Below are 144,179 nucleotides of genomic sequence, written 5' to 3' on the forward strand. Positions count from 1 at the left end.
TATCATTCCCAATTTTTGAGGCATTAGATGGTTTCAAAATACCTTTTAAAACTGTAATGTTTTTTGTCAGTTATCTTAAGCTTATCTTAATAATGCTCTGCTCTAGCTACTCATGGCATCTTGTACTATCACCTATGAGAAGCTATAGCTATTATTCAGAGAGAACTATAAATATGAACTACACTGTATGAATTTGAAGTGAGACATGTTCTCTGTCCCAAACACCCTAGGCTGAGGAGAGACAGGATACATTACCACAGCATAAAAAACCACAGGTCAAAGGAGGGAGTGTGATAAAAGGAAAGAGAGAACTAATCAAAGGCTGGTATCACGAATGTATGCAGAAGGTTTTTAGCTGTGCAAATAGAATGAGTTTTGATGATATCAAATGAATGTAAAAGGGCTTATTAAGTGGACAAGTGGGGTAGGGAGGGGAGAGAAGAAAGGAGTGAGAGAGTGTGGCAAGCAAACATTAGAGTGAGATTCTAAGGCAGAAAGATGAGGACAGTACATTTGTCAGTTGTGATAAAGATAGTGACAAGACTGTAATGCCAGAAGGAAACACAAACTAGATTTCCTGCTTGACTATTTCACTGGTTCCCTGAGAAGAGCCAGGGTGGAGAGCTGCAGAAGGGCACTGTACTGTTCTTTGCTTATGCCAATTTTTATGCTATCAACAATCCCTGGTGTGGTTTAGGATGGATTCAGGGATTCTCGAACTTCATGTCCTTTGGGGGCACTTGTCCTGCCTGCACTTGTCACAGTGACAAGTGGGACTAATAACCCAATGGTTAAGGCCAACCAATGCACCTTTCAGAAGCAAGGGGGTGATGGCACAGCACAGAATTAACGCTGTGAGTTCTCAGGTGTTCCTTAAGGCCACCAGCGAATCTACAATTACAAAACTTGAGAAATGTTACTCCTGGCCCCCGTTTGCACGATCCCGAGTCTAGCCCTGGTAGCCAGCCAGCTAATCAGTCAGACCCCTGTCCTGTTTCTGCCTCTAGAGCTACATGATTGCTCAAAAAAACCCCAACACCCTCTCTGTTCACATTCATTTTTTCCCAGTGCAAGCACCACAGGCAGTAGCACTCTGGCTGTGTTTTTTGGGTCTGTGTGATGGGCTCCCACTGACAGACATTTCATTTTTCTAGCTGCATTTCATGAATGCTAAAGAACTCAAAGAAGTAAGTGCAATGCATAAGCCTTGCTTCACCTTTGCAGGGCATCCAGCAACATCTGGATGAAAGATAAGAGCAGGGTCAATGACTGCAGCTGCTAGAAGAGCAGAGTAGTAGAGTTGTCAGCTGGAGGGAACAAAAAGTACCAGCGCTTCCTGTGCAAAACAAGAGTGCAAATGTATCTGTATCATGCTCCTTCAGCTGCCCCTTTCCAGTGACCAGCTCTCTTAGTCCCCAGGTTTCTAAACTGTTTCCCTTGTATTACTGCTTCAGTTTGCTCATCCTTTGGATGCTCACAGAGTGGTGAGAGGACCATAGCAGATGCATGTCAGTGCTCACACATGTGGGTGGATACCTTTTGGCTTTGGAGAGTGTGGAACCAAGGGGTCATGCTCACTGTTGCACAGCCTTTAAGGCGGTCAGCATGGCAAGTGTTAAACCAAAAGGAAAGCTGTAAAGATAGAGGGAAGACAATAACCTTAAGTGGAAGACAATAAATGGCAATGGATGTTAGCCCCTCTTACAGACTTCAAGTCTTAACTGTTGCTTACCCTGTATCAGTCAGAGTAATTCATTCCAGTTACTCACGACACTCAGTCTTAAACCACAGTAAATCAAAATCACCAACAGTGTGAATTTATAAGATCTGTTTTGCTGCAGAAGCATTAACAGTCAAGGCTGAAAAAAACCCCAAACGGTACATTTCAATACAAAAGCCATCTGAGCCTTTACTATAGAAGTAATAAGGCATTTATTATTTCAAGAGCCCTGCATTCACAATATCCCCTTTTCAAAGAAAACACCCCTTCCTTCCCATTTTTTATGAGGCTAATTTGTAGTATGTCACCACTGTGAGACTTCTGAATGTGTTCATAACAAGACAATAAGAGTAAGCCACAGATGAATGATGTGTAGTAAAAATCAATAAACCTTATAACTAGTCACTAAGGGAACTGATTTTATGCCTATAAAAATAAAACAATTATAGCAATATTAATGGCAGATTCATCATAGTAATATAAAAAGTCCAAGTGTGCTTGTCTGTTGGAATCTTTAATTCATCCTTCTGTATTAAGTATTCACAAGGTGGGAGAAATGGAACCGACTTGAAGAACAAGCTTTAACTTGTAGTAATTCAACCTGTCAAAAAAACAAACACAAAAACAAAAAAAAAACCAGTAAAACTTTAAAAAACAGTTTTGACAATCAATATAGCTCAGATATGCAGGAAAGGACAAAAGTTAAAGCCTCAAAAACCTGACCAGTAAATCTGACTTTTTTTCATGTCATGATTAGTGATTTCATATTACTGTGTACTGCATAAACTGCACTGTAAAAAAACAGGTGGCATAGCCACATAAAATATTTATTTTGCGGTAATGCAGGTTAAGCACAGCAAAGGACTTTTTTTTTTTTTTTTAATCGACAGGATCTCTGTGTTTAGGCATCTGTTGATTTGGGAGTTGGGGGCAATACTGACATAATAGAAAAAATTTGCCTATAATTTATAGCACACAGAGCTGCTCTAAAACAGGTATTAGAGATCTAAATTCCACTAATACCATCCAAGGTGTTACTATGGGCCTTTTTCAAGCCTATCAGTGTCAGCTGAAAGAGGTCCACTGCCAACTGGCTTGGGACCCGCATCACCTGCTGGGAGAGGACAACATCACAGGCCCAACAGGGAGGCACAGAACAGCTGCAGGTGCACACCAGTAACTGAGCCCCAGAGAGAACCTCTGGGGACACAGACTAGTAGCTGTGTGGTAGCTGCAGCCTCTGCTATCTACACCTATGACACATCTTTCAAAGTGGCCCATAGACACCATGAAAGTACAAACCCAACTTTTTACTTTATTCTGATTGCCAAATTATTTAAGGCAGGTATAAAAATGAAAGCATTAGATATACATTTTACATAAAAGAAACTAGATTACAGCATAAAACAAGTAACCAGGCAATGGCATTAAAGTCTCTCTTCTAAAACAGGGTAATTGTAAACATTAAAAAAAAGACTGCAGGACTATTCAAGTAATAGAACAATCACAGATATCTTCTGGTATGCAGGCTATTAGTTATCTGCCATTCAAGATTATCAAAAAAGACATTTCATTATTCACAGATGCTCATTATCTCCATTTAAAATCTATACATTATATACAACACAGTTTTTGTGGTACTAGAATCCCCATGCCTTCCAAAGGTATATTTTTCACAATACACAATTACAATGAAACAGTGAATACAGTAACATTTTACACTGATGCATCTTAATAAGAGCCACCAAATAGACGTCTACATTGTACCAAAGTGTCATCACAGTTAGCCTCTCTGAGAGCTTGTGGGAAATATCAGAAGGGTATGCAAGGTTCAGGCACACTGATACATAACATTATTTATTTACAATCAGAAAGAAAAAAAAAGAAAAGAAAAAAAGGAAGAAGAAGAGAAAAGAAACAAACAGCCTTTTGCGGTTAACGCTTTCTAAACATGACAAATACATATCTCCTTTTACTGTGTGGTTCGCAACTTAGCAGCAGACCCTGTGTGCGAGCCTTGGTACTGATACAAAAAAAGTAAAGAATATATATATATTTTTATATATATATGTATATATATATATATACGCATATATATATATAAAAACAGAAGTCTAATTACAGCAACATTTGTTACTCTGTGATAAAATCTGCAATTTACAAAAATGAAATGACTGGTTTTTGCCTGCCATTAAGGCATTTCAAATTAACACCATGGAACTGATGTCTGTAATAAAGCGCTTCCTCATGTGATCCAGTCACATGACAATGTACATCTCCAAACTCATCATTCTCTGAAAAGAGAAAGAAGAATGTTTTAGTATGCAGCATCCTTTCCTCCTAGGTTTTTTCTGCACCTCGGATACACCATGAAATGAAATCTGCACAGTACTCTCAATCCCAAGAAGGAAAGACAGCAAGCCACGTCCTTGTCCCGCCCCTGCCAGGAGCAACATACTAACAAGTAACCTGTGCCAGAATTTATCTTCTGGGTTCTGACACCCTAGCATCCATCAGCTCTTTCAGGGCTACAAACCTTTCTCATTAAAGTAATTCCAGCCAAAAGCCTTATATGGTCACTTCTTTTCAGAATCAGCTTTCAGAAAGACACCCATAACTATGTAACATTGCAATACTATTTAATATATTAAACTCTGAGGCTTAACATGGCAGCGATGAAAGAAACCCTAATGTTAAGGATGCTTTGGGTTTTTCACTTGAGATGAGATCATTGTAATACAGAAGAGTCTCTTTCCTCTTGAAGGCTAAGGGTGATGGTTGAAGAGTAAATTCTACTGAAAACCTAGTAAATAACTAAAGAAGTAAATGCATGGAATGGGTATGTAACTTAAATACGATGTCACCTCTAATGGACTCCCAAGCAAACCTCTCTCAAAGCAAGATCAGCAAACCAGGCAGTCTTGCAGAATAGATAAAAGCTTAAGTTTTCCTGGTAGTACATGGATCTAACTGAACATGAACTTTAAGCCCCTCTTATAAAATATCTGGATCTTAAATTGCATTTCATAATCACTTGTTTTATCTTAACACCAAGCCTTAAAACATAGTCTACGGAAAATCTCAGAAGACAGACTACTTGTTCCTTCTCAATGATCTATGTTACAGTCAAAGGACATAACTAAGGAGAAAATGTCACCTTAAAGAGAATAAAACTACAATTAACCCAAAGTCCCAAGCTTTTCTTCATCCTTAAAAACTGTGTCATACAAGGAACTGCAGACCATCAGGCTATAAAACCTAATATATATAGTTTAAGATTTACTGGCTATTTACCTTCTTTGTGCAGGAAACATACCAGATGCAGATGCCTGAGCAGCCACCTGCTGAGTGGCAACAAGGGCAGCAGAGGTCAATCCTGAGGAAAAGAAAAAATGAAGGAATGTTGATGTACTTCTGGTTTTAATGGATTTTTGTGCTCAGAGAAATGTTAGGAAGCATCTCTAAGGCAAACAAACAAAAAAAAACCCCACCCTCAGAAAATGGTGGGATTTTAACACTACATAAATGGCAAATTATTTCAGGCAACAGCATTAAGACAAGTCTGCCCAGTATGATCAATATGCCTCCATATAGTAAGCTAAATTGTCCTTGACAGATATTTTACAAGAAAATACAGCATTCCTACTTACTGTATTCCTTTCCAAGTACTGCACTGCATGATGCTAAGTGGTTTATATGAGTTCCTGAATAGGAAGCTCAGTAGAAATAATAGGTACCAGGAAACAACAAGAATCAAAAGTCACAGTGAATTACAGAAACGACATGCCAGCTGCTCAGAATACAATACTTTCATAATAACTTACCATTTTTACAGTTTTCCTACTGAACAAGCATAATGCATCCCAAAAGGCAGAGGGAATCACTGAATCAAACTGAGAAATGTCAAGACTTTTACACAGGGAAAATAACTGCTGAGGCACCAAGTGAACATAATGAATTCATGTCATTTAGCCACCAATAGTGATAGCATGTACTTTGCTGCATGGGAGGAAATCTTCTTTTAATTCAGCTAGAGTCCAGGGTTAGAGAAAAACAGTCAGACTGGTATAAAACCTAGGGAGAATGAATAATATCTTACTGTGCTGCTTTTTCCCTGACTGCAACTTTGTGCACTGCATTTGCCAAAATACAAGGAGTCCTCTTTCAGATGGTCAAATTATAACAAGCTCAAACCCTTGTGACTGCAAGGCCTTGTACATAAAATATGTTCAGTATAAAAAGCTTTTGTCTTTGCTACAGTTCTTCCATTGCTTACACAAAGAAGGAGGTTGTTTTGTTTGGTTGTTTTACTGCCTTTTAGCCAGTTAATGTCAGTTTGCAGTAGGAATCAAAACATGCACGTGAATGACAGCCTAACTGGTACATCTTTAGTAATGCTCTAACACCCAGGTTTGGAAACAAAACTTGCTATTTCTCAGGCATGAAGCTATTTATTTGCTCAGAGTCCTCACTCTGAATTTTCAAGTGTCCCTCCTAAATGTAAAGCACTTCTGATTTAACGAGGGGATCTCTATTCAAAATGCTTCATGTAGGCATGATTTCCAACATCAAGATAAGAACTCCATGAGGGAAGCTAATCCCACCATTGGAAATCTTCTGCTCACCTTGAAATGGGTCATATTGCCCAGGTATAAGGGGGTAACCCATTCCAACATGTGTGTGATGGTGCGTATGGAGATGCCGCTGGCTAAAAGGAGAATGACGGTCTCGTTCTCTTTCTGCTTCCCGTTCACGCTCAGCTGCTGATTTTTCCACAGGCTAGTAATAGAAAGTGGAAGAAAACTGGCGTGAGAATTTTAAAAGGGACAAAATCACAACAAAACCACATTTGCCATTACCTGACAACAACCTTTTGAATTCAAATGATGAAGCTGATTATTTCTGAAGAAGTCTCTCTACTAGATTATTTGCACTTGATTCTAATCTAAAGCTGGTGTATCTGGCTAATGGAAGATTTTCCAAGACACAGAGATTTTGAGGCAACACACTGCAGCTTGAAGCCACTGTGATGACTTCCAGTTTTGGGCTTCCTGAAGCTTGGCTGACTTGCCAATGCCTGAACAACCTAGTTGAGCTGCTGAAAGCTGATGTAAATGAATCCTCAGCCCTCTTTAATACACTCTGGGGATCAAGCCTGCCTGAATAGCAAGAAAGCCCTTTTAAAAACAGAATCAGTCAGTGACTTGCTCACAATTAAAACTAGCACCAACTTATCTGAAAGTAAAGTAACAGTATTTGCTCCAATGTGGAGATCTTCAGAAATGGAGGCTCTTAATCTGCTGTTTGGAAGACGTGGCTTCTTGGCAAACATAGGTAGGAGATATTACCAAATCCCACAGCCCAATTTCTCATTTCATTATCTGTTTCCAAACAGGAGCTTCCTGTTTAACCGCAATAAACTGTGCACCAGGAGGTATCTCTGAATCTATTTTTCTATACAAGTCCATTCATTTAAGCTAGGAAGACTCTTGAGCACAGAACTGTTACATGTGTCACTTTCAGTTTATGCCACAGAAGCATCCTGACTATAAATTATTTTTATTTTAAGCAGTACTATAAAGAAGAATCATGCATTCAGAGCTTGATGCCAGATTGTGTGCTTCTTAAAATGATGTTCTCTACCGCTCCCCATATGTACCACTCTTCAGTAACAACAGATGAAGCCTTACAACAGGGGACTTGCTGCGATACTGGTTGGCATGCTGCTGGAGCAAATCCAGTGCTTTGGACTCAGTGGTTGATTTTGCATTGATGCTTGGGCTGGTATTGACTTTCTCTGCCTCTTCTCTCCCTGACATCTTCCCATAAACTGGATAATGAAATCCTGGAGAGAGATAGGCCCCTGCAGGTAAACAATAAATACCACATCAAGTTACCATTTCTACATTTTGGTTATATCAAGGTGGGAGGAGGGGATGCCAGGAGAGAGGATAACATCAAAAATGGATCATGCAACTATCAAACAGCATCTTTGCTCTTCAATTTCTTCACCTAATTTACCCTGATGAATGGAGGTTATAAAGAGGGTTGAGCTGATAGCCATTTCAGACATTTATGGGTCCTCTTTTAAGTGAAAGGAATAGTAACTATAATGGTTCTGACAGTAAGTGCTTAGAATATTTTTATAGGCAATAAACTATCTGTCAGTCTAACAGCAATAGCAGACTGTCAAGGGTTGAGAAAACTGTAGCTGGGAACTGTGACAGTTCATAAAAGGAACATCTTGTATTAAATCAGTTTCATCTACAGAACTTTCCCTAGTGGAAGCACAAGCAAAACAAATGTCACCCATGAAGCTTTTAATTTACCCTAGCTACTAACAGAAGTATTAAAATGCAGGCTTTACTGCCCTTTGAGGGTGTAAATCTTAACTAGCGTGCAAGGCAAATTTCAGAATACATACCAGGATAGCTGTGCATTAGGACAGGAGAGACTGCGCGATAGGCTGGATGGTTGGGATCGTACATCTGTGGATAAGGATAAGCATGCAAGTACTGGATATATGACTGATGCTGACTCATTGGTGAGGAAACTGCTACTCTAGCACCCCGAGAGTCCTTCCAATTTACAGGAGTCTTTCGATCATCATTTTTTATCTTGCTCTCATCCACTGATTGAGAATCAGAACGCTTGACCTCTTTAGGCTCCTCTTTAATGCTTGCTAATGAGACAGGAAGGTTAGGCAGGGAACTTTCCTTGTTAGGTGTTTTTCTAGGGCTGTCTTCTTTTAACTTTTTCTCACGATCAAGTTCTTCTGATTTTTGCTGATCAAGGTATTTAGGCTGATAGACATAATGATGCCATGTTCGTGAATCTGGATCCTAATATGGAGGAGAAAAAAAATTTTGTTCTCAACTTAGAGGTTGAAATAAGATCATTATTGATTATTTCCCATACTTCAGTTAACGTATTTTTAATAGTTGTTTTAATAACATATCCCTATTACATAGAGGAGAGGTTTGCCTGCTACAGAGTGCCTTGAGCTCAAAACCAAACCAATATTCCCATGAAGGACCAAGAGACTATTATCAAAACTCAATTCAATTGCTTCATCTTATATCATTCTTCATGCCTTTAACTAGTTTAGTCATGAAATACATATGCATTGTATCAAAGTTCTGGGACCACGCTATTCATAAAACATTTTAATTAAAGCTCATAGAGACATTTTACCACTAGAGAGCAAAAAATATCTGTGAACTACAAAATTAAAGCTGGTTAATGATACACCAGAACACTCAGATTACCTGGAACAAGGAACCTGAAAAGCTGATCTAGCTGGAAAGATGCTAATGCTGCCTCTGATACTACAAACATTCAGGAATCAGTGGAAGTCAGACATTAAGGCAGACTTCTCCAGCTGGCAGTCTTATTTCAAGTTTGTAAAATTACAGATGGGTAAGTATGTACAGGATCAGGACCACATAGTTTAAAGAAAATGTACAGGATATCATAAATACATTTTTGCATAATATATTACGTAGACCAGTTTATAAACACATTATAGAATTAGGTAGGTGAGTTCTTTAAAAGACTACACCAAATCAGCACTGAGCAGTACCAGCAAGAGTACTTTTTTTTTTTTTCTAATACAGGATAGGCAAGAGCTCATTGTAAAGATTGTCTCTGATTGATACACATTTATGGCATGTACAACAGAAACATAAGTACACAACTAGACTCTTGGACAGTCTCATTCAAATACTCATTTGAATCAGCAGAAGTCTTCTACTTGGAGTGGTACTATCCCACTTTCTTTGGAGCTCCCTAACTCCCACTCACCTGATCCCACCGTATCTTGAAAGGCAGCCTGTAAGGGTGAAGTCTGGGATGTACCGTACACCAGAACATGAAAGCATCAAGCACTGAAGCTCCGGTTCAGAGCACAGAAACAGTTGCATTGCCTCGAGTGAAGGCAAAGTGACATCTAGGAAGGTCAGCACGAAGCCACTGGATGAAATTCTGGTTCCACTGAAGTCAATGGCAAAACTATTGCTGACTTCAATGGAGAGAGGATTTCATCCATTGTGTAGGTCTGTAGGGGCTTGAGGTTGGTTGGGGAGAGAAGGGGAACTTAACTGCTTCAGAAAGGTCACCTTGGGTTAAGATAAAGAGCTGAGCTTCAAGCCAACTCTTCAAAGAACCAGCTCACCCATCTTTAGTAAATGCCAACTGTCATTTAACAAAAAAAAGGAACACTTCAAACCATGTTTCAAATCTACTTTAAGTCCTCTCACAATGAAAGCTGCTTATTTTTTTAAAAAATTTCTCATTTCTGAACTAAGCAAATTGCTTAGAATTTACATCTGAAAGACAAATCTAATTCTATTTATCCATGCATGTAATTTAAAATAGTTTATTCAGGTCTTAAACCTGGGTTCTGTCACCACCCTGCTAGATCTTTTTTTTCTTTTAATCTTTTCAAACAGCTCAACTAAAAGGCCTATTGGTCTCTTCACAGACTACAGTACTACCCAGCATGAAAAAAAGGATGGTGGAGTTTGTTTGGCTGCAAAGGTAGATGAACATAGCAGAATCAGGGACAAAATCTCACATGACTTCAGGATAAATCAAGACACTTTTGTTCCATTTCCTGTGATCTCACCTGTTTAAACCTTGTGGTTGGATCTACTCCTGTTTGCTTCATGGAGTCCATAACAGACTTCATCTCCACGGCCTCCTTTATAAGCTGGTGGTTTTCCATTTGTTTAGCTTTGAAACTCTCAGACTGAAGCTGCTGCTGGTGATTGGAAAGGATCTGTGATTTGCTTGTCTCCTCACCTTTGTTGGGGACTGATGACCCTATTTTAGTGTTATTTTTGCTGGACTCTGGAGTTGAAGGAGCCTTTGAAATAGTGGCAGATGGAATATTCTTCTGCTTATTGTCATCCTTCCCAATCTCCTTCAAGGGGGGGTCATTCTTCCTTTCACAGTCCCTCCCAGTTTGTGCCATTTTCTGTTCTGCTAGTCTCTGGTCCTCATAGTATTTTTCATACTGCTGCCTGTAAGCAGGGTTAGAGGCCATTAAGGACTTTTGGTCCATATAGAGCCCATAGGCATACTGTCCATAATAAAGTGACTGAGCAAGTGCAGGGTGTCTTTGCGTTATTACTGACTGATGTTGAGGCTGCAAATTAGAGGAAGCGTTTTCGCTTTTCTTGGCATCTGACGGTTCTGCCTTCTCTTTCTTTTCAGCCTCTTCCTCAGCCTCTTTTTTGATCTTCAGTCCCTGTGGGGTACTGCTGTTCCCAGCTGCTGGGGCACTGACCTGTCCAGAGTGCATGTAACTTGGGGAATAATAAGGATCGTAGCCATGGTAATAGGGAGAATGACACTCTTTTGCTTGAGCTGATTGTGCTGTGGCTGAAGAATGTCCTTTTACAACACTGTCCTTATTAGAAATAATATCTGACGGAGAGCTGGCCTTTGACCTCATGCCCTCTGACCTGCTGTCAGAGCCACCATCATCAGCCGCATCAGAAATATCCGAGTAAGCAGGGCTGTTGGTTTTAGCGGCTGCGCTATCTGCACCGTTTTGTGTCAACACGTGCAGTGGCGCCATGGCAGATTGTCCATTCACCAAAGTGCTGCATTCCATCCTGGAGGCACTCCCTATGGAAGGGCTGGGCGCATTGTCTGTGAATGTGTAAACCTTATCAGCTTCAGCCTTAATACTTGCCATCCTGCTCTCTTGAGACTCTGACAGTCCATTAGCTAGCACTTCATTCTTGTTGAGATGGTCCTTTAAAAAATGTCCAGATAAGTCTTTCCCAGACCCTTTTGAATCATCCAGCTTTCCCAGCTTAGAATCCATCTTGGGGCTTCCCGTCTCTTTGCTTTCTTTGTCCTTCAGCTTTCGCTTCTCCTTTTTCTTCTTGTCTTTGAGTGATGTGAGAGCTGGGTTTACAGTGCTTGGCTCTCCCATAATTGTGGGCTTTGGTTGAATAGGTTTTAGAGGAGGGCTCTTTGGTGTAGCCTGAACAATAGTAGTTGTTAGAGAGGGCAGTCCCGGTATTGTCCCTGTAGTGGTGGTTGTAAAGGCTGTAGTAGGTATAGCTATTAATTGGGGAGGAGTGGGTGCTGGCGCTGGGGCAATGGGCCTGGCTGTTTTCAGTTTGGAAAGGTTTTTATCCACTTTGCAATTGTTTGCTTTCTTGCCTTTATCACCCAAACTCTTCTTGTCGATTAACCCTTCAGCCTCCAATTTTGGCATTTCAGTTTGCAAATTGCCATCTGCTACCGAGCAATTATCCAGAGTGGTTGCCATATTAGAAATCACTGGAAGGCTGTTCAATTCACTGTTAAGACCTTTCTTTTTGCCAGAATTCTTGCCAGTTTTGGAACTGATAACTGAACTGGGGCCATTGCTGGTCAGTTCCCTTTTTCCCTTGGGGGTCCCTGGGGTAGTGATGGAGGAAGGAGATGTCGGTGCTTTCAGTGGATCAAAGCCTGGCAAATTTGTGCTTGGCTCACTGCATTCAAGTGCCACATTACTCAGTGCTTCCTCACAGTCTGAAATTTTGTCTTCACTGTCAGGCTCAAACTCCAGTTTGTTTTCTGGGTCTAAATGTGCATGAGCCTGATGGTATCGCAGTCCATTAATGTGCTTGTACTTTTTGTTGCAGTTGGGGTGAGGACAGTCAATCAGCACTGGAGAAGAGCAGCCTTGGTCCAAAAAAGTAGTCTCAGGTTTCCCCTGTGGGGTTGTGGGAGTGCTTCTAGAGTTAGTACGAACACGTTTTCCAGATTTATTGTCCTCCGAACTGGAGTTCAAATCTAGCTCCATTGGAGGCTTAGTCTTCCTCTTGTTTGTGGAAGAGGGGCTGGCTTTGACTTCATCCATGGCGCAGTTTGGGGGTGTCCTGCGCCCACTTGAGTTAAGGCTGCCCCTCCTCCCCTTCCCATTAGCACCACCTCGATTCTTATTCTGAAGTCCTCTGGACTCTGCAAAACTCGCATCATTCCCAGGTACAGCTGCAGCTGCAGCAGACCTTGCCCGCTTTCCCCTGCCCCGTCCTCCGCGCATTTCCAGGTCACTTGTTGGTGATTCACAAAACCTATATAAACAAGAGCAGATTTCATCACCAGGAGCCGTGAACTGAATAAACACCAAAACAACACCACTTCCCATAACAGAATCTTGATACATGTTAAAGGAAAGACGTCCTTCTTCCAAATGAGAATGTTTCAGTCTCAAAGGGAAAAATAATCAAAAAAAGGACAAAAATGGCAAGAATGAGACCACCTAATTAGAACAATGTAGAGAAAAAATTTCCAAACTTACAGAAGTGCATTTTTAAATTAATTGCCCTCTGACTGAATCCCATGTTATCTCCCCTTCCCTCTCAAAAACACAAAACAAATAAAAACTCCCACCCCACATTTCAGTGTGGAACAGAGAATTACTCGTTTCACTGGTGTATGTTTTCAATTATAACCAGTTGGTTTTTATTAATCTCTGTACAGTCTCTTGACAGAGATTGGGCGTGAAAATACAGCAGAGAAAAAACAGACTCAGAATAATTGCCTACCTCGGAGGGGCCCAGTCATGCTTCGTGCAGTCCAGCAGCGTTCCCACATAAGTCTTGTTCCTCCACGTAACATTTACCACTAGGACACCTGCCAGCGAGAGAAAAACAAAGTATTATCACAGTCAGAACAATAATTGAGATAGGCTTTTTGTTTTGCTCTTTTTTCATTTTTTTCTCTCCTTCCCCACTAAGTGAGAGCTTTATTCTCATTTGCTTTCAAACGCTGTGGTCTATACTCTTCCTCTTCTCTGGTTTCAGTGACCTCAAGTTAAAGCCCACACGAAAGGCAGCAAACAACAAAGAACAAGAGTGTGTGCGCGCATGTGTATGTATGTAAGAGAGAGTGTATGACTGTGTGTAATCAACATACAGCTGACAGAAGGAAATGGGTTTTGCCATGTCCTGCTGTAAAACAGCAACACTCACCTCTTAATTTTGCTATTATTGCACATAATTGCTTTCGCTTGGCAGCCAGCCAGCATAAACTAAGCACCAGTTACAGTGTTTAAATCAGTAGGTGACTGAGAAGAATCTGCTTTGCTTTGAACAATATGATAATGATGCTTCTATTTATTTGAAATTGCATATATCCAAACACACAAACACACGCACACGTATGCACTGCAAGTTTTGTTCAGCAGATATAGGATGCAAACGTGTATTATTTGCCTTGCTTTCTCTTCTGTGGAAAGCAAGGCACTAGACATGGAACTGCAACCATACAGTAAAGCTAAGAGAAACTGCGATAGAGATACATAGAAAGAAAGATCCTTTAAAAAATGTACTGTAATTTAATTGCTTTTCCACTCACGACTTTTATTAAATGTAAATTCGCCTGTCCACCTAAAGCAGACTTCTAATTTTGGTTTATTTGAATTACACCTGTAAAACGTGTGCACAGTTGGGATGCCCTAAGTAACCATAAAATAAATATGGGGGATGTCATTTGAATGTTTTCAGGTTGCCATCAAACACTTCTTCACACAATTTATCATCAAATTTATGGACTAGCCAGCATAATGACCTCTTTGATTCATTAACTTCTGCAGATAAACACAAGGTAGTATTATTGAACCAGCCATCTCTTCTCATTAGAATCTACACTGAAATAAAAAATATATTCTACCTAGCACAGAAAGGCAGGATGCAAAATGTTTCCAATCTATGAGAGGCATGAAGACACTAACTCGCAGCTGCCAGCCCTGTGACTTGTTTTTCCTCTACACTTCCCTTGTTCTAGCTGCAGTGTTTCTGTAACGGATATAATAATGGCATCGTGCCAGAATGTTTCCAGCCGGTCTTTTTGCTTTGTCTTACCAGTGCAATTTCTAATTTCGCACTAAACGATCCCTCTCTGCTCCACCAAGGTAAAGTAAACATGCAACCAGCCCCTTATTTCCCCAGGGGCCTTTTAGCAGCGGGGAAGCATCTGAAGCGCTGTTAGCAGAGGTACCAGCGAAGAAGGGATTTCCTTGAAAACTCTCTGCAGCAGATTTGAAAATTACTCCCCATATGGTTTTAAGTTGACATTATGGTAAGGCAACCAGAATTTCGTGCGCTGGGACCAACTGGTCCGAAGGATGAAAAGATAAACGGCTCTTCCAGCCAGGGTCAGAGCCAGGCTCTGAATACCTAGAAGGATTAGGGTTAAATCGCTATGCTGTATTTTTACGACCTACGCAAACTTGGCAGCCTGGAAAGCAACCAAGCACGTTTCACCCTCGCCCCCTTCGACCGAGAACCACCGCCGGAAAGGGCGGCTAAGGAGAGGAGAGGGCTGAGGAGAGGCGAGGCGGGAGAGGAGAGGCTCCCGCCCGCCCGCGCTGAGGGGCCTTTGTCGCCGCCGGCCCCGCGGGGCGCCCCGGCCCCCGCCGCCATTGGCCCGCGCCCGCCGCCAGTTCCGGCTCCGGACTGGCCGCGCTCCGCCGCCGCCCGGGGGAGGGGGGGCCTCCGGCGGGCGAAGGCAAGCGGTCGGAGGAGCCCGATCGCCGCGAACGGGCTGCTGCCGCCGAGGGCGGCCCGGCGCGCCCCGCCGGAGCCGTCCGCCGCCCGGGCGGGGAGCGGGGGCTGCCGCAGCGCCTCAGCCACGGGCGCCGAAGCGCAGGGGAGCGTGCGGGCCCTGGGACGGCGGGTGCCGTGTCGTTTTCCTCGAGTGCAGAAGTCGCGCCGTGTCTCGAAACCTCTACCCCTGCTCAAAGGTACGGGCAAAAACGACGCGAAGAGGAGAACGCGTCAGCAGATCCACGGAGGGAACGGAATCCTTCTCGGTGGAAGTCGGGTTTCTCACAGCCAGCCACTGCAAGCACGCTACGGAGAGATGCTAAAAGGTGTTCCTCCGGTAACCTTGATGCTTTCTGTCCACCTGAACAGCTTGTCAGCTGTGACTCCTTAACGCTCCAAGTGAAAGTCACGGGTATTTTCCATCGCTAAACTCTGTGTCTTGCAGCCCATCCCCCTGAAAGCAGCACAGTTGCCCCACCACCACCCCCACCCGCCCCATTTACCACATTTACCAGTGTTCGCCCAATCTCCTAAACGTACAAAGCAAGGAGGACTTTGACTTCCCACGGGGTACTACGGGAGAACTATCTGTGCCAGCCAGCCATTTTTCCCCAGCTAGTTCACCTTTACCCTTCTGTTAAAATCTAGTTGTTAGGTTTTGTGGGTTTTGCTGGTGCTTGGTTTTTTTTTTTAGTCAAGGTGTACTCCATCTTCCTCAATATTTGTAGTCTTGTCTATCTCTGCGTGTGCTTCCTTTATTTATGTAACAGTCCTAGGGGATAGTCTGTTACCTATTTATAGAAAAGAGGACAAAGCAGAAGGCATGGAGTAGATGTAATAATAAACCCCCCCCGAAATCAATACACATTTCAGTAATTCTTTGAAGACGTTCAAATGACCTTCCAGTGTAAGAAAGTCAGTACTTCAAAAATGAACACAAGTAAGTTCCTCCCTTAGAGTCAGTTACATTTAGCATCTCATCGAGTTTGTCAGTCTTAGCAAAGGCCCCAGTATGTATGTATGTAGGAGTGAAGATTCATCTCCACGCTGCATTAGAATAACTGGCAAGGAATAGATTTCCTAATCAACAGCCACAGGTAAGATTCCACAGAACCAGCAGTGAAGGTAGCTCATTTAATCTTCTAACTTTGTCATAGAAATGGATCAAGAGAATGTAACATGGGAGGTAGGACTGACCCCTAAGGAAACATGCAATTGGAGGCTTATCAGCCAAAAGCACTGGGAAATGAAAACAGAGATGGCAAAGGTAACTATACACTAGATGCACTACTGAAGAGAAAGGCTTATTTTTGCTGTACCCAGTCAGGGTGTAGTATTACAGGTTTCTTTGATCCAAAATACTTGTCCTGGCACAGAGTTCAAGCTCAAAACAAGAACCTCTGCTGGGACTTCTCTGCACTGGCTCAGAAGCAGTACACAAATAGTACTAGAGCAGTCTTCAGTTCACCTCCGAGCATTGCGTTTGAGCACAGTGGGCATGTAGTCATAGGTGCGCTAACCCTTCTCTAAGTTGTCCCAGCTCCTCTTTCGAGCATGTGTGTGCTGGGGCATGGCTCTCCACATACTCCCTCCGTCTTAGGAAGTAACTAACATATCACATACAGAATCAAACCTCACTGGGGCTGTGTCAAGTCATAAAAAGTCCCTGTAATGAGACTTCCTGTTACATTAGACTATACGTCAGAGTATACACATCATATAACAATAATTTATTTAGCATTGCCTGAACAAGAGTGAAAATGCAAAGGCAGTCTGAGGAAGCCACAGGTTTCATACCGTCTGAATATAGAGATGTTATTTTCACCTTAAAAAAAGCTCAAGAGGCTAAACTATTTAAAGTAACCACTACTGAAGAATGGGAGAAAAATTCAGATGCTTGTAATGCAGTATATCTGAGGGTATTGGGACTCTTAAGATTCCAGTTCAGGAAACCTGGCCAAATATCTAATCCTGTTCTTATGAGGTTGGATCACACAATAGTGAATATATTTAGACTACATACAAATGTTTCTTCCACCAAGTAAGGGTGTCAACTGAAGAGTTTCACCGATTACCAGAGCACAGTTCACAAGAGTTGGATGTAATAAACTTTTCCCAAAATGAGGATGTAAATTTCTTCATTTAATTTGGTTTATCATTCCATTTGCAAACTATGTTAACTATTCAGTTATAGTGTATCTGAAATTAGCAGTATCCTCTGCAGTCTTCAATGTCAAATATCCTAAATTGAATCAGCCAAGAGTAAGAAAACAGAAATTTCAGAAGTTACTACCCATGCTACTCTTTATCATTAATGAGTAGACAAAGACAGTGGTGAACCTGTTATGTGTAGGAATTACAAAATGGTGTTTAACACAAGAAAATGGGGTCACGTTACCTAGAAGTTTTACAGCTCACCTACATTAGTCAGCACCTTTTCTGCTGAAATCCATTATTAGCCAAGGCGGGATCATACACAAAAGCCTTAATGCACGGCAAAGGTGCACACAGGATGTTACCTAATGCCCCCCATTGTCAATGGAATTCCCTCCTTTAACATCAAGGGGAATTTCATTAGCCTGTTAGGAGCAAGAAAAGTTTCTGTATTTTGGTTCACAGTGCATGTACCATTATGAGCTTTTTTTCTTTACTTGTCACATTCATTACCACAGTGTTTATGGCAAAAAATTACAAAACAACAGACAGGAAAAACTAACACATGCCTAGAGGAGCACAAAACCATTTTACATAAGCAGTTCTGATAGATATAATAATCTGTACGAAATAACTGTGCCAATTTGTACTTGGATTTTATTATGGAATGAAAGGTCACATGTCACAAAAGTGATTTGTAATAAAATTATTTTCAGCAATCTAGAGAAAGAAGCACTTTTCCTGAGTTTTGTGGATGCAATGTGTCTGTTCTCTTTCCCTTGCCCTCCCTTTCTTTTCAGTCACTGCATAACAAAGTCCAGAACTAAAACTGGCTGTTTACTATTAACTAAATTTATAGAATGAGATATGTTATTACAAATTGGAAACGAACTACCTAAATCTGTTGTTCAGTACCTGAAAAAAGAGCCACGCTCTTTTGAAGTCAGCCTAACCAAGGCAGATATGCTATTTTGATGTAAAAAAATCACAATCACAAGACATTTTCAGTAAAAAGGCAGGGTACCATTCCTGTTGACTACCTTGACACTGCACTTCTGGCAGCCACATCAAGCTTTTAAGGATCTACTCAAATCTAACAGGATGCACTCTTGCAGATGTTCCTTTATCTAAAGAACAAAAGACTGAAGGATCTCGTGTGAAACAGATACTAATCCTTCTGCTTTCTTGACTCTGTTTTCTGCAATGAACATTAAGCCAAGAATTTTTATGCTTTGTATTCAAAACTTTGAAAATGAGATCATGTGGTTAGGAATCAAATTATCACATTAATTTATTAAATGCAGGCCCCAGTTTTTTTAAATACTGGCTTTAGAAAACAAACACATTCAAATTCCAATATAAGTAGACATTACTCAATTAATCAGACTGGAAAGCCTGACAATGTTTACAGCATAGGCTGCTTTTGTGTTCAGATCACAGCAACTGCTACAAAATTCTGTTTTAGTTCAAGTTGATTGTTTTCCCAGAAAACTCAAAAGACCAGTTATCTGAACGGGTAAATGGGTATGCCTTCATTTTTGTAAAAGGAGCTGTTCCCTCTGTTCTTAACAGAAAATCTGGACAAAAGTATCTGCAAAATTCTGGAGAGAGCACATCTGCACAAAATCTTTCTGAACACTTCCGTAACTGATTTATTAAAGACTATTTTAATGATCTTCCAAAACTAGGAATCATTTGTTTGCTTTCAAGTCACCAAAAGTCACTTAGATTTAAGAAGTCACGTTTAAACATGAGTGGAGCCCTACTGCTCAAAACTCCCATTCATTTAACAGTTCTGCCTACTGCCTTTACTATTCTCAGTATCATTTTCAGACAACTTTTGCCGAGTATACTATGCTTTGTAGTAATTTTTATAAGATTACTTCTTTAAAAGTTTAATACAACAAATTCTTGTAGCAGTACTCCTGTGGCACAGAAGCTCTTCAAGGTTGACATGCAGTTCTCAGTATTGAGAAGGCCTCACGTTATCACTTGACATAACATTACAGCAAATTCAATTCTTCGTATCTTTATGATCAGTGAATCCACAAATTTGTTTGCAAACCAAATTCCATTTGCCTTTTGTCCCAGCCTTGCCAAGTACAAACAATACAGACATGCCTGGGATAGCTAAACCACAGCATAGCTGTCATCAGTGAGTACACTGCCACCATGGATTAAACATGTTTTGTTCTGCATCTGGCACTGCCATTTTTTTAATCCCACATATATCTATTTGACATCACTGTTCTAACAGTAAATACAGTATATTTAGTGTGAAAAACTGCAAGATGAAAATCTATAATCTTAGGATTATCTCAAGCTTTTTCATTGCCATTGGTTTAGTAAGAGCAGTGTAACTCATTTGCCTCACAACATTCACCACATCATCATCAATCCCAGATCCACATATACACCTGCAATTCATCCAGGCATAAAAACTACAGAACAATGTTTATATTAGACTTGCAATGCAAATGGCTTATTTCTCCCTGATTGCTTCCATCAAGAAACTAATCTAAAATTAACAGTAAACATTCTACCTATAAAGTCAAGTCTTCTACACTGAATACTGATCTGGTAGACATAGAATTTATTTACTACTTTAATCACATTCTGTCTAGCACGGCACATGAACCTACCTACATTTACAGCAGGTGCACATGTAACAGACATCAACATCAGCAAGCCTGAGAATGTAATGACTGTCAGGTGGTCTGGAAATGCAAGACTGGAGGGGTGTGCGGGGGGGTGTTTTGTTGGTGTTTGGTTCTGGTGGTTGTTTTTTGTTTGATTTTTTTTTTTTTTTTTTTTTTTAAAAGCCCTACTGCTGCACTGAATGTTTGAAAAGTCACTTTAACCACATCCTGTAATCAAACCATCTGGAGCACTGATTAGTCATCCTGGACACTGGACTTTATCTGAACAAATACTGTATAGCAATGAAGCTGAGAAGACTGGATAGCATTAAGGAAAAGAAGCATAATGGAATACTGCTGGTACCGTCATAAACCTTTGAGATGCTTAGCTGTGGTGTTAATTTAGTACTTTATGAAAACGTAGTAAGCTTAAAGGTTAAAGGGCTGAGAGGCTAAAACCTGCTATTTCAGTTAATGTTGCCCTGCTGGTGGCTAAAGCAGGCTGGCATTACTCTAGCCACATAAACTACAGCAGCTTCTTAAGCAGCATAACAAACTTAGTTCATATCCATGTGATTTCCAGCAAGTTCTGAGTAATGTCAACCTAAATTTCACAGATACTTTATTCAAATGGCATGCCCTTTCTTTCCCCCTTCATTAAGAAGTCATCAGTACAATATATTTAGGGTAGCAACCACCACCCTAGCTTAAAAAAGCAGTGTTACACCTTTACTGATACACAAACAAAACATACATTCCCTGGACTTGCATTACATAATCCCATTTGCATTCAGAAAAGAACCAGCAATTATACAGTGAGGAGTACCTCTTGAAGCCATGGAGTTGGGCCATCCAGGGGACAACTTTTTCATCCCACGTAGTAATAACTAATATATTTTTTCAATCTAGAGGTTTATCCCAGGCCATATAGAAGAATAAACACTGAAACAACTGAAGAACGCCTGTTTCCCCATGAACCCATGTGCTTAATACACAAAAGAACACACAGCCACTTCCATCACTGTCACGTCTCCCACAGCCTTTGTTCTGAAGCCTGATGAGCTGCATTGATTTGGGAAAATCATTGAGCTTCTTGGAAAACTAGACTCTAGCTTATTCACCACCATCTATTTCTTTCTCATGAAGACAGTTGGTCAATATTCAGTTGAATGGTCAGCTAAAAGCAGCTCTGGTTCCTTTTCTTTTTCTTGCCTCCCTAGTAACATTACCCTTTTCCAGCTTTAGTATAAAACAAAACAGCATGTTAGGAAGACTTGTTGCGGAGGATGAGCTGAGATGGTGGTGCCTCTGGACAAAGCTACAACTGAAACGCTAAAGGCAGGTTGGCTCTGGAAAACAGGGCAGCATCTCATCAAAGAGTTTATGTCCCTTATCAATTATAACAATCCCAATATAATTTTTCCAGTGTATGTTTCTTCTAAAAGACAGTCTGCCTAACAAATAACCAATAAGCAAGATATAAATGCAAATGGAGAGCTGAAGAAAAACAAATGGTCCTAATCAAATACAAGGCTAAATTTTACACTCATTAAAAGAGCAATAAAAGACTCAATGAAAACTGGGTAATACCCCAGAAAGTACATTGGATTGGGTCCCTAATGGCTTGTAGGTTTATCCACAACTGAATAGTTCTACTAAAATACGAGCTACTTAGGATGGTGATTTTGAAAACTATGAAGCCACAGCAACCAATGTAATTTTCTCCTGTCAGATTTATATCAAAGTGATTAGATTTTGGCAGGACTAGGAAAACTTTTGGATACATTGCTGTTATACCTCTTGAATGTCAGACCACATGTTTGCAGTGTTTACAGGAAAATGACCAATTAATGTTATTGTAAACTAACCATAGGTTTCTGACCCCTGGAGTACAACTAAAGATTTGTTTTTGTACAAACCTTACCTTTTCTTTGGCCAGAGTAACTGAACCACTTCACTGTTCTACTGAAGCTTGAGAATAAAACTGCAGTCTTACCTTATTTCAGTTGACACTAAAAATGCAAGTTGAAAATCATTTCACATCTCTGTGTTCTGAAGAAAACCAAATCTGTTTCAGAAATAAAAGTGTTTTGTTTCCAGCAGGTTTTTTTCTCTTTTACTTCAGTAATCATAACTGTGATTCACATAGCCTGACACTGAAAAATGTCACATAGTCTCAATTTTAGGAGAAGGAAATGCTATTCTGTAATCCCTTGAATTTCCCACTCGCTTCTCAAGCGGTGTTATTTCAGCTCCTATATTGCTGCCCTGTGGAACACATGGACATTCTTCTGCCATCTACTAGAGCGAAAGAAAAAGAAGCCCCACAATTGACTGCCTTTGCTTGTACTCTAGGACCATATGTCACTTGAGATAAGGAACAGAACATAGGGCTTTTCAACTCATCTGTCACACTCACTTCCTGCAGTTTATATTAATTACAGGATCTCTTCAGCTAGTTATTTCTCTCCCAAACTCTTTCACCCTTAAAAGCAAGTAAATAGCAAAGCAAAACAAGACTGGAGTGTAGGGAAAAGAACTATTGTTTAAATATGAGAAGTAAGACCAAAAAGGGAAAACCAAAACCATTTTTTTCTCACCCTGACAAGCATTCAGGAGTTCCTTTAATAATTATCTGCCTCATTCCTATGCTTCATCTCAGACACCAGACCACAGAAATACTGTTTTCATCAGCAGACTGTTGAGAAACAGCTGCAGAAAAAAAGGAAGCTGATATAAATTTAGGTGTGTATGCATGTGTGTGTGTATCTGTCTATCAAAAAACCCCACTCTTAAGGAGCTTATACGGTTTTGTTTTTCTTCCTAAGGTATTAGGACATCTCAATAGAAGTTTGTGTCCCAGCTCTGAACTCTGCTACTGCAGGAACAATCCACTTGGAGAGTAAAAACCAAGCAAATAACAGATGACAAAATGCACCTCTAAACCTTCACGTGTCTTTGGTGATTAGTTCCCCAGTGCTCTACATCATGATAAAGAGCTGCCAGGTGCAAACTGGTACAATTACTTATCAAACAGTAGAGCAGCTAATGAAACATAAAAGGAAGACAGAAGAGACAGAATTTGTGGAAAAGAAACAGCATGGATAAAGAAACAATTCCAAGCCCAAACCATGAAAATGCTTCCAAATCTGTGGACTGCAGATACCAGAATTGCAGTCGAGCCAGGCAGACAATACTGCTCAACCTCAAAGAGCTGCTGCTGATCCATGTACCTCATTGGGATTGAGAGGCAGAGCCTCTTATAAATTATGATGCTTTATTTAAAGTCAAAGCATTTATTTGCTTTTGTGCCAGCTTTGGATCCTTTTCATCTCTAGCTACCAGGCCCAAGAGAGAACACATTCCTGTAGCTCTGCTGGCAGCCAGCTGTGGCCTCAGTAAATCATAAAGGCTCCTAACAAGCCATTCTTTACAAAGGCCAACTGCAGTTACTAGACATGATAACTTCGCTATTATTCCACTCACTGGAATTGAAAATAGCAATTTAAAGCAGTGGCTGAAAACACTGAAATCTACTGAACTGCATTTTACATATCTCTCTCCCTCTCTGAGCATTAAGCTTCACTTACTGCATGAAGACTTCCTTGTCCTCTGCCTGGGAAAAGGGCAAGTAAACACCTGAGACAGATACATCCAAGATAAAGGAGAGGAGAAAAAAAAAAAAACCAAACATTTGGGATTTCTTTTGCAGAACTCCACCAGGATTTCTTACTACAGCTAATAGGAAACTTCTTTCATTCAGTTTGTGGGACTTGCAGGGACCCATCTTTTATGTTTGTGGAGGTAAACTCTATTAAGATCTTAATACAGTAATACTCTACCATGAAAATTCACAGTAAAATACATAAAGCTGTAAGTGGTGTGTAGTCAAGCATGGGATGTACGCTAGAGTCCTATGAATACTGCAAATGTAAATGAGGAATTCTGTCTCTTTTACCTCTGTCCCATGCACTGAAAAGAAATCAACTTAGTATGGTGAGGCCCACCATTCCACTTTTTCCTGTCTAGGAAAAGCAGATCAAGAACCTTACACATCTGAGGCTCTTCCTCCTATACAGTTGCTTCTGAGGCTCTTCTTTCTATTCAGTTGCTTCAGTTTAGGATTTGGAGTAACTTTATTGTAAGGTCTTTTGTTGCTACAGTTAACAGATTAAAAACAAAACTGTGCTTGAAACTGCACCTTCTAGATTTGAAAACCACAAACCAGATATTATATATTGCCAAGGCTAAATGCTACATAATTTTTACAGCTCTTATCCTACAAACTAGTTCTTCTCCTTAAAAAATAGTAGGCAGTGCTGTCCCTATTATAAAATTCTTGGATTTTAGTGGGGAAAAAGATGTCCAGAACAGTTACAAGTATTTCAGTAACACACTTGAGATACCAGTTCTGTTTTGTAAACAAGCCTAATGAACTGTGACTAATAGTGTTCTCCTTGAGCAGAAGAAAGGTAAACGGGCTTTTGTTAGCATCTGCTGAAGCACCACAGTCATTTTGCTGGGACAGAACAAAAGTGAACTACTTATCAATGAACCAACTTCAATAGGTGCCAGAGTTCTGCAGAGCAGTTCAGTGTGATTTTCGTTCCTCTGTTTTATATTATCTCCCAAGTGTGTAAACTAGTAGAACATCTAGTTAACCAGTTGGCTTATTCCAGCTGTTTGTCAATACTGATGCAATGCAAAGGCAAGCTACCAGTGAACTGATTTCCCACTAGCTATCAGTACACTTTCTGCTAGGCTTCTCTTCTCTTACCAGCCACTGGTTGGACAATTTTCCTGTAAGTGTCCTTTGTGCAGGCTGTCCCAATTTCTCTACTTATTAATAAGAGCCTGACTAGTTTTCTCTGACCTGCTGTGATCTATGTGGCTACTACAGCTTTTCTTGGCTTTTTTGTGCACTAGAGCTGATCAACCTTTGACCCTCATAGGTTTAGAAACAAAACTATTTAGACACTGAGAACACACTAGTGTTGTGTAAGATGTAAGTAAAATCTTAAAGAGTTCTAGTAATACTAATATAATCAGTTAAAAATCTCTACATTTATTCTGGCAATGAAACATCCCTCAAAGTATCATTATAGACATGCCCTCCCTCATTAGAGTACAACCAACATGATGACAGAAACGCGTATTTCAGTATGAGGACGCTATTTTCCCATGTCACTAAAAGAAAAAAAGAGGCTGGACTTTCAGACATGACTTAATTCTTTCCTTGGTCAGACAAACAATATCAAGATAAAGCTTGCTTTACTCCAGAATCTACACGCAAATTTCTGTATAAATCATTGACTGCACTTTGGCCTCATCTGAAATGCTGGCCCCTGAGGCTGATAAGCTCTGACCCCAGGTGGCACATCCAGCCCTCTCACAAGAGGCAGGAACATTATTGCTTTGCACTGAGGACTGCAGCCCAAAAGCCAATCAATCAAGTACCCTGACAGCTTTTACAGCCTCCTCACATTAGGCCTAAGTCAAACTCCATGGCTCCTATTGTTCACATTATTCTTTTTTCCTCTGCTCTGATGAAGTTAGGGCAAGTCCAAGGCTTCAATGAGAAAGAAAGGCTATTATGAGCAGCTCAGAGTTTATTGACTCTGGGCTGTACAACAATGGCCCAAAAGCCTTTTCCCTGAAAGTAACACATTCCTAATTGCTAATAATCATCAGTAACAAAGATCAGCCCTTAGACACATACTTGTATGAAAGAAAGGTGGAGAATTCGAACAGCTAGACTCATCATCTTTACACACTAAGAAAGATTTCCTAAGATAATTTTATGCACACCAGGAATGATAACCTTTTAGTCACACAGAACTGTCATACAAAAGTTGGTATGTTCTGTAACATAACTTGTATATTAGAAAACCAGTGACCAAACCACATTTGATTTAAAATATCCCTTGTGGAATCATGCTATGCTAACTGTGGACAAACAGATATGTTCTTCTTTAGTCACTCTGTAGTATTTCAAGATCAGTATCACAGTGTGCTCAAAATGGAAAAACACTTTCGGAACTGATCATGATATCAGTATTTTTCCTTAGCATTCTCCTGAGGTCTGAAGATCATTTAAATGGGACTCCTACATGTCTGACACAGAAGAGTACTCATCTTTGAAAACATTTACCCTTAATTATTACTATTAAACAACTGTGTATCACTTCAGCTGCATGTAGAAATCTTACTACCACCAACAGGTCGTTTACAGAGTCATAACATGCTGTCACCAAATGCGCAGAAACCCTTTTATTGTGTAAGAATTTCAACATTGCATAACATGACTAGATTTTACAGTTGGCACGTCTTCTGTGTGGTTTTTCTATTTATCAAAGTTAAAAATGGAACAGAAGAAAAAGGAAAGCAGTTTGTTAAGGACTCGTTATGATAGGAATGGAACTTGTGATAAACTAGCAGAAACCAACTGCAGTAGCTCCAGAGATCAGTTTCCCTGGATATTGAAGAAACAGAAGGAAGAAAGTGGCTCTTTCTTGCCTTCTTTTTTTTTTAAATTAACTTAGCTGTAGCTTTAGATGATTCTGCCATTATAACTTCAGCTTTTAGGAAAGGATAATCTCATTTTAAATTACAGAATAGAAACTGATATCCTTAAGTGAATATTTATTTACTTTCTTAAACCTGAATTATCAGTACTAAGACAGTGAAAGGTACTTTCAATTAAACTCTTTCATCCGCATATTTTTAGTGCACCGACTTCACAATTTGACTGAAATGGTAAGAGATTCAGAGAGCTTTCTGGGAAGGTGCTGGCTGAAAGAACAGCAGCTTCCTTCTGCTAAATCCCCTGATACAGCAGCTTGCCTTTTCAGCTGTCATTCAGTCCAATGTGGCTTTTCATACAAAACCAGAGGAGATCAAGTGCAGACTAAAAGCTTGTTTCAGATGAAGGATTCCCCTCCCTCCCTGGCTTTCAGCTGAAAGCATATTTACACCCTGAAGAATGAGAAGAACTCAGAATTTGTAGTCCATCAAACAGCTTGTTTTCAGATTCTGCTGAAGATGAAGTTTCACAGTTATGTAGGTGGACACATGAATAAACAGAGCAGTAAGTACGGGTAGTGCTGGAGTAGCATAATAAAAATTAAAAATACAGGAGGCCTTTCAATTTATTTATGTAGCTACTCTGGATCAAACAGTCACAGTATTAGTAACTCAAGTTTTTATCCTTATATTCTCTTATTTCCTTTCTTAAAAATAGTAACAATGCATCCAACATTAAACTTCTTGTCCCTACAGGGACATAAACTGTGGCTGAGAAAAACCAGCAAAGCAGTGTGAAAAGGTAACCACTGCAGCATCCTGGACTGTACACTTGGCATGTACAAGGATTCCTGTTTACAGTGCTGTCAATTAGCTCTCACTCACAAGCACTGCATTCAGCTTGAGCATTTTTTTGAAGGGAAATAAATGTAATGCTATTCTTGTCAACTTACAAAGCTGAGAAGTAATGCTGCTATATTTAAACTAAATGCTGTTTTTCATGGGTGCTCTGTAGGATGAATGATATCTGATTTAGAAAAACGACAGTGATTTTGCTGAGCTTTCCAAAATCAACACCCATTTTAGTTGAACAAAACAAGAGGCTGCTGAAGCACATTTGTCTCTCTGATGATGTATATTCACTAAGTACAGCCCATAACCCACCTACTACTCACAGCAGCTTCAGACAGCTAGCCTCACCCACAGATCCTTGCAATTTAATGAACAGTCATATCCAACAAATCTTTTACCAATAGCCTGACTGTAGTTATTCTTTTAGACTCTAGGCCTGAAAGAGAAATTTGTCATTGCTAAAATAAATTTTACAGATGTAATAGATAAAGGCAATAAAGAAAACAGGGCTTTTATAAAACAAAATCGACAGAGCAGAAAGCTGTTCCTCTAGACTGTGCGCAGGCGCACTGGGCTTGCGTGTACCGAAGGGAAATAGACAATGAAGGTTAGGAAGCATGAAATGACAGCCTTCTTTGCTTTTCAAGGAACGTAAATTTTATTCACAGAACGTAAATCTCAAAGTCACGGTTTTCAATCTGCATGCATGATCACACGAAATTGATTTCAAGGAGATTTGGAAGTATTTAACTCATTGCTCAGAGATGCAAATCCCATCTTGTACAATCATTATTGTAAAAATAGAGAAAAAAAAGGGTGACGCTTGAAGGGCTCTGCCTATACATTTTCATTTTTCAGATAGTCACAGCTCATTAAGCTTCCATTTCAAATATGGACCTGTCTGTACTGAAGCGCCCAAATAAAGCTGCATATGTTCCATAAGTTTTAGGGCAGCTTAAAACTCTTAATGAATAATACAGCTTAAATGAAAGACGTTCTTGTATGTTTGCCACAATGTAACACACCCATGCTTATGTTCCTCCCTAAATGAGCAGGAAAACATCATTCAAATGCTTCAGTAAACATGGCAGCAGCCCTAATGTGGATGCAGTGCTGAAAAGTTTTTGGAAACGCATAAAAACATTTCTTGACTTTGGCACGTCTACTGCATCTCACAGTGGCTTTCTTATAATTTGATACCTCTTTCTTGATACTTCACTGCTTATCATAAAACCAATCAGGTAGAAAAACTGTTGTTGTTCAATTAAGAAATCCCACACCACAGATTCTTAAGCATGCATGGTAGTATTAAAAATATCTCTGAAGTGCAGCCTTTTCTAACAGAAAACAGATCTATTCTTGAACACAGATGAGCTTCCCCTGTGTCAATAAACACAAACTGACTCTGTTTAAAACACAGAGGAAACTGGTTAATTTCTATCTCAATAAAATTTATGAAGCAATAAAAACTTTGTAGTACAAGCTGTGTGGTTTGTTTCACTTCCTTGTCACATGAATTGATGAGGAAAATTCTTCCCTTCATTCTGTTATGCAAACTCATGCTGGAGAGGGCACCGTACACTGACCAAAAGCCCTGAGAGCCTAATTCTGATTTCCACTCCTCACCTGCAATTCCTTTATAAAGTTTGGCAAAGACCATTTTAATTTCCCATCTTTCTGATGACAGTTAGTGAACTCAGTTGCCACTACACTGTGAATTGAGCTTAGTAACATAGTGTAACTGATGGGGGAAAAAAAAGAAAGAAATGGCATATCTGAAGTAGGCTAACTGTCACCAGATCATACTAGCATAACCCTTCATCCTCTATTTATGGCACTGAAAATGTCAGCTAATCTGCATTTCTGCAGCCCCTGAACAGGAGCAAAAGAGAGGGAGGGAGGGGGAAATGTACTGAATGTCTGAAAATATATGCCCGCAACAGCAGGAGCAGAAAAGACGGATGAAGACTTCATGTGTAATATTTAGTCAGATTAAGTGCAACTCTTCACTGCACGTTTTATTGTCATTTACGTTCTCTCTGACCACATGAAGAAAGCTGCTTCTGACAGGCCACAAAAGCAAAGCTTCTGGGAATGTTTTGTTCTTTCTCTTCTAATCCTCTGATGCATTAATTTCCTGACCTCTCTCCTAATACAAAACTATAGCTCACTCCTTACATGATCATCTTTGTCAGAACAACTTCCACTCAGACAGCAGCTAATCCACTACAGCTAACGGTTTCTGTCAGGAAGGAAGGAAGTGAAATGATGCCATCATTGTATTACATGGAATAATCTACATACCTCATGTGGACCTCCCCTTTCGTGAAATACCAGCATGATATATCAAACCCATATAAAATCTAGCTCCCTCAGTCCTAATGTGTGAATGCAGTTCCACTTAGTCAATGCATTTTTTGCTATACCCCTGGAGACTATGGGGGGCTCACTGGGGTGGATTCACCCTCCTGTAGGCTGGGAGACAACTGCATGGAAAGACTGCTCCCTTGCTCTTCGTCCTCCACACTATTTGCATAGTTATCATCTTCTAACTCACCTACCTGCCTTATAAAGAGGAGTCTTTGTGTTTCAGGACACAAGATCACCTGAAGATGACCATCTGAAACCACAAAAGTAATTAGCAAAAACAGTACTGTATTTCTCTCTCCCTTATTCACCAGCAGATTAAGGCCGCTTAGAGGGAAGGATGGAGTAGAATCACACAGAATCAAGGCATTTCATCAGGAAAAGAAGGCATCACTGACAGAGAAAGAGTGCCAATGGGCAAAAGGTCAGACCTCCGTATGTCTCCACCCATGGGTTCCTGTTGATGGACCTCATTTCTGAGCAGTAGACAACCAAATGCAGTAACAACAGATGCCACAACAAGAAGTTTGTAACACTTCAGGAAGGTGTGAAAGGAATAACAGTTGGCTGCCTTTCTCAAATCTTTGGCAGGAGCCTCTCTCCTCACCCAGAAGGCAGCTGAGGCTGTGGCACCTTTTCCTCACAGTTTCACTCTGTTCAGAGGTTCTACTAAGGATCTTTGAGTATTTTAGTCAACTAGTTACTTACATTACAGAGGCTGGGTTTCTTTCTCATGGACCCTCCTCTGTGACAGTCAGAAAAAATACTAGAGATCAAGATAAGACCATACATCTGTTTTAAATGTTATGAGATACAAGAACATGGAGGTCTTTTTGCCTCTTTTGGGAGCTGAACAAAAGTAGCACTTCTGTCCATTGCTAAGGGGATGTCTTGTCCTGGGAGACCTTTCCTATTCTGGTTGAAAAGCTTCTGCAAATGTCATTTTGAGAAAAAAAATATTAACATGAACTATGAAGACTCCACAGAAGGGGGATGCCTTGCTTCTGAAACAAAGAACACCAATGCAGATTTGAGGACTACAGATTTAATAACAGGAACTGATATATTCTTCTTAAAAAAGACCTGAAACCACCTAAAATAGCTACCAGACTACTCAAAGAAGAGAGTAAACTAGGTTTTTAATGAATGTCCATGGAAAAGATTTGTAGAGGCTATGTCTTTTTCCCTTCACCATATTACTGACAGCCCAGATCCAATTAGCATCTTACTTATGAGAAGCTTTCTTTTTCTTTGCAGAGTCCAGTGCACTATGCACAATCAGAAACAACCTCTTTTTAGTAGGAAACCTTTTGGGGATAGGCAGATAAAAAGGCTGCTTGGTGCACTGAATCAGATTCCAAGGCAGAAGGCTTGAGCATACAGAAGAACTACATGAAAGGAAACCCAGGTCAGGTTTTTGTGGTCTCTTTCCAGCAGACAGGATTGGTAGGCTGGTAGAAAGCTGCTACCTTTACCCTGTCATTTGAAGGTGTTGAAAACTGAAGGGACGCTATGCAAAAACCTCCTGGGCAAAGATTCCATGTTGCCCAACAGACCCATTCTAACTTTCCTTAAGTTTTTCAAACTCATTTTACTTTTTGCTTCTCTCCTCTGAAAAGGCCCTTTTTTCCCCTCTTGAGAAAACTGCTTAGTGACTGACAACTATTTCTGAGAACACCAAAATCTGCACTTAGTCCATAAGAAATGCAAACTTGACTGAAGAGTTCATAAAAACTATTAATATAGACATTTTGCTTACACTGACAGGATCCTGAAGGTATAAGCACACTTGTGAAACTATTTGTACTTCTTAAACAGTCACGAATTTAACTACCATAAGTTCGTTTTTTTTTAAAGAAAATTTTTTATTACCTTTAATCATCTATAGACTAGTACAAAGACATCATTCAGTATTTCAGACAACAAATGACAAAAGACAAATCCGGTAAACTTGAAAAACTGGGAAGTGGAAGTAAAACATGCTTAAACAAAAAGGCTGCAGATGATTCTTTTAGTATCTAGCCTTTAAGGTAGTTCATAAGGTGGCCAGTTGGCCCAGGTGGCCAAGAAGGCCAATGGCATCCTGGCCTGTATCAGAAATAGTGTCGCCAGCAGGAGCAGGGAGGTGATCACCCCCCCTCCGTACTCGGCACTGGTGAGGCCGCACCTCGAGTGCTGTGTTCGGTTTTGGGCCCCTCACTACAGGAAAGACATTGAGGTGCTGGAGCGTGTTCAGCAGAGGGCAACCAAGTTGGTGAGGGGCCTGGAGCACAAGTCTTACGAGGAGCGGCTGAGGGAGCTGGGGCTGTTTAGTTTGGAGAAAAGAGGAGGCCGAGGGGAGACCTTATCGCTCTCTACAACTACCTGAAAGGGGGTTGTAGCCAGGTGGGTGCTGGTCTCTTCTGTCAAGTAACTAGTGATAGGACAAGAGGAAATGGCCTCAAGTTTCAGCAAGGGAGATTTAGACTGGATATTAGGAAAAATTTCTTCACTGAAAGGGTTGTAAAGCACTGAAACAGGCTGCCCAGGGAAGTGGTGGAGTCACCATCCCTGGAGGTGTTTAAAAGACATGTAGATGTGGTGCTTAGGGACATGGTTTAGCAGTGGACTTGGCAGTGTTACGTTAACGGTTGCACTCAATGATCAAATGTCCTTTCCAACCTAAATGATTCTACAAAATTCTAACAAATTCCAAGAAATTTCTTCTCCAAAAGCTCTTCAGGACCCACCTCGTCACCTCACGTTTCCAGGGCACAAGGTGGTTGGACTCGATGATCTTAAAAGTCTTTTCCAACCTAAATGATTCTATGATTCAGAAATTATTCCATGCCAAATGGCAGCCACTGAGTTTATTTCAAGTACTTTTAAATTTCACAGATCAACACCCACTGTTTTAGAAAAATTAAAACCTATTTTTGTCTCTTTCTGTCTTTAGGGATAAAATATATCCACTTCTTGTAGATTTGGGAATTGCTGAAAAGGAGCCTAGAGACATCCATGCATGGGAGACTCTTATCTGATAGGAGACTATGAGAAACATTCAGAGAGTATAAAGATAATTTCTTCTCTCCAAAGGACTTCCCACCTACATATTTTCACAGTCCCTTGGCAGTCAAGGCAGAATGCTTCCAAAAAGATTTGAGTCAATTTTCGTCTTTGTCTTTGAAAGCAAAGACACTGCACAGAGAACCTTCCAACTTGCTCTGGATTTCAGATATTCAGATATTCACAGTGATAGCTGCTGCAGACATAAAGGATGAATTTGTGTCTAGATAAAACTGTTTTAAACTTCTTTTTCTGATTCTACCATCTCACCTGTCCTGTCTAGAGAATGTAGCAGGCACAATCAAAAGTTAGGTTGTTATTGGCTGAAGATCTCTTTTCTTCAAGGCCTTCTCAATGGGAGATTAGTAAACTATCTACATAAATAATTTTTAGAGAAGCATGGGGTTTTCTCTTGTTGTCTGTGAGAAAACATTCTCTCTTCTAGAGATTCTAGACAAAGAGAAATGTAACGTATTTGCAAGCCAGCTGCTCACTGGCAAAAAGATTCATGATTAGATAATCAAACAGGTAAAGACTGTTCTTTGACAAAACTATATGGCTGACCAAGCAAGATCTTCAGACTTCATAAAAATTCAGGAGTGCAAGGGAGGACTGCAAAAAGAAACCAAATGAATGATGAATCAAAAAGAACACTGTTGGTAAATCTCACTATTACTCCTTCTCTGTCACAGGAAAGTTAGCTGTAGGGAAAACAACACAGAACTAGGAAAATCTTAAATACTATTACCAATAGGTGGTAGGAAATAATGAGAAAAGAATGAGAAAAGCAGAAAGACTAAGAGTGAAATTCTGTCTCTATGGCTTGCTGCCAACTGTCTTACAGATGCCATAAATAAAACATAACTGGCCATAACTTTGAGACATTGAAGAGGGTTTTTTTTTTCCCTTCTCTTCACACAAAACTCAATATACAACGAATATCCCTCAAAGAAACAAACAAACAAACAAAAATGCTAATACATATTTTCCACTGGAAAAATATTCCATTGAAAATAGTTTGAAAAACTGAAGGAGAAGAGCAGTATATCTTTATTACTCTTCAAACTGAAACCAACAGCTGTCCTCACAGAAGGAAGATTAGTGTTATTTATGTGCCTCACTCAGACTCAACGGTATTCTTGGATCTCAATATGCTGTACTATGTTTATAACACTGCCCTCCCTCATTCCTCATAAGACAGCTTTAAAAGATTACGTTACAGAAAAGCAAAGGTTACTGGAGAAGCATCCTTCAAAATTATGAGATATTTACTAGATAGGTATTGGTATGAAAAATTAAAGCTTAAGCCAAACATAGCGGTAACTTTCCAGCAAAGAGTACCTGCACACTCTCCTTCTTTTTCCTTCATCTGTATAGATTCAACAGTTGGTCTCTTCATTACTAGGCTGTCCATAAAAGAGTTGTTCTCTGTTCCATATTTGGTTCCCCTGAGCCCTTGATTAATAGCTGTCTGCTATAATTTATGTGTAGCCCTGGCTTAGGCAGCACAATTTCCTTTTACTGCCATTTTTAAATATTTCACTAATGCTGTTCAACTAATTTTAAATCTAAAAAAATAAGGAAGGTGACACACTGTGTCCTAATTTCCTAGGAAATCCCTGTGTGAGAAGTAAAAAACCAACAAAATCAATTACGAACTATCCTGCTCTTAGAAACATTGAACTATAGAGCTGAGAGGACCCCAAGAAGTTGTCCCTACTTCTGAAGCAGTGTCAGCATCTATCCTGAAAAATGTTTGCATAGATCTTCCTCTAACGGAAGACTCCACAAGCTGCTACACAACCTACTCCACAGCTTCATTATCCTTGCTGTTAGAAATGTTCTTCTAATGTCTCACTTGAATCTCTCTTGCCACAAATTAAGATCATTTTTTCCTGTCCTTTCTGTCTTGGTCAGAAAGAACAGAGCAACCTGTGAGAAACAGATCTCATCTGACTTAATACCCTCCCCAAAACAACCAACTAAAACAAACAACACCCCCCCCAAATCCTAAATTAATTTATTTCCATATTGTGATATATTTTCTAATGTATGCTGACCTTCTTCAGTCAAGATTTGGGTTTCAATAGAGCTGGGGGCAAAATGGAAAACTTATTAAATCCTGTGATTAGGAACGTAATGCTATTTACTAGTCTATTTCCACCAAACCGGTACTTCCTGCATAAATGCACCGTGGCTGACCCAGACTTTCTGTCATAAAAACCTTATACTACAGCAGCAGTTTATTATGTATGTTTCAAAAAGTATTTTAAGGAATGCGTAAGGAGGGTAGGTTTTTTAAGGACCAAAGAGGAAAGACTGTTGCACTGCTTTTTTTGCACTACTTCTAATAGAAACCTCTTGTGAGGTCTTCTAAAACAACAATTCAGCAAAAAGCAAATGCTGAAGCCACTGAGTCAGCCCCTATAAGCCTTTTTTTTCAGAAAGGCAGCTTTCAATGAAACCATTTCAAATGTCGTCCGTCTGTCCCCCCCCTCCCCCAGTTACTCTTCTATAAAAAACTTCCCTCCCAATCCTTTCTCTTTGGAAATTCGGTAACCATAGTTTCTGTGTCCTGCTGAGACTTGATATGTAGAGCTGTATTCTACCTGCTATTAAGCTGCTGATAGCAGTGTTTCTATTGCAATTTATGAGAAATGTCAGTTGAAGGCAGAGAGTATTGTACACACTATATTTTCCCAGCTGGATACCTCCGTGAACAGAAAGCAAAAACATGAATACACATGCACCATACATTTGGGGGAGGGGAAGAAAGAAACTGCAGGAAAAAAAGGCTGCAGGTTAGATGTGATGTTGGGTGGTCTGAAGCCGGTAGAAAATGAACATGTGAATGGGAAGATACCTCTAAACAGCAGAGATTCTTAATGCAGTCCTTCGTGCTACATCACCAATACAAAGACCCTCTGTAGACTCCTCAGATGCCTCTTTCCCTTACACATATAAATTGAATTGTTGCATTTTGAAAACTGTCACATTCATCTGTTTGTTTCTCTCACCCAGGCCTGCAGGTTCTTGTTTAATGTTTACCACGAAGACATTTGAATCCTGAATACAGCTGAGCCACTTCAGCAGTAATTATACCCAAGAGTCTTTTGTTCCACACACACCCCCCCACACACACACCCCACACACCCCCAACCCCAGCAGAATGAAAACCAAGTCACCAAGCACAGGAAATACAATCCTGTCTCATCTTGCTCTTCAATGCTCTTCAACAGCAGTTTACTTCAATGATAGCGATATCATATAGCAATACATTTGTTTGTAAATGTATTTTAGCCTTTCCTGGATAACAAGGATAGCAGTTTTCATGTTTCTTTGTCATACTGACAGCTGAAGGTAACAGGCTTTACAAGAGAGGAACAGAAAGAAGTCCAATTCAGCAAGGAGTGATCAGGCATTAAAGCAAAATATTGGTTCTGTCTCCTAAAAACATCATGGGACCATAACTTTTTCTACACCAGAAAGTATTGAACATTACAGTAGAAAGTATTCATCAAAGATTACTACTCTTCAAGCACTGCCACCATGGAGATCAGTTTCATGGCCGTGACCTTCTCTCCAGGGAGTACTGTATTGAACCAAAAGTTTGCAGGCAAATAGTTTAATAAACCCATAGTTTATGTCTACTTCATAGTCCACACTATACAGAAACATTCACCTGTCATTGAGGAACTACTCCAGCTGTAAGTCACCAGTAAAGAAGAGGCATTATTACAGCAGCAAAATCATTCGTTATGAAACACATGTTGCTCAAATAGTCTATGTGCCTTCCCAAAAGTTATCAACTCTTGTCACTTGTAACTAGCTTTCAACTTTGCAATTAATCTCTGTCATTCCCCAAATCACCTCCTCCATTAGAAGCACAGAACTGAAAATAATGAAAATCCCAAACCTAGTAAAGTTAAAATGCTCGCAGTCAAACTGAGGATAGAGCCAATTACCATTTAAATAACAACATGAAACTCTTTGAAGGAAAGGCCTTTTGATCTCGAAGATTCAAGTGCTGAATAGTGAGAATCTGAGTTCTTTAAATTTCCAGGGAAAAAGCTACAAAAAAAGAACTATGACCCAGGCTGTCAGCCATGTGCTTAAATCCCTAGCATTTTTTACTGTTAAATGTAACCCTCTTGGCATGTAATTAGTGGCAATGTCATCATCAATACCATAGTTAATAAATGCTTAACTAACTCTTCTCTTGCAGGTCATTCTGGTATGGAGGTGCAGGGAGTAGCAAGAAGTGAAGGGGAGACAGACCAAGGGTGAAACTTGAGTTGTGTTTTTCATCCTTCCTCTTCTGGAATGTTAAATTTAAGATTACCAAGTTTTGATCAACTCACACTTAGTTGTTAATACAGATTTTGCAAATTTGAATGCCTTGTTAATTTCAAATACAAAATAGTCTAAGGTCAAATGACATTAAAAATCTCATTTGAGTAGAATTACAAACCTGCACTTCTGAGTGGCAAAGGCAAACAATAAAACTGTACTGAACTGCAGTTCAAATTTCTGTCATTTTTTAATCCTTTCTCTGGAGAGCTGTGAAGGAATGATGCTTTGAAAAGTGCTTTAGCCTTTGACAGCCTATGGAGTTTGCTGATGTCACACTTCCTAATTGACACAACACAGGGTCTGCATGGCACATTGCTACAACATTTGTTTTACAAGTGCACATTTCACAGGAAACCAACTATTAATTTCCCCAAGACTTACAGGCATACATTTCCAAAAAGGGAAAAATAAAACTGTTACATATCCACGCAAATCAAAATTTACAGAATCGTGGCAGCCAGCCAGCAAAACTACTCCAGGTCTGCTTTCCCATCTGCTTGGCCTGTTAACTGAAAGAAAATAAAATCAAATTGCTCCTTCTGCAATTAATTCTCAAAACTCCCTAAAAAACAACTTCCATGGCACGATTTTAATAATGCAGAATACATTACGACAATCAGTAAACCTCCTATCACTGTGCAATGTAGACACAATAGCTCAGAAATAGGTACTGAGACAAAACCAGTTTCCTCCTCCCTCAGCACTGAAAACGTGCTGTGCCAAGCCACTATTGCTGATCACAGAACAGACCTCTCTTGATGCTTCTAGCAAACTAAGCCCTCCAGCAGATAAACTTGGCCAAATCTTGATGTAATGGGTGATGCTACCCCCTCCTGTACATCTGCCCCAGCCCTTTGCTTGAGGCTACAGCCCTTGGAGCAGGGAAAGTAGAAACAAATGTGTGTCAGATCCTTGGTCACCTGCAATCACAGCATTAATGTAAATGAAACTAGTGCTGGCTTACGTAGGCCTGTGAACTTGCTGGCACTGGGGAGCACACAATCCCTGCTGTTGCCTCTGCTAAATGGGAGGTAACTTACACAGATCAACTGGCTGAGCAGTTGAGGCCAATAACGCTTTCAGTGATTTGTCTGCTGGAGCCCTGACAAGTCATTCTCACTTTATGGCAGTGTACCATGTCAAAATCATTACTTTTTCTTTTAATCTATGAATTTAAAAACATAGCAAAGACTTGAACAGCTTTTGTCTGTCTACCATTGCAATGGTATACAGTAATTAATATACTACAGGTTTCTACTTCACAGATGAAAAAATAATTTGACTAGGAGCACTTTCAACAGCTGCCCATAAATCAGCCCACTCTCAAGAGTTCAACTCAAAAGTTATTGTGTCCATTGTGCATCTTAAGGTTCAAAGAAAGATTATTCATGCATTCACTCATAGCCAAGAATGTATCCCAGCAATGAAATTTACCCTTCAAAGCTGACCCAAGCTTAACCACTGGATTGACTAAATAATTTAACTGCTCAATGATATGCTATATCCCTTCTCTGAAGATTGTATTTTTGGTGAACTGAGCTAGGTTTATACCAGTGGTATGTTAATGGCACGTACTCCAAAAGTGTAAGCAGCTGCTACCCACAAACATTGCCAAACTGAGTAACAGGAATGCACACAATCTCCTGATGCACAGTTAGGTTTTTTAAAGTATTTAAAAATTCTAGGGTTACAAAATTACTTTTCTGGAAGACAGAGGCAGAAACAGATGAAAGCAAAGCTGTTATTTACAGAGAGCGCCTAATAACGGAGTAACATTGCCAGTGTAAGAAGATTAATTGTCACCTCCTTTTCATACTCAACAATTCATTTTCCTTTCTGTGCAAAAGGGTTTCTTCAACTAGATGTAATCATGAAAAGAACAGCAAGTGTTCTCCTCACATACTAGAAAGTCAGAAGAGTCCCAGAGTAACTCCTCTCCTGTTAGGAAAAGCTATCTGGTGCAGCTAATTCAGTCAGCATTCCAGCCTTTCCTAGCTACACTAAGCCAATGCAGCTAGACTGATGATTAAGGAGAACGGAAACAATTACATTGTGTGTTACTGCCAAAGATGCAAAGACTCTAAATCTCCTTGAAGCTGAAAACAAATTAGCAGCTTTGCCTGCATCAAGCTGTCTGTCCAAATGGAGGTTTCTTTTCACAACAGCATTACTTACTGTGCTCCTTGAAGATAATGCTTTGGGGATACAAAAACATTTTCTCTAAGTTATTTCCTGTCACTTGCTTGTCTAGACCAACAGAACCATTTGTAACCCAATCACCACCCACTACCTTGAAGCAAAACCAAGCACAGATTTACTCCCACCCCTGAAGAGTGTGTCATCGCCGCCTCCCCCTTATTTTTACTAATTTCATGTGCCACTGGTGTGGGGCAAAATCAAGATAAGAAGAAACAGCCTTAGACTTTTAGTTCACGTTTCATAAAAATGCACCATCAGTTGGGAAATCTGAACCTCTGTGCCACCTTTAATCTTCATCTGAGGGAAAAACTGCCCATCAGTTCTTACAGCAAAAGCTCCAGACTGGTTATCATGAAATAAATGACTAAAACGCTACACAACTTCATTCCCACTGTCAATAGGAAGTTGTTTGCAGGGGAGGTGTAGTCATTCAAAATCTGTTTCAAGCCTGCTGGCATCTGCAGTTGCCCTGGTCAGCAAGAAGCCCTACCTTGGTATAGCAGCAGCCCAGCGGTTGAGGCCAGCAGGACTGCAAGTGCTGGAGAAAGGAAAATGCAAAGAAGCCAGTCTGCACAGCTTTTGGGATGCACACACACAAAATCTAGGAGACAACTCTCAGGTACGATGTGAAGATTTCTTGTGAGAAGTTTCCAAAAGAACTAGACTGGAAGAAAATGCGTGCGGTTCACAGAATGGCTCTGCCCTCACACGCTGGATCAGCCAAAGTCAGAAGCACTGTGGAGAGATCTCAGCCTTCCACCAGCACTTGTGAGGACAACTTCGCTGCCGCCTTTTCCCTCCCCACCAGAACTACGTTTGAACACTTTCCTGACTAAATCTGTTTCTAACGAATCCTGACTAGCCAGTTTAATGAGAAACAAACTACTATGTCACTATGTTTCAAAACCAAGATCTTTCACTCCCCTCTAAAGTAGCCCCCTGTTCTGCAAGAACAGGGGCCTGGCTGGGGTTTGCAAATAATTGGTGAAGTTGGAAAACTTCAGAAATTGGCTACTGACAAAGAACTAAACTATACCGCCACTTAAGAGTCACACAGTCTGATGTGCTTAAAAATACTGAATCGTCAATTTTTATAAGGCTACCAAGGAAAACTTTTTCCTTCCTTTATACAACAACGGAAAAATAAAAGGCTTTTTCAAGTGCATGCAAACTGTGCTGACATGTCATCCTCTCTTTCAGAATTCAACAACACCATTACATAATGAACGTCAGTAGCCTCCACTGGCCTTAGTTCAGGTGGGATCACCTCTAAATACAGGTCCCTAGCTGGGAATCGTTGCAACCCAGGAACAATCTTTTTTTTTTTTTTCTTTGTTTTTTTTAATTGCTCAGGCTTGTAACCAGTGTTGCTTCTTACTCTGAAGCTAAATAAAGTCTACCAATAGCCAGTGGTTCTTCTAGATGAAGCTGGCTTGGATGCAGGCAAATTTGTACTGGTTTGGTTTGAACGAAATGTCTCAAAAAGCAAATACTAATTCATTGCAAAACTTCCTCAGAAAACACGGAACCTACAGTCATAACGTTCGGCACTTAAAGAAAAATGTAGAGAATAATGTAAAAAGTAAGCTTTTTTTAAAAAAAAATCTGTAACACACATTAGAAGTCATAGTCTGCTAAAAGTTAACATCATCTTATCTCTTCCCTAAGGAAAACAGCTCCTTTAGTGAAACCTGAGACTCTTCTTTCTGTTTCTAAAATCTCCCAAGTAGAGGGGGTCACATAGCCTCAGGCTTTAAAAGATCCACAAAAGCCAGCTCTATATGAATGGAAGGTTAAGAAGTAGAAGTTCAGTCACTGTAGGGGAAAGTAAACAGGCAGTAAAACGTAATTACTTGTTTGAACCTACTTAAATGCAGAAGTTTAAGTGACTGGGGAAAAAAAACACCTCTAAAGTAATTTAAGATTGATCTGGAACTGCCTCTGCTTGAAACCGATTCTCCACAATACTTGTCCTCAGTGTTAAGGACCGGCTACACAACTGTCTTCTACTGACAACTAACTTCAGTTCCATTTTATTAATGGAGATCTTTATAGTATTGGCTAAGTCACTAGAAAGAAGCAAATGGCCTGATCTGCCTGTTAAGGATCACATAGAAACAACAACAACAAAACTCAAACAAAACAAAATCACTTAAATACACTCAAATACCACCCCAAGCAAAGCCCTAGTAAACTTCCCAACTAAGCTTAACAAGTAACTGACTTCTATTAAAACAAACAAACAAAAAAAGCAAGGGAAAAGAAGGCTTTCCTTAAATAGTCTTTTTTTAATTCTGATTAAATTTTTAACAAGGATAATAAATTTTGCCCTTAAAAATTAATTCAATGGCCTTTTACTTCCATAGCTACATCCCCTTAAAAATTCTTTGAGATTTAAATTCACAGCTAGTAAATACAAACCAATGTTGATTCTGATGGACATAAAAGTGTTTCTGCTTTAGTTGATACTCCTTAAAAAAAAAAACCAAACAACACAACACACACCAAAAAAAACCCAAAAACAAACCGAAACCAGAATTAAAGCAAAGTGCTCTACTATTGGCCTTTTGTTTTTCATCCCAGATGTTTTTGGGTTTTTTTCCCCTAAATCTCATGGCATTTGGGGATATAAAATTGATGAACCTCAACTGTGGTTTCCATTGCAACATGAGCTTTAATAAATCTAGACCTAGTTTTTCAGTCTAAATCAAGAAAGCTATTTCCCTTGAGCTTTTCTTTTTTTATATTCTTTGTCTTCACCCTCAACCTCTACCTTTCCTGTCTCCCTCTTTTAGAACAAAAATACAAGCTGTAATCTTTCAGTAACCCTGGAGGCCAAAGAAGTCTTCACTGTTCAAAATTCTTAAGCTGAGGTTTTCCTTCTCCTTTTTGGATTGCCTCTGGTCACCAGGAGTTCCAGACTAGGAGCTAGTTACTACCACATCAGTAATAACTGGAAAGAATTACGAGTATGCCCTCAGGGTAACACAATGTAAGTTTCCAATAATTCTAAAAAATGAAAAGCTGGATGTTAGGTCAGCCACTGATCTTACACAGTCAAGTTAGTCCCAATGCCAAAAGTAGCTTTTCACTATGTAGCCTGAAACACGGGGGGGAGGGGGGGGGGAGTTATTTTATTAAATTGATATTAATCTGTATCAGTGAAAACATACAGTCCAGCAACTAAGAGAACCTCTCATTCACCACTGGAGAAGACTAGCAATACTTAGGAGTGTAACAAAACTGGAAGACACAGCTTGTCCTAACTAGTTAATGTACAAGATTAGAGTGACTGTGAGAACATCTTTAAGTAAGTGGTTTAATCCCTGAACCACACCAGTTAAAGATACCATTTCAGTTGTGCTTTCATTCCTTACTCCAGTAGTATTTTAGTAAGAAAACACTTGCACGCATACACACTTTCTTCATTAGCAGTCATCTCTCCCCCCTGCTATCTACAAATCCAAACACCACATGTTGCAAGTATTTTGTACTCGAATGGTCTCATTTCTAAGCAATCTGCTGCTATTGAAATTTTGCTTTTGAGCAGTAAATGCTCAAAACTGTTGCTTTTCTTAAAGCAACTCTTTCAGTGTTCATAACCTCACTGCTTGAGCAGGCTCAGTTTCACATTTAAATAGCTCCAAGCAAATGTTTCCAATCTCAATTATCCTCCTTCCTTTCTCTATGCACCCTCCCTGCCCCCATATGCTTGTTTGTAAAAGGGATAATTTTCTATGTATGTACAAGCAGCGCAGGGAGTCTTCCTCTGTAGCAGTCTGGCAATATACAGCTTTTTATGTAAGCACTGTCTGGAATTTGTTAGGTTTTTTCATTCTCTGCTTTTGGTTATAGCAAAAGAGTTGCACACAGTCTTCTCACTGAGCTGTATAATGTGGCATTTGCCAGGTCCCTTCAGATAAGCTAGCCATTACTACGCTGGCTAAATAAGACACTTTGGATATTTTTGTTCAGTTATTGCAACTGTACCGTGGCTATGCTCTGCTCAGCATTGCATCTGTATCTGTAACAGTGAAGCAACAAGACAAGTACTAGGCAGTACACAAATCACTGATCCCTCCATGCCACAGAGATATACAGCCTCTCTTAAGACTACCACTAGTTAGACCCTGCCATGTGTAGTGTATACATTCAAGGAGGAACACTAGCATTTAAATGCCAAATTTAACATTTAACAGCATCTTTACACCAATTTCCTAAGTGCTTTCCTTCCAGTGGTGGTCTGCAGTCTTCAAAAATCTTCTGAAGCAATGGTGCTGGGAAGGAATGGAAGAGGTGATGAACTAGCTCACCTTCCCTGTAGTAAGACTGCCTGGAAATTTCAGCGGTTCTGTTTTCACCTCATATTTTTCTTTTTCTGTTACTGATCTTCACTGATCTGTGATGCTTTCCATCACGTAGACAAACAGCTTTAAACTTAAATTACTGTTTAAATGAATGACTAATTGAACATTTCTGGAAAAAGGAGTGCTTTGTAAAAGAATCAGAATTAAACTCAAGGAGGTCAAAGTATCTCCCAGCTGACACAGAGCTCTGCGAGAAGGAAACATCCATAACCTATTTTGCATTTCTCCTTCACTGTAGCGGTTTATACCAACATGATTTATCTACTGATTGCTGTGAACACAGAGCCTGCAAAGATTTGGTTATCATAGCCCAGCTGATTCATGGCAACTCATTAAAGCCACATCAACTCAACCATGTACACCTGGTTCATAAGAGACACCCCCAATGGTCTAAAACCATTTTAAGGGGCTTCTGTGGATACAGGGGGGGCTCTAAAATTACTATTTGCTTCATTTATTTTAAATGAAAACAGTATCAAATAGACTACAAGACGTTGTCTAGTTGGGAAATTGAAGGTTGTGTGTGACAGTGTCTTATGAGGAGCAGCTGAGGGAACTGGGGTTGTTTAGCCTGGAGAAAAGGAGGCTGAGGGGAGACCTTACCGCTCTCTACAATTGCCTGAAAGGGCGTTGTAGCCAGGTGGGCACTGGTCTCTTCTATCACATAACTAGTGATAGGATGAGAGGAAATGGCCTCAAGTTGCACCAGGGGAGCTTTAGATTGGATATTAGGAAAAATTTCTTCACTGAAAGGGTTGTAAAGCACTGGAATAGGCTGCCCAGGGAAGTGGTGGAGTCACCATCCCTGGAGGCGTTTAAAAGTTGCGTAGATGTGGTGCTTAGGGACATGGTTTAGCGGCGGACTTGGCAGTGTTACATTAAGGGTTGCACTCAATGATCTTAAATGTCCTTTCCAACCTAAAGGATTCTATGATTTAGTCAAAAACAGTTTCCTTTTTGGTTCTCTCAGCACAAAGATTTTGTGTTATAGCAATAAAATATATCAAAAAATAAATTACTGCCATACTGGCTTTGACCAAGCAGTCCATCTAGCCCACTCCTTCCCCCTAACACCGGCCAGCACCATTTGTTTCGAACAAATGCACAAGAAACACTGCAGAAGACATTTACAGGGCAGTGTCAGAATTTATGTCCCTGAACAAGTGCATACACTGATACAGTCCGGCAAACTGTTGAGATCGTCAAAAAGGCCCCTCATACCCAACAAACCTCAGTGTATCTACAGCTAAATCCCTCTAACAGTCTGAATCCTGTAACGTTAAACTCTTAAAACTTTTCTCAGATAGTCTGTGTACATCCCAAAGTACAATCTCCCAAACTCTTTTTGTAAAGTAGGTAGAGCTTCCATAAACCACAAACATTTTATGCAAGCCTGTAGCTTCCCATTGTGAGATACAGCCCATTTCTCTTGTGCTAGAAGTTTCTGAGTAATGCGTACTAAGTGTCAGACTTAAAGTGCCTTAGATAATGAGACAGTTGAGGTCTATAAAGAATCACCTATCTCAGGGTTCCTTAAATCCATTGATTTACTGGGTCTGATATCACAGACAGTGGAGGTCTATAAAGAATCACCTATCTCAGGGTTCCTTAAATCCATTGATTTACTGGGTCTGATATCACAGACAGTAGTAGAAAGAGGAAAAATTAAACATAACATCTCAAAATATAAACAGATGTATAGGCTTTTTCTGAACAGATGACATTTTAATACCGGCTGACATTCATACTGGTTGGCAGATAACTCACACAACAGTAGAAAATAGCTGGATTTTAAGTGTTCTGTTATTGTAGCTAGCAAAAAACCCCTATCTCCTGCACAAACCGCTTCTCTGTAACATGGACATAACAAAGCCTGATTTTTGAGCAATGGATATCTTTATGCTTCTCTCCTATAAAAACATCCACTATCTTTCAGTTCTGAACTGAATATGGTGGTTAACAATAATAAACCACTGCTTCCTGTATCAGCAAGTCAATGGTCTACATCACACAGAACGGATAGAATATAAATGCACCCAGTCTGGAAGCCTACCTGGTTTTTACAACTGTATCACTCGGTTTAATAAAGGATATTACTTCTCTCTATAAACCTTGCCTGAGCTCAAGACAACAGTGTGATTCAATCATGTTGATCTAATTTCTATGAATTATTGTAACGTTCTTTGATAAAACAGATTTTTCTTAAATCTCTAATTTCTGTATTTGTGTACTTACATATTTGACACGGCTTTCAACATTACAAGATTCATTGTTTCACCATGCCTTTGTATTTGTGAAAGTAGGAAAATGTGGTTGTTAAACCACAAAAATTGCTAAGGGGAACTGGAGGCAGTCAGACTACTTCTCATTCTTCTCATTCTATTCCTATAGACACATACACACCCTTACTTATACACACAGGTACAAACACATATATAACCAAAGACATTTAAAACAGACTGTTCTTTTAAAATAGTTTTTGCAAAACTAACATCACATGGTAAAGCAGGGAGGAATCCACATCAGCTCTGTGCAACAGCTAAGTTTTCAAAACAACATCTATGCATATTAGTTGCAAACATGGCAGGCTGGGAAACCCACACACAACCAAGAGCCTCTTTGTCATCTAAGTGTTCTCCTGTCTATTGAAAATTTCTGCAAAATAGTGTCAGAACTGATGCTAGAATAAATTCGAAATACCCTGGAGATGATCTCATCAGATTGCTGAGATCCAGCAGATTCCTATTTCTTATCTTTGACAACCAGTCTCAAGTTATAAAAATCAACAAGTTAACCCTGATAACAGGACACTTTAAAAAATACAACTCATTTCCCCATTATTTGTTACTGAACAACAACAGCAAGTTGTACCCAAACTGCACAAAGAGGAAGAATGTCAGTGCAGCATTGCAAGAACTCCAACACTGCATGTAGAACAGGTTGTTCTGCACACAAAGGCAGCAAGGTGATGGATGGCTGTCTCCTACACAGTTTTCAAACAAGACATCATCAGAACTAGTGCTTCCCACATCTAAAGGCAGACTCTGCTACTGATGCAGAACCAAAACCAGGACATGACCCAGGGCAACTGCGTGTGAGAAACTGAACAAAGAAGCAAGCTCTAAGCAGTTTAGAAAGTTGGTTGGTGATTTCCCTTTTTTCTGGGTCATTTTTATTTCCTCCAGGCAGTAAGAAACAATTACTGCTCTCTTCAAAACTGTTTTCCCAGAAGATAATTACACAATTTACCAAGTACCTGATTCTACATAAACCTTATTTCTGAGTATAGAAATACAGACTTTTAGCAGCTGTTCCCCAGAGTATCAGAGGAACCAAACAAAAAAATACACTCCAATAACACTACCAAGCTGCTTTTTGTGAAGGACTTTAACTGTTAGTGGATGGTAGTTTCTGGTGTCAAATACCCGCATCAGCTGCCAGCTTACAGGCTGACCTGCCCATAACCTTTTCTCATTCCACTACTACAGGGTGGTGTCAACTAGTTCCTCCAATATTCTGCTCTACAGCTGCTACCACCACTTTGGACACATTATCAAGTCGTATCCAGACAAGGTCATTATGCAGATGAAAATGCCTACAGCATACATATGTAGAAATTAAACACTGCACAACTTAGTAGCGTTAACTGAGACCCAGGTGATAAACAGCAGTCTCAGTCAATTATACTAGTAACCAGCTATGGTTAGTTACAATGCCCTGTAATAAAATGTGACAGACTTCAGATGCCAGCTTCCCTCTACATGGCTTAAACCTGAAACACTCTGGGAAAAATGGTCGGATTCATTAAATCTGCTGATCAAGTCAACTGAATAGATTGGTGTGGAATAAATGAAAAGAGCTGTAGTAAAAACATTGTCTTTGATCTGCCACAGTTTTGTCTGAAATGCAGTGCTGCTTTTTTTCCTCTCCTTTGAGGTAATTATCTTAAAAATATGACTAATAAAACCAATCATCTTTTTTCTGACCTTGAAGAACAAATGCAACAGAAGGTGACAACTTGTGTAGCATTCCTAAAACTGGTTATTTCAGATACCAAAAACCTTCAAAATATGGATGTATATGCCTTCTCCTCTATAAAGCATGTATTACATTTAATAATGAGTTCTACATAACCTACCTGATTTCATCTTTCTCTACTCACTGTACTATTCTTACTATAATAACATGATCACCACATCCTTTCTGTATTTGCATTCCCACAGCTAGTTGCTGCAGCATATGAACGCTGCTCGGCAGCACATTTGGTTCATAGTTCCCATATGCCATAGAGTATGCAGACATCCTACAAACCTGTTCTAATCACCTCACAACTCATCATACAGAATGGCTAAATCAGATACAAAATAATTAAAGTATCTCAAAACACCAGGCAAGGTCAGAAATTTTCATACCTTAGCTTCTTAGAATTGTTTTATGTTAAAAAGTTATCGGTTATATAGACAGCTAGATAGATGTCAGTTTGCATGTGTGTTTTTATTATGTTTTGGAAAGCAGTGACGGGAATGAGTATGAATGAAACATATGGGCATCACAAAAGAAATCTGTAATTCAGTTGGTCATTATGAACATCAAGATGGTTTTAGATGTCACCAATTACAAAGCCTGCAGTTAGAGTATTGTGGATTTACACCAATTTAGGAAAGGTCATGTTCTGGCCTAATTAAAGTCAAAATCATAACTGGAGAAAACGAGTATCTGATAATCTTCCTTCTGTTAAAGATAAATAGAAGGCCCATCTGCACCCTGTTTTCTAAAATTTGGCAGAAATGGCTTCATGCAAGCTGCTATATAGCTGCTTTCATGAACATGTCAGAGAACTTGAAAACAGCTAAATATATACATATATGTATGCCCCAAACGTCAAAACTTAATTAAAATGCAAAAATTATCATTAGGAACTCATTTTTCATAATACAGTGTTGATTGTGAACACTGGGAAAACCAGAGTAAAATTTATGTTATTTTCTTCAGTCAGCAGGGTCTGAAACTGTAAAACACAAAGAGCACAGTATAAACCATACAATATGAAATCATCTCAATTATCTTCAGTCTCTTAATCTACATTCTAGCTATATTTCCAGAGTATATTAGAATCCCATTTCACCTATTATTGTAGTCACTCATAGCTGTAGTGTTGCCAAACAGTATTTGTAAAGCTGTGAAAACAGGCATATTCAAAACCATTTCACTCAAACATGCCATCATTGAACGCTGAGGTGTTTCAGAAAACTGTTCTAGAAAAATTGGAACAGGTTGAGGGAGTTAATTTCTATTAACTAAGAAGAGTTTTTAAACCAGTAGAGTGCTGAGAAACTGGTAAATGGAATGTCATCCCGACCAGAATGCACTTTTTTTTTAATACTTCATTTCTGGTGCCAAACCTTTAACAAGGCAAGCTTCTTAAATTCAGTGGGGGTCAGAAGTTTAGTTTATTCAGCAAGAATAACACTATTAACAGCTACCGCTCCTTCATGTCAACACAGTTAACGCCCACACATTCCAACTGGTTAATACAGGCCAGTTAAAGAAGATTGGAGCTGCTAAGGGCAGTCATCTCTGCAGGGATATTTTAAAACAGAATTTATACTGTGCTTTAAAAACAATCTAAAAGGATCAATCTACCTTATGAATCTGCTGTAGACATACAGAGAGAGAGATGGATGGATGAAAGCATATAAAGGCAAGTAAATCTGACTCTCTCTATTGATTTTTGAGAGGACAGTGTAGAGCGCTTTGGTGAGGCCTTATATATCACTGCAAAGGACCAAGTGCTGTTGTGCGTATGTCCAAAGGATGTCAGGATTTATCATGGAGCAATGCACTGCTGTATTCTTTCATTATATCCGTTTGTAAATAATCTTGGTTTCACTGTTGAGGAGGTAGGTCACTAAAAATTAAATAATCCTCAAAACAAACATAAGAACAATCACAGGAAGACTCTCAAGCAGCTATAACTGGAGAAATCCACTATTATTACACCAAAAATTGCAGAAGTTCAGTGTACACATGCAGTATTTTTAGCATTAACAGGAGAAAGCTGTTATTTTAATAATGAGCTTTTGAAAACCAAAATGGAAAAATCTGCATATCACAGGATAATCCTCTTCCTACTTTCTTTGTTCTAAATCATAGCAAATCAACGTTTAGTATTCCCCAAAGCTCTCCAACACTCCTACTTGGCCAAATGCCTTTAAAGGATATTAAAGAAATCACTCTGGTTTAGATAGCACTTCTTCACCAGATGGAACACTTCTCTTCCAGCAAGAATACTTTCCTCTTAAAGCATGTTTCAAATAACCAAAATGCAAACAATAATCACATTAAATTGAATTTCTGAGGGGTCTCTGGGGCTTCTATTGTTACTTAATGCTGGCATTTTTGATCAAAGTATCTGAATTCCAAAATATTCTGCTTTCTAAGTCTTCATCTAAACTATTCATACATCTACTTCCATTATATATACCCCCGTCATGATGTATATTTAAGTAGCACATTTATGCTATTCTATTAGTTATTTCTTCATATGCTTTTCTCTATATAGCAATAGGAAACAATTCTGTTGTTAACTGGGGTTACATGGTAGGTCATTTGGAAAATAGTCACTTAAATCATAAAAAATCTGCCACTTCTTTTTAAAAGAAAAAACTCTCTAGCTGAGCTATAAAGCTGTGACTGCCATTGTACATAATGGTGTCCCAACAGGCTAGCAAGCCCTTAGTTAGCACCCAGGCAGATACAGCAGTTTCCTCCTCATTAACATACTCACAGACAAACCAACCTAATGAAAAAACAATTTACCTTCTTCAGTTTCATGCCACACAATTCCTTCCAAGTTCACGCTGGTCCCAGGCTCACAGGGTCCAAGGCATTCAGGTTCTGTTACTACTCCAACCTCGCAAGTATTTACACCCACTGAGCGAGTCCGTACCAAAAGCTGCTCGACTGGTGCTGCAATATTGGATGAAGATGGGGAAAAGTAGGAAGGCAGAATCTGAGGTGTGATACTGCTGGAAATCGGAGGTGGAGGTGCAGGCACTGTAAACAGGGGATCAACCTGAAAACAACAGACAAACTTACTATAATGGTGCTGTGAGATTTTTTTTTAAAAAAAAAAAAAAGAGAGAGAGAGAGATAAAAAAAAAAAAAAAAGCCCACTTTGCTGAGACTGCATTTGTGTATGCAGGGATCTGGTGTATCACAGGTAATTTCAGTCTTATGAGTTTCATTTTTTTTACATCAGCCCAAATGCTGCACATGAAAAATTAAGTACAAAAATACCTATCATGCTAAAACAAGGCAAATTGCTAAGTTTCTACAAGACTATTCCTGTTGTCATAGACTGCTAATAAGAAATAATAGTAAATTTTAAAAACAAGGAATAAGGTCACTTTTTTCTTGGTGCTGACAGAGACTGATTTGTGGATGGAAATTAATTTTGCAAACTGGGAGATTAATTTTCTATTTAAAGGAAAACATTTATAAAGACCGTACAAAGACATATAAATGCCATTTTTTCATGTGCATCGGAGAGAAATTAGCACTTGGAACAATTCTAATATCCATATGGCATCAAATATAATCTCTTGTCATCCATTAATTTAAAATACATTAGGATCACCCACCTAACAGCTTACAGATAACATTTACATCTTTCTACTTGAAATACCAGATGAGGACTCCTACTAGAATCTATTCAAACTATCTAATTTCTCAGGGTTTCCAAAATGCATATTTGGAAGAATACAACTTACCACACAATCAGTCTCTACACAGACAATTCACACAGAGCCAATATCTATATATGAACTGAAGAAGTTATCTTTCCCATATGACTTCCAACATACCCAGTAGCAGATTTTCTGTGTACAGATTTGGCCTGAGGGTTCTCAGTATTTTACTGTGGCCGTAAGGTCCTTTGTCACATAAAAGATAGCTAAATGAGGATATAAGTGTGCCCACTCAAATAGTTAAACCACCTAAAATCCATGTTTACTTGACCCACTGGATTGTAGATATCACACCAAGAAATCATTCTTCAATCCAATGATTTTTTAAAAATGGCCGCTTTCTAGCTTCTTTCAAATAGATGATCAAACATCTTTTAAGTCTATGCTGTTTTTAATTTTGGGCCCTGTAAGAAGACGCAACAGAAAAAAACATGACGACTCACTGTATGTTGTCATCTAGGTTTTATTCAAATGTATCTGAATGTAGATCAATGGTAACTTTGCTTTCTTTTAAAGCCAAGTTGGCAAATGGGGACACAAAGAGAAGAAAGGACTAAAGTGTATTATCCTTGTATTATATACCCTTTGTATCACAGATCAGCTCACTTCATCACATGGCCACTTTTCATAATGAGAAAATACAATGGAAAACTAAAATTAAAAAGAACTTTTTAAAAATTTTAACAATTGTTACAATTGGCCTTTGTAACAAGTCTTTTGCTTTCAGCATCATTCATACATAAAAACTGAGAGCCAACACTTTTAATTGTGCACACAAGCCTTAAGTGTGCTAAATACTTAACAAAAAGGTTTTGTATGATCTTTGTATGACCAGCCTGGATTCTGGTCTCAGTTACACTACAAGTAGGGAGGAGAGAGGAGGGACCTATAACCATATTCTTCTCCAAAAGCTTCCTCATTTTTGGGGCATTCTTTTTATTTAGACTAAAATAATCTTCAGGTTAGAGATACAACAAAGTATTAAAAAAAAAAATCAAAGCAAAATGCGAATACTAAAAGCATCCATTAGGAGTAAAAACCTGTTAATACCAGCAAAACTCTACTGAGTAAAGCAGAGTTCCTGCGGCATAAAAACAATGCAGTCAAGCAATGCTATCTTTACTCTTCTCTTTATGCCATCCCAACTGCGGTGTTAAAGCACAGGCAAGAATGCTTTGCAGAGCAGACTTGAAGGCACACAGGCAAGTCAAGTATCAACTGACCCCCAACAGCAGCTGTTACTTGCATTATCTGACAGTAAGCATAACATAAAGCCCTAACTGTGTACGCCTAGTACAGGGGGATGCTGATTCTATGCTGTACAGATTCTGGCTGTCCGATGCCAAGTGGAGGCTAACAGTGGGATGGCACAGAGCCCTGGTCCCCAGCACTGGCTGCATAATGGGGGCTCTGTCAAGGAAACGGGGTCAGTATGTGCCCCAGGCATAATTTAGAGAAGTTCTTAACATACCTTACTTCAAGCCAGAAAAGAACCAGGATCAGTAACTAGCAGGTAAATGAAGCCTACTGCTTAAGAAAGGCTAAGCCACATTTCCTTTTAAAGCCAAGAAATACTGATGGATGGCCTGTTTGATAGTTTACACAGTGTTTTGTAAAACGGTGCAAAACCTCCTACTACACGTGCAACATCATTCTTCCAAGAAACATACACATCAGAAAGCCAGAGAAAAAAGAAAATGTTTGCTATTACCATACTGAACTACCCAATGTTTTAAACCAATATAGACTAAATTTGAAGATGTGCCTTCCATTTTCCAAGTATTATAAACAGTGAGGGGGATCTAAAGAAAGCACGGATCTGACAGTGAACCCTACTGAGTTCTTTGTTACAAACACTTTTACTCAGTTCTGGTTTATTTAGACCTGCTAATAAATGTTCATGTTTTCTCCTAGAAGCACTCACACAGGCAAAGGCCAAAAGGTAGCTATTGCAGTAAAGGGGTTATTGCTCTGAATTAAAACACTAAGCCTTTGGTCAAGAATTAAGTAGACACATACTGTCCCTGAAGTTCATGTTCGTTGCACAAATATGACCTTACTCCTAAGAAAAAGATATGTTAAACTTAAATACTGCTCCAGTTTTTAAAATTATCCCATCTTGTTTGATAATCGTAACGTCAGCCCAGCAAAGTGGTGGTTCTCAGCAATCACTGTGGTGACACAATTGTTTTCATGAATTCTCCAAAAGGCACTGATGTAAGCTATTAGAGGCAAAGAGAGAGGCAGGAAGGCCGCCATCTCCAGTGGAAAAAAGGCACATAAGACTAACATCTGGTGGTGGCAGTCTGTCAAACTGAGGAAAGTTAATGTCAAGAACAGATGCTCTGCAGTTTCTCACTGTTATTTTTGCATGATTATTCCCAGGTGTTGGCACATACTGAGCAGTAGCCTTGCTGTTTATCACACGAGAGATTCCAATATGAGAATGAAAATCTAAATCTGAGGAAGGTTATTTACATAGATGTTCTCTTTATACACATAATCAAAGGGCTCCAAAAAAGACAGAAATATTCAAGCAATATTTTCTTCATTCACCTAATTCCAAGAGCTTTTGAGAGCTGATTAGTGACAAAGGCTACAAAGCTGGAGTGTTATTCATGGCAGCTTTCCACTGCCAAGTGTTTGATTATATCAGAGCACTATGGCTCTTAGTAGCAGAGAGCTCACAGAAAATGAAGAATGCCTGCCAAGCAATGCAGTCAGTGCTCCGTGGAGCACTCCTCTATCTGAACATGACAGAAAAAAAATATTTTGGTGGCTGCATAACATTCGTCAGTATGAGGAAGAAGGTATGGAAGAGAGAGGACCTACCATCCTAATTGGAAATAGGCAAGACTTTCTAATAAGCAGGGTTCTCCTTCAGTTACTCAGCCATTTTGCATGCTGGAATTAAGTTCTGCTCATCAAAACTCATCTTCCTGATGCAGTGTAAACTTCTAAAATTGTGACTGAAAATCAACATTTTGTGTCTTTTGTACACAATTTCCCAACAACCAGGAGAGATTTCAGTGGGTAATGCTGAGCTCACAGAAGAAGGTACACAGATTTGAGGGGACTTCCCAATCAGAGAGTTCGTGACATCATACTATTGCAATTAGCTGTATCATATTCCCATTCCTGCAAGAATAGGGGAATTTTAAGTCTTTACAGGACAGAGTCGCTCATGTACTCTTGTGTAAAACTCACCTGAATGAAAGAAGAGCTAGATACCAGGAACACCTATGGCCCTATTTGACATGGTACTAATTGGACAGAAGCAGATTTACAGTAGTATTCAGAATAAAAACACTTTTCACAGAGATTCAAACAGATAACTTTTGATCATATTATCAAGTAGAAGTATTCTATATGTATGTATTTCATTCATTTCAACTTTGAAAAATTTACAGAGGGTGTGTATCTTAAGTGTGAAATGTTTCTGTCATAAATCACAAAATGCAAACTAGAAAATAGCTGCCATGCAGCCAGGCCACGTGATGAGACCCGAAGTGTGCTATCATATGCGTAAGTATGAATGTATGTATAGTTCCACCTCATTAAACAAGGTGTATCTTTGAAGATATATCTCAATGATTACATAGTCTACCAATCTAAGACCAAACGGGGTCATACACTACTGCAGCGTCACCCACCAGGTGATTCTGAAATGTACATGCCAAAAGCCGTTTTATCCATTTACCAATATACAGCCAGGAGAAAGACAGAGGAGCAGGTTCAACTCTCAGTATAAGCCATGCCAATAAAGCACTGCTTTTTAAATTGAGGAAAAAAATCTACTGTAAGCATTCTCAGTGGGAACATCTGCACTAGTAGAAAGAATGTGGAAAAAAGATCTGAATCCTGTTATGGGGTATACCTAAAAAACAAAGCCTGACCCTTTGCAAAACTACATACTTCCTTAAAAAAGACACTAACATGAAGACTGAAAGGAATAAGAAACCTCCAACCTTGAAAATGTCATTGACAAGTTATGAATTAATACTTCACAGAATCACTATGTGTGAATTGAAAAACAGGAAATAAAGGACTTCAGTCCTATATGCAAGTTTTGCTTTCTCCAAATTGCTTTCTCTAGATTTTAAGGTGAAAGGGAGATTACCTTGCTTTCACATGAAGTATGCTTGCCCTTACCTTAACTTTCTAAAGCAACAGTGACCCCAGAAGACCTCATTCTAATCTCATTCACAGCATCATAAATCAGAAGTAATTCTAATGAAATCAGTGAAACTGCTTTGGATGAAAACACAGGTGGGAGAATGTGACATGGAAAAAAAAATGTTTCTGTGCTTAGAAGTGTGTTTGCATTTCTAGACATCTCACTGATCTTTAAATCTCTTCTTGCTACAAACCTTGCCCCACAAAGATTTACACATCTAAAAACTAAAGCTATTCCTTCATATTCTACCATATACCAGAGATTAGCCCTATGAAGAATCTCCATTTCATCTAAAAAATCTCAATTTAATATCAACTCAGTATTTCTTGCATCTATATTTGCATAAGAGGCCGCTCAGAAGTGTTTCGACACCATACTTAACTGATATTCTGTTTTCTTAAATAAACTAGTATTAATTTTGAGATGAGAAAGATTTAGTCATATCTTTGAAATACTGGTCATTACCCAAAGATAATTTTATTTATTAAAACCCACGCTTATTATCCAATAAAAGCATTTTTGGCAAACAAACATTCTACATCAAATTGTTGGAAGAAAAGGTCAGTGCCACGAAGGACATGCTTAGAAAATAGGAAAGAAATACTACAAGACATGGATATAGAAAAGAATTTTGGTCACAGGACAGACATATCTACAAGAAGCCCTACATTTAAAATACAAGAAACCCAGAGGTACTACAGAAATTACTTATTATGGTCAACTCAGTTGACAATCACAAGATCTTGAATATAAAAGTAGGATGAAGGAGATTCAGACTGTATAATTTTCATCCAAATTTTAGACTTAAAAACCTATGGTCATGAATAATTAAAAAAATACACTTATGCTTTACAAATACTCTGGTATGGACAAGAAACCTGACATGTAATTGTGTTGAACTGAGTAACACAAGTAGCATCTACTTGGAGATTCCAAGTATTTCCTACTCTTAAAATGAACTTCTCCATTTCAATCAACTACGTAGTTGGAGAGAAATGGAGAGAAAGGGGGGGGAAAAAGGGCAAGTAAAAAGACACATTAACAGAAACTGACACCTTTTTTTCCCCCAGTAAATCAGCAAACCACTCACATCTGGAACAATTTGAATATTCTGAATATATTTTATTAAGAAAAAAAAAAACACTTAAAACTCTTACTATGCTACTAATCTTTTACTACAAGGAACGAGGAAAAAATTCTCCCTTCTATTCAAGATCTTCTGTGCCACTCCTATCAGCTGCTGAACTAGCATACACAGTTCTGCAAACTCACCATCTTTCGACAGTGACATGTTCTTTCCACATGCAGAACTCCAGATCTCCTCAGACATTATGTGAGTGTATCTACAGCACCTCCACAGACATGATAATATTAATGTTATTTTAGGACAGCATTAACATACAATGAAGACCATAATGAAAACTCAAAACTTTGAGTAGGGTCTAATGCAGATACGATGGTGCTAAACAACAGACATGAATAATTCCTTGTCCTCTCCTTATATCGTCTATTCTAGCTCAGATGCTTGGGATTTCCCAAAGTCATTCACCCGTTTTACTGTGGGAAAGATTAGCATTTGACAGCTGCCAGTGATATCCTTCTGCCAAAGGCTGCATCTGTGAAAACTGTATGTCAACTCTAACATTTGGCAGAGTCCTGGGAGGATGCCCAGACCACCACCTGCAAATTTCTAGTAAAGACATTTCTCCTCTTTCAGCCCAAGAAGATCGTATTCATTGAGATAATTTTGCCCATACATCTCTAGAACACCTTTCTCTATTGAAACCTGATTTCTGCTGGTCAGGTCTTCAGTCTGCACTTCCAACTTTTCTTCAGTCAGCTTGGGTGCTTTGCTAAGCTCCAATACAGGATAAACAAGCACTGAAATTCGCTCAAGATACCTACTGTGTCTAGAGAGATATGCTGTATTCCACAGTCAAGAAAGGAATTTCTCTGAACTGTTTGAATTTAGACAGAATGTGCATATGATGATCTCCAGTATCAGATGTTGTCATATGACTGAATACAGTAAAAAACAAGCCATTTCAGCCATTTGCTGATACGGGTTAGGTATTGCTTTATTGAGTTCTGTGACCCTTTAGAAGCTTTTAGTTTTAAAGAAAAAAGTTTTTCATTTTAAAGATGACAATCACCTCTTTTTCTTCTCAAGTTTCTGCTACACTCAACTTGTCAGGGTTCTGAGCCTGAAAAAAAATAAGGGATGTGCTTATGGAAATCTCACAGCATTATTAATAGATGGTACCTGAAGTTGCCAATGTTTATTTCTAACAGGTGTGAGACTTTGAATGAAGCTATGCTTGCTCTGTGACATATCAAGATACCAATTGACCAAGGAAAATTTTCTCACTCTTAATTGTATATAGGAAGACAATGGATAATTTAATTGCACCATGACTGAATGTATTTAACTGTTACATTTCAAGTTTTCATTCTCAATGTCCAAGCAAATCATGCCAGAACCCTATGACCCTGCAGCAGAAGTTCTCCATTACCAAAAGATGGTTTCGGTTAGTCAATGATGTGACTGCCGCCTGGTGGAATAGCTGCCTTTTCAGCCATTCTGGAGTGCAGGGACATAGAGAATCAATATAACCTTGTGAGTTTTTCCAGGAATACCAATGTATTTTTTTCCAGGAATTCCAATGTATAATCCAGTGGCAAACAAGACTCAGGAGAGAAATGGCTTCTTTGCACCTCTTTGACTTTCTGCATGTTAATGGCCTATCACTAGGTTTTTGTTGCCTTTTACCCATTTGCCAGCTACTCTACTTTGCGAGTGCAAAGTTGTATACATTATGATTCACCCTCTCGCTTCCTCAACTCAATACACTTTTGTTGAGAAAAATCAACTAAATGATTAATTTCTCATCCAAAAACTTGTCAAAGAACCTCTATAATCCTCAAAAACAGAATCGAGCTTCCTTGATAGTCTATGTATACAAAAAACTTTTAGTTGCCTAGATTCTTATGGATAACATTTTTAGCATGTTCTGAAAATTCATCACTTGACTTCATGGCCCTATATTTATCAGTGTGTACAGTCCCCAAAATTTTTAATTTAGCTAGCCTTAGGCTTCTTAGGCAAGACAGGTGGATCTTTGGTTAATATAGTCCTGTATTATTGCCCTAGGTCTCCCACCTGGGCTTTTCAATAGGGTGTCGGATCCTTTATCAGTTAGTTTTTCTCTGTATTTCTTAGACCAACTTCATGGTATTAGTTACAAACACTAGCAAGTGTATGACACTATGTGCTAATTTTATTTAAAGAAGACATTGTTACTACTTTTAAGAACGGGACATACACATTCATGATTATCTACTAAGTCACTAAAGGAACACTTCTAAAATGACCTTTCAGCTTTCCCTTTCACTGTGATAGTTCAACTGGAAAGAGCTGAAAAATTACTATTACTATTTAGCTATCCTTGCAGCTACCTGCTGTTGAATATCTATAGTTAATAACAAAAATAAAATCTTTATTCTCAAATGCAGTTTGAAGTATTTACCCTATTTTAGGGAAAGCCAATTTATTATAAGTAATTTTTTTCTCTCAACTGGTGTACATCTATATGCTGGTGTAAATCCAGAGTAGTTCCACTGAAGCGTAACTATGGGCAGAATTTGGACTGTAGTGTTTGTTTTACCAGGGAGAACAGTAATTAGCATTTCAAATAATTTTTGAAAAGCTCTAAAAAAAATTCTGAAAATAACACATGTACAGTGAAGATTTTTAAGAGGAAAATAATCATTGTGAGGAGGAAACCCATTCCCTCCAAATTATTTTGGTTTGGGTTAGGTTTTTTTTTCTCTTTCTAAACTGAACATGGTACTGATGCAAAGTGTCTGATAATCCTTAACAATGAGACTGAAGGATTAAGTTTACAGCATGAAGGTAAATACAAGAACTGGAGTCAGCAGGGAAGACCTTTCTAAATTTACTTACCTACTTGCCTTAGCTCTGAGGCTATTCAGTTTTGGCAGAGAGGAGAAGCCCAGGTTTAGTGTTCTCTTAATTCTCTTTCATGAGAGCATCAACACTACCAGCACCAAATCATCTGATTACAGGCTACTGAACAGAGCGCCAAATCTTGTCCTTTCTGTGAGTTAGAAGCAGGTCACCTTGAGATCTCTGTTCTTATGTCCCTACCTCAGAGACATTTTTCCCTATTCATTTTGCCTTAGTACCTTGGGATCCTCACTAGCATGCTCTCTAAGCACCCAAAGGACGACAAAAGTTTACATTTGCAGACTTTCAGTAAGGGCTTATCATTCCTGTCTTGCTGAGAAAGAATGGTCGCATGCAAAGGACCCAATTTCACCCAGAAAATCCCAGACACCATTGTTGAAAGACCTCGTGTTTCAGTATGTCAATCTAACCCTTAACTTCCTTCTTTCTTACAGTGTCTGATAGACTATTTTTGTAGTATAACAGTGTGATCAACACCTGCTGTAAACGAATCTCCCTTTCTGTTCAAATAAAGCAAAACAAATCAGTAGTCCAAGTATTCCACTCTTCATGTGTTACATTCTGCAGTTACTTGTACCTTCTATTCTCTGCTCTGCCCTAATTGTACCTATCTTTCAATTCTATCTACTGCATGATGAGCTTATAACAAAAAAACAAAATGAAACATTTTTGTATGCTTGGTAGAAATTCAAATATTTTGCTCAACTGAAGTAAAAAATAAACCTAATCTAAGCCTTCATGAAATCAAGAAATTACTCTGGCAGTTCTATCAAACTACATAGACATGTACAGATCCTCTGAAGACATGAAACTGCAGTTTATCAAGTGTGATTTATAAGCAACACTGATTTCGCTAGGAGATAACACTGCTGTCTAATCATTAGTAGTCAGACAACAGCCATGTGAACACATCAATTATGGGCCACTGCCAAAAGCCCTTGAGATCCCAGAGATTAACAGCCAATCCTCTGTTTTACAAGCTCACATCAAAAAGAATATTAATAAGAGGAGGGGCAATCTGAAAGCTTGTCAGAGTAATTCACACACTAAACCAAGGCATTTTTCCCTTTGCTCTGCCTTTAACTGGTCCATGAAAAAAGCTGGCATCAGCTACAAAGCACAAAGCTGCCAATTTCTCAGAAAATGTTTTTCATTAACATATGGGAAGTTGTGAAAGGCTGCAAAAGCTCTATTTGGTGGATAAAGGCAACAACTCCTATGTGTTCCTTTCCTGAATCATACAGCCTCAATCATTATTCAGATATTTGGAAATTAACATCCACGCACAGAAGTGTTTGATGGCTTTTCTCTCCCTCAAAACCAGAGCTGTTTACTATTATAAACAAATTAGCCAGCCTTCAAGGCATCCATTTACTCTGTCTCACTAATGACTTAGAAAAACTTAAGTAGAAATACTTCCAACTCATCTTCAGGTTCATTTTGGTCTTCAAATGTGGGGAAAAAAATCCCACAATTGCGTCTTTCCTATTGAATTCTATGCAGGGTGGCTGACTAGAGGCTTGCTCTTGTTTCCATTGATTTATATGTAAGAAGACAAGAATATACCTCCAAAGGGAGCAGTTATTCCTCTGTACAAATGTAAACATGCCTATTAAGATGGACCTCAAACAACCTGTTGCTGTCATTTTAAATGCAGCAATATTAACTGGATAGTCTTTGAGCTTGGTCCAATCACTGTCCAGTCATCAATTACCCTGTCTGGACTCTACTCAGTGGTCTAAAAGTAGCATGGCTGTAAAGAACTTGCATCCAATCCTACCAATACCGTATTCAAGGGCATGCAATCTGGAAGAGAGAATTTTGTTTGTGGGGACTTTCCAGAGCTACCTTTATATAAGCTGTCTCAGATACTACCAGCAATTAACCTCAGCAAGGGCGCAAGTAGCAGGAACCTTTTGGACTGTCTCTGCTGCTCTGAGCCAGTAATGTGAAAATTACACCTTTAGCTCCAGATTACATGTTTTGTCAGATGAGCCAGTTTTAAAAGTTTCCACTTTGCTGTGGTCTTCCAGACACTCATTCCCTTCACATTTTTTACTTGGTATATTACTCGTACACATCGCACTGAAGGATGGCATATTATTGGTCAAACTGACCCAACTGAGAGGGTCATGATCACACATGGAAGGACACACAGGCAGGAAGCACTTCAAGCAGCAGATTGATATTGTAGAACTGCCCCTTTAGTAAACAGCTGGAGCAAAGAGATATCAGTCCCAGATTGTTTGCTCAGGTAACCATGGCAATGTTAGCTTCCACAGCTTTACTGCTTCAGGGACACCTGTAATGGCAATTTTAACTAAGGCTACAGTCTTGTATCAGTCCTTGTGTTCCTACAGCTGAACATGTGGACAACTCACATCTGGCCCCGAAAAATATCCCACAACTTGTCTCACACTTTTGGTGGGATTCATCTTGACATGCCAGTTAGTTATCCAGGGTCCATGGGAAAGTGTGACAGTGACAGCTCCGTTTGAAATAATTTTCTGCAGAGTTGGAATATAGGTTAAGTGTTCGCTTTGCACCGAAGGGGACAGACGACTCTCACACAATCATTCTGCCAGCACAGCCACAGAGATGGCAACTGCTGGCAGAGACATGCAACATCTTAAACTCACACTGATGCTTGACGGCTTAATACTGTGTGTGAGAGTCCTTTGCTCACTTAGGTTTGCACTTCATTTTCCCATAGCGAAAGCAATGCCTGGAACACACCAGGTCCTTAAAGATCTATCCTTGCAGCTTAACAGCTGACATAATTTTAGCAATACTTTTTATCTTATCCTAGACATGTTTTGGGAATAGATCCACTATTATAAAAGAAAATATTCTCTCTGATACATGTCCAAAAAAGGATGTGTTTCTCCTACATGTCTAAAAAAACCACCATGCTATGAGAGCCACCCTAAAAAATCTCAAGTTTTCACTTTCAGTGTGTTCTCTCTTTCTGTCATTCTATAAGGACTAGTGATTTTGCGATTCAATTGCTTAAAAGCTAACCTGAGAAACATTTATCAGGCAGATGTCTTCCAAAGCAGTAACTTCATCAGCACATCATAAAACAACAAAGTGATTCAACCATTGTGCACCAAAAAAGAAACTTGGATTGAAAAGAAGTTAAATTTATTAAGAGGCCATGGGACAGGAGGTTCAGCTGGCTGGGACATGAAATCTATCTTCCAAACAGTCTCTAACATTGTTTTTAAATTTGAATGAACTACGACAAACTAACACCAAATATTGGACTTAATGTGCCAAGTGACATGAGTTACATTTTGCAGGAGTGGCCTCCCCGTATCTAGCAAATTAAGAAGTGAGACTGTTTTTCTATTTTTAGATTGTATTCAAAACAGGGTCAAGATTTTCTAAATTTCCAACTTAAAGACATCATTTTCAGAAAGCACTGAGCAGTCTGTCTACAAAAATCTGGGACTTTTCAGATGTCTCATACCAGCCAATTAGAGCTCTCTTAATCATAATGGAAAATTTTGATTTAAAAGCATAAACAACTAACATAGCCCCTGGATCAATAGGATCATATTAGAAAAGTGGAGACTAACTGACTCTAATGACTCTTAGGTTACCTTTTACTATGCCTCCTAACTCACTACCAATAATGCAGGATAAAACAGCAAGTGAAAAGAAACCCCTTCATAAAGTGGAGGGCAGAACTTAAATCAATTAACTTATTTTTGGTGGCGATCCTGTACAAATGCTCTGCAGGTTCTGCATGGCACAGTTCTTAAGGAAGTGTCAAAATTATATAGATACGAGTGCTGTAAAACAGGGAATGCATTAGAATATAGTAATTGGATGATAGCCCTAACACAGAGCTCCTGATAATTTGATACACAGCAACAGCATCTTTATTCCAAGCAACATCAGTTACTTTTTAAATTCACTATTAGAAAGATTTTCAGCACTAAGTGTGTCAGGCTCTAAACACTTATTTGCTTTAAGACAGCGTTAATGACTTAGCTAATCACACAATTTTATAGTTCTATAGTGTACTGTGCTGTAAAAATTAAACCAGTGTTTATTACACCTCTGCTACCTTTCCTTTCCTTCTTATTGGACTGACTCTTAAATGGGTTAAAGCAAATACTGTACTACAATAAAACATAAAAAGCACACTAGTTGACAACAGTTCTCAATATGCAACACTATTTCAGTTCAAAGCCTACTCGCAAAGTTGTTCAAAACACTACTCTCAGATACAGAAATCAATGGCACTTTGCTGTGGCCCACTTTTTCAAATTTGAGGGAGCTACTTCATCTGAAAATGTAGAAAATAGTATCAATACTAAATTACATTAAAGGGATACTGACATTAAAAATGAAGCTACCTTGCTTGTATTATTACTAGCATTTTAGGTAACTGAAAATGGAAGAAGTTAAATTTTCTTGTCACTGTTTTTGTTTGCTTCTGGAATTTCACTCTTTTTGGACGCTAAAACCAACCTAGTCAGTTTTCCTTTTTAAAAGGTGAAATACAACTCAGTTTGTATTTTTGCAAAATTACATGGTTTTGCAAAGTGTCTTTGATGTCAACAATGTTTATGTGACAGGCCCTGATACTGTACTGTTAAAACTGCATTGAGAACAAAGCTTCCTTTATCACTGGAGAATCAATATGACTAATGGCCAAACAGAAAAGACTGGATCAAAGATACCTGAAGATGCACGACTTGTGTGCTGTGGATAGGGAAAGAAGAAGAGACACCCACTTCCCACCCCCATCCCCCCCCCAAAAAAACACTGGCGGTACAGAGACAGAGTTGGTGGATCTTTGAATATAAGCAAAGAACATACACATTCTTACACTGGAACCTAGCTTTTCTATAAAGGAAAAAATGTCAAGAAGAATCAGATAAACACAAGCTTCTTTGATCTCGACAGGCATGATATAGAAAATTCTTCATTCTTACACAGCAAAGACACAGGTATTTAAGCTACCCTAGACTGTATTAGCTTGAGTATCTACCGAAGACTGACCACTTGCTGTCAATAATGTTTATAATTAAAACAGAACCACCATGTGTTTTATTAAAATTAGTGTCACGGCACTTGAATCCTGAGTAATATTTGTTTACTGCTCCACAAAAAGAACACTGCATCTGTTGTTCTGCCCCCAAACTAGTGAATATTATTTCACATTCCCAAATCATGCTAAAGAGTCTGATGATAACGTAGGAATGGATACAGTCAGTGCTTATGGCATAGTATGGCTGATTTCCATGCTGTAATGCAAACAGTTTGCTTTGTGGTTCTAAAACCTAGGAATGTTGAGATCACAGATGCATTTCTTTTGGTCTGAATTTAGGCTCTAAAAGCCACTTTTGATGGAGCTATTCAGTATGGAAATATGTTGGCAATTTTCAATAACTCTATGATCTCGCCATCTCAATTTCACTGACTATAAAATGGAGATAGCTTTTTTCCTTCCCCCCCTTCCTTCCCTCTGGGTATTGTGAAGCTTATGGCCAGACTGTGTACTATATTTAATTAGAACTTAAAACCCAGAACTGATGCCAGATTTTCAAAATAGCTCACAAATCAAAACAAGAGGCCAGATGTTCAAAAGAACAAAGCACACTGGGTGCATGGGTTTCCCTCAGATTCTCATAATAGCAAAAGTAGGTGCTAGACTGTTCAAAAATCTTACCATAGTTGTAGGTGTTAACCACATTAAAAATCTGCCCTTCAGAAAGGAACTTGTACTGCCTCCAAGAGCTTTGAAATCCTTGGAAAAAGAATGAAATAACCATGCATTGAAATATTTAGACCTAAATCCTCTTTTCATTTACGTAAAAGGAATCTGGAATTTAGTCTTCAATCTGTTTGGGGGCAAGGAAGAGACTGTTTCTTGGCTCACTTTTTCCTTAGTATCACACAGAAAGATTTCTGCTTTTTTTGCATGTGTTTGTTCTAAGCAAAATGAAGAGAGACGACTAAAACTGGAGTAGGATAGGATGCCAGTGGATAACTCTAACAATTTAAGCTGTGTTTCCTTCTCCCACACACCAGCCTTCAGCTTAGTCCAATACATCACAGGAGCACAAGGGAGGAGGATGTATTGGCTTTTTCTGCTACACTCACATTTGCATGAAAAGGAGCAGTCAAACGAAAATTAAGCACTTAAACAGCTTAAAAAAAGCACTGGTTCAGAATACTGTACTTCAATAAAACATTCATTGTTATTCAATGCTTGGCAAATGACATTGCCATCACATACTAGTAGAAGAACCGTGAAGAATAAATGCTATCTGAAAAAGAGGCTTGTACTTATGCAGCGCTAATGACCATCTAAAAGAGCGATTCTGCATGGTTACATCCTCTTTGAGATTCACAGCTGCAGCTTCACAAGAGCAGCCATACATCATAATCTGCAGCCATTTTAGGCTACCCTTGTGCTTTGGAGAGCAATATGGGCAGTAAGGAACTGCTAATCTGTAAAGTTACAATCAAAAACAAGTTTATTCAGCTGTGATGACTGAGGAGGAGGAGGAGGTATTCGAATTGTAATACTGACAACACCTTTGACTGTAACAGTGGAGACATACGGGGAAGAAATCTCCACATTTAGTTTCATTAGAGCGAAAACGTACTCATTAGACTTTGATTTCTAACTCGGTATAACAGTGGCACAGAGTAGCACAGAAGCCATTCTTTTAAAAGGTCAGATGTATTTTAAGTTTATAACACTCACGTTTTAATTAACATGAGGAATCTGCTTATTGAACAACGTGCTGATCCTATAAACATCATTAATTAACTGATATACAGCGACGTTTCAGGAAGTTAACAGCTTGGGAACAAACCTTATTTCACTGTACTTCAAAACTGTTTGATAACCAAAGGCAACATGAATATCTACTAAATTAGTCACAGATTTTGTAGGCAAACCAAGGATAGCCTCCACTTTCTAGATGCACAAGATTTACAGCCACAGCCATCGCACCAAGATATTTTCTCCAATTATGCATACTTCTTCAAGCTTAGTTGTATGGAAGTAACTATACATGCCTGTATAGTACATATCTGTGGTTTACTAATACAAGTCTTTGGATCTTTAATTAGGTTAGACAAAGTAAAACAGTCTGCAAACTCTTTTGTCATTACTGTGCTTGTTTGCCTCATACATTAAATATCTTTGTCTCTTTCTACAACTACCTAAAGCATATTTCCCAGGCCAGGTCATTCAAGCTAGCCCTCCACTGCCCTGTGAATGGCATCAGTCATCATCATGATAACTCCCACGATATCTGTATGTACAGATTTGGAAAAGGAAGCTCCAGAAGAGAGAAATGGGGCTGGTGCCAGTTGAAGCTGTCTTGAGTTCAACCAGAGGTTAACTGTAACCGGGAAGGATCGTGTTTTTCTTTCAGCCCCCAAGTACTGTAACAGCCAATATACATCTCTTGGGCTTCTTAGGCTCCTCTTGCTGAGATGAAAGTAGCCTGAAATCCAAATTACTACAAGCATAAGTATCTATATGGGAATGCTGGAGTACTGAAGAAAAACTAACCCTTTGGTAATTAGTCACTGCCATAGGCTTCTCTGCACTGTGAAAACATATCTAAGAGGAACGAGTTCTTAAAAAACATTCACTGATTTATATTGGTTACTGAGAAGCTGCATTTCAGCATTAAACGCAGCACTTGCAATATCTGGCTAGGGCCACAGAAGGACAACGAAGCCAAGATTCATGAGTCAGTCTGTCACAACCTCAAGTGGGCAACACCGAGACTCAGGGAAGAGACTGTCCTTTCTTCACCGAGGGCTTACACTCTCATGCTTCCTCTTCCTTTCCAAACAGGTGCTTTTTTACTTACTCATCATGGAATAGCTTACAGAAAGCTGGCTAATATGCATTAAATGCAGAACAACAGTATGCCATTTCTACAGTCACATCGCTACCTGGCTCCCTAAAGAGCACAGATTTCCACATAAGCACAGAATCTGTGAAATTACATCACTTGCACAAGTACGGTTACCTGTTTCCAGAGGTTACCATTAACTATTTCAGTGGGTGCACTGGCCAATCAATGGATGAATGGAAGATGCCCCAAAGGTTGTTTAGCACTCAAGAGTGCCATAAAGACAAGGCTGTTCCTGTCTTGCACCAGCTCCAAAAAACGTGTTTTCCAGTCTGGCGGCAAGCGTGGAAACAGGGAGGAAAAAAAACCCCAAAAATCCCTCCTCATGACCAGAAGACAGATGTTGCTCAACCTCCCCGCCCCACCCACCCCCCTCGCCCCACCCCCCCCAGGAGCTTCCCCTGAATAACTGCAGGGTGAACTTTCATCTTATCTAAGTAAGCTTCATTCATATGAAGTGACTCAGATCCGGCTCCTACCCTTATGCCTGAAAACCCTGTCCTTCCTGCTATCTGTGATATTCTCTGCCTGAAAACCCTGTCCTTCTCACTGGCTGTGATATTTTTCCTAGCTACCTCCAGAGCACCTGGCCACCAGACAGCCAGATGAGAAGTTTCCAGTGTTGCTGAAGGAGAGGGCTAGATGGAGACTTCCAAGACAGAACAGCGAAGGAGACAGCATTTCAGCAATCGGGTTTCTACAGGCACCATCCCTTCAGGTTAATGAAAGCTTTTTAAAAAGGAAAGCCCTGACAGAGTTGTTCCAGATAACACAGGTTACCCTGGAGACTTCTATACATTTTTGTGGTTTCCTGACACATTTTCCTATTAATTTGGAAATACTCTTCTCTCCTCAGTAACCAGTTGATAAGTCCACAGAAACAACAGGGGAAACTGACAGAGTGCACCAGGGAACCAGAGATTTGACTACATACACAATCTGTCAAATGAACAGGAGGGTCTTGAGGAAAATTTTCTCCCTGCATTCCACCTGTTCTCCTAACACGGAATACAGCACAACATGGGGAAAAATGAAAAAGGCACTACGGTGTGAGATTAAATGCAAGGAATTAGTATCACACAAATGCAAGCAAAAGTAAGAATAATCACTTATCTTGTGGAAATGAGGAGAAAGAATTACGCATAAAGTATTGATGGCCTTCATGAAGAAAGCAGGCAATGTGATAAATAAAGCTGAAAGACTTTCAGCGCTCACTTCTCTTTTTTTAGTTTTGGGGTTTTTTTTGTTTGGTTGTTGGTTTTGGTTTTTTTTTAAATAAACTGCTCTGCTTAACCCAGAGATTGCAAATGCCAGTCTAAATGCCCACATAAACTCCATACATTTAGGCTGGAGTCACACCCCTTCTTAGAGCTGCAACTGAGCTAAATTGAAGCGAGGGTATCAAACCCAGCTACTAATAATCATCAACCCCACCTCACTTATACTGGATGTCACTGCCTTTCTCTCCACATTGCCCATGTAACCTCACCTTTCATCACAGCAAAGTTGGACACTGAGTCAGAAAATGCACACTGTTGTGATCACCTGGACTTTTTTTTCTTGACAGAAGCAGGCTAGTGAATGGCCCACCTTGTAGAAAATAAGGAGGAAAAATAAAAAAGTACTCATTAGCAACAAGTATTGACAGTATTCTCAGTAGATGTCATTAGAACCCCACATGGGATTACAGCTCAAGTTTCACTTTCAGAAACCTAACAAAACTGTTCCACTGATACCTGCAGGCTTAGGCACGCTCTGGCAGTCAGCTACCAGTTTTGTCCTGGCACTGCTCCATTCACACCCGTTTCACAGATACAACTTCACTACACATCCAGCTGCAAAGACTACAGTACGGCCAAGACATCTGCAGACACTATTCTGTAAGAGAGCTGTGAAAAACCTTTTGCCAGAGAAGTGAGGAAAAATGTGACCTTTTGTGTCCGGAAATCAAGAAAACAAGATTTACCATAGCCCACTTCCACAGTGGCAAACCCATAAAGGTATCAAAGAGTTTCTATAGTGCTCCAAGAGGAGCTAGTTTTGGAGGTAGTGGTTCCTCTAAATGCAGCCTGACTTAAACCAAACCAAAGAAATTACATTTCCCTACTGAGAAGGCGTGTAATGATGCTTTGCTCTCATACCCCAAACCAATGAAGGCAGTAATTCAACTCTAAAGTGGGCTATGAGTTTATTTTTAAATGAAGCTGTAATTTAAAAGAGGAGTCAATTAATCTCAAAGTAACTAATACTTCCTCCCCGCTTATAGCCTGGTCTCTCAGCAAATGCTTTACAAATTTCATAATGACTAAAACAAATTAGCCTAATTACCTGGAAAACCTGGTATAGTGACTTCCAGTTTACAGATCAGATGACCTTCTCTAAGTCAAAACACTGAAAATACTGAAGTATGAGACTGAACAACAAAGACGTCACACTCCTCATCCATGGAGCCACTTCTTATTCACGAAAGTAAGTAAACACAGTGGCTCCTTTGTGCAACAGATGCAAGATCAGATCAGAAACACCCATGGGCCATACAAATGCAGGCCAAATAGGACAGAGGAAAATGTACTCTGACCTCTGAAATTAAACATATTGAAGGTTTCTCTCCTCCAAGATACTGAAGATTTGTTAGTGCAGGTTAAACCTGATAACCTGATTAACCCCCACTCAATTCTGAAAGTAGTATTGTATTTGCTTGGCTTTTCTTGAAAGAATTAAAAGTTGATAAACTTAATTACAAGAAAGAGGAGCTCTTATGCCACCATAAATATTATCCAGAGCTATTTTTATCTTAATGACTTAAAATCATGTCAGCAACTTCCTTTTTCTCAGAATTTTACCAGCCCCTTGGCTTTCAGTACTACTACAATAACAACAACAACAAAAAAAATCAAATTAAGCCTCTATGAGATTTCCCAAAATGCTGAGATTAAATAATTTCTGTGTCTTAAATTGTTGATTAAGAATGCAAATTTCCTTTTGAATTGACTGAGACCCACACTCAGGGCAACACTGCTTAATTATTGTTTTTCACCCTACCAAGGAGATAGAGAAGTTCATTAAGTCTCTCAAGCATTCAGATATGGTACTACCGATAAAGAAAACCCTTAACTTTCTATTACATACTTCACTACATTGATCAAAAATTGAAGACTTAGCCTGGAGTGAATTTGTCTACTGGTAGTTAAGCCTCACATACCTGCAAAAAAAGAGTAATTTTGTCTTGAGAATTTATTAAACTTCACCTGTTATTTCAATGCTATCATTTTTAACCTGCAGTGTGAAGACCATCCGTGTATCTGTTAGAAGCACCAGATGCTTATAAATATATATTATTTATATAATAAAATTATATACTTGTAAGTAGATGCAAAAAAATACTACCATACAGAGGCTATGCCTTAAAATTTCCTATTGCAAATTTCCTATTAGAGACTGTTTTTTAGCTCTGCCAGTCACACTGTACAAGTTCTAAAGTACAATGTGAACAAAATCAGAATACCAGAACATAATGTAAAGTAAAGTTCTTTAAGGGTCACTTAGAACACTGCTTTCAAACACTTAAAATACAATGTCAACGCTCAGTTTACCAAATAGATGACATCAGATAACAGACTGGTTTAATGTTCCAATGGAAATAGTCATTTCACTGCCTAGGGAGAAAATGAAAGAGACATAAATGTACACAGATATGCATATAATAAGACTGCATATAAGAGACCCAATTCTTACGTAACTTTCAAGGCACTGTTCTCCTTGCAGAGACGTTAGTGCTAATGCTTCTGTTCATTTCAAAGCAACCACATTCCGCCTCTAAACGCAATGGCTGAAGTGCCCTGTTACTTGGGGATACAGATACATGCACTTCACCATGTACTCTCTCTCATTCTCTGGATAAGGAAATACAGTGGAAACTTAAATATAATGAAAAAAACACTCCATGAAGAATAATGTTGTTACGGTTACTACTTAGTAGACTACAGTTTGAGAGAGTAATATTTTTAATAGCACAAGCTACTGGCAAAGCTCTTTATGTTTGTTTATATATAAGCTGAGAGTAACATTTTATATATCGTCAGTAAAGTTCAATCAACAATATGAAAAGAAACAACACATAGCATTGCTAAGCACTTAAAAGGCCACACCTGAAGCTCATTAACTCCTTTCCTGTCCCCTTAGGGAAACTATCCAATACAGTGTACACTAAAAACCTTATTCCTGTACTGGATTTCAAATACAAGCAACCGACAAATTCTTTTTTTCCTGCATCTTTTGATTTTTCTTTACATAAACTTGCCACTAGTCAAAGGGATAAAAACATCAATGTCCATTTTATTATAATTGAAAGGGTATCAAACTAAAAGCATATTTTATAATGACTTCGGATGACCAGACACAACTTGCCAAACTCACCTATGCCTACTCTCTCTCTCTCATGCAAACTTACTATGGCCACTGAAGATGGAAAATGGCATATTTATAGCTGGTTTTACATAGGTCAAACATATTCTTCAGAAAGTTCATAATCTGATCAAATCAAAGCCAATTTTCACACAAACATAACACATTTTCCAAAAAGGTTTTGCCTACCAAGCTACTGGCAGCAGGGATGTCCTGTATAAATAAAGTGTTTTCTTTTCCATGACTTTTTTCCCCCTAATACATTTTCCCTATTCAGACTTTGTAAATTAATTTTCACAGTGGGGATGGTGGGGAAATTACATTAAAGAAGTCACGGAAAATTCAGCTCAAAAGGTAGCAGTTTTGAAAGGCTATAAATTACTGGAAAAGAGGAGGTTCAAATGAAGAAGCTTAAACAACCTTTACTGTAGAGGTTACTCCACTTTTGCTATAATGCTTTCTTGACTTTGATCTTTAAACCAATGACTCATGAAAATGGTATCTTCAAATTTACAGGCCACCAGTAAGTAGGTCTTTAAAAAAATGTTGTACAACAATAAAGCAGGAACCACAAGCACTTCTGAACCGTTTGAACTGTCAACTAATTAATTATGATACTGAAACAAAGGCCCATTTAAAAAACTTGCTCTTAAAAAGGAGAAAGGAGAAAAAGAGAGAGGAAAAACAGAGGGAGAAAAAAAGGTCTTGTGAGCAAGCCAAACTGCATTTCAGGGAGAGAGGTTCAAGAAAATGTATTATGTTTGCTCACATTAACAGAGGCATTTCTCCCCCTCGCCATTCAGACGGAAAACAAAATAGGGCAGCTCTTCTTGCCACCGGCTGGTGCCCCTTAGCTGGAAGCAGCTCCAGTTGTCAGGTTCCTGTCAGCATGTAAAGCGCACCAACACTTCCCTTCTCCCACCCTTTTGTTCCTACTTAATATGTGCACTTTGCTCAGCAGTCTTTGCTGTTAAACAATTCATTTTTTCCTTGCCTCCTCTGCTTTAGGAGGCAAAAATAGCAGGACTTAGTGACAAAATATAAAGCTCATTTCCTGTACCTTAGCGCCTCATTCTTTCACCTCCTTGTCCATAGGATTTGGCTACCAAATAGGTCTTAATCTGTAAACAAATGATTTGCTCCACAATTAAACCATTCAGTTCTTTTTTTTTTTTTCTTTTTTTTTTTTCCCTTTCTTTGGCTGCTTGGCTGCTGTCCAATGTGGAGGCTCATAGGTTCTTCTATTATTTAGTGCTGGTTAAAAGGCAATAAGCTCATTTAGAGTTTATAAAACTATAAGCTACCAACAAAAGCATTTAATGCTTCTCTGAAGCACTGTGGCTTTTGCCTGAAAAATTAATAATGTGTGGGTGTGTGGGTGTGTGTGGGTATGGGGGTGTGTGTACCCATACGTGTGGATGTGTGGGGGTGGTTTTGTAAGTGCTGGCCTGGTTAAACACTTTGGATGTCTTTTAAGTCCGTTATTGTAAGCTACAAATACATACTTTTCACTCCAGTTTTAACTGTCTGTGTACTTTTTTCTCAACAACTGACAATCACAAGAACTGCAGTTCACCGTGGTTACAGAGCTGAACCTCAAAGACTTGGACGTTGTATGAGAAAAAAAAACTTGGATGTTGTATGAGAAAAAAAAAAAGTCGTGCTGCTGCAGAATTTCACAATGTTTGCAAATATTGTTTCCTTATAAAACAATGTCGTGAATCACAGGAGTCTACTAGAGTCAGCAAAACTTTTAGAGAAAAAAATAACATGTCAGGTTTCTCATCTCTGCAGTTAAAAAGTCACTCGTGCCCCAAGAGAAAACAAAGTAACATCAAGGTCATTTTCCTTTAGCTCTATTTTTACATTTTTGTTCTTGGTGGAATATAAGTTCTCAGGGACTATGAACCAAAACACAGCATGTGTGTGTTTGCCTTCATTCAGATGTTTATACATACAACATGGGGCTAGCGGGCTACCACCTCAATGTGGGACGGTAAAGACAATGAAATATTTTTTTTTTAAATTGCCTATAAATAAGTAAATTATTGTAAATGAAAAGCTCGATTTACAGGTGTAAATCTCATTTAGAAATGACAGGCACTTAGCAATATCAACTTCAGCAATATACTTTCAATGAAATTCTGCAAGCCTATTTAAAGTCTATTACGGCTGCTGACATCAATCTGCCAAGCTGCAGAGTGCTAAGCTCCACTAAAGATTTGCACCTATAAATTTAGCTACTAGTATATTTGAATTAAGTACACTGTGTTTCTCCATATAGGCAACTACAGACATAAGGCATTGAGGTGGACAGACAATAAAGCAGAACTGTCATGGAGCCCCTTTTGCCTGAACAAGGGCTGAAGTTCAGACTCCCACTTGGGTTTAGATTCCAGTCCTCTCCACAGTGTTTTAGTCTAGATTTCCACCATTCCACTCAAAATTTCACTTCTTCCCCAATGAATACAACAGTAAAGGCCATATTGCTACTGCAACTGCTCATAGGAATATGAACACTATAGGAGAATCCTGAAAACTCAAATTATATAAAAAATTTTAAAGGTACACCCGTGTACTCATGCATATGCATGCACACAGAGGTACAGACACATACAAAGGGGCACACACAAACAGATTTTAATTAGCTGTACCTATTGAGACTCACCAAAGACCAAATAAGTCTCTATCTCCCTCCCCCCAGCCAAATGACAACTTCTGGAGTTGCAGATAATAGGTGGCAGGCAGACAGGTGGCAGATAAGTATGTTCATCCTGAAAAACTAGTTAAAGGCTAAAAAGAAAAAAATGTTGTGCTAGCCCTGCAGAAAAGAAGTGCCTCACATCCTGAATTGGCACAGCAACCACAACCAAATTTTAACCTTCATTATAAGTATTGTTCATTTTTCAAATATATCCATATGCAATGTATCTTCAATAATTACCGACCAGCTGTAAAGGTTTTCTAAAATTTAAGCTGTAAGAGGCATTTTAAACCTATAATAAATATTCCCGTTTGAGGAAAAATGTAAATCTTGGAAGTAGTTTGAAAATAGTTGGCAACGTTTCCTTCCAGAGTAAATCTGAAGGCTCAAAAATAAATATTCACGAGTATTAATTTGTTTCTAGATGTGTGCATGCAAGTAAAACAGCAGCCATAATGTGGAAATTTGAGTCACATTTTGCAACTAATTGGAAGCAGATTAGAATTCTGCCTCAGGGGAACATTGTCAAACTAGAAGCTGGAGCAAATGAAGAAAGAGGTGAAAGCATCGTGAAGAGCTGACAGATTTACAGTGCTCAAGGCAATAAACGGGTACTAGATGAAAATGAATGTGCTTCACTGTACTGCATGCAGTTTTCCGTCATATCTCAGCAATAACAGCATACAGCCATGAAACTATTATTTTTCAGAGAGATGGTGAAGGAAAGAGTAAAAATGAACAAAACACTATTCAGGTGTGCAAAAAAAATATAAATCAAACAGTGGTTCAAGTTGTTACAAGAATAATCAAATTGGTCATACTGGGCCCTGTTTTGTAACCTGGACTCATCTCAAGTAGGGCTTACACAGACATAATGCAATTAGCTACTTACTTGAGTTGAGAAAGGGCTGTAAGCCCTTGCTCACTGTGAGCAAGAGTCAAAGCATTAAGCTCTTAAGAGAAAAAAAAAAAAAAAAATCACACAGATTTTACATTTTTAGAGCTACAAACAACACAGAACCCAGCAGACAGATATATCGGAGGCAAGAGGGAAAAAATCCTTTTTAGAGGGTGATTAGGAAAGGTTGGAGGGGAACATAAAAACGAAAATAAAGTGTAGAGGCTAATGTACCAATGCTGTAATGGAAACAGCTGCTAGCTTTCTCCTTCAATGTTTGGCATCTGGTGCAGCATCATAGGAAAGATTGTTAAAGGATCTGGATATGAAATGTAAATATAGACTATTAGCCAAAACTCAGTTGCTGTATTTATAAAACAGTAGCAGCTCTTTTTTTCTTATATATATATATATATACACATACACACACACACACACATATATACGTATCCACCTCCTCCATATATAAGTATATATATTGACATACATACATACACATATACATACATACACATGTACAATCCTGTCCTTAAACAGCAACTAGTAACACTATTACATGATACTGCACCTTACTACTGGCCGAAGTGGGTAAAAACATGAATTTAGTTTTTTAGTAACACTGGGTGTGGAACAACCACCTTCATTGTTCTCAAATTGCAGCAGTATTTTTCCTTCAAATTCCAGAACTCCAGTGCAATTCAACATACACTGCCTAACATTAAGCCCAGGGCAAAAATTAACCAGTAAAACTTTATGTCAAGTATCTTCGATATATCCAGAAAAATACTCCTGGAATATTAGATTCTTATCATCAGTGCCAGCTAACTAAACAACTCCCTGGATATTTACTAAATCAGATTTAAAACTCCTAGCTGCAAAACAAAGTTCAACTGGGTAATGAGGTCCATTTCTAATTGTATTTGCTTCTATTACCTTTTGCCGCAGAGATACAGATCTACTTTCATTTCCCTCCTTCAAAAAGGAAGAATTGGCAAGAACACAAAACCCTGAAACATGCAACTACTGCCATTACTCCACTGCTATAAGCCTATAATAAAGCACAGATTTGATAGTACTATCCATGTAGTGTGGCGAACCACACACAAATAAACAGTTCTCCACGAAGAATGAAAACCCAAAGACCAAACCCTTCCAATTCAAACATTATTGTTGCTTTTAACATAAGCCATCCACAGAAATCAGCCAAGGAGGTGACAGGAAATCCAAAAATAATTTGGTCTGGCCCTACACACTATGAGAAAGGAGATTACAAGTTGCTTTCCACTCTTCTTACTGTTTGAGGAAAGCTGTGAAAACTACAAAAATTAGGGTTATGTAACAGATACCTATGGTACCACTCCTGTGACAGACGTATTTCTACCATAGTTCAGCACAGCATCACTGAAATTCATCAGTAAGGTGGAATTTGAGTAGTGTGAATTTATGTTGGGGGGCATAGGGGTGGACTTAACAAAACCCCTGAATTAATTCAATGCTTAATGCAAATTACTAAATGTGTGCAAAATCAAACTGTCTACGGCACACAGTTAAAGAGGCCAGATGTGCGTCAAAATTTCCTGGGAAACCAAGCCTAAACTTGGTGCTTTCTTTTATCAGAAGGAAGAAAGCGAGCTCTAGGAGTTTACAAAAGTGTGACCAATTGGAGCTTAGTCTTCTGTTGCTAATTGAGGCATGAAAAAAAAAGAGCGTTTCTGAGGGCAAACTACAAACATGTACTTCTTATATTCCACTGCCACATGATAAAAAACAGAATCAAGCTGACTGGTAGAAACTTGACTGGCAACCAAAGACCAAGCTATTATTTCAAACTGTTATGGGAAAGCAATAAAATTGCTACCAGGTCTCCTCATGTTACTCTTCAATAAAAAGAAGCCATCAGGGAAATAAGAGGAAAAGAAAACACATCAAAACCTCTAAAGTTCCTTTAAGTAAAAATACACTTCTGTGGCATAATGCCATCTGCTCCTTGGTTAACATGACAAGACAATTCAACAACTAGAATACCAGTGTTTTGAAAACACCACATAACCACAATCAATACATTTTAGTTTGCTCTTTTGACTGCAAAAACTGCATTCACATGCCACTATTGGCACATGCTTCAAACACCCCCATGAGGACATTTTTCTTACATTATTTTTTGGTGGAGATTCTCAGGAGACAGAAACACCTCAGCCAAGCTGGGTTTGTGCCCAGGAATAAGATTTAGGCTAAGAAGACTCAAAAACTGGGAGAAGATGGGAGAAGATAAGGGAACAAAATGTTTGATATTTTTTTCTGAAACTTGCCAAGTCACAATGGTTGAGGAAGACTTACATAAAAGACATACAATTCAACGTAGCACGTCTTCACTTCAGAATTATTGAAACAAAGAGCATTCACATTTAATTACCAATGGCTTTGATCTGAATAGCCTCAGTGGACGTTACAGTTGGATGCTAGAAAAGTTGATTGCTTCGTTTTGAGATGCTGCAGTATTTGCCAACTTACAGGAAAAGCAGACATATTATTAACATCTGCCACTACAACGCAACTTTTTCACTTTCACTGTTGGCTTAAGAGTTCAGAAAATTTAAACACCATAGCTACCCTAGAGCCGGAAAACCTACACACCAATCCTATTCTATTTCATGCAACTTATCCTACGCAGTCACTTAAGTTGTTTAATCAAGTAATCTTATATATAAGCACATATATTATGTATGTATACGTGTACATGCAAAAAGGGGCATCAGAGGAAACTACCTATTCCCACCCCCTCAAATTTTCTCTCTGCTTTTTCAAAAAAGGGGGGGGGGGGGGAGGGTGGAGAAACAACAAAGAACTTGCTTGTCAGTCAAGTCACTTTGAATAGTTTTACAACCTTTCATTCAAATGTAAAGGCTTTGTTCCAATTGCCAAGACCATTTAGACAGAATTAAAAGAGAAAATGCAATAGAGTGTGCTTACTGAAACCCTGGCTACAGCACAACCAAAAGTCATAGTCTGATCTTCATATTTGCCGAAATGGCTACTCATAGCCTGCAGTAAATAGTGGTTTTAATTCAAGAATGTAATAATTAATAAAACAAAACCTTGTGATTTAAAACCTCATTTTAAGAAAAACCCTCAAGTCCTGCTATGAAAACTGGTAATAATATTTATTAAAATTATGTCATTTCAAACATATTTTTAAGCAAATTAAAAAATGATAGCTTGTATTATTATTCACTTTGGCAAAATGCTCCACCACAAAAGAGTTCCACTGGGCAGAAACACTCTGGTGCAAAAAAGAGAAGACAACAAAAAAAGGAAAATTATAAATGAACTTTTCTAAATTTTAAAAAGATACTTACTTTTTGTTATTTTGTCATCATCAGAAATTTTCAGGGAACACTGTTTCACTGTCTTTCACCCAACACAGAATGTTACATATAGACCAACATTTTTAAAAAGATCAATATATTTTCTGTGATTATTATTAAGAAATAAAAAATAACTCCTTGACATGTAAACACACTAAAAACAAACACTAGTTTTTAGCAAAACCATGACCAGCCCTTCAACTGAAGTCACTGCATCCACAGATCCACAGGTGTGACCCTATCTGAGGACTCATGGGAGAATGTATTTCTGCTGTAAGAAATAAAGCACAGTTAAGAAGTCAGATAATCTCTCTAGCCTTTCAGGAAACACAGTGACATATCACCATGTATGTTAGAGCATTATATAAGTACAATATAAAGCTGGTACAGTGCTAAGCATATTACATAAAGAATAACCTGGTTGTTGGATCATCGTACGAAGTATCTTAGCTCAGAGCAAGGCAGACTTTAAAACTGGGGTTATATTCAGCAATCCCAATTGTATACCATGGAACAAATCTGGAACAGGTAGCTGGCATGCCATTCAAAAAGTGAATACTGTATCTGAGAAATACAGAACATGTGGCAAGGACACAAAGATGCCTAAGTAGCTGTGGAAGTAATCTTACGTTTTGTCAAGGGTGGGTGATGGAAATCCAAAATGCGTATGTCTTTATCCAGAACAGAAGTTGGTGTTTCTGATAGCAGAAATGTTAGTACTTCTGAGACCATATTCCTGATGATGCTTGTAAAATGTGCTCAATACCACATGTACCAGTAACAACACGTAAGATGTGGAGAAACACAGATTATTATTTTTTTTACTCTTTTAGCCTACTTTCACAAATGCAAATCGCATGGATAACACAGAGCAAATAAAGGGGAACCTGCATTCAGCAATGCAAAGCATGTATCCAATTAACAGAAAGCAGGCCACTGAATCTCCCACAAACATTTGTACTACAGAGCCGCAGATGACACCTTTTAAAACTAGATCATTCACTTCTTGGGGGGGCGGGGGGGGGGGGGGCACGAGTTTTAGCATGCAAGAAAAACTGCACATTTCAAATTTATGATTTACGTTGTTGTCGATAAAATAGCTTTCCAATTATCGAGGCCCTGGTAGGAGAAGCTGGAATGCATTATGTGTTAATGATCACAACCAGGGGTCCAAGCTTTACTCTTTTGTCAAGAGCTACAGCAGATCCTCCCCGCAGCTTCGCCATTAACATGTCTGTTTCCTGTCAGACCACTCAGAGATAATGTCATTTATCTCAGGGCGGCACAAGACCAGTCATTAGCTTCAGTAAAAGACCTCAAACAAAGGCCGGATGGCGTTTTATCCAGGGCTCATAGGCTGCAGCCAAGAATCTCACTGCCTAACAGTTCAGAACTTAAGTTATCTTTAAAAGAGTAATTTTCCCCCTATCAACAATTCTAGAACACTTCTCTGAAGAGCTGAAAAGTCTCTGCATGGAAAATTTTAGTCAATGGTTTTATCATATGCAATTAGGTGACTGATAAGAGCTTGCTAAAGTTATCCTTTGAGCGCCCCCGTCCCCCCTTCCTTTTACCTCGTAGGGAAAAGTTGACAGAATAATTCAGGTTCTACCTAAATAGTAAGACCTTTGAAGAACTGACCCTTATTGTGTTTGCCCGCAGGAGGTGATTCACTATTATAAATTCTTCAATGACTGAGCTTCTGGAAATCTCTTTAAATGAAAGTGGAACTGGTTAACTGTATGTACGAACATGTGTTTTCACAGTCTCTCCTGTATTATTGCATTTCAGAAAGCTTCTATAAAGTGCCAGGTGAAGTAGTAGTAGTAGTAGTAATAATTAATAATAATAATAATAATAATGATAGAAAGAGAGTCAGAAAAAAATATGATCAAATCTCAGCTATTCAGTTCCTGGGTTTATGCTGAAAACTAGGAACAGATGGTACTTTCCACGTTACTTGAATCTGGTTATTGAACACCTCTATGGTTACGGGAGATTTTGCTTAGCACTTTTAACATACATTTCATTTATTGGACTATAAAATGCTACTTTGGAAAAACAAGTCTTTATATAGCTATAATTAAAACAGTCTTGCAGGAAAGCCCTCTAACATGGAGAACATGGTTAACCTCATGACATCTGGACAATCAATCCCTTCCTTTTTACTGGGTATTTATGAAGTTATTAAAATTGTAAAATTACCAATGCTGAAAGTGAAACATTTTTCCAGTAGTTCCAAGTAAGGTTATCAGCTTCCCTACTTTATTTTATAAATGTTCTAGACCAGCCTCCATTGTGCTATGCTAACTCTTGCTTTGCACAGGAATTCAACGGCAGATCTGGTCATACATATTGGCAGAGGTCAGCAGGTTCACACGGAAAGCTTTCCTCGGCCAAAGGGCAACACCTCTTCACCCAGCTCAAAAAGCACCGTCACACTACTAGACAGCACTACAGAACTTTAAGAACCTTGAGCTGTGCTTATTGTTAGACACCCATAGTTATCAATGTTTTTAACAGCTAAATCCCCTATGTAGCTTTCAAAACAGTTTGCTGTCAAACAACAATAGACTTTGTTCTTTAATTACAGCAAGTGACCTCCCTGCCCTTTTATTTCACAGTGAATAAACTACACACAAGGCCGGCAAGAAAAGTACATGAAAAGCATATCTCCATAACATCATCAATCAAAGCATGTACTTAAATGATTTACATCAATAGGTAAAATGCACACAGTTTCCTGATGAAGTGTAAAACACTCTCAACCCCGCTATTAAAAAAAAAAAACAAAACCAACAGCGAAGATAAAATAAACAATACCAGCCAACATGTTAATTTGCCAAAGACAACTTGCAGATGTGAAATGCAGTCTTAATGAGAAGTAATAAGCTAATACAAGAGAAAAACTCAATCCTGGAGTGTCACTAGACTGATTCATTTAAAAACCTGCAACTAGACACCTCTGATTATGGCTTTGTATCTTCTGTACTATTGTCACGTAAACATACTGATTTTCACATGCCAGATAGAATTTTCCCGTATCTCAAATTCTGAGTGTTTGAGTCCCCAAATCTCCCTGCAACACACACAAAGCAAATTCTTGTAGACACTCTGACCACTCTTCAGTGTAACAGCTGTTAAAAATACAAAAAACTTGGCTGAAACAGATGAAGAGTTCATGCTGACAAACAGTCAGTAACTGTGCTAAAAACAGTATGGATGAGAAATGGAAAATGGAGACAGGTTTTAACACCAAAAATCTTAGCAGTGGTTAGCCTACCTGTCAAAGCTACTTATTCAGACATGTCACTGGTGGCTTAACCACAAAATGGGCTGCACAAATATAGCTCAAACATCTTAGAATTACAGCATACTTTGACTTTATCCACATATTAGGGGAGTGGCAACTTTTACAACGTACTTGCGGTTTCTGCATAAAAGAGCCAGCAGAACACAGTCATTGATTTAATTAGGCTTCATAAGATCCAATTTATCATGTTCTACATGACTTTCTGCAGCAAGGAAACAGAATAAATAAGACCAAAAATAGACACTGAAGCATGCTGTGAAAGCTGAACAGTAACTACAACTCCTGGGAATCTGCTCCAAGTTTTTCACAAATAGTAAACAAATGCAGTATTATATACCACACCACTTACAGAAACCTGTAGATTTTGAATCCGCAGGCATGAACTCCTTTGTATGTAAGAGGAAACATTCAAATTCATGGGATGTCCTTCACAACATTAAAACAACTGGAAATTGATTTTAACATGCAGGCTTGAAAATTATATATTTATCTATAGACACAAGGTGCTTTGTGCATGTACAGCATACATGTTCTAGTGTGTAAACAGCCAAAGCGAGAACATTTAAGGAATCTAAAACCCTTAAAAAATTATACATATTTCTAATTATTATTAAACATTTGGTAAGAAAGCCAGAACACTTAAGTTTCGCTAACAGTGCCACAGGCTGGGCTGGCTTAAAGAGCTTTATTATCATTGTACGTCTAGAAGTGAACGTTCTTTGGGAAGAGAACGACTAAGGGATGTTATTTAAGTCAGCAAGCAAGCACACCATTGTCCCAGACAATGGCCAACACTGCACGACACTAATGTGCGAAGCCTGTATTAAAGTCGGTGTGTTCCAACAGCAGTCAGTGGCTGTTACTGGAAATGCAAGCTCCAAACCTCCTCCTGGAGCAACAACTACAACACGAAGTGCACCACTGGCTCTGAGCCGCTCCATACATGTTTGCTCTGAATTTGCATGCCATCCAATGTACACTGCACGTCACATTACTCCCATGTATATGGATTCTTCATACAATTTCCTGTGTGACTAGAGAGTGAAAAGAACACAAAAACGGAAGAAACCACACCACACTCTAATCTCTGTTGCCATGACAGCAGCCTTTGAGATACTGAAATGTTCAGATTGCCAGCTAAACAAAATTGTTGAATGTGAACATTTGGCTGAGAGATTAAAAGGCTAAGGGGGTTGCAAAAGGGCAGTACCTCCCACATTCCAGGCAGCCACTGAATCCAATCAAATGGTTCTGACTCTTTAACCACAGCCATTGTGAAGACCGGATTAGGGCAATTTATCTAGATAGTTAAAACAGATTAGAGAACTGCAATTTGAAGACTATTGGCAACAGAAGTAAATGCCTACTGTACTAAGTTAATAAAGAGACTGTGAGATTTTAGGACACCTTTCCGCCGGGAACAGAACTTCCATAAATCAAAGCGCAAACATATACACATGAATTACAGCAATCTGGTTTTCTCATCTGCATTTAGAAAAGGTCACAAGGCTCATTCAAATTCATCCATAGATATGCTACCTTAAAAGCAATATTATGCGTACAATATGAAATTTAATTTGTTCCTTGCCTTGAACAAAAGCCTTTGAAATTATCTTCCAGTTTTAACAAATATCTGATGTCACAACACACAAATCTAATCCTCCAGTCAAATATTATTACAAAAACTTCCAACAACATGACCGAAATACAAAACAGCCAGTAATGGGGCATAAAAAGACATAACTTTTCCCTGAGACCTTCAGCCCTCCCAGACACTTGCAGACTGTACAGTTAACACCGACCCGAAAGTTTTCCCATCTCTGAACATTCGCTCAGGGAAGCTGTAAAATCAGTTAATTTAAGATCAACAGCTGACAATAAAGCCACAATCTAACACCCTAAGACTGTTCATTTAGGGGGTGGTTTGTTTTTTTTTTTTCAGGCAGACCAGGTTATCTTTAACAACCTGTGGAATTCATTGGACTCACGATCCTGGGCCAAGGCTTGTCCCCAGGTCCCCCAGAAGATGCCTTCTGCCCTACAGGACAGAACAATTCCTGCCGACACCAGAACCTCCTTGAACCAGTGGTTAACAAAAGCCAAGCTCTCCCCCCGCCCTTCCCGAAGCATAGAGTCGTGGCCATCTATTCTTACAGAAAACATCCTTCGTAAGGTAATGGAAAGGAAGAAAAACACCCCATCCCCATCCTCCCCCCATCTGATTTCTTTCATACATTTCAACCACTCAGCAAACGAGCAGTTCACATCCAAGAGCCAGCGGGGCTCAGACAGGAGAGCTCCCCCAGAAAGGAGACAAACTGCTCCCCTCTGTTCCAAAAGCTGTTTTACACACACACATCTCAGCACAAGGTGCATTCCCCTCCTGCCAGCCTCCTCCTTCCAGGAAGAGGAGAGGCACCGCCTGTCTGCCGGCTCCTTCCTCCCTCTCCTCCATCCACACCAGCTTCTCGGGGCCTCTGGGCAGGAGCCCCCAGTATGAAAAGCACCCCGCGCCTCTCCACGAAGCACAACGGCGGAGCCCAGGTCTCTGCCGATGCCTCCTGTTTTCCCCCCCAAGTGCAATCTCGACTCCAGACGGCGGGTCAGAGGAGAAGGGAGAGGGGTCCCTTCAGGCTTCGGGAGAGGAATGGCCGTGAATGCCCACCAGTGTTGTGGAAAAGTGTCAGCACAGGGCGCCTGGAGCCTAGCTATGCACCCCCCTAGGCAAACACACAGACCTCCAGCCTCCACGCACGTGCCACCCCACTGGTACCAACGCTGCTGCTCTCTGCTAAAACCAGCGATGGCTCAGTCAGGGTCATCTCGGGGTTTCTCCTTCTGGGTGAGCGTGACCAAAAGGAACAGACAAAACAGGAACATTCTCCAGGGCTGGGGACAGGGAGGGGAAATCAAAGGCAGAGCAGCGCACTCAAAACGTGGTGTCTTCTCTCTAGGGAAGAGGTCTCGGGGCTGTTTTGTTTTGTTTTTTTTAAAAGAAAGAGGAAGAACAGATAGATCTCACAAACACATAGCAGAGAGAAGGACACAGGAGCCAAACACACAGTTGTGGGACATTTATTATAGACACAGGGAGACACAGAAGAGAAGAGGTGGAGAGGAGCTTTGTCCTACCTTTTCTGTTTTCAATTTCTTGATTCGCCTGTGGCTCTCCTCCTCCTCCTCTTCCTTCTTTACCAAAATAGAGTTCCCCATTAACCCTGAATCCGGGGTACTTTTGCTCACCTCCCCCACAGCAGAGGAGGTGCAGTGGAAGGGGCTGCTGCTTCCACCAGCACCTCCCTTGGCCCCGAAGCCATAGAGGTGCCCAGGGGGAGCTTGGCTGCTGCCACCCCCACTGCCATTGGGGTGGCCCTGCTGGAGGTCATGCTGCTTGTCCTTCCTGGATTTTCCCGCATCCTTATCCCGCTTGGAGCCTCTGCTGCCCGGGGCTTTACCTGGTTTCTCCTCTTTGTTTTTCCCACAAGAGGCAATGGTGGTGTTGTTGCTGGTGGTGTTATTATTGCCGTTTGGGTTACTGCTCACGCTTTGACCCAGTGCTGAATTCATGCCAGTTGCCTCTCCAGGGCGCCCTTGGACTTCCTGCCTCTTGCCAGCACTGCTGATCTCAGGAATCCCATACAAGGCAGCAGAAGGCAGAGATTTATTAGCATCCTTGGAAGTTTTACTCCTTTTCACTTTTGATTTGCTAGTCTCTTTGTGAGAGGAATTCCCCTGGGGAGCAGAGGGCTGAACGGAAGCAAATTTTAGGCCATCAGCTAAGGCTGAGGTAGCATTAGCCCCACTGGAAGCCAGACCCCCGCAATCCTTGGAGCTGGTGTTGCTGCTGCTGGTGGTATTAGTAGAATTATTCATCTCAAATTTCTGTCTGTCCTTCTCCAAATCGGCATCCAAATCAATTATTAAATTCCCAACACCGATTTCCCAGTCATCGCCACTGTCATAAGTGTCAACCGCGTTTGGATCCACACCTTTTCCTGCAGTGGAAGTGTTCAATGACATCCTGAAGACGAGATCTCTAGAGTAAAAATCCGATGAACTTTCCTTTGGAGATGTGGGGACATTCGTTTATCTCCGTTGGGCTCTCTTAAGTTCAACTCTTCTTGTCTTCCTCCCCCAGGTGTGTCTAGGTTCACAACCCGCAGTCCACGTCCACCTTGTCCTGTGAGGGGAAAAGTCAAATATTTCTTGTCTGGGTGTTACCAGAACATAATACGACTAATAAAAAGGGGGCAAGGTAGGGGGAGCAAAATCATTCACCGTTGCCATGGTTTTTTCTTAAGTTTGTTAAACCAGAGGCAATGGCCGTGATGCTTTTACAGTGAGCATCTTTAATCTAGTTCTATACCAACATCCACAATCTGTCAAAAAGTCATGTTCACACCAAAAAAAAAAAAAAAAAAAAAAAAAAGAAAAAGAAAAAGAAAGAAAAAAATAACTAAATGATTTAAATACATAAAGCTCAGGAAATACAGTCTTAGAAGTGGTGCCTAGCTGTTGGAGCACATGGTGTAATCTAACCTCTTGGACGACCACCTAGGCACGAAAGGGAGAAAAGGAAGGACACAGATTCACTCTCCACTGCATTCCATGGATTTTGTGGCTTTAAACCAGACCCTTGAAGTTTTGTGACTCTCCTATCTTTTACCCTCCTTCCACTTAATCTCTTGGGGGGGAGAGGGAGTGCTAAGGGAAGTGGGAAGCCTCATTTTCCTTGCCACAATACAGCTTCTGTTAAAAACCAACAACCTACAAACACAAATGTTTACTGGAAAATATTAAACTCCATAGGTTAAAAACAAAAAAAATTAGAAAAGAAATAAAAAGGTCTTTTTTTCTTTAAAAAAATATTCTCAAGATAACAGTTCTAAAAGCAGTTATAATGTACTCATAGGTCACACAATTGTTAGGTCTGTTAAATATAGTATTACTGACTGTACAGGAAACTGATTAAGACATACACTTTAAGTGATCTGCACCAAGGTGGCCTCAGTGACCGCAAATGAGTGTGTGTTTGACAAAGCTTAGTTAAAACGATTTTTAAAGGGATCTCTCCCTTTTACAGACGACTGTCGAAATACTGATACATATATATGCATAATGCTTACCTTTAATCCTTTATCATTTTTTAATTAAACCAGCAAATCAAAATGCTGTTCCCACACGTCTCAGCAACAACTCTGTGCCTCATTTTACTTAAAGAGCAAGTGATCAAGAAGTAGAAAGCAAGTATCATCTCAGCCAGTACAAATCGGTCAATAACATATCTCCCCCTACTTTGGCACACGGATCAGAAGTCCTTTTTTTGTTTGTTTAGGTTTTTTTCCTCCTTGCTTAAAAGAAAAAAAAAATTTAAAAAAAAAATGCTGAGCCTCACAACTTTACCAGATGGCAGGTAATATTTCACATTCAGAACTGAAGCATCAAGGACCAGATTTTTGTTTGTTTGCTTTTCCTGAATAAGCACCGAGACGTAACAATCATCACAGTAATTAAACAAAAAAAAAAAAAAATGTTTCCCCAACTTCACACTCCGTCTTCAGCCCCGGACCTGGGAGCCATCCTGATCAGTAAGTAATGATCCCATGAAACAAACCTACAGGCGCCTGGGTGTTACAAGACAGAATGTGCTAACATCGGGATAAATTAGTGAAAGGGAGGAAGGAAAAAAAGAAGAAGAAAGGACTGAAAATCTGGGCTGGATTCCGCCTGTTAGTTGGGAAGTGGCATTTTTTTCGCCCGTCCTGACAGATCTGATTTCTTGAAGTAACTTGAAGGGAAGCGGGGGTGGGGGGGGGGGGGGGGGGGGGCGGGGGGGGCGGGGGTGGCGAGGAAGAGGAGGAGGAACGGGAGGGGGGAATCACTGATCTGATAAACCGGTTATCAAAACATTTTGTGGGAGTGGAGGAAGGACAGCGTGCTCTCAAACTAAGTAAATTTTCCCAGGGATAACATTTCGGGGAGGGGGGTGTTTGTCCCCGTCTCCCCCGCCTCAAATCAGCGCTTTTTAAAAATAATTAAAAAAGCACAGGCACAGATCAGAGTTTCAAATTGCTTTCTCGGGGAAAAAAAAAAAAAAAAAGAAAAAGAAAAACCCAGGAGCTTGGGCTAATCAGTCATGCGGTAAGTAATTCAGTAATTAGAGTCCGAGGAGATAAAGCAGACGACCTTTTTTTCAGGACAGATCGCTCCCACCTTATTGTCTGGGCAAACCTCGCAGCCTACTTCTACCCCCCCCTCCCCCTCCCCCTCCCCCCCCCCCCCGTCAGACGGTCTCGGAGCTTTAGCTTGGTATTTTTAATTAGCCGGCGATGGGAAGCTAAAAGCCGTAATGAATTGCCGGTGGCGGGCGGGCGGGCGGGGGGAGGGAGGAGAGGGGGAGGAGGGGCGCTCGCGCCAGCAACCGCCAACCCCCGAGGCGCGGCGGTTCCGTTACAGTTCAGGCCGCCCGCGTCACGTGAGGCTGGCGGGCTCCATTGGTTGTCGTGAGAACAAAAATGGGTGACAAGCGTAACCGGCGAATACGGGTCGGGTCTTTAACACGCAAAAAGCACACCGCGACAGACAGACAGACAGACGACGGACATCAGGCAGGCAGAGCCCGGCAGGACTGCCGCTCGCCTCGGCCTCTCGCCGCCACGCCCGCGGCCGAGGGGGGACCCTGGTGCCCGGGGGTGCCGCCGCAAAGCGGGTGCCCCCCAGAAACACCTTACAACCCACCTCACACGGCTCCCCCGCACACACCACCACCACCCCCCGCACACCCCCCGCCACCCTCCCGGCGGTCCGGCGAGGGGATGCCGTTACCTCGGGGCTTTCCCCTCCTCTCGCCTCGGGACGGCAAGCGGCGGCCGGCTGGGAGACCCGGGCGGGGGGAAAACGGCCACGGCACCGGCGACCAACGGGCGATCCCACCGTCCGTCCCCCGTCGTCCCCCGTCCCCCCCCCCCCCCCCCGCCCCAGCTCCAGCTCCAGCCCCGCGTTTCTGGCGTCCCGGTGTGACGGGAGAAATGCCTCCCGCGCCGCCGGGATCTGTCGGTACCCCATCACTCCGCTAACGAGCGCCTTGCTCTCGGGGCCGGGGGGGGGAGGGGGAGGTATGCAGGCTTGTCGGTAATTGTGTCACTTTTATTTTTCCCCCTTGGTTAGTTAAAACCCCAAAAAGGCACTATGCTTTAACGCCCCCCAAGTGCACCGTCAAGTATGATTTGTGTGACTACAGTGCTTTCACCCTCTTATTTCCCTCAAATAACTCATCCTGCTTGTGGGATTCTTTTTTTTTAAAGCCCCAAAAAACCCTAGTTACCTCAACTCCCAAAACTCTTAACACTCCCCTTTGCAGAGAAAAAAAAAAAAAAAAAATCCCCTCTAAGTGCTATAGACACACCACGCAACCGTACTTACGGTCTGTATTGGATCGAGTTGACCTTTTCCTTCTAACTGCATTGAGTGTGTTTTTGTTGCAGCCGCTTTTTATTTTAGGAAAAAAAATCTAATGTCTTCAACAGATTTATTGTGTTTGGAAGAAGAGAGCACCAGATACCATGAACACTCCTTTCTTTCTAGAAACAAAATTAAAACAAAAATAAAAACGGGGGAGGGAAGAAAAAAATCGCATCTGTGTCTGTCCCCGCACAGGCTGACACACACATATACACACACACACACTGACTGACAGACAGACAGACGCACGCGCACGCACGCACACCCGCGCACACACACACACACACACACACACGGGACGCAGCGCTGCCCCCGGGGCGGGGGAGCGGGCGCGGGAGCGGGCGCGGGCGCGGGAGCCCGCTCCGGCGCGGTACCTGAGAGGGACTTTTCTTTGTTCACGATGCCCTTTCCCTCCTGGCCAATCAGAAGCCAGCTTTTATGAAACCAGGCTCTCTGATTGGTCCCTCGCTCCTCCTGCATGCCGGCGAGGGTGAGAGACAGAAACACGCACGCACACACACACACACACACGCACACATTGTACACAGAGGCATTAGCGCACGCATACACCACCCCCCACCCCCCCACACACACACGCAGAGCCCCTCGCTCTGCAGCCCTCAGCCGGCGCCGAGTGCTACAGTCGGCAGCCTCCTGCTGCAGCCAGATACAAATCATGTTTCCCATTTCAATTATCCTATATAACATTTAGGGCTTAGGGGAAAAAAAAAAAAAAAAAAGAGAGGGAGGAGGGGAAAAAATAGAAAACCAAGGTGGAGAGGAGCTCTGCCAAGACTCACACGTTGGGAGGAAGACTCCCTCATTTCATTTTAATTGAATTTCAGGGCAGTTTTCGAAGCGATGATGAATGATTTTTCTGTGCTGGTTTCAAAGAGGCAATTTAGAATCTCACTCATAATTTTTAAATGCCCTCTCATTCAAAATTATAACAGCTTGAAGCCAGCGAGAGAGGGCTGCTGATACACATGTGCGATTATTTCCGTGCTTAGTGGAGGAGAAAAGCAAACAGTGTCTGGAGGAAGGGGCTGAAGGGAGGTTCAGGGCAGGGCAGCACCCCCGCCTCTGCTCGGGGGGACACCGAGGCGCTGCTGCGCTTTCGGAGCAGCCCTCTTTCTTGGTATGCACTCTCTTCCCCTCCTCACGTATTTTATTCCATGTTCATTTTTACAATGTGGTTTAAGTTAGGCAGGTCGGGTTTTATTCTTTCTCTCTTTTTTCCTCTTTTTTTTTTTCTTTTTTCTTTTTTTTTTTTTTGGTCCTCTTTTTTCGGAAGGAGAAGGAGCAGAAAATAACCCTTTTGTTTCCAGGCTGCTGATTTACTGCTCCACGCACTGAAGTGTGAATGCCAGCGACCGTATAACTACCACGTGAACATCCTTTCACAGGAATTAGTAACACAAATCTTCCCTATCGGGCTTTGTGTAGCTCGAAAATATCCCCCTTAATCATTCCTTTTGTTTAGGTTGGGAGCCATTATGCTACACCACTGCGTTAAATTGCGTTTAACCCTTCGCAGACGGCGGGGGTGGGGTGGGGAGGGGGCCGCCCGCGGGCACCCGGGGGGGAGGGGGGGGGCGCTGCCCCTCGCGCCAGGCACCCGTGGGCACCTCCGGGCCGGGGGGGTCGGACCCTGTCCTTTTTCATACCCTTAATCACGGTTTACTTCCCACCACCCACCCCCACCCCACCCCACCCCCGCTTTTTTTTTTTTTTTTTTTCTTTCCCCTTGATCTCACTGGGAATTATCTCCCTGTGAAAATCGATAGGGGATGTTTTTCTTGCCAAATACACGCGTTGCCCAAGTCAAGGTTTCCGGCCAGAAGTCAAAGCGTGGCATTTACGATGTCCTGCGCACCCCTGACAGGGTGACAAAATACCTCTTTGGACTTCATCCAGCTAAGCAAAATTAAGGGCGTTAGTGTCCCCGCAGTTACACGCTTCCCATCAAAGGGGTGATTAGCGGAGAGGTAGTCCAGGAGTAAAAACCTCCTAAACCTGCTCGCTGCGGGGGCATCGGGGAAGGTGATGCAAGATGGGGGGGTGGGGTGGGGGGTGGTAAAAGCCACCCGTGATGTGGCACCCGGCCGTGCCTTGGCCACCAGGCCACCGTGACCAGGGCCCTTGGGGCTGCCCTCCCGGTGCCGTGAGCCCCGGCTCCCGGTCGCCCCTCCGGCCTCACGCCGGGGGCACCAGGGTCACCAATACACGCTCCCTTGGGAGGCCACCCAGAGAAAACCCGCTCCGCTTCTCCTGGTGTAAACCCACTTCCCCTTCGGGGGCTGATAATGGAAGGGGTTTATTAGCAAGGGTAAGTTCACTGCCAAGGAGGCCCTTGATCACATTAAAATTTTTAAGTGATGACAAAGGTGGGGGGGGGGGGGCTGAGAAGAAAAGGGGTCCCGGCACGTGCATCGTGCAAGCAAGAAGTGCTGCCTGGTGTGAACGCGTCCCTGCCTTGCCGCCCCGGCATTCTGACAACGCTGGGACGATCGCGAGGAGCCCCGGCGAGGGGCTGCTTCCCAGCTGGTGCGGCAGCCGAGGTGGCTGCGGACACTGCCGGTGGTACCCGGGGGTGGCCCACCTGCGCCCCAGTGTTCGCAATTTGTGGGGCAACGAGCGTGCATAATGTTACAAGGTACTGAAAATCACAGGTTCCCCGGGGGCAACTCTTGGGTGATTTCACCCAGTGGTTTGCGAAAATTCTAACATCAGCAACAGCAAGCCTGCTTTTTTTAGCCTGCTTAGTTGCGGATCGCTGTTCCTCTTTCTTTACAGTATGTATTTTTCAGATTTAGGTAATGGCCCTGATTTTTCAATATCGACCTCTGTTTAGACACGTTTCACTTTGGGCTGCTTTTCGTCTGCGAAATTACAGTCATTTTCACATTATTATACAGTGAGTTGGAGACAGTTTGTATTTAGCATTGGGTGGGGGAAGGGGTATTATGGGAAGTGATCTGCTATGGTCAGCACATAATTTCAGCCCAAAGAAAATTGCTTCTGAATAGATGGTCTGTTAACTAGCCAAGGAACAGTCACTGGGAGAGATTGCAAAAATGCCTCTGCTTTATCTGAGTAACACCATCATTTTAATTTCTGAAAGCAACCGTCAGTGGAAGAGCCGTTTCTCCAAGCACAGCTGCCAACTGATGGGTAAAGTATCCCCACAAACCTCCTTAGATCACAAAAAATTCAGAGGGGAGCCTCCCCCCTCTCTCCCCTGGCTGCTGTGTATGACTACAGAGGGAAGGGGCCTGCCCAATGTACCGCATGGTTACCGGAGCAGGGGTTTATTTATCTATTGCTGTGGCAGGAATTACAGCCAGACCACTCGCAGGCCCGTGGGTGCATCTGCAGCAGCCGATTCCCATGAGTGGCTGCAAAAAGACCACTTAACTCGCATTGTCTCGTCAGGTTGGAAATGTCCCTATTTCAAAAAGAGGCCAGTGCCCGCTGTATGATTTAGTGGCTTTTTCGCCTTAATTTCTGCCTGCTCGCCAAATTAAATTACAACTTCGTATTCGCGTACGTTTTACAAGACAGACAGAAGGCCAATAAATTAGTGATGTTTGTCTAAAATAGGAAATCCGTTTTTAATTAATGCAGCTGCAAGCCGCTAATAATCCCAAAGAGATCCCCATCCACCCTCCCCGCCTCCCCCCTTCTCTGTCTTTAATCTTGCCAGACACATGCCTCGTATACGCTAAGAAAAATTACCGGCAAACGTCTATTTTTAGCGAAAGGAATGCGAGGCTCTTATCGTACACTCCCGGACAGTTTAAAAACACGTTTGTTATGAGGAAACGCTCCTCCTTCCTTCTCCCGGGGCAGCCTGGCGACACGATCAATCCCTGCGGCCAGGCGGGACCCTCCGGCCCGCCGCGCACCGGCGGCGGCCGCCCCTCGCCCCCCCCCCCCCCCCTCCTGTCTTTCCCCCCCACCTCCCCCCCGTGCCGCCCGCTCCCCCGGCCGGCGGCGCCCCGGGCGCGGAGCGGGCAGCGGCCAATCACCGCTCCAGAAATCGCTTTCCCGACCTCTCATTGGCTGGGGCTGGGCGGGGGTGTGCGGCTGGCGGCGGCGCTGCGGCCGGCTCCCTCTGCGCCCCGCCGCGCCCGGCTGTGCCCGCGGCGGGCGGGCACGGGCGGGCGGGGTGTCTCCGCCTGTGCCGTGGTGCCCGAGCGCCCCGGGCACCTGTGCCGGGAGGCAGAGGCGTCAGTGGGAAAACAAAGACCGCAGCAAATACTTACTCACGGACGACTTCGGGAAGGGCCTTCTTCGATCCTTGCCCGTGCCCCAGTCCCGCTAACAGGACGAACTTTAAGGTCATCGGTGTTAAATTTATTAATGCCTGAAAATGCCACGTCGTCCTACCAACATTTGCAGCTGCGCCTTAATTACCATCCTTCAGACGACCTCTTCCAGCTGCACCCTTTGTTCCTGCCTTTCATGTTGCGGGAGCAGGGGTGCACGTACGTGCAGAAAATCTCAGGGTTGCACACAGGACATCTGCAAAGATTAAACCATCGTCCTTTTTTCTTCAACTTTGCGCTAAAAAGAGGACACAATCTGTTTATCCTGAAGACTTACTTCCAGATTTATTAGGTAAACAATGAGTGGCGTTTCTCTCGTATACAACATTTTGCACATGAAGGGTTTCTCACAGCAGATCTGAAAGCAGTGCACTGGAAATTATCATATTGATCCAAAAATTCTGGATGAGCACATCCTTACAAGCCTCAGAATTTGTCACGGCCTACCCCGCAGTCTTGCGGACAAACTTTGAATTGATGCGCGCAAACTACTGGCTCTGCAGATTAGTTGTGTATAATTTATGGCAGTGTTGCAGACTGCCAGTGATCCATAGACCAGAGTGTGGGAACTGGTGGTACAAACATACAGAGGAGTCATTATACACTCGACAGATACTTATGTTAGACGCTACTTTTTTTTTTTTTTTTTTTTTTTTAAGAGGCAGCGCTAACAATGTTTTCTTCTTTAGAACAGTCCATGGACTCTTTTACATTTATCTGCATATTCACAAGGAGTCTCAGTTCTATATCTAATCTGAAGGTCAGTGTCTCTGATGTTTCAGCACACAAATATAGGTTATATACAGAAACAAAGTACTGCTGTAGTGTTTACAGAAGAGCAATGAAGATGGCCTGGCAACTGGCAACTAGAGGGAATGATTAATGAAAGACTCGTGTGTGTGTGTGTGTGTGTGTGTGTGAATTTATTTGGGGTTAGGGAGAGAGATGGAAACTATCTTTCTGAGAGCACAGGGGACAAAAAAAAAAAAGAAAAGAAAAACAACAGTTGAAGATTTTTTAAAAAAATCCTGACAGTGAAATGTGCTAATCAGTGAAATAAATAACATCCCAAAGGAAGTTCTTAAATCCCATTGCATAGGACTTGAAAATTAGGCTGGAAAAAAGCACTAAAAATAAATACTATGGGGAATGACTCCATTTTGGCATTAGAATGGACTGAATGACCTAGTAAGGCTTTTTTCCATTTTGTAACTTAATAGTTCTGTGAAGCTCTGCTGTAGAATTGGAGCTACAAACCTTTTACCCAGACATGAATATATCCTTCAGTTCACTGTGTAGATAGTCAATTTCTCCCCAATTTAAACAAAAGCTTATGTATTTATGTATTGCATTATGTAAACATTCAGATAATATTAAACACATTATTTCTTGCTTAATAGACTGTCTGCGATAAGAAACAGGCAATACATGTTAAAATCTGCTATAGCCTTTTGTCTTAGCCTTAGTACTCTATTACACAGTGTATTTTTTACAGCTACTTTCATACAAAATAGCTTAATGTTTCACAGTCGATTATAATTTGCAATAGAAATGATGGATGCAGATTCAGTATTTTAGTCAGGCAGCATCCACATTATAGTAGTGCTAAGGTGAAAAATGTACAAAAGGCCAGTGGCTGGGTGCCATACTTCAGTGTTTCAGAGAGAACAAATGAGCATGGGGAAATGAAACTGAGGCTTAGGGAATAGGATTGGATTGCTTTATTAGAGAGAAGGCTAGGAGTCATAGGCCAGGGAGAGGGAAGATGAGTCTTGAGATGGAATTTGCAGAGGAGTAGCCAGTTACGCTTACAGAGCCTGCAGCAGAAGCAGGGGTGAGAGGGATTTGCTGTCCAATGTGAAAGGAGAGCAAGAAGCATGATGCTGGATGAGCAGAAGGAATAGGCCAGAGATAAGATCAGATAGTACATACTAGGAGTAAGATAAAGATGACTAAGAGGCAGAGTGTGTAGTGGCTGGTGAAGTGAGGAATGAATTTGTGGAAGCTTTCAGAGCCAAGGATAGGTATATCATCCTCGGGGGAGGATGAGGAAACATGCTGCTGCATTTTTGACAGGACTTTGAAGGGGAATGACCCTGAAAACTCACTGAAGAAGTTATCAGAATGTGTTTGGGAGTTGATGTCCGATAGATTTAAAAACTGCAGAGGTGTGGAAGGAGAAAATAACTGCCCTGGGACAAGATGAATGCCTGAGATCTTGATAACCAAGCCAAGAAGCATTTTAACAAATGAAGTTATGTGGACCACCAGAGCTACGAGTGAAGAGAGTATCCCTAAGAACTTCTCAGTGTGTACCAGAGCAGGCAGCTGTGGCCTCTTGCTTTCCTTGTTGCTCTGTTACTGCTTCCTTTGCTGTACTGGGGCAGGAGAGAAACACAAAGAGAGCTTCGTACCCTCAACTGCACAAGAAGGGACCTGCTGCAAAAGAAGTGTGAGGAGGCAGAGATCAAGACAATAGAAAAAGGGGGGGGGGGGGGGGGGGGAGGATGAGACCGAGAGAGGGAGACAGAAAAGAGGACAGTGTAACTACAAAAGGGGAAGAATGATCTCATTAGTGCAGAGCATGGGGAATTGGGGGGGGTCTGTGCTCAGCTGTCTCACGATTATTATGTGACCTTGGGAAGTTCATGGTACTTCTCTGTGTGACTTGGCCATCTTGCCTTGAAATGGTAACTAAAACAATGCGTGGATGTAAGAACATCCGTAATTCCTCAGCCAAAAATAATGCAGCTATGTTTTTGAGTGGAAGGGGAGCCTGGATGAGATGAGACATTACTCACTTTCAAGGCTTACATTCTCTATGGGGCTACCTGAAACATTGCAGAACTGCGTTCTTGATGTTTGAGGAGAAGATCCATCCAGCCTTTAGATATTTTCTGGATAGATATGACTGCAAAAGTTTAATTTAGAAAGAGAAGAAGTCTGACAAATAAAGAAGAAAATGGCAAGAAAAAACTGAGGTATGCATAGATTTAGAAGTCTGGCGGTAAGGAATATCAAGTTACAAAAAAACCAAACCAAAACAAAACAAAAACCATTATGAGATTTTCCCACAAAAGGCAATAAATCACCTGAGAATCCAGAAAATTTTATAAAACATTCAAAACAATTTTGGTGATGTCTTGAGCTGTTGATACATGGTATGTGTACAACAGTCCAATAGTCTTGTTATGCTCCTTGGTTCAACATCTAGGAGTTGTACCACAGCAGGGGCCATGAAACTTAGCTGGTGTTACGCACCTCAACTGTGATAAAAGAAAATGACAAACATCATCATCGCTAGTTGATCATTCTTCGTATTAGGGAAGAAGGTTATCATTGTAGCTAAACTGAGTGCATCACTCCTGTCTCTGCTTTAAAGCAGTGGCATGCACTCAAGCTGGCGCTGTTTATGTCAGACACAAGGCAGAGGTGATCTGTTTAGCTGGTGAGCCTCTGCACAATCTGGACTTTGAAACCTGTGGCTCTTCTCATCACAGTGCTTCTGCTTCCTCACTTGTAATTTCACATAACACTGATTACTTACCTTACAGGGTGCCCTGAGGACTGTGTTTGTTAAGCATATTGAGATCAAGTGTGATGTTATCAAGAACATCTGCATTAGATTTAGGCACGTGTATTGCAAATAACTACTATTAAAGTAGCCCTTTCAGTGACTGAAACTGCTGTCTTCTTTGGGACTAGAGAAAAAAAAGGTAGACCAAAGAGTCACACACAGGTCTCAGCTTTATCTGCCTTATGTAAAGACACTCTGTGCTTTCAAACCCTTTAAGCAGGGACGGCAGCAGACTTTTCATCTTATTCCCTGAACAGCCACAGGGATGTGAAAAAAAGACCCGGTGCACATTTTATAATTCTGGTTAAAGAAGTCTTGAGTCCTTAGGAGATGCTCAGGGATCCTTCTGGAGCTTAAGGTTTTCTGTGGTGTCCTGAAGCCAGAAGTGCTCTTTTTTCAACCATCTTCCAACAGAAATACTATAAAGAAACCTGGAAGAAATGCTGTGCGGATCACTGCTCCTACAGAGTATATTCTAGCTCATAGTCATCAAGAATGCCCAACAGATTATTTCCAAATTGTACTTAAGGATACTTACTTATGAACTGTTCCATACTCTGGACCATGGAATAGCATTTTACAGAGTACATACTCCTCCTTCCCTTTGTCTCCAGGTTTGCAATTTAGGAATAAATTATAGAATTGTTATTAAAATTTTTCTTTTTAATTTTACACTTCTTAATTGTAAGCGCACAAATGTAATGCCCTCAGAATTAAAACACTTGTCTTAAAATTTTGCCTGAAGCAAAGTTTTATAGCTTTTAAACAGTGTTGGCTGGGTTATAATTTTAATGGTGATATTAAAAGATGTCTGTAAGTACGTTGATACTAATAAATATTAAAATGCAATGTTTTTATTTGGAGAAATGAATTTGTGTGAACTATTTCTAGCTGTAAATCTTTTTATCTAACACTCTATTTTGTTGGTTAAAAGCATTCCTCTGAGGTCAAATAAAAAATTGTAATCAAATGCAGAACAACTTTCTTTTGTACTGCTGTTCAAAATGGTGAACTAGTTCTGAAATATAATCTATTAGCGTATTATTAATTAAATCATTTAGCACCGAGGTCAAGGCTTTTCAAAAAAAAAAAAAGAAGGAAAGTGCACTTTTTGGAGGAGAATATTTGCTGTCTACCCTTCTTACTTGTTATTTGTAAAAAACCTGGGTTATAATTTGTTTTTGGGGAGGAAAATATTGTTGACAAGAATGCATTTCAAGTGCACAAAAATAAGTGGACAATGGCTTCCATATGATTACTTTGCAAGGAGTAGGTGTGAGAACTGTGCCAGTGTTGAGCACTACCCTTACCACATCCTTAGTTCCACAGGCTTCAGTATGAGGAATAATGCCAGAGTGTGACCCTAAGCAGAAAATATGAAGCCCTAAGTATTATCTGCCCAACATTTTAACATGTTCACATACTTGAGAATGATCAGAAACTTCCAGGGATACGTTGCTGTATTCACACACAGTGTCACAACAACTCAGATTGCAGATAATTGTTCCTAAGTTCAGTTCTCCAGAAGGTATTTATAGAAAGAGCTTTGGGGAAAATGTGATTGTGTTCCTTTTATTTCTCTCTATTTTAGCCTTATTAAAAGGAGAAACTATGCATCTGAAAAGAAAAACATGAAGAGGAGACCCCATTGCCATTACTTTGGAGAGCTGAGAGGTGGAGAATGAAAAAGCCATTGGTCTCAGTTTTATTACCACAATGGCCTTTTATGAGAGGGATTAGATACGCCTAGAGCTGGTGCAGCATTCAGTGCTGCCCTGGACAACAATCTGGAAAGAAAGACGATAAAAATCAGTTTGTCATAAGGTTAAATCACCACAGACTAGCTAGATTGGCTTTTCAGATTGTTTTTCATTTGGGGAAATGAGAAAAAACAGGAAGAAAAGAGAGAAATATGGTTTAAAAGCTGTTTGGTGGTGGTTTTTTTTCCTTCTCTCGTTTTTTTTTTTTCTCTTTCCTGCAAGATGTAGCATTCAGAAAACATGTTGAGCGAGTTGAGGCATTAAAAAGATCAGTCTTTGGTTGCTGAATGAAAGACTGTTGTGCGTGTGACTCACATACTAAACAGAAATCTGCCTTCAAAGCCTATTTTACTGCCTAATTATATATACACAAAATGTAGCTGTCTGTTTCAATCAAATCCTAGGAAAAAGAATAAAACTCCTCTTAAGATGCAATTTTCATGGTTTTTCATAACCTTAGAACACACACTGCTAATGCAAAAGGGGGAAGTACAGCTGCAAGGTCCAGATAAGGCACCAGTAATTGTTTTTCTTTTAATTATTACTTTATAAAGACATTATACCTCCTACTCAGAATGAGGAAAATTAGTGTCCTCTCCTTCTCCCCCCCCCCCCCCCCCCAACCTTTTTAAGGTCGCCGCCGCCGCCCTCCCCTCCCTTCCCCCCCCCCCCCCCCCCCCCCCCCGAAAGCTTGTTGTTATGCATTTCAGGAGCAGCCAGCAGCTATGGAAAGTACTTTTAAGCAGCCTCTGCTAATAACAAGCTTTCAGGAGGGATCTAGGAATTCCAACCCTCTGTGAACCTTTGTATTGCACTGAGCACTCCATATGAAAAAATAAACCAAAACAAATATAGAGTGAAAGAATGCACCATAAAATATAAAATAATTGCTGGCAATCAGCTCTCTTGGAAACTTTCAAGCTGGACAACATGTGTGAGCCATTTCTTTTATGAGACAAAAAACCCTAAACTGATTTTAGCTCTTCCTGCAGTAATGTATGTGCACGTGTGTGAGTATATGCATATACATACATTTTTTTTTTTTGATAATCTACTATTCAGAGGTCTTTTTTAATAACTTCAGCTGTAAAGTTTGATAAGCCATTACTAATTTACATCCTCTTGCAGATACAAATCATTAAAATGAAATGATGTTTTAATGGCTTAGCCAATATATATCTAATTGCTCTTTAACAGTTTCTTACTCTGAAGATATCACTGGATAGTGGGAGACTGGCACACTAGAGGTAGACGTTTATTCTGCTAATCGCTGTGCCAGCGGAAGAGGTACTGCCCGTCTTCTGCCTGGGGATAGTGCATCATGTTCTTCCTGACCTGAGCACTCCCTAGACCACTGCAGCCAAAATGAGACAAATTAGCAAAACTATTTTCCTCACTGTTTTAAGTAGTTGAACCCACTTAGGCAGAAGTGAGTTGGAGGGGGCTCTTACTGGAAGAGGTGAAGTTTCGTAGCTTCTGGTACGAGGCATGGGAGTACAGTGATAAAGAAGTCCCAATAGACTTAGAAAATAGCTCTGTTTCATCTGCAGGGGTTGTTTACAACCTAATAGTCATATCCTGAAGCTGCCTCTGTTGTTGTTACGCCATTGATTCTAGTAGAATATTCCTGCTAATTACTAGAGGGAGTAAGGTCAAAACTGGTCACTGAAAATTTAATTCAAACCCACATTTTCTGTCCCAGTCACTGGCAGTCCTTGTGCTCACAAAAAGGCTGATCTCTCCAAAACTGGGCAATGTCTGTTAATTACAGAATTAATTAGATAAGGGGCCCGACATGTTCTGTTGTGCAATGCATGTGCATTCAGCCAGAAGAAGTTTTCTGGCAAACCTTTCTCCCACCTAATCAACGTCTAGTAATTTGAACTCTGACATAATGCAGCCATGGGGTGAATGGGTAAGATGTAGGAGTTCTGGTTGGTGTGGTGAGCTTGCAGGTTTGCTGTACTTCAGAATGCCCCGGCAAATGGGTATCCAGCTCGCACGGACTGTGCCGTCTCTCTCCCAGGCTGGTTACAATGGAGGCTTGTTGAACATAATGACTGCACTTCAGCCAGACAATAGGTATGCTAAGGAGATTAGCTGCGAAGCTACTTCCCTTACCTGCCTACAGGGAGGGAATTTGGAGGACAAACACAGAACAAAAGACTTACGGATCGAGTGAAGTTACTGCAAAGTATGCAGGGGCGTGACTTTACAGCACACGAACTGCTGCACTCTGTCTCCTGTGGGCATCCTTTGTGCACCGTAAGGGTGCCGCTCAGCCAGACGCTTCGGCTGCTGTCACAGCTTGCTGCTGCCAAAAGGGGCAGTCCCCCTCAGGCCCCGTTTTCCCACTTTTTCCTCCAGCCCTTCAAGCTGTGTGGTCTCATCCTCTCCATTGCACAGCTCTGGCACTCGTTTGACCCCTAAGTGAGTCAGTGGAGTTTGTTAAGCCAACAAAAAACTTGACTGTTTTGTGGGGTTAGTTTGCTGCTGGCTCAGTGAGCTGAATCAGCTCACTCTGCAGTCGGAGCGGCAGTTGTGTCACTTCTAAGGGGGTCACTGGCAGCATGTAGGTTAGGTGGGAGTGAGGGAGAGGAAATTGAGGGCTGAACAGAGCAGGGCCACCCCTTTTATTTGCAGTAAACCATGAAATTGGGTTATGCCATTTCATCTAACTATACCGTAAGGACAGAGATCTGCTGCTTCTCAGACTGCTGTCCCAGCTGCCATCACCGGGTCTGCTGGCTAAATTGCCAAAAAACACATTTTAAACATAAACCAATCCTGTTCATTTTGCCAGGAGCAGACCAAGACATACTCATGAAAGCACCTCATTCAGAGGAACAGGTAAAAACTTAGGGTACCTAGGGGGAGAAATCACTTCCTCTGGCACCGCTGCAGTAAAACACAACGATCTGCCTCTGTCCGTAGAGCATCCGCACTGTGAGGGATTTAGTGCAGAAGAATGACCATGCTATAAATTCACAACAGCATGCTTTGCAGAATGTGCTGGTTTTGGCTGGCATAGAGTTAATTTTCTTCATAGTAGCTAGTGCGGGGCTATGCTCTGGATTTGTGCTGGAAACAGAGTTGATAATACACACTGCTGCTGACACCACCCCACCAGCCAGCAGGCTGGGGGGGGGGGGGGCGGGGGGCACAAGAAGCTGGGGGGGGACACGGCCGGGACAGCTGACCCCAGCTGACCACAGGGATATTCCACACCATACGGTGTCATGCTCAGCAAATAGAGCTGGGAGAAGAAGGAGGAAGCGGGGGACGTTCGGAGTGATGGCGTTTGTCTTCCCAAGTGACCATTATGCGTGATGGAGCCCTGCTTCCCTGGAGGTGGCTGAACACCTGCCTGCCGGTGGGAAGTGGTGAATGAATTCCTTGTATGCTTTGCTTGCATCGACGGCTTTTGCTTTACCTATTAAAGTGTCTTTATCTCAACCAATGAGTTTTCTCACTTTTACTCTTCCCATTCTCTTCCCCATCCCACCACATGGGGAGGGGGCATGGGGGAGGAGTGAGTGAACAGCTGTGTGGTGCTTAGTTGCCAGCTGGGGTTAAACCATGATGAACTTCCTCAGTGAAAAAAAAAAAAAAAAGAGCAAAGAAATCAAGGTCTTGGAACAGGGACTCACAGAGACACGTGGGAAATCCCAGGGAAATGAAGGGAAGAAATAAACCTGCTTTCATAGCAAAGCAGAGAGGTTTGGCTGTTAGATCAGCATACGTAATAGAAGATGAGCTGAGCTGAAGGCAGTAGATGGTTTGGAAGACAAATTGTCAGGAAGAGTCACACAGAATATTCTGGGCCAGGCCATTGACTACAGAAGAATGTTCCAAAATGGTAAGAAATCGAGTAAGGAAATAATTGTAAGAGTTACTGTTTCTTGTCTGTGTATTTTTGTGTTGAGTGAAATCCAGTGAGCAATTTTAGAAACCCGAAGTAAATCTCTGTATGACTTATTTCAGATACAAGGAACCTCATACAAAGTCACCTGATTTCTTGCCACACTGCCCGCTGGCTTCTTCCCAGTCTTCTGAGCAGGTTACTTATTTGTTGAAACATCGCATGCCTGTCTCAGACTCAGCCATAGAGTGAGTGCTCTTTGTGCTCTATCTCCCTTGGCCTTCAGTGCATCAGTCTGGGATGCATTCACTGGCACACATGGAGTCGCAGATTCATTTTTTTTTTTTCACAGAGGATTTCAACAGTCTTATTCTTCACTGTGATTTTAACAAAACCACAACTTTTTAGTGACATTCTTGACACGTTCACTTTGTCTCTTCAGCTCTAAAGTTGAGCATGGAGAAATATCTCTAAGAGGTAATCCCTACTCCCACGACTGGCACAGACTCCCTATTAATTCCAAATCTGTAATGGGATATAAGTCATTCCATCAATGAATCAATCAATTAAAAAAACGGGGGGACATGAACTTAGAAAAACATTGTCAGGTTGTTACAGTGGTGGAACTTTAACTGTAGTAATACTACCAACCCAACATAACACTATGGCATCATCTAAAGCTGGTGATGGTGCAATTTAGTGTCAGGTAAAGCCAGTAGTCAACTCTGATTTCCAGGGGCAATGTTGCACATGCGGATTGATATAGCAGACGCATGCAAAGCCCTGTCAGTTGCCTTTAAACTTGCATTAATTAAGTTTTTGGAAGCAAATATTCTCAAAGACAAATTTTTTTTTTTTTTTTTTTTTTTTTTTTAGTTTGCTTACCTCTTATATTCCACAAAGAGTTGAAAAAAACCAAGAAAATGTGGTTTACTTCTCAAACAGGAGTTCATAAATATCCCTTCAGAATATGTGTCAGAGGCCCAAATATGACAGAGATATCTAGTAGACAGACTGCTAGATGGACAAGGTAGTATGGACAAGTGCAAGTTCAAGTGTCATGCATGGAGCCTGTGGCAGAACTAAGAGCACAGTCAAAATCATTGGACTCCTGGCCATTTTGTAAGAGAACACCAGAGTACAGGTTTGGAAAGGACACAGCACAAGAAGTCCAGATCCCTGCCATTGCAGAAAACCATGCAGTATGTATTTTAGGAGGTGCACAGAATATGTGTTCCACATAGTACTGAAACATTGTAGAACTCATTTCCAAGTCCTGCAGCAAGCATAAGACCTCTATCCAAACAACAAAAGCCACACCTAGTAGTATGTCCCAGGAAGGCAGCAGACTTTTTTCCAGTGTTGTAAGCCTCTGCAGCCAAACGGGAACTTGTTAGAGAAAGCTCCCAGACAACCACTGGAAAAAGACTAATTCTACAGAGGAACATCAAGAGTGGATGCCAATCAGATCTGAATAAAGATTGTTTCCAGACATCAGTTTGGCATAAAGATGTGGCAAACACACATGAAACAGATGTCTCATAAATTTCATTGCTACTAGAAGCATCTCCTGCCTTCAGCTGTGACCAGTGCCTCTGATGATCCATAAGAGGAACATTCATTTCTAAGTGCAGGGAAGCATTAGACTTTCTCACTGCTTTTTACAGTCGTCTACTACGAAAAGCCCACTCTTGCTTGGTAAAAGATCATAGGGAAGGAGATAAAAAAACTTTGTAGTGTCTGAACCCTTGCAGAAATGTCATGATTCTCCTAAAGCTTGTAGAGTTTGGTGGTAGGCATCTTCTTCAGGGTGAGGGTCTTCACCAAGATGAGATGATGTTTTCTATAGAAAACAGCCTTTCCTGTCGAGGACCCTGAGGTGGTGTATCCCTCCTGCACATCACAGAAGTCAGGCAGGGAGTATGAGACTTTCTGAGGAGAGAAGGATTTGCCTTCAATGCTCAGTCCATCCAGCCCCAGTCAGGAACCTTTTTTGTGCTCTAATGAGATAACTGTGTGAGAGCATATTTTATTTACTTCTGTGACTCCGCAGACCTGTAGAAGGCCACAACCTTATACAACTACAATTAGGGCAAGCCCAGATTTTGGATGTTGGCTATATGAAAAAACTTTCAGTTATCATTGAAAAAGAGAGAATTTGATATTGCAGGCCATTGCTAGGCCATTGCAGAATGGCAAAATAATGGTAATCTGCCTGCTTTAATTTTATAGTTCAGCAGTTTAGTTTCCATTCCTGTTGCTGAATTGCCTGGTTTCCTAATGTTTTTAAAACATGAATCTAGTGGTTTTGACAGTTCAATATATTCTCAAGACAGAGATAACTGACTGTAAACCTCATGTCACCCTAGGTTTTTCTTGGGGTTTTCAGTGGGAGTTATTTGTGCTTCAGTTATCCTTTTATGACTATGAAACATAGTAAAAACAAACAAACATTTAATGGAAGTTTACAAGAATGGACGAAGGAATTGTTACAGTCTACAGTGTAGAATGTAAAGGCATAGTGCAAAATGCATCTTTTACACTTGCAGCAACATCAGCATGAAATACGAAGCATTATGGTACTAACATATGTGCACATACAGAAAGAAGAGAAAGTATGAAAGGATAACTGGTTTTAAATACTCTTTATTATTAACTTTTCTGCCTTAAAATATTGCAGGATTTTATTACCTGTTTTTTAAAAATCCCTAATTTGAGTTACATAAGAATACATTAATGCATTTTTTAAATAGATGAATAAGTAAAAAAGGGGGGAAAAAATCACTTCTACAATCTAGAAAGTGTTTTAGTGGTTTTATTTAAAACTTCTAAAAAAAATGGGTTAAATGAAGGAGACAGCAACAAAGCCTTAAATATAGATGAGCTGACAACAACAGAGTAGGAAAAATCTCGTATCATTCTGAAAGCTTGCTACAGCACTGCTAACATACTTTGTTACAGTGCTCTCTTAGTCCTTCACCAAATGTCTAATTTCAGATCCGCTTCACGTGCTTTCCTTGCAGGGTTTAATGTACGTGATTAATCTTGACTCGGCTTAATACTGCTAGGAATGTGGCAATGACCTCAGCTGAACACTGGCAAAGTGATTAATGTTACATGAACTGGGATATTTTTTACTTGGGATCCTGAATAAACACAGACATGCTGTATTCCGTTACAGACCTTTGCTCAATTGAAAATGTACTGTGGTTTCAAAGAGTAATGTTTCAGATGCAATAAACAACGTTAGAGGAAACATGGCTCTTGTTAAAGAAAATGCTGTTTCAGGCTAAAGTCCCAGTGATCATAAAAGATATATGATGCAATAAACAAAATGAACCACAGGCAAGACAGGTCCATTCGATGACTAACCACTGATTGAATTTTCCAACACTCCTAGACATTCTGTGAGATAAACTATTCACAAAAGGTCCCTATTAAATATAAGGTTGTCATTTCTTTTTTATTTTTATAGTGAGGTCCAAGAGCTGTATGAATGTCCCCTATTGGTTGTTTGTGTTTTTGAATTTTTTATGATATGGGAAGACAGGCAAACAGTAGCTATGATTGTCAAATGTCTTAAATCAAGTAAAGAAAATGCAATAAAACACAGTTTCCATGGCAACACATTGTAACCCAGTACCTCTGGATTATGAACCAGCTCACATCTATGATCATTATTTGTTGACAAGCATAAATTGAGCCTAAAAGCATTAATTTCAGAGATAAAACTGGAATGTTGAGCTAAGTAATAATAATGTTTAAATATTTCCAAGGTAGTGGCAGCAAATCAAGGCTAGTTATGCTTCCATTTACATAATGTTAATAAGCTAAATGAAAATGCTTTTCTTTTCAAGCCTTTCAGGAAAGGTGTAACAAATATATATATCTCTCCAAACCTGCAAATAGTAATTGACATGTATTCCATGCTGCTAAAGCAATACAATAGAACCAATTATATAGAATTATATACAAGATGATATTGTAATCAAATAATATGGTTTTGATTTCCAGTTGTTTGACAAAAACCTGGAGAAAAAAAGAACAAATATTTGAACACCTGTTTACTAACAACATCTCCCTCTTCTGCACGCTGTTGTCCCTATTGCCCATTGGACTTTTTTGTAGGTCACTATGAAGCACTAAAGCAGAAGAAGGGAAATGAAGGTTGTTGGCAGAATTTATGTATGTCTGTCATCACCACAGACATTTAAAAAGCATAAACGTGATCGCTTTGCCTGTTTTTCACAACTCAGTAACAATTGACCAAAACAATCAACAAGGATAGTGAATCCGTTGCTGAGTGCTTCTCACTCTTGGTGCTAGTATTCACAGTTATCTCAGAGCAGGAGCCCCTGGAGCTGCAGGTCATTCACAGAGGCTCCAACAGCCATTGCAGGAAGCTCAACACCGGGCATGTTGGACCTATTGCACATTCCCTACAAAGCTGGTCTGCAACCCCGCAGGTGTCCCTGTAGCTGCCTGGGCAGTGATGATCAGCCGCCTTCACAAAGCAAAGCAGAGTAGCCCATATACTGGAAGTCTGATCCTTCCATCTTACTGTGTATGCACAGAAACCATATCCCATGCTTTTCAATTATTTGACATCATTCTGTTTCTAGAGAGGATCCAGTTTGTCAGTCTGTGGCTTTTCTCCACAAAAGTTAAGGTCTGTGAACTTTTTTTAGAAATCATGTGGTGCCTTATAAACAGGCAGGAATGGATATTCATCTTTGTGGTTGCTGAATCAAAATCCCTGCCATTCAAAGGCTTCAGTATAACTTTCTTTAAGGCTGTGTGTCTTGAATATTGCCTTTACATTGTTGCTGGAGTTTAGAGAAGAGACTTGGTAAGATAGATCCTAAACATAGATTTGTGCTCCCATGAACTTGGGACCATAGTTTAGGGGGCTATTTAAAGAAAATGAATTGTTTCCCTTTTAGTTAAAGTCAGATTTGACCAGCACTAACCACGGGAAAGGGCCAATTCAATAAACATATGCAGCAGCTTTGGGAACAAGGGAAGTATACAACATGGCACAGCCATTTATGGCTTTAGAGTCTAGTTATGTGAGGGAATAAATCCTTCTTAAAATACAGATTTTTTTTTTTAATGGCTAGATGGCAACAACTTTGTGGACATTCCTATAACATTTTGTGAAAAGCTCTTGCCATTTGCAGAAACAAGTGACTTACAGAGGTTTGTCTAGGAGAACACACCTACTCCTTCACAATCATTCTTATGTAAATATCCACCTGAAGACCTTTAAAATACAAGCTTCTTGGGCTTCTTTATATAGGACAATTGCTGTGACATATCTTAATATCTATAAATAATGCAGCAAGGGCTCTAATTCTGACCACCATTGTGCCTTGTAAATTTTTACTTTTTCTATGGGTTAGGGAAAGATACAGAATTTACTTTCATGCAAATACAGTGGAGCTGGAATTTTGTATTTTAAAGATCACAGACATTCCCAGACATTGTCTGGGTACCTGAAGGGCAACACCAATCCCTTAAGGGACTGGGGAAAGTTGAAGTAAGAAAGCTAGTTGCACCTGTTCTGGGAAAATTTTGTGTGAGCCTGAGATTCTTCTAAGTTCAGTGACTCACTGAATGATGTATTGTGCTTGAAAAGAACCTTCAGTACAGAGGGAACAAAATGATATTTAAAAATCAGAGGCATGTAGTTCTTTTCCCTTTACCAGTTACCTACCATAAATAAACTCCATGAGGGGATGAAGAATTAGCAATTAATCATTGTCATTCTAGCGTGGGCACAGTCAGACCATGCCTTTTTTTTTTTTTTTTTTTTTTTTTTTTTTTTCTTTTTCCTGTGAGGTGGAATGACATCAATAGAAACCAATGGAAAAGAAGAATCTCTGTGCAGCAGCTTGCCATTGAAGCAAACCCTTTTTCTGCTGATCTCTCTGTGACCTGAACACACTACCCATAGCTTGAATCTTTCTCTTTTAGACAGAATAAGCATCCTGCTTGGGTTGTTCCTCCTATATGAGTGTCCACCGCAGGTGCTAGATGTCCTTAGCTTGGCACCTCTGCATCAAACAATGCCTGAGACATGCTCCAGTTTCCACAGGAGAAGCCCTGTTGCTCTGTGTTCTCCTGCTATGTTGGATCTCATTACCTTCACCTTTCTTGCATATTGCATCTTCTCTGTAGACTGCTAATTATAAGGTGACTTTGGAGGTCATCAAAGCTAGAATTTTTGGATAGAATCTGAATTCTGAGGGTGATTTCCGAAGCATATTCCTATCTAAACAAGGAAACCCATAATCCAGTATGTAGATAGACACCGCTACAGTTCTCAAGACAGTACTAAGTGTTCAAGCACTACAGTGATGGACAAAGTATAAAAACCTATTCAGATTAGATAGCTATATATTTTTCTCAATTATGTTACTAAGAAAAGAGAGTTTAGAAGAAAGAGTACTATAAAGGCTGACCTTGGTAGCATCAAGCCTAGACTTTTTCAGAAAGGACTAGACTGTTGTAATCTTCAGGGTGATTCTTGGGCTGTATTGCTTGAAGGAGATGCTTGTGATTTCAATGACAGGATCAAGTATTCTTCAGTACTCTTCAGCAGCGTTAGCAGTCACAAAGTTTAGTTTCAGTCACAGTGGCTGAAACATCTCTCAAGGATCTGGTGCTTCTTTTGGGGAAGTTGTTTCAGTGGACACCGTAGTTACTTGCCTTGTCTTACAGCTTGATCTTCTTTGCTCCATGGTGGTGCAAATTCTGCTTGTTTTCAGCAGTGAAGCTGGCATGGGCCTGTTGCACTGCAATTTTTTTTTATTTTTTTTTTTTTTTTTTTGTCTAAAATGTGCCTTCCTCAAAGTCAGTAGCATTATCTGGACGTAAAGCAGAAGAACCTAATTGTGGATTGGAAAAGCACAAGAACATCTCTTTCGCCCATTAACTTCCCAATTAAACACATCATTGGTCCAAATAATTTGCAAAGGCCAGTGCAAGGTCATGTAGTTTATGTTACTTAGGCAGAATAGTTTATAGTTAGCATATCTGTCCTGCTCAGCAGATGATATGCAAACGGGAAATATATACTTACATTTTTAAGGGGCCAAAGCAAAATCCACAGGAAAGCTTTAGGCTGCAGGAACTGTTTAAGGATTGCCACATAATACATATTTAGAGACTTAAAGGTTGAAAGACTGTAACAGATCTGTTGAGCCATTGTGTTAACTTTTCTTTCAAACTGCATATATACTGCTATGGATATTCATAGCTCTGTGTTCGCTTTCAGTATATCATGGCATATATGCTCACAGTTTTATGCTAAAAATCACTATGAAAATTGTTAAGCGGCATTAATAAACCTATGAAGTATCCACTTTCTGTATTAGCTATCATGTTTAAAGGGTGTAGCTCACTGACTTCAGTGAGAATTTGCTCAGACAAAACCAAATTAGAAGCTGAGTGAAGGAAGCCAAATGAAATGACGTCATACAGGAGTTTAAAATTGGGCCTCCTGCATCTTGGCTATTAACACCTGTCTCTCCGATTTAAAAGTACCTTCATCTACATTACAAAGTATTTCAGCTAAAAGGGACAATCTGTGTGGAGTTACAGAAGCTTAGAAGTAATAATGCAACATAAAACTCCAGGGTGTTTGTACTGCTGCTTTGTCCAAGAGACGCTACAAGGGATTAATTGACTGGTGGTAAATTCATGGGGGTTTGTGCGCAATGTTTTAAAATGCTGCAGCTTCGCATTGCAGCCTTTTGCTCGTCACTGTGCCCCTTACTGAATGTTAAAGAAGGGCTCCCAAGTGCAACGCTAAGCAGCCTGAAGCAGGGTCCTTGGCTGCGGCAGCCCCCTGCAGTGCGGCCATAACCTCTCGGGTGAGGTCAAGGACCCACCTCGAACACCAACAAGCCTGGCAGGGCAGCCCATGCACTGCTGCTCACAACCTGCTTTCTACCCCCAATACCAGCTGATGAAGCTGTTTAGAAGTCCTCCTTCCTTCACTGTGCAGGACTGCCTCATAAGTGGCACATTACAACCCTAAAGGCTTATGACATTTGCATTTACTCTAATGCAGTTATGACTATTGACTTGCACACATTGAGAGTATGTTGCACTGGGAGCAAAATTTTCCTGGTGGTTGGTTTTATTTATTTATTTATTTCCTTCGTGCTTCACAGAGAATATTTTTTACTCTGCTTTAATTAATTGGCTCGCGGATTGGGTTTAGAAGGTAAAAGTGACGTGTTTGCCTAGCTGCAAGCGAGGGTGCTTTATTCTTTAACTCCAGCTTCACAGAATGAAGTAGTAGCTGTCATAGCCAATCCACAGCATTTAATTTTCTAAACTCAGTTTTGAGAGAAAAAAAAAACCCTCTACTCCTACCTTGGGAAAAGAAATAAGACCAAACCAAACTTGAGATAGTTGAAATTATGGTCTATTCAGATTGGGTGGGTGCAGGAAAGGCTGCTCTACTGGCATGCCCTTGTTCCACCTCCTCTTATCATTAGTAATTCTATTCCATTCTTATCTGATTATGCAGGGACACATTAACTCACTGGCAAATGAATATGCTATGGAAAAAACTCCCTCAAATGCAAATTAAACAGGAGTTGCTGATACAGAACACAAGGAAGCTTCTTGTACTCCTACCCGTCTGCTGACACGAAGCTGCCAGCCATGCTGACAAAATCTACCTTTCCTACAAAAATAAAAGCCCTAATCTAGCAAATATTGCAGAAATTATACCTTTCTCATCTCCTTGGATGAATCTGATATTCAGTAAACCCTTAACATTCAGACTTATTGCTTACCTGACATTATATTTTTGAAATGCCACATTTCAACCTTTAAAATAAAGTAAAGAGCAAACGTAGATTGCATGTACATGTCAAGCCCAATTGTTGAACCCATAGACACACTTGAGCCCAGTCCTCAGGGGTGCATGATTTTTCCGGGGGCTTATCATCTCTCCCAGGTCAGTTCAATGACAACAGTAAAACTCCAGCACCTTTGAGGGTTGGACAGATAGCAAAAGAACCAACATTTTAATGTATTTTTCAGGGTTTCCATTCTGGTCATCTTTCTAAGGTTCACTAACACCCCTTCCCCCCAGGTTTTAAAACTAGAAAGTGTCATCTGTGTGAGAACAAGGCCAATCAAAGCAAACAGAAAACAAACAAACAAACAAATAAGGATTAAAGATAAATCCAAATAGACCATACACCAAAATGCACATGCACACTGGAAAACTACTTGTATTTTTCAGTTTTGCTAGTATTCAGTTTTCATTTTTGGACCAAGACAAAGTCCTTATAAATTTGTTTTTAGAGCTATACTGGGTAATTTCTAAACATTTTGCTTTATCTACCAATGATTTCATGGTAAACATACTACCATACTTTAGAAAAATTACATTTATTATTACTTTTTAATAGACTGAAGGTCTAGGTGGACAGGAGAACATATTATGTAGAATGCATGTCTATGCTTTTTAAATACCTACCAGACCTGATTCTCAGGCAAAACAAGGATCTGTGCCCAAGCCAATGCATGCAAAGTGCATTCAGGATTCAGGAATATTTGCTTTTGAAAGTGCATGTGGTTGAATATGTTCATAAGCTATTAGTGTTAGGTGGGTACTTTTGTTGCGGAGAACAGTACCCATTGAGACTGCCAAAAAACCTGGATACGTTGTCAGGTTCACAATCAAAACTGCTATTTTGTGTTTACAATACAAAGCATTTAGGTAGCAAGCGTGGAAGATGGCAAGCACGGAGACATGCAAAAAAACACAGGGTACAAATGGCAGCTTGTTCTTTGAACTGCTTTCAGGGAAAATATGCTGATCTGCTGAGGTTCCATGTGAGCAGACTGAGCAAACCCAATTATTTTCTATTTTATATACATCACATCATGTTACTCATACCTTTTTTATTTTGTTTTGTTTTTATCTGGCACAGTTTTATTTTACTTCATCCTTCAGATTAAGGCAATGAAAACTAAGAACTGGTACAGTATGAACTTACAATTTATTTAATACTTTGACTTTCCAGAGCTCAAATACCTCTGATCCATTTGTTTCATGGTGTTAGTTGGCTTAACCTTTTTAGATTTCTCCAAACAAAATAACTTGAGCTGCAGCAAGCTGTTTGCCAGGGATTTGAACTCTGGAAAGAATGGGGAAAAAAGCCACTTAGCTCCTGCAGTGTGTTGGAGAAAATATATTTACTCTCGTTTTTGTGTTAGACTTCTGCTCACCTGGCTTTATTCTTACTTCTATGCCAATTCTGCCTGTACTATATGCTCCCTTTTTCAACACTAATCCTGGCAACTTTTTCTTGAAATGTACAGGGCATGAGTTAAAATAATATTAAAAACAGTATTCAATATGAATGCCCTTTCACTATAAGGTGAAGTGTAAATATAATGATTCCTGTCTATAACCCGTATTTGTTCCATGGAAAAACTATTGAAAGTATGGTAACTGCATGAAAGGTTCCCCTGTATTAGCACACTCAGGTTCTTTACAGACGTTATTTTAAAACATGGCTTCTTTCACTTTGACACAACACTGTGGCTTTTCTTTTTCCAACAAAAGGAAAGAGAAAGGGACAAGCCATACCATATAGCAATTCAGCTTGGAACAAATAATAGAAGCCATTACTTACAAGGGAGAGGACTTGAGCAGCTCTGAAAATGAGCTGAGGCTTATGGGGGATAGTCAGCTGAATAACAGAGCTGAATGACTCTCAAGTAAGATTCAAGAGATGAAATCTCATCTTTATGTGTTTGGTGTTTTTTTTCAGTGGGATGGTTTGTACAGGAGCACTGTGTTCAAGCAGGATGTTGATATTCTGGAGAAAACACAAAAAAGAATCAGAAGAGAAATTCAAAGACTGGAAAGCAAGCCTCCCTGTGAAAGATTTGGGGTGTGCAGTCAGTTTTATCACAGAGAGGTTAAATGGGACCATTGGTCATAGTTGCAAATTCCTACAAGGCATCAGAAATTTGATGATATGGAGCTCCATCGGAGACATAACTGCATGGAATGAATTGGTGATAAACTCAAGACCATCTCAGTGCAATCTTGATGGGAGGCATTCCTTTTAAGAGCAAAGGTCAGTAAGTTTACTGTGTGCAAAGGTTTTTGATAGATTCTCCATTTCTGGTCCACACGCCCTGCCCCAAGCAATGAGGGGAATATGTGCCCAATTCTGGATATGACCTACAACCAATTTCTTTGGCTTTCTCGCTGCGGGCTTCTCGGGCAGCAGTACAGCATCAACGTGGGGCAGGGCTTCTCTTGCTGAGCAGCAGTGACCTGATATAACCATCCTCTCAAGGTAGAAAGTGCCTGTGAAGACACAGTACGTGCCTTCCCCGCTAGACCTGCAGAAGGGGAACGGCAAGAGGCAATGCGCGGCAGCCACTTGCCAGCATATTCTGGCCCTGCTGCCATAAGGAGCAGCCATCACCCCTGTCCACAGCCTGGCAGGACGTGGGGATCTGGCAGGGCTGGGGAATGTGTGACATGACCGCTGGACACATGATACATGGTACGTTTGTCATCCTAACCCTGTGTCTCTCCCACTGTGGCAAGCAGCATTAGCTTCCACGAGTGTGAGAGTAATCTAGCAATCATCCAGTCCTTGCTTCAGCTTGAGGGAACAACATGAGTGTTCCTTGTCTGCGTTTTAGCAGTGGGTTTTTTTTCTGATAGAGTTACACGACTGAGGGGGAAAAACACCACCAGCAAACCTAAATAAAGAGCACTGATTCATTTTGTATGAGTCACTAGGCAGCCTTCATGTCATGATGACATTGAAACACGAGTGACCCTGCTGGGATAGGCTCTGTTTCTAAATGAAATGCCCATGTTATTTGAATCTCTTTTTGGATAGCTTCATTTAAAATGGACCAGCTTTGCACTATCGGTGCCCTTCAACAGCTTCGCCTGAGTCTCCACAGTATCCTCAGGTCAAATTAGAAACTTCGTTCAGCCAGTCACCATGGCTGGCTCAGAGCAAAGAAAGTTGCAGTCAGGGTAATAGGAAATAATTTCAAATAATGTCTTCTTATGACTGTGAATTCTGAGGTTTCCATTTTCTGAAATATATATATGTATATATACACACATACATAAATGCACACACATGAAAAGAGAGAGAATGTTTGACAGGTGGTATGTTTTCCAGCCTCTTACAGCTCCAAAAATATTCTAAGGAAGATTTTATGGTGAATGTTTTCCGGTTTAGCACAATTATAGCAACTGAATATTTGACCCGTTTTCCTTGGAGGAGTATTTTCAATGGATCCTTATACAGCAACAATCTCTCTATTCTTCTGAAAACTGTGGGTTTGGGGTGGTGTTTGTTTTTTTTTTTTTTTTTAATTTAATGACTGCCACATTCCACTGCAAAAAAAAATTATCCCTGTACTCTTCTTTCTCCTTTGCCTCTCTGCTACTTTTCATTTCAGGTGGATGATGTAAAGTTTTATTAATGAAGAAGCAATCTGTGATCAGCATCTGAGAGCTCTTTATACCCTGTGCTAACAATGTTTTGATATAGTCCCCCCTCTCCCTCCCCCAGCTGGCTTCCTTCGCTGCCTGGCGGTGTCTGCTGTGCTGCTGCCGGAGCCCTCGCTGGCAGGCTGCCCGGCAAGCAGCTCTCCTGTAGATTTCAGCCTCTCTCCAGGAGTTGCCTGCCTTCAGTATAATGGGCAACATTGAAAGCAGCAAGGCGTTCGGTCGACAAGGTCAGAGTGCCTTTCATTCCTGCAATAATCAACCAGTGTAGCTCTTCCTCAGACCTGGGGAGAGAGAAGATAGAGGTCAAAAGAGCAATTACATTTCACGTTGACTCCAGGAAAGGCTTGGAACACAAAACTGAAAAGAAAACAGCGTAGAGCCTCTCTCTCCCACATTCCTTTTCTGGTCATTATTATTAGAACAGTGCAGCAACCATGTCCATTATAAGCACTGTAACACGAAGAACCATTTTCCTCTGGTGGATGAGATCCTTCCTCTCAGACGTTTAGCGCCGTCAGCATATTGCAAAGGAATGTAAATGAGAAACACCATGTATAACCAGATACAGTGAATAAAGGCTATTAATTACGTTTGAAATGTTAACTCTAGCCAACTGTGGAGCACGTAGTTGTGCTAATTTCATCTGTAATCAGTCTTTGAATTATCATAACTTTATTTATTATTATTAAGACAATAATTTAGGGAATATAATTTAGATGGAAATGTCAGTAATTTTCTTCTGCCATAATGTCGTTACAAAGCTGTCTTTATTTGACCCTACAGCTGCTGGGCCTAATTACTTTAATGGCATTAATTGTAGTGACCATTGTGGTATTGTAGCTTTTAATTGCTATTACTACATAGCTGAGATCATTGCGAAATGCGTCATGTTTGTTTCACAGACATCTTCTGTTGCTTCCTTATATTCTCAAAGCACAGTCTGCCAAGGATTTAGCCAAAAAAAAAAAAAAAAATCCCCATGAAGCATAAATCTGAGACAGCCCTTTAAGCAGAAAACCTGCAAACTCTAATGTTAATGTAGTGTGATAATAGAAGAATGCAACTGATCCATTTACTCATTGCCCTACCCTGTCTTTATGAAAGCTGAATTAGCTCAGTGTTGACAAAGGATTAAGAAACTTGGTAGTGACATTCCTCACAGTAAACAAAACCTCTCTCATTCCACATTTCACACTGAAGGCAGCCACTTCAAGAATATTCACTTCTTTGTTTCCAGCTATAGAATGCAAACATGGCTTTATTCCATGGTTTCCTACGAAACGAAATGTGAGTACAATGTCTCTATCCCACGGAACACCTGGTATGATTCAGTCCTCTGCTGAAAGCACTAAATCACTGATGGATTGAAAAACATATTTATTTTATCAAACATGACAAGGAACAGGATTTTTTTTTTTTATTTGTAACATTACATGTGCATGGCGAGAGGAAAAGAGATGCAAAATTTCACTCAAGACCTTTTGAGAGAGTTCAGGTCTTTGCAAGTACAATACAATTAGTAGCCAACACTTAAAAATCACATGTAAACAGAGCATTGCTCTAGGCCAAGTCCTAAAACTTAGACCTCACCAAGGCAAAACAAACTGAGGATTCAGGGGCAGCTGAATCAATACCAAACAGGGATTTGGTTACATGGTGGAAGCTGTTCACAGCCTAGTGGACTGTCTTGCTGTAGCCCAACCAGCTCTGACATCTTTCTGGTCATGTCAATGTTCAACCAGTTGGGAACAGTGGTTAATATTCAGTTGTGAGAGTTGGCACCATTTTCTCTTCCATTTTAGTGATATCTGCTAGAGGCAAATGCTATTCAAATGGTTGACACAAGTTTTTCTAACTGTGGTTTGTTTTTTGTTGTGTGGTGGTTTTTTTTTTTTTTTTTTTTTTTTTCTCCAAGGCTACCCCTTGTTGGAGGAACGAGTCTGAAGTGGTAGGTCTGTGGTGTGTATCGTCAGGAAAGATACGGCCTCAAAAGGATGGTTTGGGATGGTATTGTAATGGAAAATTCTGCTCATTTCCCCTTTTCTTAAGTACAAGTGAACTTTACTGATCTATGAACAGGTCACAGGAAAGAAAGCATTTGTAAAAATGTTCCACAGGGAATAATCCTGCAATAATAATCAGCTAGATAGTCTGTGTGGAGAAAGAGGAATTAAAGGAATGCAAATGTTAACTTTCTCCTTACTATTCTAAAAATCACACGCAATCCTTTCAGAATATGACAAGATGGATCAGTTTTCCCTTGTTGAAGATGTTTCCCTACCATGATGACATTTTTGAATAATTAGAAATACACGATACACTTTGAAGATTTGCTCTTTCAAACAGATATATTGATTGCTCACCCCTGCGTTACCTGGGATAACCTTAACAAAGGAGATGCTGCATCAATAAGTGATCTTGATTCTGTACTGTTGCCCTCATTAAAACAGGTCATAAGGCAAGGCCATCCTGTACAACTAAGAAGAGATTACTTTATTAAAGAGGGACTTGACTGAATGACCTAATGTTGGGTGCAGAGACAGATATTATACAGAAAGGAGAAAAATGCAACACGGGTGAATTATTGCTAAGTCTGTATTACCTGTGTGTTTCCATTCCTAGTTTATTTATAAGTTCCGTACCAGCAGTATACACAATTTTGCAGTCACGTCTAATTTATAAGATGTAAGAATTTATGGAGCCCTTGTGTCATGAAGCCTCATCATTTGCTGAAAATCTTAGGCTGCAGGTTTAGGCATGTGTAAGCTGGCAGTGCTGCCAAAATCACAGCCATCCCCATGCACAGCTAATGTTGCCCATTCCCTCCGTTGTGCTGACCCGCAACATGCCAGAAGCAGCATTTGTGAAACAGAGACTAAAAAGCAGCTGAGGAAACTGATCCATCTGAAACGCATGGACACAGTTCGTGCTGGGCTGTTTTTCAGCTGTATCAGTTTTCTGATACCGGCTCACGACACAAGCACACAAGCATTTCTGCTGGCTCCTGCTGCAAGGTGACACTAGTCTGGAGAGGAGCAGCTGGGAGCTAAGAGCGCAGAGACTTCTCCAGCAGCAGGGATGGCATAGGTGCATCTCAAAGTACAGCATTAATATTCTGGTGTAATTCTGTGATCTCTTTCCTCGACTCTTTTCGATGTAATGGGAACTAACATTATTGCAAGCAAAATGCAGCTATTAATTAGCTAAGTATGTCTGACAATGTCATTATAACTGCTCAGAGATGTATTTAAGCATGGGTTTTGGTTTTTTAAAAGTAGTGACTGTGATTCAGGCTGCTTAACTGCATACCTTAAAAGATGTAATTTTCAGAAAATTGCATCCTACTTAAAATGTCTCATGATAAAAATGAAAACATTCAAAATGGTGGCCTCAGTGCATGAAGAGAAGATGAGCAAGGCCTGGATGTGGACGAGCCACAGAGAGGTGAGAAGTCCTGGCTTATATCACTCAGCGACTGTAGCAGAGCTCAGGGTAGAGCTTATTTACTGGGACGAGTGTTTGAGGTGGCTGACTGATGGATGTACTTCTCCAGACAAGAAACTGTGTTAGTTTACTTCCTAGTCTGTATATAAGTCACTGTAAGGAATATCTTAGAAAAGTACAAACCTTCCCAAAGCACAGGATATAGTTCAATCTGTTAAGAAATAATAAAACCTTTTCAATAAAAGTCAGGGAAAAAACTCTTATCAACAATGTTCAGAACAGGAAAAGACCAACAGTCTATAAAACGTGTGTATGTGCTCTGTTTATGGAAATCTATGCAATATGAAACATATGGTAATGCCACATGGAAAGAAATATTTCAAAAAAATATTTGGTAAAGGAATAAGCCTGTCAAGGGAAGAGTTAGTGATGGAGCTCTTTAAACAATGTTAAACATTTCAATCCAGCCTTGCCCTCATTTTGTAACTTCAGCTCTTATTGATGGGAATTATTTATTTAATTTCATTTGACTTTATTTTCTGGTGCCTATCCAAACTTCCTGGAATTCTCTAAAATTTAATACCCAATCAGAAAATGTAGCATTTCCCAGAAAAAAATCTTTATTCATTAAATTGCCTATTATTCATTTTCCTGTTAGCAGATTCTCACAGAACCCTAAAGGAGGCTTGACAATAGCACACCATAAAAAAATCAGCTAAGTCACCCATAATCTTTAGCCTCTTCTCTTACAAACTTGCAGACTCCCTGAATACCTACAAAGATAAGGACTTTGCAGCATGCCTTGAAGAGCAATGAATGTACGGCATGGGACAAGGTAGAAACAAGAGTTGACTAAACTACTGCAAAGTCAAGTCTTTTATCATTAGAAACTGCTCTTGTAACCAAACTGAATTCCTTTGAGGTTGATTGTTATCTGACTATGACAACCTGTAGAACAACTATGATGCAAAATCCCCCTTGAGAATGACTCCACAAACATGCCTAAAATCTCCACGTTAGCAATCCCTAAATCTCCAGTGATGTCTTTCCAACAACCTCTCAATCTCCATAAATTGCCAACAAGATCTGCTTTAACGCAGCTGGTCACCAGCACTGGTTCTCACTGTTGTCTTTCAGAGCAATTCCCTACCTCTGATCACATAGAAAAAACTGCAGCTTCTAAGAGCACATCTCCGGAAGCACTATAATAAACAGCATATGCTCACACTGATCTATCTCTGCCATCTCTCCTGTGTGTTGTCGGTGGCCAAACTGCCATCAACACCATACAGACTAAAATAGAAAATGGTCCAGCTTCTGCTGTCACAAAATTTCTTTCAGTGCTTCAAGTCATGGCTTCATGTCATCTCATGTTTTCCTCACTGAAACTAAAAGACAGGGTAACCTGTCTGTACTACAGCTTGTAATTACATTACATGTTTTCTTTGGTGGTGAAACAAGCTTAAGAAGTTCTTCCCTCCACTTGTCCTTGGCTGCTTGTTTCTACCTGCACACCAAAGGTTATTGGCCCTCCAGCAAGGGTGGTTCAGCAATCGGGGGGGGGGGGGGGGGGGGGGATGCTGTTCCCTAGAGCATAAAATGACATATTAAAAAAAAAAAAAAAAAAAAGTTGGGCTTTACTGTTTAGAGGACCTCTCCAACACTTATATGGAAAGTTTGTCTTTAGCTTCTTTGTTGTAAAAGAAGCGATGCTTACCTCCCAGATGGAGAACATGGAGAAGAACTGCTGAGGAAAAGTGACATGTAAACCTAGAAAAAACTGTGTATAGGCGAAAACTGCATATTGTGTCCCAGCATACATTGTAAGATTTGTATTAATTAAAGGCTGTTTCATGGAAAGTAGTATACAATTTAAATAAATTAATACAAAAGTGGTGTTTCAAGGACAGTTGCAGTTAATTTTCTGTGGTGGTGTTGTCCAACTTAATAGACAGTTATGACCTTTCAAAAATGGATTTCCATTTATTGTTGTTTTCCCTGAAGAATAGCATGCAACCTTGTTATGAATTTTTCAGGAGCTATTACAGATATTAGGAAGTCCACAGGAATAAATGATGGCCCAACTCTTACACCATGAAGTGAAGTTAACCCAAATACACTTCAGGACAGGGGATGTTAACTTATGAGAAATAAGAACAGTAAATCAGCAAAGTCTTGGAGAAAAGGAAAAAGCTGTGAAAGAGTAGGGCATCTGGATGAACACCACATATGCATGAGAACAGGCTTTATATTTGTTTTTTTTTTAATAAAAGTAGGTATGAAAATGCTTCAGAGGGGATGAACAAGGATGCTGAAGTCTTTCCAGTGACTCCTTACGTGGTTGCTGAAACTTCTGCAGCTTCTTCTTTGTCCTGGTTTCTCTCAGTCAGTATTCTTTACTCCCAAATGAAATCCAGGAATAATATCTCAACTCATTTTTTTGTGTGCAAGGGCCAGTAGTGCCTGTCAATGTGGCTCCTTAAAAGTGTGACTTGGATGGCAGGAAGGAGAATCCTGCTGGCCATTGGATCCTGAGCTTCCCAGAATGTAAAGGGGAGATTTTCTCAGGCACAATGGACATTCACTATATCTCTAAGGCAATGAATAAATCACACAAAGTTATAATTTATATAAATGCTAATATATTTTATTTTACTGTTTATGTGTAGTTCATATTTTGCTGTTACTACACTTATTAGTTTAATATTTTTGTTATTATTTTACTTAATATAAATATAAATAAATTAACTATAAATAATTAAATCAGTTAATAAAATATTTGGGTTTTTTTGCTGCTGGACACAACCTCTGGAGAAAGTCTCAGTGGTTCTTTGAAGCATTTCTTGAGATGAAAAATAATGCAGTAGAATTTTTTGTGCTGATTTTTTTCATATTTTGCAATAAAATGTCCAGAATAGAGTTTTTGTTCCATGTTGCTGTTTACAAGACTGTTATCGAAACATCTTGAACAACAAGCAATTGAAACAGCAATTAATGACTGAGTGTATCTGCCATCTTCGCATTTCCTATGCTTTGCTCATGAGGAAAAGTGGATTTCAAAATACATCCAACAATGAGCAATGAAGCTCGGCCTGCTCATTTAGAAATTCAAGCTTGTGGCATGATTTCCTCTCCTATCAGTTTCAAAGACAGTCCTGTGTGCTAAGTCTATGATGGATACTATTCAATCTAAGGACCTGCAGTTGTAATTTTCCTCCCTTTTTGATATATAAGGGACACAAAGACATGTAAAGAAACTTCAGAATAATTCCTTCAGGTGAGTTTTAACTACCATTGAGTGCAAAGGTATTTGTTCAATTTCCTTCAACAATTTTCTTGTAACTTTTGATTAAACTGAATCATTATCCAGAGAGTAGGTGGTGTAAATTTGGTTATGATCCACATGTGCTCTTTTGCTTAATAAACGGATGTAAGCCTCATTTTATCAGACAAAGTCAATCCTGCTTTAGCAGTGGAATCACTAATGGGCTTATCATTTTTCACAAATCTTTTTGTTGCTTTTCTGTTCCCTTTAGCGCCTTTCTTACTGTTTCAGCTTTTTGGCCTTTTAAAGCTTTGCTTTTCTGTATTCCCTTCACTTCTCTACTTTTTTCTTGTCATCCTTTCTTTCTGAGTAGATGTCTTCTGATGCTCCCCAGTACTCTCATCAGTTTGCAGTTAACTTTGTCTGCTTATGTTTCTCCTTGTTAAAGTTAGTGTTTCATGTACTCACCCAGTCCCACAGTCTTTTAACTCAGCCTCTGTGGACTAATATAACAAGAATTGTCAGATTATTAAGATGCATCATGACTATCTTTAGCCTGTTCCACACCTGTATGAACAGCACCTGGAGTAGGAATCAGCACAAAGTTTAAGCAATCTGCTCCCTCTCTGTGATCCTGCTAATCCTGTATTTTTGTCTTTGAAATAAAATAGCTTCAACAAAAAGACTCATGAGTGCCTCAGACCCTGGATGCCCTATCATTTGGTGATTTTGGTGGGGAAAAGGAGAGGGAGGTGATGGGTTTGTTTCTGTCTGGCTGGAGAGGCACCTGGTGATACGACTTTCTATGCAAGTTTTATACTTTCTACATGTATTTAAAAAAAGAGATAAATGATGCTCAAAGGAAAGTTTTCAGATAGCCTTCTGCAGAAGAAGATTTCAGCCTGGAGATTCAGAACAAGGCTGCAGTGCCTGTTGCCCTGCTAGGATGGTAACTTCTGTTCTCTATGTGCTGGCTCTACTGCACCCTGTTGAGACGTGCCTAACTCCTACCAAGCCCTCCATAGGCATACCATGCCTGCAACCCACTCAGGGACCCCCTCTCAAGGACCTCAGGTAACTTAAAGTTGTCTGCTGTGGCTAGAGTTGTTTGGTAAATCTGGCCCAAAATAATGTGGGAACAGAGGTGTCGTGATAAAATTTGGAAAACCACCTGAATTAAAGCACGTACTTTTAGAAGGCTATTTTCTCCACTTTCCTTATCGAATTAGCAAAGAAAAATAGGTTCTGCCTGAGGAAGCAGGTAAACAGGCTGACTCATCCACCGCAGTCTAACATCCTGGTCTAGGCGCTTTTTGTAGAAATGCAACATAACATTCAGGAAATACTGCCTTTAGACTCCACTAGTTTGGTGGATTAGATTCCACTGATTTTCCGTTGTCACTTTGCTGATAAAATATTTGACCAGTTGATCTTAGTTTAGTAGTCATAGATCCGAAAAAGTGTATTTCATTTAGGAAGTATGTTACTTTCCTAAAGCAACTGTAATAAGATACTGCAGTAGCACAGAAGTAGGAAACAAGTTCTCTTGGGAATTAGAAGAACTATGTTCTCTTCTACAACTTTTAAAAGGGTTGAATATAAGCATATGCAGATAGAGGTGAACATTGCTGACACTGGTGGAAGAAAGTATGCCATAATGTTAATAATTTCCCAAGAACAACCGTTATTGGGTAAACCATTGTATTGAGTATATGCAGGCTTTAAATAGTATAACCAATCAGGCTATACCAAATGCAATTTTATGCATTTGCTATAAATTGTTCATGCTGAAAATCAAACAGGAATTCTTGTGTTATATATGTAAATAGAGGTTTCAGTCACATTATTGGCTCATTAGGTGAATGATTTACCATTTGCATTTGCAAGGATTTAGGGAATGTTGAAGGTGTGTTTTCACATAAAACTGTGTCTAGCTATATATGTTTATAGCAGATGAGGACCTGTCCTTGAGGATAATGATATGGTCATTTTCTATATTGGGTGCTCTTTGGGTGAAATCTTCCAAGAAGAAAACTGTGAAAAAAGATTCAAATTTTGCCACAAATTTAGTCAGAGAATTATATTTTGCTTTGCATACTTTTGGAAGAACCATGATAGGCCTAAAATAGCTTGTGACAACAGACATCTGTAATAAATGCTATTAAAATTCAGAGGACTATCAGTAAGAGCTGTACATAACTTCTCTCAAGTTCTAGCTCATTATTAATTCAACCATTTGAATGCTAGACAAAAAGTAACATTGTCCAGATGTCCTGGTGTGAAAGGATCAATGGAGAAAACAAGAAGGGACGATGTTTCCTGCACGTATAGCTGAAGAAACGCAGTAAGGAAAAGAGATGAACAGATGGAGGGAGCAGCAAAGAAGGAAGCCAAAACAGAAAATGAACAAGCAAACAAGCACTCTCCATGAGACAGATTACACTCCAGGCTTCAAGAATGCTTCTGAAAACATGTAAAAGAAAGAGCTCTGCAAACCATTTTTGTCTTGGCTGTCCTGTGAACAAACAGCTCTGTGGAGTCACAGGCTCTTTCTTAACTGTGGCTACTTGCAACAGATTCACTGTGTCTTATTTTTGCGTCATGCAAAGGGAAAAATGTGCCCGATAAGCAAAATTAACGTGTGATACTGCAAGCAACAGTTCCTCTAGAGTCCTGGGGTTAACCACAGAGTAATAATAAAAACAAAGACTAGTAGTAAAAACAGTTACACAGCTAGAGTTGTATAACAGACGAAAATGGTGATCACTGGTGTTTCAGGCTTGAATTTGAAAGGTCGAGTGTGCAATCATGCAGAAAAACCTTGCATGCGGTAGCTTGCCTAACCTGTTCCTCAGTTACCGTAGCTGAGAGTGGATCAGTCTTGTGCATGCAGTTGTCTCCTGACAATTGCATAGCTACCCACCTGCAAATATCAAATTCACATGTTCAGTCTTTTTTACAGAACATATGTGCTTACACATGCAATATACTTCTGACTCTGTAAAACAATCACAGTGCTCAACCTGTATTTGATGATTGAAGTTCTTGTCCAGAAAGCAGCATGAACATGAAACCGGGGCCGTCACCTGCTCCCTCGTGATTACAGGCAACAGCAGAGCACTGAGTCGCAACCCCCATGCATATGACCAGCCAGAAAATAACTTTGCTTTAGCAAGTCTTTCATATAGAACAACAAAGGGAGAATGAGTTACAGGAAAAGAGTGAGGGAGATCAAAGACATTTCTACTCTCCACCATTTGAAGGAATTTCTTATATGGGAATGCAGAGCAACATGATGGTTTATTGTTACTGATTAAGAGAATGAATTGGTTGGAAATCTTCAGAAGCTCAGGTGTTACAAACAATAGACACACAACGTAATAAAAATCCCAGCACTACACAAGTTTTCACAATTCGTTTTGGCTCCATCTGCTAGTTTGTCCACTAGTATTCAATATTGTGCAATCATGATGCCCAGAGGTATTCTGATTAAGTTCTTAGAGTCATCTCTGCAAAGAAAACAAAGATTTCTTCTCTAGCAACTTCTTGTTAATATAGGGTCTCTCTCCATGGCTCCCGCTCAGGGTTTCAGCCGAAAACTGAAACCGCTCGGTTGTTTTACTTACTTTGTAAAATGATTGTACTAAAACCTTTGTGTGTAAATTTAAAAGAACAAGCAGCGCAGCTGATTTGGATGCATACCAAATGTATGTACCTGCAGGTACATGCAAGATCTATGTTTGTAAGCCTAACTAGCCAGTCTGCAAGTTCCTGTTTGCACAGGCATGTGTGAGTGTTAACATGCCTCACCAGAATAAATCTGCTAGCCGCAATCTACAACAAAGATGCATTAAGAGAACCTGCGTTAGGACAGCTTTGTAGTCCTCAAGTAGTACATCGGAGATTTGACACAGGCCTGAAAAGGTAAGTAAATGGAGGCTAGCTGTGGACCGCTTGAGCGTGCAACTCCCCTGAGGTTCATGAGGCAGAGTTTTGCAGGTGAGTGATTTCCACCCTGGGGAATAGGGCTGTGAGGTCTGGAAGGCAGTTGAACAAGGGGCCCTATGGCTGATGCTGTGAGTCTGTCTACCTTGATGGCATGAAGCTGTTATGCCTGCATGTGTGCCATGCGATCCAGTCTAATCCTCGGACCCAGAGAACTTAGTGGGTCTTGCTTGTAATTACGAACCAGAAGAAGTCAAGCAACAGTGACCTCCGTAAGTACAGCAGTCCTGCCAAGGGCCCTGGGCTGTTTTACAGATCAAGCAGAGGAAGGAGGATGCAGACATAAGTCACAACTAGCCTTCCATAAAGCAGAATTTAGCTGACCCAAAGGCTTAGCTAAAAAAAAAGATAAATACTAGAATCTGCTTAGCTTTGTCATATTTGTGCCTTGTAAGCATTATTTTGAGGTTATGCAAAATAATTGTGTCAAATCCACACCACCCCCCCTGCCCGCCGCCCCGGATCTAAGGTTTTACTGTTGCTTTTGTGAAGGAAGTCTCATGTGCTGTTCTGCTACAAAATGAAGCTCAGTTCATAGCCATATGATTAAAACAGCTTCTTTCCTCTTCCCTAAAAAAAATAAAATCACATGAGCTCACTTAGAAAAGCAACAGTGAAATCCTGGGGTTTGCTGTAGTATATAAAAATACTTAGCACTATTAACCATTTCCTGGGATAATCAACGCATGCAGCAGTAGGGTGAGTAAATGACTGAAAGGCCTCAAAGGATTTTTTTTTTCTTTTATCCAAAGCCTGCTATAGAAGTGTATAAAGAACGGTTGCAGGGGCAGTTCAGCGATCACAAAAACAGAAGAAACCAGGAGAAGGGGGAGACCAATCATACATGAAAGAGCGCAGAGGAACATCAAACACAAAACATCATTTGGCAGTTTTCTATGAAGGTTTGTCTTCAGGCTATGTGACAATAGTTATTTTTCATTATTATTATTGGCCTTGAAACTTTTTCCAAATTCCATGGTGAGGACAAAATGTTACTATTTCCCTGGCTGCAATTTTGAGAAAGGTGCAATAAAGGTCTTCCCTCCCACTTTCTGAGGATGTCGCTGCTAATGGCCTGATTCTGTGTGGTGCTGGGTGACCTGTACTCCCATTGAGGCAGCAAAGCACTCAGCAACATTCACAATGGGTCTTTTTTTCCCCAAAAGGTATGAAAAAAATACTCAGCAAACCCAATAGCTATTAAACTAAAAAGACGGGAGAAGAAAGCAGAGAAAGTCTTGTAGCTACGACGTGTAGACCTGCTGTAATGCCAAATGCTTTAACTTAGCATGGCCTTGGCTTAACTTTCATGTCAGGACTGACTCTGAACTGTGCTCAGACAGCTCTGCCCACTGGTGCACAGGCTGCTTCAGAGAAGAATGAGCTGTTCTGTCACCCCAGCTTCATCTTTTACCATGCTGTGTCATTGTGCAACATCAAGAGGTGCCGATTCCAATAAAGGTCATGTTGTTAATGGCGGGGAAAAAAAAGAAAAGTGCTCTCTCTGCAAAAACTGCATATTAAACTTGTGATGTTTAATCTGATTCTGCTGAACTGGGGCTGGCACAGGCAGTCGCAAACTCCATGCAGTGCAGGATTTAATGCCATTAGGAGATAATTAATAACAATCTAATCTCCACCCCAACACCTCTGCAAAGAACAAGAGCCAGGGCATAACCAGCTCTAGTGCCAACTCCCTGGAGTGCAGTTCCTGTCAAGCCAACATGTTATAATATGAAAAATGGGTGCTGAAATGTTTATGTCAAATAAGGAGGTGTAGGAGTACTCCCAGCTGAAATAAATAATAAAAACCCAACAAAAACCTCCACCCCCAAAACCCCAAACCGAAAAAGGCCTTTGAAAAGGCACATAGCTACACGGGAAGATCCCTCACTACCTGTTCAGATCTCCTTTGTCGGTGAAGGAAAGAGCAGCCGGGTCCCTGGGCAGCCTCTCAGCTGGAGTAGGAGTAGGTGTGTGGTCCAGCACCCTGGCAATCTCCGGTGCCACGCTGATTTACATCATCTGCTGAGGATTCAGCAAGTCTTTTGAACAGCTGAGCTGTATACACAAGCTCCATTTGAAATTTACCTGAGTCTTACAGATAATGGTATTTAAATAATTCAAAAATTACCCTTCAGCCAGCTGAATTCCCTAACTTACCTACAGAAGTTCGAACCATACCAAACCTGTGGAGCTGTTCTCAGCAGACTGGTTAGACCAAACCTACCCCCTGTAAATGTAAAGTAGCAGATATGTTTGTTGTGCAAGTAACAAGGTCACTGACTGTTCAGCTGTAGGAGCAAACTCGATTAAGACTGGTGATAATCTTTTGAAAGATAGTAATTTATCTCCATTTGAAGAGTATTATCTTTGTTCTACAGCTATCACAGAGAACAAGGTTAACAAATATTCTGTGATGAATTTTTGAAAGCTTTAGTCAGATCTTGTACATTTAAGCCTTTCTAAATGGCTGTCAAAGGCAAGGAAAGAAAGTGTCAAATTTGTACACAGACTTACCTAATGGCCTTTATCTGCGAAAGTGTTTTATGATTTATACAGTCTCTACCTTTACTTAAACAATTTCTCTTTTGCTCTGTAGTAAAGGCAATCTTCTAGCATTACTCACGTGGGAGAGATTAGCCCCAAAGACTGATCTTACTGAAAGAAGTTAGGAGATTCAAAACATACAGAGGTACAATGCAAACTGTATGATGATCAACTTTTATTACTGATTGCTTGTGAATTGTCAGTTGACTGTGTTTGGATATAAAAGTTATAGGTGCATTCTATGTTGAAAGGGACTGTGCTTATAAAATGTTTTCTATTCACTTCACTTTCAAGTAAACTGTCACCTTCAGTGACGTTGCATAAATCTGATTAGAAGTGCGTATTTTCTATCCTTGAAATAACTTTAGCAGCATAGGTGGGGAACAGTAAGAGCTCCACATCATAAACAAATTCGTAGAGCTCCTACTCTCAAGAAAAAAGGGAAGAAATTATTCCTGGATTTCATGAAGAAATAATCAACATTGCATACTATGTATATTTTTCAGAGAACTGGCTCTTATAGTCTCTTTCTGGGCGGTCTTCCTTTACATACAGGATAGCTACCTGGATAACAGAAGGAAGCTACATATCTGTTTATGTATATAAATTATGTATATGGGTATGGGTATGCGTATGTATATGTACACATACAAATGATATATGCGTTTATGCATCCATATCTGTATCTACAGACATGATGTTTATTTAATCATAAAGCCTTTAATTTTAGGAATATATCAGAATGGAAAAGTAGAACAAATGCCTCAAGACTATATGTTTCTTTGCACATACTTGTACTGGTAAAATTCCTGTGCAATTGTTCTGTGATCAAATGCTCTCAACTGGTTAGGTCATGCAGTAGATTTTGTTGACTTCAGTGAAAAAGATTTTGAGGCTACTTAAGCATAAAGATATAATTTTAAACACACATTCTAAATCAAGAGTTTGCACCTGAAATTTGACCAAGATCCTTGATACGCTAATGCCACTTGTTCCGAGAAGTTGTAACTCTCTTGTGTTTCTCAGGACTTAGCTATGAGACTCTAGGTAACACATTTTTAGTGATGGCAGCTGACTTCCTGGTGAGCTCTGTTGCCAGCTGTTTCAGCAGCTTTGCAGTTGCCATTTGGTCTGAGAATTAGCACTGTTGAAAGTGTGCCAAGGCCACCTTGTACTTTGAGACAGGGTTTTCCTCTGGCTCCTTTTTGATTGACGGTTCTATTACAGATATCTTGTGGAATTGCTAGAAACTATTATGGACATGAGGAAAAGTACAGTACCTGTAGTACAGGTACACCACATATCAAGGATCAAGCCTGTAAAATGAAACATACATGCAATAATACTAGTTGTATTTAATTTACATTCCCAGACAAGTCAAGGATCCATATCCCACAGAGGAAATGAGAATAATAATGTGTGTGTCATGTGAAAAATGATGCCAGAGTTGTCCAACTTATAGTTTACAAACTATGTCATATGGCAAACCAGTTACGTATGGTTCCTAGGCAAATGTAGCTACAGTCCAAACCAGGAGAGAAAAATGGGACTGACTCAGTCAGGATTGTAGCAGGTGATGTGGGACACTGCCCAGAACTTGTGAATTGCAGGAATGCATACACATGTGGTTTGGAGGATATTAATAGCCAGCCTACTGTAATAGGATGCACCAGGCCTATAAGGTAGATGGCCAACAACTATTAAAAAAAAAATAAATTAAAAAAATCCTGCCAAGGCAGGCATAGTGAGGCACTCACCATGCATGCAGAGTAGCTCTAACCTTAGATGAATGTCCTAAATAGACAGATAGAGGACAACAAAGGAGAGTCTTGTCTCTTACTGCTATAGTATTTGGCAGTGAGAATGTAGTTCTTTTCAGGTACTTTGGCCCATGCCTGTAGTAATGGTTAACAAATGAGACAACAAGAACAAAGAAATGCCACATTGACATTGGGCTCAACCTTATCTCCACCCCATTAGCCCTCCAAAATCTTGTTAACTTGTTAGCTTTCAACGCAAGAAAAGTCTGAAAATTATAGCAGCCTTAATTATCTCAGGCACTTTAGCCTTCATGCATAGTAGCATTCTTTTCTTTAAAAGTACATAAACAAAGCTGTAAAGCTGACTTCTAGTGCCATAAAACATGAACAAGGAAATGGACAACCAATGAGAGATGGGTATTTCTCCACAAGGGGAGATCTCTGGTTCAAAGCTACGTTAGACTGATAAAGATCAAGAGTTGCTACCGTGAGATGTGATAGAGTGGAGTGCCAGGGTACCTCAGCAAACCCATGCAGAAGCAGATCTTCAGCAGCACAAAGCACACACTTTATGGTCCCATCTGGCTTTGCCCTTACTGTCTCTACCATCCTGTTCTGAACCAGATCAGTGGCAGCCTGTCTGGTGAAGGAACAGCAGAAGACTTGAACAAACTCTGTTATAAGGACCGTCCATAAACCCAGATGTCCTGTGGCAGTCACGCAAAAGCAGGAGTTTCAGGTTGGCTCAGACCCACCAGGATGATGATATCAAGCTGGTGGCCTGAGCTCACTCAATGAGGACACATTTAATTATGTGTCTGCTCCTGGTGCCCCCCTCCTTTGCCCAGTGATTTCAGTTCTAGGAATAGGTACTACTATTAGATCCAAGTTGGATTTGGACCCATGGTGGGGATAATATGTATTCTGGATTACTGGTTGGAGATAACAAAGATAAACTGAAGGACGAGTAGGTGCATGAAGAGTGGAGTATATGCTATTCACAAATACACTTATGCTGGGATTGAAGAGATTGCTATTTGTCAGCACAGTGAAATTCTGGAAAGTCCATGGAAAAAAGCAAGAGGAAAAATCTTACCATTTTCAAGCAAGTCCTCCATTAATTTATCAAAATGATAACAGGAAAGTAGAACTGATGACACAGAAATCAACACATTCCCTCTGGTCTTGTCCCAGAATATTTAATGTTTCCAGAATATTAAAATTCCGTGAATGGCAACCTAGAAACCTTGCCGAGCAATTGAATAATTCACAGTGTATTTCATGAGATAGAGACATACAATAAATAACATCTGCAAAATGCAAACAAAAGTGCAAATAAGACTCTTCAGGGGTGAATCTGAAACTGGCATGGTTTTGCACACCTGTAAATTCTTCCTCCTTTGCACAACTATGGCTTGCACATTAGAAGTTTTCCTCTCTCACTTCATTGTACTCTTTGTACACTTGGCTTCTGCACTGTTGTAGGTTGACTGTAACTGGCAGGTAAGTCCTCACCCAGTTGCTCACTCACTTCCCCCCCAGCTGGGTGGGGGAAAGAATCAGAAAGGCAAGAGTGAGAAAAACTCATGGGTCAGGATAAAGACAGTTTAATAAATGAAGACAAGAAAAGAAAAAGACCCCAAGTGATGCAAAAGCAATCATTCACCACATCCTACCAGGAGAAAGATGCCCAGACAGTCTCTAAGCAATGGCTACTTTGAGAACCCCCAACCCCCACCCCCAGCTTTATTGCTGAGCATAGCGTTATATGTTATAGAATATCCCTTTGGCCAGTTGGGGTCAGCTGTCCCAGCTGCGTCCCCTCCCAACCTCTTGCCCACTCTCAACCTACTCTCTTGGGGGGCACAGAGTGAGAGACAGAGGAGACCTTAACACTGTGCAAGCACTGCTCAGGAATAGGCAAAACATTGGGGTTATTGATACTTTTTTGGTCACAAATCTGAAACAGAGCACCACATGGGCTGTGATGAAGAAAGTTAACTCCATCCCGGCCAGACCCAGTACACACATCAACTTACATATTAGTATTGAGAAAACAGCTTAGTCAGTAACTTACTCTAAATAGCACTGGCAAGTGAGTGATGGTAAAGAAGATGGTGCCTTCAAGCTGTTTTCAACTACCTCTTGAATACCAGGCAGTGTTCCAGGACATTGGAGTTTTGCTTGCACTGGTGAGACAAGTTAGTAGCCCATACAACTAGTACCATTTAAAAGCCTGCAGAGTATAGATAGAATGTATTTTGTGGCAGGATGGTATTCTAAAGTCCAAACATTCAACAGGTTACATATATTTGTGCTGCAGCTTTTTTTTCTGGGTACTTCAGGGCATTTTGGGGGATACATTATGCATTACCATGTAAGGTCCACAGAAATGTTAGGAAAGAGCAGCCTAGCTACTGGACCGTGCTGAACTGAACAGAACCAAATTTCATGCAATCTCTGAATTATTTATTTATGGGGGTAGTCATATGGGTTTTATCTGTTGTTTGGACTTCTTACGACATGTGAGACACTTCCTCATTTATAAATGGATTTTCCAACAGCATGAACTGTCAACACTGAATGCTGAAGCAAAGTAGATTTTCTGAAGTGTTCATTGTTCACACTCACTCACAAAAGTGACATTCTGAGGTATCAAAAGCTAGAAAAGGTCATCTGCGAATCCATTAGTAAATAATATTCTGTTTGGCTTCCTTTCTTCTTCTTTATCCAATGAAACCATCCTCTCTACTGTCATCTGCTAGTTCTGATGTTTATGTTCTTGATTCTATAGTCTAGAAGGCTGAAACAGAAAGAGACCCATTTTGTGTATATTTAGGGAAGCTTACAACATTCCTTATCAGTCTAGTTCCCGTTAAACAAGAATGGTTGGAGAAATCTGGTCAGCACTACCCCAAAAGCCATGCAAGTCCCTTATAAAAATAGGCCATAGCTGGTTCAAGGAATAACACTTTGTAACTCACTCTCTACACAGCCACTGGAACCTGGTTATAGTCCAATAAATAAGACCTCTTAAACACTGTTTGAGAGGCTATAGTTTTTTAGCTTAGCTAAAACATCTAGAAATAATGAAAAATGAAACTAATATGTCAGTATTGACAAGAAATATTATCAGCCCCGGCTAAAATCAATTCCTCCTTCACGTATTTTATTTTATCTTATTTACAGACCTTTCTGTTGCTCTCACCTCCAAATTACCTACGGCCTTCATAGACACCAATGAGGTTAACAACAGACAGCACCTGGGAGACCAGAAAGATTAGTGTCTTCATTTTTCAGATGAGAAAATGGAGTCACACCTTGCAGAAGTGGCTTCTTCCAGACCACAGAGGACACAAGAAGCTGAACAGAAATTGATTACCATGACAATACAAGTTGAATTTCAGGTGTTCTACTTCTCAATTCAACACCTTCATTTTAACATTCTCTTTTTTTAGAGGTGGTTGACACATACAGCCAATATAAATTGATTTGACTCAACATATCTAACAGCTATTAACAGCATTTGAGATCAGTGAAGAAAAAAAAATCTGCTTATTGAAAGGGAGGGAAAAAAGTGAAAGAAAGCAATATAAACTGTATTTTAACATTTTTTAAGGAAGTAGTGTAATTATGAATATTTATATTCTTGTTTAGTGTTCCAAACTAGAAGTTAGTAGTTCCACATTGCTCAAATATGAATTGAGTAGAGTCTTAATCTCTATTTACCTGTTTTAAAAAATCCATTTTGTTACATTTATCATGATGATTACATGTTATTTCTCTATTTTTGTGGTAAATTTAAATCTTAATTATTCTCTGCTACTGTGAACTATGTTTTTTTCACATGATGAAAGGAAAATAGTGACCTAAAATCTGAAGTATGTGTATGTAAGGCCTAATCAATGGCTCTAGTCAAACAAATTCCTCTAACCTCATAAAATGCTGTGCGTTCAGATGCTGCCTATGAAAAGGAGAGAATTAAAAATGACCCAGGATTATTTAGATGAGGAGAAGGACAATTAAATGATAACTTAGTGTTAACGATTTTGCTTGTGACATGCAAGCTTCTTCCCATCTCATCCAGCAAATACAGTAATCCAGGCAAATTATTCATTAGTAATGAATCAGTGCCATTGTTGGGAGGCAAAATTTTAATGGCCAGTTGGTTTAAAAAAGGATCCTCTGAAAGGAATTGGTCAACTGCCAGAAGCTGTTTGCAATGACAAATTGCTCACAATGAATTGTTTAGAGAGAAAACACTACTTTTTGTTTATGAAACAAATCTGCATGCCAGTCAGTTGAGCTTGAGTATGAAGGATGTTTGGTGTGAGGTCATGAATGCAACATTGGTTTGCTTTTCTTAGTACGTGCTGTTTATTTCTCTTGAAGCCGTAACTGCTAAACAGCAGTAAAAAGCAGTTAGCAACTCCAGAATTGGGTCCATTATTGTAACAGAGAAAGGCTGCCTGGCAGTCTTTTCATATCCACTTCTTTTCTTCATTGCCAATCCTCATGTATTCAAGGGGTAATCTGAAAATATCTGTGTGCAATGACTTGTGGACATTTTCAGGAATTCTAATGATTTGTGCTGGGTTGTTTAAATTCAGTAACCCAGCTTCCACAGCTGCAAAGCCCCTCTGAGTGTTTCATTCAAACCATCTAGCTCCTGTGAAGAAGCAAGATGATCGCCAGTGCTCCCTCAGAGCTGCTAAGAAATAACCGTTAAAATTTGCTTTTAACAGTATTCCTTACAGCACCGTAATTTAATAAGGTACGTGTTGTTCACAGAAATTGCAGAGGTTGTTTGCACAATAGTCAGTAAGTACAATCAGATTAATGGTTTTGCCAGCAAATGTTATTGTAAATGTACTCAGAAGACTGCAATCAATTTTCTGCAGAGCACAGAAAACAGCCTATGTCCAGTTGCACAATACTGCGTGACATTCTCCTCTTGCTTACACAGAAACAATTTCCAAGAGACCATGCTGTATCTCCGGTGCATTTATCTTTGTCCTAGTCTAAATATAATGTAAACCTGTCTATTCTTTAAAGACAGTACTTTCACATATGAAATAGCATTTTTGCAAGAAAGTTGCTATGGAAATCCATTATTACATTTTTTTCTGGCTAAAACCCCCTCCAGATAGTTCTGTGTCATCTCAGACTTTGCATTCAAACTTTGCATGCAAACTTTGCATTTCAAACTTTGCATTCTTCTTCACTATGATGGTGGTGAGGCGCTGGAACGGGTTGCCCAGAGAAGTTGTGGATGCCCCATCCCTGGAAGTGTTCAGGGCCAGGTTGGATGGGGCTTTGAGCAACCTGGTCTAGTGGAAGGTGTCCCTGCTCATGGTAGGGGGGTTGGAACTAGATGATCTTTAAGGTCCCTTCCAACCCAGACTATTCTATGATTCTATGATTCTACGATTTCATGAAGTATCTGCCTACAAGTGTGTTAATACATATCTGATGGGCAAGGGGGATGTTTTGCAGTGAAATCATCTATCTGCTTCTCAGCAGAGGGGAAAGGTACTTTCTGCTGTCAGTGACTGACCTTTTAACAAACAGAATCCTAAACCAGTGTACAAGACAGACAAGGGAAATAAATACAACTCCAATATGTTCAAATGCTTTATGCTATATAAAAAAAAGAAAGAGACCATCCACTGCAGCTTTAATGGTTGCGATGTGAAACTGTGAGGGCTGTCTGTGCAATTGACTTTACTGAGCATGAAGATAGAGTACTATAGCTTTCTAAGTTGTCCTTCTCTCCACAGTCTGGACAGTGATGTGAGCTGAATATTCCTGTATTTGCCAGGCAGTAGATCTGTTCAAGCATCACAGAAAAGTGGAAAAAGCAGGCAATAAGAATAATCAGTTCAGCACAAAAGCAGGCAAAATCAGTCAGATATTAATCTGCTGTTATCAGTAAGCCAACTACAGAGGTAACTACTGATCAGGCATTGAGTACTTCAGCAAAGAATCCACTGACATTCTGGTTGAAAAGTGTTCAGTCTGCTGTACTTCAGGGCAAAAATTATTATAATTGTTTTACATTTGCCCCCCAAATGTTTTATTGAAGTCTTTTATCTTGATATTTACATTTTTAAATACCAGTATACAGAAAAATGGAATGCATGTAGGACACAAATCAGTGAAATTCACAAGCTGTCATATACTTCCAAGCTTGCAGTTCCTTAATGCATGCGTTTCTGCATCAGTGAGAACACCAGGACAATGACCAGGTTTATTTTTACATTTTGCAGTTTTATGCTTCCAAGTCAGTCATGTACATCAGCTACCAGTACAGGTGTGATCTGATATTTGAAAAAAAAGCAATGATGTAAAGTCAGATCAGGTTTAAGAGGATGTCGTATCTCAGTCTTCACCTCTACTCAGCTCCTTGCTCCTGCTGAAGATTACTACTTAAATGTGTCACTTCAATTGTTTGCTTAACCATGTTTTAAAATGTATCTGTCCGGTAAATGTATTTTGGTTAAGTGTGGTTATTTCATAGAACCAGCATAGGGCACAGTGACAAAAATAGATCTTCAATACCTTTCAGAGAGCATAATGGGGTAGGTGTGCACTGATCTGGTCTAAAGATTAATAGACAAAAACCCAGAAACCCTAAATGTTCATCCACATTTTTGCCATGAAACTCTTTGCTGATTTGATTTGCACTGCTACCCCAGAGGCAATGATGGAGGATGGAGAGAATTCCCCACACTGAGGCTGTTTCTGAGTCCCTTGCACCATGGAGAAACATTTGTAATTGAAGAAAACCCTCAGAAAATTCAAGATGGCTCTCTAGTTTTGACCACAGTGATAATCAGTTCTATAGGCTTTTGAAAACAAAACAGATCTCAAAGCTGATGTAATTTCCTCTGTCACTCAAGAGTAAATACATCATTTTTTAAATTGTCTGTTATCTTATATGAGATAAAATGTACATGTTCTGAGTCTGGACTGAAAACTACTTATTTGGTAGTGATCTCTGACTTTTCTGTGTTTTTCATTTAGTTAGAAAGCTTGTAGATAATTTAAAAATAGTTGCAACATGAACAAAAGAAATGGAAAGGCTTCTTTTGTCTCTGAACTGAAATATTTCCTGAGAGCTTCAGGATATTTGTCTCCAGTTATTCTGAAAACACATACAAAGATTAATAGAGAAGGAAAATCATGCGTTCATTTACACATGCAAAATAACTCTACTGCAGTCAGCAAGTCTTTAAGATCATTGTAGACATAACATTTTTTAGTATTGGGACCCTTTTGCAAGCAGAACTAGCACTGAAAGTCTAAAACATCATGCAGCTTTGCTGTGACACTTTAACAATGTTCATGTGTATAAAAGCAAATTCATATAGAAGCCAATTGTGGCCAAAAATGCTGTGCTAGGAAAAGTCATCATTAATTATAATCTTGATCATTATATCTGAAGCAGACTGCAGATAGGAATACCTCTCTTTCTATTTTTTTTCTTTCCTTTCTGGCTTTCACAGGCTTTGTTTGTCAGCTTGACAGAAAAAAAAAAAAAAAAAAAAAAGGATTCCTTTCCTAGGGAAAAGGCTTTCTGAGTCCTGCAAGAGTGAACCTTGCTCACAAGTATGGGCAGGCATTTGGAAAAGACCCTGAATTTTGTGAAACTTATTGCATTGCCTTGTCACATTGAAGTACTGAGCTGTAGAGAATGGCTTTCCATTCCAATGCCTAGGAATTAATGAGTGAGCTGCTTTTTTTTCCCCTTCCAAGTACTAATCTTCTTTCCTGCAGCTGAGTAATGGCACAAGAACAGTAAAATAGAGGTCCCTGATCTATGTAAATATTATTTTTGTGCCTTTTTTAATACTGGGTTTGACATACTCGGCTATAAACAGTTTTCTGCAGGCTTTCTAATTTGGTCCATCACAACTTCTCAGCAAGTCAAACAGGTCTCTGTGACTAGAGTAGATAAGCACAACAGAGAAAGGGTGTCTATAAACAGAAGCAGAAAAAAATACAAGTTCACATCTGGGTCAGTGAACAATCGCTGGTGTCTGGGAGACAATGTCAGTGAACAGCAGCACTTAACATTGCTTTAAAAAATAAAGCGAACCTGCTCTGATCTAATTCTCATTGAAATCAGAGGGAATCTTTATCCTGATTATAATGGGAACTGGATAGAAATGTAATCCAAATGCCAAGCTGATTACATCCTTAATACATGCCACAAATCTAGCTATTTATAAGAAACATGGAATACTATATAAATCTTTGTCTGGAAATCAGAGTGCCTTTGGACAAAACCAAAACAAACAAAAAGAATAGAAAATGAGGAAAATCAGTTTGTCATTGGCAGAACAGTTGAGTGAACTTACTAGTGCTCTGTTTATGAGCACTTGCAAAAGTGTTCTAGGGGTTCATCTGTTCCTACTTTGCAGTCAAAAAAATGGTATGCAAATTAAAAATAAAACCTTAAGTATACATCAGCATTTTTGAACTCAGCATAAAGGGTGGTTTTGCACTGGCACATAACTAAGAGCACTGAACTGGCAAATATTGGTATACATCTGAAACTTGCTCATACAAGTCCTTGTTCGCACCTGGTGGGTGTGTACAAATGCAGCGCTTTGCAGATGCACTGCATCTCCTGTTACAGCAAACTTTGAATATAAGATCTTGTTTCCAAATTCTGCCCCACCTTTCAAGGTAAAAGCAGATGAAAATGCTGATTTCACAGGACAAGGAATGTAGTAGGTTGACATCACTGTTGGCTGGCAGGGGCTTTTCAAAATTTCTTTGCCAAAAATCTTCAACTACATTTAATACTGGAGAAATGTCCTAGGAGTGTCTGGAAATGACAATTCAACTTACCTGCAAGTCCAATGACTAAGTGGAAGGAAGTAGGGACACTGGTGACAAAGGAAGTGAAGGAGTGGAGCTGCTATTCCCAGATGTGGGTCACTGATGTCTTTCTGCCCACACCCAGCACCCTGAGAGCTCCAGAGTGTCACTGGTTCATCTGCGATGGGGAGAATTGTTAGATGTGTAAGTCAGCAAGGAATATCAGTCTCCACACAAAAATAGCCCCCTCATGTTGCCTGTACACATTCTTTCTTTTTGACATTTAAAACATCTGGTAGAGGTCAGGCCTTGCCTTGAAGGGCACAGCTTCAGCCATGGCATGAACTGACCTGCTGAGTCTCCCATGAACCATTTGGACATTTAGCAGGTCCATTCTCCACATTTGCCCCGAGACTGATGAAAGCCACCTATTTCAATTGACTGTACTGTTCTGATCATGCTATGCTACCCCAAAATCACACTGTTAATGAATGAGCTGCAGCTACTGCAGTGATGAGCCATGTGCTTCTGGCAGATGAAGCTTTGCAAACACTTACCTCATTGAAGTATTTGATGTTCTTCCCATAGTCTTCTATTTTTTCCTGTCACTATGCCAACATATTAATTATGAAACTAGTCATTGTGTTACTGATCATTCTGAGTTTTGATTACTTTGGATGGAAAACAAGCAATTCTTACCCCAAAGAAACTAATCAGGAACAAATACATTGTGGCTGGAGAAACTGTGATAGAAAGGAACAGAAAAGAGGGATGACCAAAGACCAGGACAGAAACCACAAGGCCTTTAAGAAAGTAGCAGAGGAAAAGCAAGAAGATATATTATCTCATACACAGGTGGACAAATAAATATGCCTAATAGTTTACTAAGTGCTCAGAGGTTTTCTATCTTGGAGTCCAGTTGCTGGATACTTATTCTGACACTGGTACATTGTTCAGTGACTTTGTGCTCTCAGCTGTGTTGTTCAGGACTTCTTCTGAAAATTTAAAAATATGTGTTGGTATAGAGAATCTTAAGATGATAATTTCTAAGGTTGCTTGTTAGAACCTGGAAGTGAAATCAGATAATACTTGAATATTTGACATGTATTTCAGCCATTTAAATTACTTACTGCCTAGTAGGTTTTCCATTTCTCTCTGTTAGGTAATATTGATAGCATAATTAAGATGCTTAAAACTTTTCATTAAAGCTTCTTCGTGCATTTAAAATGTAATTAAATCATTGTGAATTTGCAGCCTCCATTAGATCTTTTTAAAGGAGTGGAAGAATATTGCCATATAAACAACATATATTCCATGATAGATGTTTTGTTCTGCTATTTAATGAAAAAGAGATAAAGCCTCATGGAGATGTTTTAATACACCACATTGCAGCCTGTTTCAGAAATCTGTGGGAAAAAAAATTCCACCATTTTATTCCACATTGCTGATTATATTACAGCTGAAAAATCAGAGTAGTTATACTGATAAATTTTAAGATTAACTGTAAAGCTAAAATGTAATCATGTAACTTCCCCAAAATCAGGTACCACATTATCAGATGGCTCTGTAGGTACATGTGTGCTTTCAAAAGTTGTTCTCAATACAGTTAACTTTTAGATCACCTTTATTTAAATGTTGTTTCCCCCTTTCTGTTAACCAGTTAAGTCTGATTTTCCAAATTTGTAGGTTGTCCAGGAATCTGTCATTTATTAATGTTAATAAAAATGTTGTGAAATCCTGGTGTATTTGGCAATAGTGGGACTTTCCTAGTGCTTTCAGAGCAAAAGTTTAATACAACTCAGAGACTTGCTGTGGAAAACTCATCCTGCCCCTGCTGAGCTCAGTCAACTGACTGTAATGTTGAGAATGATTTACCTGGTGACAGCTTTGACAAATCAGGAAGCATGAGAAAGAGAAAGAGAGAGAGAGAGAAAATAATATTATGGCAACTCAACTTGTATAAATGTGGAGCTACATCAGGACTATTTTTTTTTTTTTATTAGCTCTCAGATTCTGTGTTCTTAAATAAAGAGTAATGCATTTACTATTGTCTTCTTTTGAGTAAAAACTTCCAAGAAGATAAGGTCTCATTGTGCCTGTCCTGAAGAGCTTACATTTTAAATTTAGAGAAGTTAAGAATGCAATAGACTGATGAATCATTTTATTTTCAGTAAAGATTTGTAATTTTGATTGTTCTTTTCTGCTGGAAATTGAATTATGTAACTGTCTAGCAGTGAATGCTGACGTAGACCTGAGCTGTTATTTTGTCTGGCTAGAAGAGTAGGTATTGATATTTACAACTAACCCAGTAATACCACACTGGGGAATGAACAGTTTTCCAAAGGTTAAAGCAGGGCCAGGAGCAGAACCTAGATTCCTGAATCCCATCCATGTGCTAAGTGTAACACTATCAATTTATAATAGACCCCAAATTAATTACTTTAACTCCAGTTTCTAACACATGCAGAACCATCAGCACCAGTTCCTGTGGCTTTGTTGCAAGCTTTGTAGCTGACTCTTCAAGAGTTGACCCTAAACTATAAAAATAAAATAAGCAGGCAGAAATATCATGAACATCAAATGCTCAGTGAAATTTTTTACTTCCTCTTGTTTCCTTTGGAAACAGCACTATTCATCTTGCAAGGTAAGTGAAATAATAGTCTTACAGGCTCTCAGACTTTTCCTTTCAGATTACTATTCTGACTTCCCAATTAAAAAGCCATTTTTCAGCCAGGAAGTAATACCAATAGGCTAAATGTTTCATGTTGGGGTTTCTCTTCTACTAATTCTATAGTTTGCCAGTATCTTCTCCTCCGTGGCTGGCTGTTATTACGCGGCAATATTAACCCCCCCCCTCCACCACTCAGGGAAACAGCTCTGTGGTACATGGCCATGTTCAGTTTCTGTTATTGTTTGAAACATGCAATTTGAGTTCAAGTGGGGTTTTGCAACCAGACAGAAATCTTAGAGCTAGAAATGAACTTTCTCTAACCCAAGACCTTTCTGCCTCTTGGTTTCTCACTCCTCCTTTTTCTCTTCACCAAGCCCAAAGCCAGATAACACTTTCCTGCTGTGAATTTTTTTAAGTCACCCAACAGCTCTGGCAAATGAGAGCTGTCATAGTTTTCGGATGAGAAAATCATCTGCAGCTCACACAGATCTATGAGCTGATAGGAGTTAATTGACAGCTTGCAGGATTTCGTCTCCAGGCAGAGTTAGAGGGAATGGAAGCCCAGTGGGTGTCATTTGGGCAGAGATAAAGCAGGTTTTTATTCAGTGCTCATGGAGAGAGCATAATTAACCTTTTAGAAGTTTTAAGAACGATCAAATTGTTATTCATTTTTGCAAATGAGAAAAGAGAGCTGCTTTCTCTGCCAGGAAAATGCCAGTGCAGATTTCAAGGTCACTTGATGATTTCCTTTGACTGAAAAGATGGAAGTTGGAAAAAAAAGGAAAATACAATGATTGAGAAATGTCATCATAAAATCATGCATCATTCAGGATGTGAAATGAACAAATGTCCTTTTCTAACATAATATACTTTAGCTAACATTTACTGCATGTTCATATTAGCCTGCTGGACTCTACAGGCGATGAAGGTTTCCATTATTATTGTAAATAAGAAATTTGGTGCTAGCTTTATCTTTTATGTTGCTGCTATAACTTTTTAAAAATCTATTCTTAAAGGAGAAAATGGGCCATTATACAAGGTCAGTGGCTTTGTTTTCAAGATGTGTAATACAATATTTTCAAATGCTGTAAATTCCTGGAATGTATATATGAGTACAGAATAAGAGAATTAAACATTTCTAAATTAAAAATAAATATACCCTAAGTCCCTTTAAACAATAGTACAAAAACCCAGCTAATAACTGAGAGTCATGATGCCCTAAACACTCTCTGATGGAAAAACAAAACTCTCAGACTTTTGCTTGTGGACTAAGCAATAGCTTTTATAAAATATAGACTAATATATCTGTACTTCAGTTTCTGACTGAGTTTCACTTTTCTGGGGCAGCTGACACAGGGCACAAGATAGCTTGCAAAATTATAACTTCTTTTCTCCTTGTATTATTTCTTGCTAATTTCTAGGACAACGAGAAGAACAGCGTATCTCCTACACAAGAATATATCCAGACTCTTGTGTTGCATAGAAGCAACATGGCAGTCAGCGATAAGAAACCATGAACAAGAATATCAGTAAACCCATTCTTCCAATCTAAGCTGTAGGTTTTACAGTGCTCTCCTAATTCCAGTCTTGTAGAACATCCTTTTTTGTCCATCCCTGCATGGTGACACTCTCTACATGCAGGTTGACACTCTCTTCTCTCCCCAAACCCCCTTGCCTCTCTTAAACACTGTCTCTCTTTCCTCCCACATCCTCTATTCCCAGACTTTTCAGACCTGAGATCCACACAGTATGATGAAATTGCAACATGTCACATCTCCTTTTCTGGTCAGGAGGTACTTAGCAAACTGCAACAACTCAAGCTACAGGGCTTTTTCTGCTACAACAAATCTATAAGGTTGTGAG

At 40.0% G+C, this 144,179-nt stretch overlaps 1 protein-coding gene across 4 annotated transcripts; it reads right to left on the bottom strand.

The window, feature by feature from the left end:
- Positions 1-3,849: 3,849 nt before the first annotated feature.
- ZNF608 (zinc finger protein 608) lies at positions 3,850-89,910 on the bottom strand. Of its 4 annotated transcripts, none has more exons than XM_049794819.1 (10): positions 89,692-89,910; positions 85,402-86,449; positions 50,591-50,846; positions 13,273-13,360; positions 10,347-12,798; positions 8,145-8,562; positions 7,411-7,583; positions 6,346-6,499; positions 5,015-5,096; positions 3,850-4,014 (listed from the first exon to the last, which is right to left on the bottom strand). In XM_049794819.1, exons 2-10 carry the CDS (start codon positions 86,287-86,289, stop codon positions 4,008-4,010), a joined length of 4,518 nt encoding a protein of 1,505 aa, XP_049650776.1. In that variant the 5' UTR covers positions 86,290-86,449; positions 89,692-89,910; the 3' UTR covers positions 3,850-4,007. The 4 variants fall into 4 exon arrangements, with proteins under 4 accessions (XP_049650776.1, XP_049650775.1, XP_049650777.1 ...); XM_049794818.1 differs by lacking the exon at positions 89,692-89,910 and adding an exon at positions 89,095-89,216; XM_049794820.1 differs by lacking the exon at positions 89,692-89,910 and adding an exon at positions 87,396-87,757.
- Between the last annotated feature and the right edge of the window lie 54,269 nt (positions 89,911-144,179).

The sequence above is a fragment of the Accipiter gentilis genome, chromosome Z (genome assembly GCF_929443795.1).
Source record: "Accipiter gentilis chromosome Z, bAccGen1.1, whole genome shotgun sequence".
Lineage (NCBI taxonomy): Eukaryota > Metazoa > Chordata > Aves > Accipitriformes > Accipitridae > Astur > Astur gentilis.

Excerpts from the sequence above, each read along its gene's own strand:
- ZNF608 (XM_049794819.1), bottom strand. The coding sequence starts at position 86,289 with ATGTCATTGAACACTTCCACTGCAGGAAAAGGTGTGGATCCAAACGCG. Across the intron at positions 8,563-10,346 it reads CAACCACAAGGTTTAAACAG|GATCCAGATTCACGAACATG; the intron begins GTGAGATCACAG and ends CCTCCATATTAG. Across the intron at positions 6,500-7,410 it reads ATCGCAGCAAGTCCCCTGTT|CCTGTGGAAAAATCAGCAGC; the intron begins GTAAGGCTTCAT and ends TTCTATTACTAG.